General features: G+C 45.4%; 1 protein-coding gene and 1 pseudogene across 2 annotated transcripts; one reads left to right on the forward strand and one right to left on the reverse strand.

Annotated features, from left to right (window-relative positions):
* Positions 1 to 39734: 39734 nt before the first annotated feature.
* On the reverse strand, positions 39735 to 89911 carry LOC127303206 (BTB/POZ and MATH domain-containing protein 2-like; annotated as a pseudogene).
* A 3533-nt stretch (positions 89912 to 93444) lies between these two features.
* LOC127298879 (putative disease resistance protein RGA1) lies at positions 93445 to 99369 on the forward strand. Of its 2 annotated transcripts, none has more exons than XM_051328740.2 (4): positions 93445 to 93637; positions 93755 to 93915; positions 95088 to 98567; positions 98713 to 99369. In XM_051328740.2, exon 3 carries the CDS (start codon positions 95122 to 95124, stop codon positions 98548 to 98550), a length of 3429 nt encoding a protein of 1142 aa, XP_051184700.1. In that variant the 5' UTR covers positions 93445 to 93637; positions 93755 to 93915; positions 95088 to 95121; the 3' UTR covers positions 98551 to 98567; positions 98713 to 99369. The 2 variants fall into 2 exon arrangements, with proteins under 2 accessions (XP_051184700.1, XP_051184702.1); XM_051328742.2 differs by having other exon boundaries at positions 93762 to 93915.
* The last annotated feature ends 44810 nt before the right edge of the window (positions 99370 to 144179 follow it).

The following is a 144179-nucleotide window of genomic DNA, read 5'->3' on the forward strand; positions in this document are numbered from 1 at the left end:
GACTATTTTGCCTTGCCGCTCCTTCGGGAGGCGTTGATACAAACGCTGTCCCCATTGCTCCAACTCCTGCTATCGCCATATTGTATAGTGTTTCCCTTGGATCTCCTGGAGGTGGTTTAGATGCGAGGATAAAAGCATGTGTCGCCATATACCCAGCCTCTGGTGTCTTAGGGATGATGTTTCCTCTTGTATCTATCGACATAAAGGACATGTCGAGGTTTTGGACCAAGTGCTCTCTTTCTGCCTCGGGTATGTGTTGTAACCTCGATCTTGCTCTGTTCCGAGCCTCTCTGTGGCTATCACCCGAAGTTCTAGATTGTCGACTCAAATCTGCCCTTCTTCTGCTAGATGCAGAAGCTGCCTCCTTTCTTCTGTTTAACTCAGCTGTCTGTTTTTCCAATTCTCTTGCAGCTCGTGCGAGCCTATATTGATATGCTTGCAATTCCTCTGGCGTGGCTGTGGTGGCCATTGGTTCTGAACCGTCCATAGCTCTCGCGGCTCTATCCCACGCTGCTTGCGGGAGTTGAACTCTGTGTCGCGGCTGTGGCCCGACGTACTTATTGCCTAGACCTCGTCGCAGATCGGAGGGATCGACGTATGGATTTCCCAAATTGTCGAAAGCCTCAGATGTTTCTTCTTGATCATTATTTGGCTCTTCAATGGCATAAATCTGATGATATTTTGTATTCAGATCTATGTTGGGTTTGGTGACACCATCGTTGAGATTGATGAAGACCTTGCCCACTGTAATAGATTTGTCGATGAAGTCGTAACTGTCGACACTGCTTGAGCCATCGTTTATATATGAGTCCGCAGATGACTCAAACGACATATCGCTGAAGATCTTGGTGAGTTTCTCTCTTGCCCTGGTGCTGACGTAGCGTGTCGACGAAGTTTCTTCTTCTCCTGATTCGGCTGACGATGTATAGCTTGAAAAATCGGAATCGACCGCCGACGATCCCGACGAAATCGGAATTTTGACACGATACGATCCTTCCTTCTCGACGCGAAAGCGAAACCTTCCGAACATCATCTCCATAGGCTCCGCCAGATACGCATATGCATCCAAACGGGAGGGTGGGTGAGGAACAAAATCGACAGGACCAGCAGCGATCTATTTACCTCGATCCATTGCGTTGCTTGCGGTTGATGATGTCAAAGATCTTGAACGTGCCATCGAGATCAGATCCTTACGCCTCTAGTTCCAACAGACGGCGCCAATTGACAAGGTATTAACTTGTCAATGCCTATGGATTGTAGGCTAGGGTTTAGTTGGAAGTAGAGGGCAAGTAGATCTCGAAGGTTTCAGCCGAAAAGTACTCGACGATTATGAAAACTAGGGTTTGTAAACAATGATTCGATGATTTCCTCGTCCCTCGACTCCCCCTTTATATAGGAGGCGGAGCCGAGGGATTCGTGTTATACAAGTTACAGAGTCCGGGACGGTTTCTAACTCATCCGCAGGATTACAAATAACGCTTCCTATTACAACTCTAGCTTTCCTTAATAATATCTTGGGCTTCCGAATCTTCTTATTCTTCGGGTAGTGGGCCTTCAGTAAACCCCGGGTACTATCTTCGGCAGGCCCATTTGGGATGCCTATGTCACTTCCCCTTTATTTAACTGTGCCGATTGATTAGCCTTTTCATCCCCTTCCTCTGTTCTAGCTATCGGCACCGAAAAGCCCTCTTTCCCTGTAGCAATGTCTTCCTCTTCCTCCGTCTCCTCCGGCCTCTCCCTCCAGTCTTCCTCCTCGAGCGAGCAGGAGTGGAACTTTGATCATGTGCCAGACGGCCCACCCGAAGCACTCGTCGGGTCAGATGGTGACCTACCTCTGACCGATGGGGAAGACGACCTCAAGTTCCTCACTGAAGGGGAGCTGAAGAGCGAAAGCGAAGACGACCTCCACCCCTGGGTGAAACCCACCTCCTCCGACGGGAAGGAGGAAGAAGAAGAAGTAGAGGAAGAAGAGGAAAAGGAGGAGGATGATTCCTCCTCCTCCGCTGGGTATCCGCCGGCAAAGCGATTCCGCGCTTGGGCGGACAGCGAGGACGATGATGATGACGAGGAGGAAGAGGAAAAGGAGGAGGATGAATCCTCCTCCTCCACCGGATATCCGCCGGCAAAGCGCTTCCGCGCTTGGGCGGACAGCGAGGATGATGATGATGATGAGGAAGAAGAAGCTCCGGCCGAGGGCTGGGGCAGCAGCGACGAGGAACTCCCTGGAAGCAGTGCCGACGGCAGCTACAATGGCGACGATGACGACAGCGACGACCCCTAGAACAGGGGCAAATTAGTGTAGGACTAGTAGTAGCAGTGCACTAGGCATCAGATCCCCCTTTTGAGAGCCATCGGCTCTTTCCTGTAAAGCCGCTCCTTTGAATCAATAAGAATTGTTCTTCCAATTTGACTCTCAATTAATTCAATTTCAAGCCTTCCGTTCGCCGCACCAAGACCGATAGCAACGTATCGGATTTTTTTTTTCTCAGACGCCCATGAAGCCAGACTCAGATACCGATTAGACCGTCAGTCAAGCACTTCTCAAATTCAGACTGTGATTTGATATCTGACCATAATATTTCGCAATCCTATAGCCGATGGCTGTTCATCGGCTGTTTTGAGAATCCAGTCTCCTTCATTTTCTTGCAGCAACAGGACGGTCCAAACCCTGTAGATGACGACGGCTTCCCTTTCAGGCTCCTCTCCGCAGCTCTAGTAGTCTTCTTCTGCAACAACTCACCGCTTTCGGAGAAGGTTATGATGCAGGGTCAGCCGATGCAACTCCAATCGGCTCCCAAAAACAGAGTGTCTACCAAATCAGCTGCCCCCCGAGCCTCAGTTAAGGTGAGAACAGTGGCGAGGATACACAGTTCAGTCCAAGGGCCCTGAACTCAGGCAAATTGAGACAGCCACCATGCAGAGGTCCTAATCATGCCTACGAGCGTAGCTGGGAAAGTGGCCAACTTAGCCAGGCCGACGGTAGATGCACCAGAGCCGATCACCCTTCTTCCTTTGAAAGTCGATATTGTAGATGAAGTACCAACGGCTTAATGAGCAAAGGGCTGCCTTGTGCCAAAACTGACGTTTCTGCCAGTACTGCTGAACTGGCGCAAAGGGTTGGAAGTCCTCGAAGAGAAGGTTCAGGTACCAAAATTGGCTCATTGTTTACTCCCTCGAGGAAGCAGAAGGCATCACAGCTGAACCGAAAACCGACCTGGTCGAAATCCGTGTCTTGAACACGCAGCTGGTAGATCTTGTGTAATTGTACTAGAGTCGATGGCTGTGCATCGGCTTTGTTTCTTAGCTCTAAAGTCGATGTCCGCGCATCGGCTAAATATCATGAGAGAATTTTTCTTTACTGGCCGATTTTTCTATCGGCCCCCAATATTTCACTGCACACATGTTCATCTGCACATGTTCGTCTGACTAGGTGCCCCCCGAGCCGAATCTGTTAGGTGACTGCAGATATCGGCTCTGTAGTTAGCCAAGGCACCGTATTTGCACGTCGGCTCTGGTAGGACCAATGTTGATTTTTTCCAGCTCATCAGCCGACGTAAAACCGCTGCCTATTAGATCGACGTTGAACACAGGCAGAATGCGTGGTGAAGATAATTTTGGCCGATTGCGGGAATCGGCCTCCACGTTGATCGAATCGCTCAATGAAGGTTTTGCAATGTTCCTCCATGGATCTTTGGGGCCGATCCCAAGGATCGGCCTCGCCACGTTTGCTCATCGGTTTGTTCTTGCTACACGGTCAGGACGGTGGATAAGACCAGCCTAACCCCGTCCTTTGTCACGTCGATGCGCTCGCAGTCGTCCAAATTGGGTGCATCGTCTAATCCTGGAGCACTAAACTCCGTTGGAAGGATGAGCACCATGTTTGTGCCAGCCGATGTTTCATCATCGGCTTTCCTTTGCTTGGGGCGCCACTCCATTTTTTGTGGTCGACCCTCTTCATCCAGGGTTCGTTGAATTTTAGCGGCCAGATCAGGCCGCGCCTTCCTCAATGTGTGCAGGTATAGCCTCTCGGCTTCCTCCAAACCACGTAGTCGCTGAACCCTACGCTTTTGGGAATGGCTGAGTCCATCAGGGCACCACCTTGGCCGGTGGTACCTGTCTTCTTCTTCATCATCGTCTTCCAAATCCTCGAGATCTTCCACCCGAGGGGACTCAGCGTGCTTGTTCCGCGGTGGGAGAGGCCCTAGACGTTTGAACACGGACACGTTAGCTGCATCCTTCCTCTTATGTCTACATTCTGGGCAGTTGCCGATTGTAGGCAATCGGCTCATTCCTGAATCCCAGCAGTGCCTGAAGAAGGGACAGTCCCAGTGCCTATCCTCGTCGTCTTGCTCCCTCGACTTTTCCTTGGCACGGCGCTCGTACTCCTCCTTATCGCGATCATGCCAACGACGCCTCCTGGTGTCCCTAGCCAGACGCTCTCTTTCACCATCGTCGTTGGGTCGTCGGCGTTGGTCATATTGACTCACATACTTGTTGAGGAGGTGATCAGAGAGAGGTCGCTGATATCTCACATTCCTCACCTCTCCCTCTGTGATGTAGCGCTTGCCATCGTGATGGAGCCGATCGCGTGGAGCGGCTTCCTCTGTGTCCTTGCTACGAGAGCAGCTGCCCTCGTCTCCGTCCTTGCCAGAGTGGTGTCCAGATCCTACCATGTTGATGTTGAATGAGAATCCTGGCTGGCACCCTTCAGGGTAAGTGCACTCCACCATGTTAACGGCGGGGAAGGGGTGAGTGTCGACTTTCATGGCGTACTGGTTGAAAATTAGACGTCCTTGTTCTATCGCCATTTGGATCTGCTGACGCCACACCCTGCAGTCGTTGGTGGTATGCGAGAACGAGTTATGCCATTTACAGTATGGCTTTCCGTTCAGCTCCTGTACCGTGGGGATTTTGAGGCCTTCGGGTAACTTCAACTGCTTCTCCTTAAGTAAGAGGTCAAAAATTTGCTCAGTTTTAGTTACGTCAAAATCAAATCCTCTGGGCGGACCTGGTGGCTTAACCCATTTGCAGGACACGGGGGTTGCCCCCCGAGTCCATTCAGCCACTGTTACTTCTTGATCTCCCACAGAGCCTTCGTCTTCATCTGCCTCAACCAGGACTACCGCACGCTTGAATTTGTCCTGGTACAAGTCCGGGTGGCGCTGTTCATATAACGACAGTTTCTGAACCATGTGCGCCAGTGAAGGGTAGTCTGCTTGGGAGGCCATATCCTTGATTGGTGATGCAAGGCCCACCACTGCCAACTCGACTGCTTCCTTTTCAGTCACACGAGCCGAATAACATCGGTTCCTAAGATTTCTACGACGCTGGACGTATTCTGCCACAGTTTCTCCACGCTTCTGACGTACTTGTGCTAGATCGGCAAGGCCAGACTCGGAAGCCTCTGAGTGATACTGCATGTGGAACTGTTCTTCCAACTGCTTCCAAGGCCGGATCGAGTCTGGTGGCAACGAAGTGTACCACCCGAAAGCCGATCCTGTGAGGGACTGTGCGAAGAACCTCACGCGTAGTGGATCCGATGATGAGACCGTTCCTAGCTGTGCCAAATATCGGCTCACATGCTCGATGGAGCTGGAACCATCTGATCCATTAAATTTGGAGAAATCAGGGAGCCGATACTTGGGTGGTAGCGGGATCAACTCGTACTCGTTGGGGTACGGCTTGGAATAGCCGATTGTCCTCCTTTTCGGCACCATGCCGAACTGGTCTCTCAGGATGGTACTGATCTGATCCGCGGTGCTGGCTGCAGGAGTCGAACTCTGAAGATTCGCCGGGGTGGCATACTTAGCCAGCCATGCTTGCTTTTCCAGCTCTGAGCCAACTGCAGGAGCTGAGCTCTGGAGGTTTGTCGGAGTGGCATACTTAGCTAGCCACGTCTGCTTCTCAAGATCCGTTCCCGAAGTTCCTCCTGTTGTTCCAGAAGTCCCTGCTGTTGCGGCCTGGTTTGTGAGCGCCCAGTTACCGCAGTCTGGCACGTATGTGCACGTGTACCCGTGAGGGATCTCCTTAGGTGCCTCGTGCAAGAACTGGTAGTCACTAGGGTCACCACCGATCTTGTAGACGACGTATGCCGGTGAATTCGGCACTTCTGGTGCTGCCAACGCGAATGGCAGCGGTGGACGGGACTGGAGTGGCATCTCTCCTTGGTATGTCCCGAGAGCTGGTCCTGACGGAGAGTACGGGTGCCTCATGATTTCCTGGATCACCCGAAGAGCAACACGCTCCAAAGTGTTCACCAGGTTCTCAGAGTGGCGGTGTAGCGAATGAGCTACCATGAAGTTAATCTCCTGACGCAGGGACCTAGTGCGTTCTTCGGACGGGGCGGACAGGTCCACTCCATCGAGCGCGCCTTTAGGTGAGAACCCTTTCCACCTGATGCCATGTGAGCGGGTTCTATGAAAGGAGCCGATGAGGTCGGCTTCGAGGATCGCTTTGACCTCGTCATACTTCTTCTTGAGCTCCTCGGTCAGATCTTCGTACGTGACTGGGGTGCCGTCCGCCATCTCAGATGTAGATGGCGATGCGGTTGATGTCGAAGATTGTCCCACCGGGCGTGCCAGAATGTGTTGCGGTCAGAAACCCACCGGCGAGCAGCGACGGGCAACACAGGAGAGCCGGGAACAACTTAGGGCTGCGGCTGGCCCTGGTCCCTCCGAGCGACGGCCCGCAAAGACTCCGGCACGCACGTCCGATGCTGGTGCAAGGGCGTGCCACCTGACCTATACCTGGTCAGGAAGGTGATGGAGATGCCTCGCTTAGTTTCCTGCATGGCATACACGTAAACATTAAATACGAGCCTCGATCGGCTCTCAGGTTGTCCTGTGAATCGGCTCAAAGAGCCGATCCACCCATGATTCGCACGAGGTGTACGAATATATGGTGGTCCTGCTTGATCAAGATAAAGCTAAAACGATCTACGACGATTTAGGGTTTTCACCGCATAATCGGAACATCCTACTCGTGATTGAGCCTCGCGGCCGCGCACGGTGATCGTAAGCCGATCCTAGACAAGGCCTAAAAACCAACACGAAGTTGATCCCCGGAACATCCTGTCTAGGGCTAGCAAACTACACCCTGCGCGCCGCTGGATCCTTCAACCCTTTGTAAGGCCTAACTATGCAGATATTAAACTAATCCTTGAAGAACAAGGAGCAACCATAACGGATCGGATCTACTAATTAATGATCAAGCGGGGTGCCGCCCCTACGCCTAAGATAGGCGTAAGGGCGGCTAGACGTCTAAGGGTTGCACGACGATAGCATATGATACGAAGAACAATGCTAACCCTAACACGTCTAAGATAACTACGTTGCTCGCCATCAAAAAGGCTTCAGTACGAGCAACGCATGAACAACGAATAAACTTGTACTGCCTAGATCGCAAGATGCGATCTAGGCAGCATGATGCTTACCCGGAAGAAACCCTCGAGACAAGGGAGTTGGCGATGCGCCTAGATTGGTTTGTGGTGAACGTGATTGTTGTTTATTTCATAAACCCTAGATACATATTTATAGTCCGTAGACTTTCTAACGTGGGAATAATCCCAACCGTGCACGAGCCAAACTCTAACTAACCGACACGTATCCTACTATATTACAGATACACGGGCAAACTAGCCCAAACTTTGCATATAAAGGCCGATTCATGAATTTCTTCCATGTATATCCTTCAAGCCCATCTTGATCGCGGCCCACCTCTGACTCGGTCAAATTCTGGTGATAACAGAATCTCAATCATGTAAGGCAGCTCATGAGATCATTGTATTGAAGTACATACACTACTAGGGAAAAGCCTATAGGTGGAGGCAAGTTGTGCCGGCGCACCACCTTGTGCATGCGCCGGTGGAAAGGATTGCCGGCGCACCACATTTCAGCCGCGCCGGCGATGAAGGGATACTGCCGGCGCACCTCGGGGAAAGGCTCGCCGGCGCTATTTCCTGGCATGGCCCGGGCCGATTCGGGCCAGGCCCAAGAATCATTGCCGGCGCACCGGCCCAGTGGTGCGCCGGTGGAAAGTTTTCTATTGCCGGCGCACCCCTGGGCCGGTGCGCGCAATGATTCTTGGGCCTGGCCCGGTTGTGATATAGCCGAAAGGGGTATATGTTGCCGGCGCACCATGGTCCAGGTGCGCCGGCAATAACCTGGCAGTTATTTCAGCCACCAACCAGCCCACTCACTCACACACTCACTACACTCCACTTCTCCACACAAACCCGAGCCTTCTCCCAACCCAGCTCATTTTTGCCCATTTCTATCCCCAATTTCACCAATTTGACCAAACAAAATCAAAATTTTTGAGCAAATCTTCCCTTCCTACATGCATCTCCCACATCCCCCTATGTAGATCTAGATCTACTATCCCGCATTGACCGCTCAATCTAGATCTAGATCTAGAAAGTCGGCTTCCATACGCCATTGTCGCGGCGCGTCGTCTCGATCTTATCGACGAATATATCAAACAAATAGGTGATTAATGAACAAATTAAGGAATGAAATCGATGTATGTTGGACATTTGAAGAAAATCTCTCGTGTGTGGCATATATATATGTTGTGCTTGTGCTTGTGTGTGTGTTGGCGTTGAAAATGAGTTGCCAACGTTGCGCCGAAATGTTGATTCTTCAAGTTTCCGTTTCGGCACATTTCTGGCGCTCCTATGTCCTACCGTGTAGGAAGGTCATGCCGAAATTTTCCGTGAAAACTACCGACGGATGCATGGTTCTAATGAATTATGTAATCTTACCATGCAGGCGATAATGGTTATCGAGATGAGTGAAAGCATCGTGATGAGATATCTGAAACACGCGATCATCGACATGTATGAAAATAACCGCACGGAGGTATTGTGTCCGTGCCGGAGATGCAAACGAGGGAAATGGTTTGACCCGTATTCAGGCAAGTTGCGGGGGCACCTGCTCACTAATGGTTTCATGCATGGACACACTCAATGGATGAGTGATGATGGCGCGGAGGTCAATGGGCGACGGCGGCAGGTGGTAAAAATGGCCGGCAAGAAGGAGGGCATCATGATACTGATGACGATGAAGAGTTTGTCGCACATGACGATAACCTTGACGACGACAATAACCTTGACGACGACAATAACCTTGACGACGACGAAGAGGTGCCGCTAGCTTCAGTCGTGCGGGACCCTCATCTTCAAGATCTGCTTCTCGAAAAGACGAAAGGCGCCAAGCGGAAATCAAAGCTTGAGCAACTCGAGATAGACTCGAATACTCCGTTGTACGACTCAGGTCGCGGGTTGGGGAGTCTCGCTGAGAGTAGCTCTCGATGTGCTGCAGATGAAGGCGAAACACGGATGGACGGACACAAGCGTCGACGACATCCTGGAATACGTGAAAGATCTCCTTCCTGCCGGAACACGTGTCCTGGTAGTCTAGCCGAGGCCAAGAGAATCACGTGCCCTCTCGACTTACCCCACGAAAAGTATCACGCCGCATCAACGATCGTATCATGTATCGCAAGGAGCACATGGACAAGACCAAATGTCCTGTGTGTGAAGCTGAACGGTACAAGAAAGGGAAGAAGAAAGCTCCTCGGAAAGTTGTGTGGTACTTCCCGCTCGCCCCCCGGCTTCAACGGTTCTACGCGGACCGCAAGGAAGCAAAGCTCATGCGCTGGCACGCAGAAAGAAAGGAGGCGGTGTTGAATGATAAAGAGCGGATTGAGCACCCGGTCTTGACGCACCCTTCGGATGCAAGCCGGTGGAAAGCATTAGACAATGAATTCGGAAGTTTTGGGGCAGATCCCGAAACATCAGGTTGGGTGCGAGCACGGACGGATTCAATCCGTTCGGAAACCAGAGCAGCACACATAGCACATGGCCCGTGTTTGTATGGATCTACAACCTCCCGCCCTGGCTGTGCATGAAGAGGAAGTACATACAGATGAGTATGCTAATTCAAGGGCCGACACAGCCAGGAAACGATATCAACATGTATCTCGAACTATTAAAGGAGGAGCTTGAAACGTTGTGGGCGGAGGAAGGGGTAGATACATGGGACGCCGTCGCGGAAGAATATTTCCCTTTGAGAGCCGCGTTGATCACGACGGTGCAGGACTACCTCGGATACGGTTACATTTCGTGCCAGTGTGCCATGGACACAAGGCATGTGTCGTGCATGGAAGAGACGATGTTTTTGCAGCTTGGTAAGGATGGCTCTTCGAAAACAGTTTACATGGGGCATCGAAGGTGGCTACGTAAAACTGACCCGTGGAGAAAGCGTGGAGATCTGTTCGATGGTACAAATGAACCCCGAGGACCTCCACGTAAGAAGAGCGGCGAAGAGATCGATACATTACTGAAAGGTTGGAAGGAGTGCCTGCGCCGGGAAAGATTCGTCAAAAGCCTGGAGAGAAGAAGAAGAAAAAGGAAACGACGCCGCTCATTGGTGTATGGAAAAGGAGGTCCGTGTTTTGGGACTTGCCGTCTTGGAAAATTCTCGATACACCTCACTGCCTTGATGTCATGCATATTACAAAGAACGTGTGCGAGAGCTTGCTTGGCACTCTTCTCAACATGCCGGACCGGACCAAAGATGGGCCGAAAGCAAGACAGGACCTGAAAGTTTTGGGCATCGGGAAGAGCTTCAGATCCCGCCGGCCCAAGAGGGACAATCGGAGGAGGAGGCGGACGGCGGTCGAAGCGCAAAAGGATTAAGCAGCCGGACTATTACTGTCCCCCTCCCGCTTCACTTTTAGTCCGGCCGAGGTCGATCAATTTTTCAATTGCCTTGTAGGAGTCGAGTGCCCTTCGGTTACTCCGGGCTAATAAGCGGATACCTGGACCCCAAGAAACGAAACTTCAGCGGCATGAAGTCTCATGACTGTCACGTGATGATGACGCAGATTCTTCCGGTTGCAATCCGAGGTATAATGGATGACCATGTCCGTGCAACGCTGGTAGGCTCTGTAACTTCTTCGACGTCATAACTCGGAAGTCGATAAGCGTGAAGAAACTCGCAAGGCTCCGGGAAGAGATCGTGGTGATCCTATGTGAGATGGAGATGTACTTCCCGCCGCATTCTTTGACGTGATGGTCCATCTGTTGGTCCATATCATGGATGATATCGTCGATCTAGGGCCGGCATTCTTACACAACATGATGCCGTTTGAAAGAATGAATGGGGTCATTAAAGGATACGTTCGTAACAGGTCACATCCAGATGGAAGCATCGTACGTGGCTGGCTCACCGAAGAGTGCATCTCTTTCGCACGAATTATCTAGACATCGAGGACCCTGTTGGTTTGCCTCAAAACAAGTACCTCCGTAGGTTCGAGGGAGTAGGCCACAAAAATGGAAGGAAGGAACTGCACGTGCACATGTCTGGTCGGAGTTCCGACTTTGACAGGCCAACTTAGTAGCGCTACAACACATTGACTTGATCGATCCTTGGTTGAAAGAGCACAAAACCATGATAGAGAACAGTGGCAAGCCGATGATGACGGAAGCAGAAATATACAGAGAGCACAACTCCTCTTTTTGCGCGCTGGTTCAAAGACCACATTGATGCTAATCCCCCACCAATGGATTCTCGACAAGGATAAACTAGTATTGGCCTTGTCACATGGCCCCGCGCCCAACATCATGACTTACCAAGCGTACGATATCAACGGGTACACATTCTACACGGAAGAAAAAGACAAGAACAGTGTTTACCGTAACTCGGGGTAACGATGGATTCCTGGACGGGTGACGTAAAGACTAGATACTACGGAAGAATCGAGGAAATCTGGGAGCTTAGCTACGCTGGGAGAAAGTGCCGATGTTCCGTATCGGATGGGCTAAGAGCGTCGAGAAAAGAAGACCGGTATTTCACCACCATGTTTCTACCCGAAGCCAACAAATCAAAGTCCACGAACGCCACCGCGAGAATGAGCCATGGGTAAGGCGTAACACGTGCACCAATGCTTCTTCATAACCGACCCATCCAGGCCTAGCCGTGTTATCGTGAGGAGAGGCAAGAGGACCATCGTCGGAATGGATGGAGTCGCCAACGAGGAAGACTTCGAAGGACAAGTCGGAGACCCAATGATGGAAGAATCCGAGGACGAAGACACAACATACACCACAAGAAGAAGCAGGACCACGCTATCAGGGTCAGGTCGACCCTTCAAAAGAAGAAGTCACGACACGGGGCTAAATTATTCAACGACGAGCAAGAAAAGCAAGAAGAAAGCGAAACACTCTTCTCAATCAATGATGTAAAAATTTATTTGCAATCTATAACTCATATTTTGTGTAATTCATAACTACTCATATGGTCATGGCCAATATTTTATGTATGACTAATTAATATTGTGTTGGTCAATATTTTGTGTATGTATATATAACTCATATATATATCTTCATGTTTTTACATAACTCATGCATATTGCTTCATTATTATCTTGAAAAGATAAGAAAAATAAAATACTACAGTATTTGGGGTAGAAGAAAAGAAACATACAATAAAGAGAAAAGAAATAAATTTTTGGGGTAAAAGAAAAGCAACATACAATAAAGAGAAAAAAAATACTACAGCTGATCCGGGGTTATTGCCGGCGCACCGAGCTTATTAATTCGCCGGGGTATACTTGTCCCCGGCGAACCGGTATGTGGTGCGCCGGCAATAACCCTGGATCAGCTGTAATTAGGACTTAACCTTTTTCCCCTTCTTCTCCCCGCACAGCCACATCTCCAACCCCCACCGTCGAGCGCCGCCGTTCTGTCGCCACCTCAAGTCCCCCTCTCGAGCGCCGCCGTTCTGCGCCCCGCCACCGCCCTCCACCATCCCCTCGACCATCCCCCACCACCTGCCACGTACGCCGCCGCGGAAGACCCGTGGAGAAGGAGGTGCCGCGCGCCATTGGAGAAGGAGGTGCCGCGCGCGAGGGGACGTCGGCGCCGCCGTTGGAGAAGAAGGAGCCGCGCGCCATTGGTGAGCTTCCCGCTCCCCTTCCCTCTCCCCTTCCCTCCCCCTTCCCTCTCTGTTTAGCTAGGGTTCTTCCTCATCTCCGGTGACCCAAGCCGGTTAGGGTTCTTCCTCGTCTCATACCCTGGTTCATTTAATTCGTGTTTAATACCCTGGTTAAATTTGAATGCTAAAATTGGTTTGAAAAGCTAAAATTTGATGTGCAACAAAATTGCCCAAAAAGGAAGTTTGAATGCTAAAATTGGTTTGAAAAGCTAGCAGTATTGTTCTCTGGTTTTGGTTCTTTATGTTCATAGGAGGTTAATGAACAGACGTTTGGTTCAAACAAGAAAATGATTTTAGTTGCAGGTATGTTAGTTCTTCATTAAATGAAAATGAAAATGAAAATGAAAATGGTTTTGCTAAATGGTTAAATGAAAATAAAATGCTCATGCTTATGCTACTGCAATCAAGTTGAAAATGAACTTTATATATGTTGGTTTTGCTAAATGGTTAAATGAAAATAAAATGCTCATGCTTTTGCTAAATGGTGTTGCATGCTCATGCTAATAATATGAATGAAATTCATAGGTTAATTTGTTCTCTGGTTTGAAAAAGGAAAATGAATGCTAGCAGTATGTTAGTTCTTGATTAAATGCATTCTCTGGTTTGCTAGGTAAAGAAGCAGCAGGTTTAGCTCACCAAACCATTTATAAAATGCCCAGAAAATGCTAGCATCTTGACTGGTGTTCTCTGGTTTAAAAATGCTAGCATTTTGGTTATGGTACTGCCAATTCATATAAAGTTCATAGGAGAAAAGAATGCTACTGCATTTATTCTCTGGTTTCATAATGGTTCATGCTATATATATGAAATGCTCTCTGTAATTTTTCAACTAGAAATAAAATGATGCAGTAGCTTTAAATGATATAGCAATAAAGTTGAAAATGAACTTTATATATGTTGGTTTAGTTGGTTTAGATGAAAATGCTTTATATACTAAGTGCTGTTGAAAAAAGAAATTGAGTTGGGGTTTTTTATTATAGTGTAAATGAAATGGAAATGCTACTGGTTCATTTAAAATAGTTCTCTGGTTTAGTTCACTATTGCTACTTCACTATTTAAAATGGAAATGGAAATGAAATGAATGCTCTGGTTGGAAATTGTTCTCTGGTTGGAAATTGTGATATAGAAATAACTAAATGAAAAAATGTAAATAGCTAGTATTAGTTGGTTTAGTTGATAAAATTTGTTCTCCGTGTGGCTGGCGCCGGTACAGGCTACAAGCATGGTCACTATGGCTTGTCGTCTGCGGCCGATAAAAATGCGCGTAATGAGAGGAAGCAGCGGGAGGCGGAGGAAATGAGGGAGTCAATCCTAGCCCAAGTCCAAGCTGGTTTGGTACCGCAACTGGTACCGCAACTCAAAGCTACACTCGTACCTGAAGTCAAAGCTGAAGTCGCCGCTGGAGTCCAAGCAGATTTCAACGCTATGCAAGCGTGGTATGAGGGTGGCAAACAAGGCCCCCCCCCGAAAATGCAAGTGGTTAGCTTCAACGGCAGCAACTCGATGGTGCCGCCGTCCGCCGGCAATGACAATGTTATAATGGAGACTCCTCCGGCCGCCGGCAATGTCGCTGGTGCTAGGGATTCACCGTCCATGCCGGGTAGCAGCCCCTCCGTCACTTGCACGCCCGCCGCCGCATGTGCTGGCCCGTCGACATTAGCCGAGCTCAACGCCCTCACGGTAATTAACTAATGTGTACATCAAGTTAATATATTAGTTTCGTCATCCTTGCCCTCTCTCTAACGCCATACACATGTTCTCGCAGGCGCTCTCGACGCCATGCACCTTTTTGATGAGAGTAAACGACGAAATCAAAGACGTCGCGAGGGGGTCCATCATTCGGCCCCTGGATAAGAAGTGGCACACACGAGATATGGCGGATGACGTTTACCGGGTTGAAGTGGATCGGGCGTTACCGGGCTATGAGGATTTGTTTCCTCCTAATCAACCGCATGGTGCCGATGACGATAGCCCGTTGAATCTGGCCTCACTGAAGGGTTGGGTACTGCTATGGCCGAAGACCCTAATTCGGATCAACACCTACTCGGGGTCGACGGCAAGCAAAGACAAGCACCTTGCGGCGCCACATGTCAGCGTCCCTCCACGACAGCCAGCGGCGCTCGTGGTCATCGCCCCACCGAACGGCCGGCTGCGCCGGAGGTCGGCGCCCCACCACAACAGCCAGCTGCGCCAGAGGCCGAGGAATATGAACGTGACAACTTCCAATGGGATATTCCTACGTCTTCACAAGTTGTCCATGAGGATGCGCCGGGCTTCAAATATGTGTGCTCCAAGAAGCTGTTCGATTCTCAAGAAACGGCTGATGAGGAGGAAAATCCTGAGGAGGTCGCCACCGCCGCCGTCAAAAATATGTTGAGCCCAAACACACTCCGTGCTACGGCCACTACGGCGATGGATGGTCCAGCACTACAACCCAAGAAGAGGAAGAGGGCAAATAAGAAGGACGCCCAAGACAAGGCGGCGGCGGCCAAATCCAAGGACAAGGTCCCACTCCTTGACAAGTTGCCAAACAATTGGCGACCTCTGCATCACTTGGGTCAACCGATGCTGCCGGAGCATGTCGTGAAGAAACTCACCCCGGATATGAGGAGCTTGCATGAGACTGTCTTGCATGTGGAGAACCTTCTTCTCAAATCAAAAGATCCTGGTTACCCTCTCTTCGTGGCGAAGGTGCCAACTGGCATGAACTTCGTCGAGAAGTACCCCGCGGACTTGTGCTTCATCCGGTTCAACGACATCTTCAGCATCTATCGCATGCAAGCGCTCCACTTTAGTGTGGTTCGCCTAGTTGCTCTTAGCATGTCTTCCTGCAGTTGTTAAGGAGGGGACGCCGACCATCGCGATCATGGACCCCTTCTATATGCGGGAGAGCATCATCTGCAACCACAGGGATCGCGCGATTGCCACCCACAGGTCGAGGATTTCATGTTTGGCGAACATTAAGAAGGGCGCCATTCTCATCCCTTACTTCCCGAGTAAGTAATCACTCGCTAGTCCCCCATCACCATTCTATCCTATATCTCCATTTGCATTTCCAAAGGTTAATCCGTGTGTTTTCCGCAGAGACAAGTTCTGCACCCTCATCGTCGTGCACCCGCAACACTCGCATGCGATCTATCTCGACTCGGGTAGGGACCGCAAGAAAGACTACTCCCACATCAGGGCCCTTCTCAATGATGCTCTCACCGGCTTCGCCAACAAGGCAGGCCCCCTCAAAGTAGAGAGGAAATCCCGAGGAGGCTTCGTCTTAACCCACACAACCAACTTCCCTGCCTCGAGGCGATCGACGCCCGACAATGGGATGGACGCGTGGTACGCCATCCTTCAGATGCAGGAGTACATAAAGTACGCAGATGACATGTTGCTGCCGAGATAATCTCAGAAACAGGTTTGCAAACATGGCGGATGTCCCCGATAGAGAGATTAGAAAGAAGCGGGGTCGCATCCGGCAGCTTCATTTGCACGATAATCCTGCAGGATGTCAACAATAGGTCTGGCGAGTTCTTCTACGGCTATGGTCTACCACCTAATGACGAGATAGACCTCCGCTTGGAGATGTCGCGTGATGAGAGGCCGTTCAACTCGCTTGAGGGCTGCCGTCCATTCCCCCCTAGGCGTACAACCTGATCTTACGACGGGAACACTTGCTAAAGCTTGAACGATATGTCCTTGAACTTCCGTACTGTAATAATTGTTATATATTCCCATAGAATCGACTAGTTGCTTTTATTTAGTTGTATGAATGTGCATGTGAACATGTGTCTGTAGTTTCATTTACTTTGCTATATATTTCAAGATTATGGCGTACATAGCTTAATAATTATTTGCATTTACTCGACCACTACTTGCCTCGTATTTGGAGTTCGCCGATGATTAGAATGTTCGGTCAATCGTACACTCGGGGTGGAGCCGGTGAGCCTTGGTGCGACGGCCACAAGTATCAATCTATTGTGCATCCTACCTAGCCTCACCGACTCCATCCCTGGATGTTAATATTTGTTTCGACCGACAAAGTATGAGGCACGCTATTTAATTCGTACTACTTGTCTTCTATTTGAGTTCGCACTTCTTAATTGCATTGGCCGATGATTAAAATGTTCGGTCACTTGTACACTCCGGGGTGGGGCCAGTGAGGCTTGGTGTGAAGGCCACAAATATCAATCTATTGTGCATCCTACCTAGCCTCACTGACACCATCCCTGTATGTTATTATTTATTTCGACCAACAAAGTATGAGGCACATGCTATTTAGTTCATACTACTTGTCTCTTATTTGAGTTGGCACTTGTTCATTGCATTGGTACTAACGTTTTACTTGTCTTGTGAATGGAGATGCCGACGACATATGTCGTGTACAAGGGAGGGTTCCTGGAGTCTACGACGATCGGGAGGACTGTCGGAGACAGGTGCACCGTTTCAGCGGCAACAGCTACAAGGGATACCCCACTAGGGTGGAGGCGGAAGGAAGATACGCCCGTTATCTAGCGGGAGAGATGAGGGACATGAGGAGGAACCGGATGAAGACCATGGCCTTCGTGATGATGGTCATGACCATGTTGGTCATGTTCTATGTGATTCTAGTTTAGGTTAGGACCTACATTGTGAGGTGTATGACGATACTTGTGACGACTATGTACCAAGACTTCTAACTTTGTGAAACTTCGCCGTTCGGTGTTGCATATGCACATGTGTTGTATGAAATCAACACATTCCGAAACGAGACTTGCGTATTTGTGTACTGATACCGAAATGAAACTTGGCTCTCTATGTGCTTCTCATATTGCATGTAATACTGTATAAATATGAACTGCGTTGTAAATATATACTGCTGTCAAAATTGTATTGTAATATGCTGGAAAAAAGTGGAAAAAAGAATTTTCGAATTAATTGCCGGCGCACCTAAATAACACATTGCCGGCGCACGTGGCATGCGCCAGTGCTGGAAGCACTACTGCCGGCGCACCTGATAGTGCGCCGGTGAAATAGATCTTTGCCGGCGAAGCAGGGTGGTGCGCCGGCAGTAGCTGAGATATCGCCGGCGCACAACCTGGTGCGCCGGCAGTGTCCGTTTATCACCGGCGCGTTCGCACCGGCGGGCTTGTGGTGCGCCGGCAATGGGGGTTTTAGGTGCGCCGGCAATGGGCCTTTCCCTAGTAGTGATAGGAGAGTGATTAACCACATAGCTACCGGTATAGCCCTTAGCCTCGATGGAGAACTACTCCCTCCTCATGGGAGACAGCAACGGTGATGAAGATGGCGGTGGTGTCGATGGAGAAGCCTTCCGGGGGCACTTCCCCGTCCCGGCGGCGTGCCGGAACAGAGAGTCCTGTCCCCCAGATCTTGGCTTCGCGATGGCGGCGGCTCTGGAAGGTTTCTCGTACCGTGGCTTTTCCATCTCGAAGATTTAGGTCAGGGACCTTTAAATAGGCGAAGAGGCGGAGTCGGAAGGTCGACGAGGCGGCGACATAGTAGGGGGGCGCGGCCCACCCCCTGGCCGCGCCGGGCTGTCGTCTGGGGCCCACAGGGCCCTCCTCTGGTGGCTCTCGGGTGTTCTGGAAGCTTCGTGGGATTTTAAGATCCTGGGCGTTGATTTCGTCCAATTCCGAGAATATTTCCTTACTAGGATTTCTGAAACCAAAAACAGCAGAAAACAGGAACTGGCACTTCGGCATCTCGTCAATAGGTTAGTTCCGGAAAACGCATAAAATCATCATAAAGTGTGTATAAAACATGTAGGTATTGTCATAAAACAAGCATGGAACATCAGAAATTATAGATACGTTGGAGACGTATCATATATCATATGGCATGTGTTACTTTCTTTGATCCAATATATATGGTAAACTCCATCAAATCCTAATTTGGCTAAGATGTGCATGAAATTCAATTTCATATCTATATGCACATAGAATTGTGGAGTTTGTCCTATATGTTGTAGTGTGTCTAAGTACTTCGGACCCAATCAGTTTGGGGACCATTTTGTACTTACCTTTGTGTTAGGTACAATGGATATGCATTGGATGCTTGTCTCACTCTTGGAAAGAAGTGGTGACTCAATGGTAACTTGAGGCAAGCTAGGATGATCAACGAACACATATCTACTACATCCACACCAATGCTATCTTGGTAACAAGTATCTTCTCATGCATACTTTTCTTGTATCCAACCTTATGGTTGCATCTTGGCATGAATCTCTTGATTTGCAAATATTGTGCTTCTTGAAATTTTTTTATGAAACCTCTTTATTGTGAATGTGAGTAGTTTCAGATGAGTGTATTTGTTGGGAAGTATTTTAAATCATGCTCATGATTCATCCATCCCAACTATGCCTATCTAGCAATTTTATTGCATATCAATTCCTCAAGGCTCTCACATGTGTAATATAGATCAAAGTGCAAATTTAGTTATTTATTTTGGTATCCTCGTTTGTGATACTTGTTGCCTTTCTCAAATCCATCCCAACTATCTTCTATCCCTTGTTGATATTTGTGATGTATTTTAGATGTTTGTGGTTGAAGTTCATGAATGTACAATAAGATAAAATTGAGCCTTTGGCCATGCTATTAAGCAAAAATTCTTATTGGTATATTGCATGACTTCGTCTTGGATATCATGCTATATGTCTTGTGTTTCTATTTTGTGTGTGCATGTTTCTTTGTGGATAAATATCTTAGTGATTTTGTCCACTTAGAGAAACTTATACACATAAGAGATGATACATCTCCATTTGATATCTTATGTATTTGTTGCATGTTGATTGGTCATGCTAAGCAATATAATTCATTGAAGATTATGATGATGCCTTTTGCTCATCCATATAATAGTCTTATAATATGCTTTGTCATGCCTTTCACATATTCTCTTGGTTGATCCTATTATTATGGTGCATGTTACTTGTTGCTCAATCATTTGTTTGTTGCGAGTGTTAAGCTTATTTTTCTATCTATGATCTATTGCAAATGTTTGTGTTTTAAATGGTAATGAGGGAGTGAGGATTCCATGGTATGCATATTGTATTCAAATGCAACATTTTAATTTATGCATGTACCTTGGGGAGCTTCCTCATTTGATTTAGAGCACTATCTTTTGGTAATCATTAGAGTTTGATTCACTTGGTATCTTTTGTTTTTGAATGATAATATGGGAGTGATGATTCCATGTTTGTGCACTTTATACTCCAATGCAAATTGTCTTGTTTTGTGCACAAACCTTGGGGAGCTTCCTCATATCATTTAGAGCAATCTTCTTGATCTTATCATAATATCTATCTTTCTTTTGGTATCTTCTTTGTGGTTCATTTGGTTGCTTGCTTCATTTGTTGAAGCTTCTAGTCTTTGTTATCTTTTTGCAATCTTTGATCCTATCTATAGTGTGATTCCTTCCGAATATTAGTCATTGGATACGTGCATTTGATTCCACTCAAATTATGAGAAATGCACACGCTATGGAGGAACTCTCACTATATTGGCCTTCTAAATTTTTCACCCATTTCGGCAATTGGTGCCAATGGGGGAGAAGTTTGGAGGGTTTAAGGGAATTTGGTTATGTCTTTGCTTTGTGCTTAAGCATGTGCCTTTATTGCATTGCATCTTGTTGCTTTGCATAGTTGAATAGTTAGAGGAAACTCCACTAGGCTTTGAATGCCAATATATGCAATGAAAGTCAAGATCATTCACACACGCATATATTATGGGGGAGTTTGCTCTATATATTCAACTTGCTTGCTACTTCAATTCCTTCTATAAACCCTCTCAAAGAGATTGTCATCAATTACCAAGACGGGGGAGATTGAAAGTGCATGGAGCCCCCATGTGTGGTTTTGGTAATTAATGACAATCCCTATGGACTAATGTTTGCATTGAGTTATATTTGTCCATAGGCAATTCTTGAACCATATGTTGGCTTCAAGGTTGCAATAAGAAGAATTTGATGAAGGATATCAAGTGTCAAGTATGTCTTGAAGATGAAGATGAAGTGAGCCCTCAAGTTACTTCAAGACATCAACATGTTTGTATTAGGTTGCAATAAGAAGAAATTGATGAAGGATATCAAGTGTAAAGTATGTCTTGAAGATGAAGATGAAGTGAGCCCTCAAGTTACTTCAAGACATCAACATGATGAAGAATGAAGAAATGGAGTGCAAGTTCAAGATGAGCCATCTCGAAGAGATACTTTGCTTGAGTCTTGCCATCCATATGGTGATCATGGATATGTGAAGATGCGCCGAAGAAGAAGCTCTCCCATGGTGGATTATGGGGGAGCAATCCACATGGTGGTCATGGTTATGTGAAGATGCGCCGAAGAAGAAGCTCTCCCATGGTGGATTATGGGGGAGCAATCCACAAGACTCCGTCAAGCAAGCACAAGCAAGAAAGGCGTTCCATATTGTTGAGGTCAAGATCGTCGTCATCGAGCTCAATTGGAATGCGCAAGTATAATGTTTGCTCTTGATAGGGTTTCTTTCTCACCGGTCTCATAGTGTAGTTGGAGACCGGTTTACAGTTTAGTTGCCGTACTATCAAGAGGGCTCTCGAGTGAGTAACTCGATCGTATCGTTCGGAGAGAGCTCAAACCTTTGCATCCCTGCATCATCTTTCTTGTTTGTTATTTGGACCTTATCCATGTGATGTTTTAGAGCTTGTGCTTATTCTCATGACAAGCTCTAGTTCATCGAAAACGGATTTCGCATAGATCACTTGTTGCGTTTTCGAGTTTGGTTCATCATCTTTCTTGGTTTTATTTGGATCTTATCCATGTGATGTTTTTGAGCTTGTGCTTATTCTCATGACAAGCTCTAGTTCAGTGAGAATGATTTTTGCATGGGCAACTTGTTGCATTTTCGAGATTGGAGGTTTTACCGGTATGTCTTTTTTAGATAGGTCAAACCTTTCATCATTTGTTTCTATCCTCCCTTGTTGGACTATGATGGTTTCCTGCGTGATCTTGTAGAGCTTATTCCTAGCTTTAAAACAAGCCCAAGATTATCAAAATCGGAGTCCGGATGCTAAAGTTATGCCCGTTTTAGTTTTGGTGTTTCTGCAGTTTTCTGGGGGGCGGATAATCCGGCCCTAATGACCAATTCTTGGCAAATATCCGGCCAAATATTCGGCCCGAGTCCAAGGGCGATTTCGGGGGCCGGATAATCCGGCCCAGGGGCGGATTTTCCGGCCTGGGAGGCCCCAAACGGTCGTATTTCGTTGGGAGGGGGTATATAAGACCCCCTTCTTCCTCCTTGGGCTGGTTGGTTCACTCTCTCTCTCTCTCCCCTCCATTGTTGTCCTTCAAAGCTTGCCCTAGTTCTTGATTCCTCCCATGATTCTTGCATATTCTTGAGGGAAAAGAGAGAGGAGATGTAGATCTACATCTTCACCAATCAAATCCCTCTCTTTGTGAGGGGAACCCACTAGATCTTGATCTTGGAGGATTTTGTGTTCTCCTCTTTGTTCTTCCTCTCTTATTCCTCCAACAGCTTTTGTAGCTTTGTTGGAATTTGAGAGAGAAGGATTTGAGCATCTTTGTGGTGTTCTTGCCATTGCATTTGGTGCATAGGTTTGAGTTCTCCACGGTGATTCGTGGTGGTGAACGCAAGAAGGTTGTTACTCTTGGGTTCTTGGAACCCTAGACGGATTTAGGTGAGGCGCCTTCGTGGCGTTCTGTGTGTGGTGTGAGTACCGCATCTTGGGGTGAGGCCTTTGTGGCGTTGGTGTGCATCGAGCAACCACACCTCAAGGTGAGCCTCTTGTGGCGTTCGGGAGCACTAAGCCACCGCACCTCTCCAACGGAGATTAGCACTCGCAAGAGTGTGAACTTCGGGATAAATCTTCGTCTCCCGCGTGCCTCGATTATCTCTATACCCGAGCTCTTTACTTATGCACTTTACCTTGTGATAGCCATCGTGCTTGAAGTTATATATATCTTGCTATCACATACTTGCTTGTATTGCTTAGCATAAGTTGTTGGTGCACATAGGTGAACCATTGCTTAGAATAAGTTGTTGGTGCACATAGGTGAACAATAGTATATAGGCTTTGGGCTTGACAAAGTAAACGCTAGTTTTATTCCGCATTTGTTAAGCCCATCTCGTAAAAGTTTTAAATCGCCTATTCACCCCCCTCTAGGCGACATCCGTGTCCTTTCAGCTCCTCCTCGGTGCGGAATACGGGCGGACGCGGCGGCGACTTCCCGCCACTCAATCCGGCGGTTGGGCTGCCAGCACCTCCACGGTAGGCCATCGTGCGGCGGAGGTTGGAGGTGCGGTGGCTAGCTGCGCGTGGATTGCTCGTCGGAGCGGGGGACTGGCGGCGGTGGAGGAAGAGAAAACGGCGGAGGGGAGTAGGGTTTGCGACCCGAACTCCCCTCGGCGAACCCTTTTAATAGGGGCCGTGCGGCGATTTGTTCGGGCCCCTGAACTTCCAATTCGGGCCGGCCCACTTTTTCGGGCGCTGTTCTGCGCCAGTTTCGGCCCGAACCCGTAAACCCGCCGGAAAAGTTCGGTTCCGGCGGGATTTACGGGCTCTGTTAGAGATGCTCTAAGCTGCTTTAGGAACCGTTTTCGGAGGCTCTTGCGACCATGGCGAAGTGGGTCGGCCTGCCGGTGGCGGCGGCCTGATCTCTGTCTGCCGGCCTCGTCTCGCGCCTCCACGACCAGATCCGGCACCCACTCGTCGTCCTCTCTCCGCCTTGCCCAGCTTCATCTCCGGCGCCGCCCCGACCACGAGCGTCTTTAAGCGCTGCCGTCGCCGGAGTCGAAGCGGCCGGCCCTACTCCGTGCGGTGCTGATGGACATCTCTTCCCTGAGCTGCGGGCCCCCTGGACGAAGATCCCGCCTCCTCCAGCACTTCTGAAGCAGCGAAGTGGGCGGGGTGAATCGCAGGGGCTGCTGCCTCATCGCCGGCACCGGTTCTGCCCCTGCCTTTGATCCAGTCCCCGTGCCCGCTGCCATGGGCGACCCTGGGTGAACTCCAGGCGCCTTTGTTTGGCCGGCTGGCATGCTGCCGCAGCCACCGACGGCCCCGTCCGCTGGGCCAACCTTGCCTCTGAAGCCCGCCGTTGTGCTTGCTGCGGCCACCCTCGCTCGCCGGAGGTCAGACCCAACCGTTGTTGGGCATATGCGTCGTGGTCTTCTTCGCTTTTGCAAGCTTGCAGTGGCATGTCCTGCTGCTTCTCACCCTCCCTACAATGAGCTGCGTGACCCTGGCGTGTTGGTCGAGGGACTCGGGTCCCTATCGCTGCCGCTGCTTGAGAAGATTTCCTAAGCTCCGTCGTTGCTCGTCACAGATGGTAGTGTCTCCGGCGATGCCCAATGCACCGACGATGTGCCCGATGGGGAGAAGACGCCTGAGAAGGTGGAGGATCACGATGATGTGCGCATTGAGGAGATGACACCTGAGAAGATGGAGACTTGTCTGTTTTGTCCTTCTTCAGCGTCGACATGCAGCGGCCTCTCCGATGTCGCTACTGCTGCCTCTTGTGAAGCTAAGGAGGGTTGGGAGCATGTGGGTCGGGGGCGCCGCTGCGACCACGGCGTTTCCCTCGAGCAGTCGAGGGAAGGTCTCGAGCGTAGCCTCGCCTTCAAGAGTTGCGCTGCAGCTGGCGCTGCTGGAGATGATGATGGCTGGGTGCAGGTGGGTCGGGGCGGCCGCCCCGGCCGTGATCCAACGCCTTTGCTTCACGAGGAGGGTCTCGAGTGTAGTCTCGCCTTCAAGCGTTGGGCTCGAGGGAGGTGTTTCAGGTGCCTCGAGCGTGACCACCAGGTCAGCACATGTCGTGGGCCTTTCAGATGCATCCGTTGTCGGCGTCCTGGTCACAAGGAGCGTTTCTGTCGTGCTCGTTTTGCCGCCACTCCTAGTGAAGAGGTAGTCACTTGTGTCCGTTCTCCGGTGGCTTCTGCTCCTTGCCAGAGAAGCCGTTCTCCGTCTGCTCTGCTCTGTCATCCCTCGTCGCCTCGGAGTTGGGCTGAGGTCGTGGGCCTCTCGGTTGCGACGGTGCTGCCAAGACCCTCTCCTACGAGTTGCGAGCAGTTCAAGGTCAACGCCGCTATGGACTCGCTCTTTCTGTCCCAGGTTGCCTTGATGCGCATGGAGCTGCTTCAGCTGGTTGACGTTCGTGTCGAGGAGGCGTCTCGCCCTCTTCGTGAAGAGGTGGCTGCTCTAAAATTGGTGTTGGAGCGTGTTGGTGTTTCTTTGGAGCCAGTTGAGGCACACCCTTCTGATGGTTTGGGGCTCGCCAAAGCGCAGGCTCCGGTCGCGCTTGACTCCTCTGAGCAGATGTCATCTGTGGTTGAGGAGGAGCACCTCTACGGTTGTTGCTCTCCTCGTGGTCCATCGTCGCCGCCTAATGAGTCGGTTGCCTCTGAGCGTGTGGGAATGGTCATGATTGCGGCTCAAGCGCTTGAGAATGAGTCCTGTGTTGATGTCGATGCGGGAGTCTGTCCCTCGCCTGAGACTGGCAGACATGTGGTTGCTAAATCAGGAGATTCGACACCTGTTGCCGACACACCTGTCTCTCTCTCACATGAGTCCGGCGAACAGGTGGTTGCTAAGCCAGGAGTGTTGACACCCGTGCCTGCATCCTCTCCACCGCAGTCGGAGCTTTGCCAGTCGCCGCAACCTGTTGTGTTGGCTGACTCTAAGTGCGAGGACATAGACGAGTTCTTGGCTCCAGTGTTGCACATCACGGAAGAGCTTCATGAGTTGCGTGGGGATTCTCCTGTGGTGCTTCCGACGTCGTTGTGCTCTTTTGAGACCATTGAGGTGGCCACGACACCCTCTCCACCGCAGTCGGAGCCTTGCCAGTCCCTCGCCTCTTTGGACCATGGAGCGGTGTTGGTTCCTAGCTCAGATGCTCTTTTTGCAAAGGAGCTTTGTGGTTTGCTCGCTAGTTTGGAGGCGGCTAGCCCTGGATATGGCAAGGAAATTGCCTGCGTCTTGGCAGGTAAAGCCTCGGAGGACATGATCAAGAAGGTGGAGAAGTCTCTTAAGAAGGTATCTATCAGAAGGATAAGGAGGAGAGCTATAAGAGAAGTTTGAGAAGCCGTTTAAGTGATGGTCTCATTTTGGGTTGTCATGTCCTTTTAGTGGGTCTTCTTTTGCGATGTTATGCTCTTGGGTTGTCAGTTCTAGTTGGCTTAGAGGTTGCTTTCTTTTGGTGTTCTCTCGTGGGTGTGCTCTTGGTGTGGGCTTGGCCCTATTGTTGTAGGTTTTTGTTCGGTTTTCTCCTAAAAACTGAGCACCTTCTTCTTAATTAATTGATGAGGCAAATTTTTTGCCTCCGTTTCAAAAAAAAACTAACCGATCCTACTCACATGTGGAGACAGCATGGCGATAGGATGAGACGACGGCAGAGCATATGCGTTAATCTGTGCTGGTATTTGAGTTAAAAGTTAAAACTCAAATTTACAAATCACATCAAATAATTTTTTTGTGTCACTCTTGTCTTGGTGTCATCACGAATTTTACCTACCTCAGACAAAGCAACCCTTAGTTCAGAAGCTTGAAATCTAATAGCTTTAGCATTTTTTATTGGACTCACTCACCGACTATTTGATAAACCGTTCATGATTAACTTGGAATATGGTCAAGCAATAGTTTCCATCTTTTAGTAGAAGTTGAGAAATAACACATATATCCGCTGCACAATCCCGAAAAAAGAAATGGCTTTAACACATGAACTTGCCATATCAGATAATTAGAATCATTTGTTATTTGGTATGTTATTTGACATGGACCTGACCTCCATTAATGGCCGCAACGTGGGAAAGGCACGGTGGCCTAGGCGCCTTTTTTAGGAATTTGGGGGAGGAGCAGTCGGGGAGATGAGTCGTCTCGTCTGACTATTGGGAGCCATCGAGAGGATATACAGGCAGAGAAGCCGAGCATAATCGATCGATCGACCGGTGATTGTGTACGTGCTGATTTGGGTGGGCAAGCGTGGGCTGCACATGGGCCTTTAACCTTATTTAGAGAACTAAAAAACCAGAAATTTCAACTACTAATAGTAGAACTACTAACTGGGTCGGGCCTTGATTCACTCAGGCCCAGTGCGGTCGAACTATTTACCCAGCCTATGAAATCGAGCGTATAGTTATTTCTGATAATTAGTATAGGAGTATCAACAATAAGCATTTACTGTTGAGGTTTGGTGATGAACGAGACCAACAAATAAGGGGACCATCGGTACTGCGTTTTGAAGCCCGATGGCTGAAGGAAAAAAACTTCCAACAGATAGTGGAGAATGCCTGGGAAGCCTCGGCGCTCCAGGTTCAAAGGGGTTTGGCGGGAAGACTAAGCTCAGTGCATGCAAGCCTACATAGGTGGGATCGGTCTGTTCTTAAGAAACCACAGAATAGAATAAAATCAGTGAAGAGGGAATTTGAACAATTAACTCGGAGTGAGCTTACAGAGGAGAATATAGCAAGAGAGAAAGAGCTTGCAGCGGAACTTGAAAAGCTGCTGGAGCAAGAAGAAATGCATTGGGCACAAAGGAGCAGGATTAACTGGCTGCTTTATGGGGATAAGAACACCAATTTTTTTCACAATTTTGCTACTAGTAGGAGACAGAGAAACAAATGAAGGAGATATGCCCTAGAGGCAATAATAAAGTGGTTATTATTTATATCTTTATGTTTATGATAAATGTTTATATGTCATGCTATAATTATATTAACCGAAACATTAGTACATGTGTGATATGTAGACAACAATGAAGTCCCTAGTATGCCTCTTAAACTAGCTTGTTGATTAATGGATGATTAGTTTCATAATCATGAACATTGGATGTTATTAATAACAAGGTTATATCATTATATGAATGATGTAATGGACACACCCAATTAAGCGTAGCATAAGATCTCGTCATTAAGTTATTTGCTATAAGCTTTCGATACATAGTTACCTAGTCCTTATGACCATGAGATCATGTAAATCACTTATACCGGAAAGGTACTTTGATTACACCAAACACCACTGCGTAAATGGGTGGCTATAAAGGTGGGTTTAAGTATCCGGAAAGTATGAGTTGAGGCATATGGATCAACAGTGGGATTTGTCCATCCCGATGACGGATAGATATACTCTGGGCCCTCTCGGTGGAATGTCGTCTAATGTCTTGCAAGCATATGAATGAGTTCATAAGAGACCACATACCACGGTACGAGTAAAGAGTACTTGTCAGGAGACGAGGTTGAACAAGGTATAGAGTGATACCGAAGATCAAACCTCGGACAAGTAAAATATCGCGAGACAAAGGGAATTGGTATTGTATGTGAATGGTTCATTCGATCACTAAAGTCATCGTTGAATATGTGGGAGCCATTATGGATCTCCAGATCCCGCTATTGGTTATTGGTCGGAGTGAGTACTCAACCATGTCCGCATAGTTCACGAACCGTAGGGTGACACACTTAAAGTTGGATGTTGAAATGGTAGAACTTGAATATGGAATGGAGTTCGAATATTTGTTCGGAGTCCCGGATGAGATCCCGGACATCACGAGGAGTTCCGGAATGGTCCGGAGAATAAGATTCATATATAGAATGTCATTTTATGTGAATTAAAATGTCGCGGAAGGTTCTATGGAAGGTTCTAGAAGGTTCTAGAAAAGTCCGGAAGAAACCACCAAGGAAGGTGGAGTCCACATGGGACTCCACCTCCATGGCCGGCCAACCCTAGTGGGGGTGGAGTCCCAAGTGGACTCCCCCTTAGGGGGCCGGCCACCCCCCCATATGGGAGGTGGAACTCCCACCTCTAGTGGGAGTCCTAGCTTGGCTAGGTTTCCCCTCCATATGGAAGGTTTTTGGTTCGGGTCTTATTCGAAGACTTGGATACCAACACTTGGGGTTCCACCTATATAATGAGGGGCATAGGGGAGGGGGCCGGCCACCACAAACCCACAAGTTGGCCGCACCCCCTTGAGGCCGGCCACCCCCTCCCAAACCCTAGCCGCCCCCCTCTCCTCCATATCTCCCGCGTAGCTTTAGCGAAGCTCCGCCGAAGTTCTCCACCACCACCGACACCACGCCGTCGTGCTGTCGGATTCAAGAGGAGCTACTACTTCCGCTGCCCGCTGGAACGGGGAGGTGGACGTCGTCTTCATCAACAACCGAACGTGTGACCGAGTACGGAGGTGCTGCCCGTTCGTGCCGCCGGAACCGATCGTGATCAAGATCTTCTATGCGCTTTTGCAAGCGGCAAGTGAACGTCTACCGCAGCAACAAGAGCCTCATCTTGTAGGCTTTGGAATCTCTTCAAGGGTGAGACTCGATACCTCCTCGTTGCTACCGTCTTCTAGATTGCATCTTGGCTTGGATTGCGTGTTCACGGTAGGAAAATTTTTGTTTTCTATGCAACGTTTTCCTACAGTGGTATCAGAGCCGTGTCTATGCATAGATGGTTGCACGAGTAGAACACAATGGTTTGTGGGCGTTGATGCTCTTGTTATCTTTAGTTTAAGTACTTTGCATCTTTGTGGCATAGTGGGATGAAGCGGCTCGGACTAACTTTACATGACCGCGTTCATGAGACTTATTCCTCGTTCGACATGCAACTTGTATTGCATAAGAGGCTTTGCGGGTGTCTGTCTCTCCTACTATAGTGAAGATTCAATTTACTCTTCTATTGAAAACATTAGTATCAACGTTGTGGTTCATGTTCGTAGGTAGATTAGATCTCTCTCGAAAACCCTAAACCACGTAAAATATGCAAACCAAATTAGAGACGTCTAACTTGTTTTTGCAGGGTTTGGTGATGTGATATGGCCATAATGTGATGATGAATATGTATGAGATGATCATTATTGTATTGTGGCAACCGGCAGGAGCCTTATGGTTGTCTTTAAATTTCATGTTGAGTAGTATTTCAAAGTAGTTGTAATAGTTGCTACATGGAGGACAATCATGGAGACGGCGCCATTGACCTTGACGCTACGCCGACGATGATGGAGATCATGCCCGAAGATGATGGAGATCATGTCCGTGCTTTGGAGATGAAGATCAAAGGCGCAAAGACAAAAGGGCCATATCATATCACATATGAACTGCATGTGATGTTAATCCTTTTATGCATCTTATTTTGCTTAGATCGCGACGGTAGCATTATAAGATGATCCCTCACTAAAATCTCAAGATAATAAAGTGTTCATCCTTAGTAGCACCGTTACCAAGTCTTGTCGTTTCGAAGCATCTCGTGATGATCGGGTGTGATAGATTCAATAAGTACATACAACGGGTGCAAGACAGTTTTGCACATGCGGATACTAAGGTGGCCTTGACGAGCCTAGCATGTACAGACATGGTCTCGGAACACGTGATACCGAAAGGTAGAGCATGAATCATATGGTTGATATGATGAACACTTTGAGTGTTCTCCATTGAAATCACACCTTATCTCGTGATGATCGGGTTTAGGTGTGGTGGATTTGGTTTGTGTGATCACTAAGACAATGCGAGGGATATTGTTTTGAGTGGGAGTTCACCTAGTTTTTAATTATGTTGAATTAAAATTTGAACTCAAATTTGTCATAAACTTAGTCTAAACTTTTGCAAATATATGTTGTAGAGATGGCGTCCCCAATCAATTTTAACCAGTTCCTAGAGAAAGAAAAACTTAAGAGCAACGGTAGCAACTTCACCGACTGGTTCCGTCATGTGAGGATCTTCCTCTCTGGCGGAAATCTGCAATATGTGCTTGATGCACCGCTAGGTGACCCTCCTGCAGAAACTGAAACCGATGAAGTAAAAGCTGTTTACGAGACTCGGAAAACTCGGTACTCTCAAGTTCAGTGTGCCATCCTGTGCAGTCTGGAATCCGATCTTCAAAAATGTTTTGAGCACCACGATCCTCATGAGTTGATGAATGAGCTGAAAGCTATATTCGAGACTCATGCGGCCGTGGAATGCTATGAAGCATCGAAACATTTCTTCAGCTGTATGATGGAAGAAGGCAGCTCCGTTAGTGAGCACATGCTCGCCATGACCGGGCATGCGAAGAAACTCAGTGACTTGGGAATAGTGATTCCTAACAGACTGTGGATTAATCGTGTCCTTCAATCACTGCCACCAAGTTACAAGAACTTTGTGATGAACTACAATATGCAGAACATGAACAAGGAGTTACCTGAACTCTTTGGCATGCTAAAAGCTGCTGAGATTGAGATCAAGAAAGAGCACCAAGTGTTGATGGTCAACAAGACCACCAGTTTCAAGAAATAGGGCAAGTCTAAGGGAAAATTCAAGAAGGGTGGCAAGAAAGCTGCCACGCCTCTGTGAAACCTAAGAACGGCCCTAAGCACGATCTTGAGTGCTATTACTGCAAGGAGAAGGGACACTGGAAGCGTAATTGCTCCAAGTATCTAGCTGATCTGAAGAGCGGCCTTGTCAAGAAGAAGAAAGAAGGTATATCTGATATACATGTTATAGATGTTCATTTCACTGATTCTCGTTCTAGTACCTGGGTATTTGATACTGGTTCGGTTGCTCATATTTGTAACTCGAAACAGGAACTAAAGAATAAATGACAACTGCTGAAAGATGAAGTGACGATGCGCGTTGGAAACGGATCCAAGGTCAATGTGATCGCAGTCGGCACACTTCCTCTACATCTACCTTCGGGATTAGTTTTAAGCCTAAATAATTGTTATTATGTACCTGCGTTGAGCATGAACATTATATCTGGATCTTGTTTAATGCAAGACGGTTATTCATTCAAGTCTTAGAATAATGGTTGTTCTATTTTTATGAATAATATCTTTTATGGTCGAGCACCAGAAAAGAATGGCTTATTTCTGTTAGATCTCGATAGTAGTGATACGCATATACATAACATTGATGCTAAGCGAATTAAATTGAGTGATAATTCTACTTATATGTGGCACTGTCGTCTTGGTCATATTGGAGTGAAACGCATGAAGAAACTCCATACTGATGGATTACTTGAATCACTTGACTTTGAGTCACTTGATAGATGTGAAGCATGTCTAATGGGAAAAATGACAAAGACTCCATTTTCTGGTATGATGGAGCGAGCTACTGACTTATTGGAAATCATACATACCGATGTGTGCGGACCAATGAGCGTAGCATCGCGCGGTGGTTATCGTTATGTTCTAACCTTCACAGATGATCTGAGTAGATATGGGTATATCTATTTCATGAAACATAAATCCGAAACTTTCGAGAAGTTTAAGGAATTCCAAAGTGAAGTAGAAAATCAACGTAACAAGAAGATCAAATTTCTACGATATGATCGTGGAGGTGAATATCTGAGTTATGAGTTTGGCATGCATTTAAAGAAATGCGAAATACTTTCACAATTGACACCGCCGGGAACACCACAACGAAACGGTGTGTCCGAACGTCGTAATCGAACTCTCTTAGATATGGTTCGTTCTATGATGTCTCTTACTGATTTGCCATTATCATTTTGGAGTTATGCATTAGAGACAGCCGCATTCACTTTAAATAGAGCACCATCAAAATCCGTAGAAACAACACCGTATGAATTATGGTTTAATAAGAAACCTAAGTTGTCGTTCCTGAAAGTTTGGGGTTGCGAAGCCTATGTAAAGAAGTTACAACCGGACAAGCTAGAACCCAAAGCGGAGAAATGCGTCTTCATAGGATACCCTAAGGAAACTATAGGGTACACTTTCTATCACAGATCCGAAGGCAAAATCTTTGTTGCTAAGAACGGAACCTTTCTTGAGAAAGAATTTCTCACTAAAGAAGTGACTGGAAGAAAAGTAGAACTCGATGAGATTGATGAATCTATACTCGTTGATCAGAGTAGCGCGATGCAGAAGTTGTACCTGTACCGCCTACACCGGCAACAGAGGAAGCTAATGATAATGATCATGAAACTTCGAACGAGGAAACTACTGAACCTCGCAGATCGACAAGGGAACGTACCACTCTTGATTGGTATGATCCTTGTCTAAATGTCATGATTGTGGATAACAATGATGAGGACCCTGCGACGTATGAAGAAGCGATGATGAGTCCAGATTCCAACAAATGGCAAGAAGCCATGAAATCCGAAATGGGATCCATGTATGATAACAAAGTATGGACTTTGGTAGACTTACCTGATAGCCGAAAGGCTGTCGAGAATAAATGGATCTTCAAGAGAAAAACAGATGCTGATGGTAATATTACTGTCTATAAAGCTCGACTTGTCGCAAAGGGTTTCCGACAAATTCAAGGAGTTGACTACGATGAGACTTTCTCACCTGTAGCGAAGCTAAAATATGTGAGGATTTTGTTAGCAATAGCTGCATTTTTCGATTATGAGATTTGGCAGATGGATGTCAAAACGGCGTTCCTTAATGGAGACATTGAGGAAGAGTTGTATATGGTACAACCCAAAGGTTTTGTCGATCCTAAAAATGCTGACAAAGTATGCAAACTGCAGCGTTCAATCTATGGACTGAAGCAAGCATCAAGAAGTTGGAACCGACGCTTTGATAAGGTGATCAAAGACTTCGAGTTTATACAGTGTCATGGAGAGACCTGTATTTACAAGAAAGTGAGTGGGAGCTCTGTAGCATTCTTGATATTATATGTAGATGACATATTATTGATCGGAAATGATATAGAACTATTAAGCAGTGTTAAAGATTATTTGAATAATAGTTTTTCAATGAAAGACCTTGGTGAAGAATCGTATATATTAGGCATCAAGATTTATAGAGATAGATCAAGACGCCTAATAGGGCTATCACAGAGTACATATCTGGACAAGATTCTAAAGAAGTTTAGAATGGACGAAAGTAAGAAAGGGTTCTTACCTATGTTACCAGGCAAGGTCTTGAGTAAGACTCAAGGACCGGCTACGGCAGAAGAAAGAGAAAGGATGAGTAATATCCCCTATGCCTCGGCAGTAGGATCTATCATGTATGCCATGCTATGTACTAGACCGGATATAGCACATGCTGTTAGTTTGACTAGCAGATATCAAAGTGATCCAGGAATGGAACACTGGACAGCGGTCAAGAATATCCTGAAGTACTTGAAAAGAACTAAGGATATGTTTCTTTGTTATGGAGGTGACCAAGAGCTCGTTGTAAACGGTTACACCGATGCAAGTTGGAACACTGATCCTGATGACTCTAAGTCACGATGCAGGTACGTGTTTATATTGAATGGTGCTGCGATGGTGGGCAAGCTCGAAGCGATTGCACGGTGGCGAAGTCTTCAACAGAATCAGAGTACATAGCAGCTTCAGAGGCTTCATCAGAAGCGGTATGGATGAAGAGGTTCATTGTAGAGCTCGGTGTGGTTCCTAGTGCATTGGACCCATTAATCATTTACTGTGATAACATGGGTGCCATCGCCAATGCACAAGAGCCAAGGTCACACAAGAGGCTGAAGCATATCAAGCTGCGTTACCACTCGATTCGCGAGTACATCGAAGATGGAGAAGTAAAGATTTGCAAAGTACACACTGATCTGAATGTAGCAGATCCGTTGACTAAAGCTCTCCCTAGGGCAAAGCATGACCAACACCAGAATGCCATGGGTGTTAGGTATATTACAATGTAATCTAGATTATTGACTCTAGTGCAAGTGGGAGACTGAAGGAGATATGCCCTAGAGGCAATAATAAAGTGGTTATTATTTATATCTTTATGTTTATGATAAATGTTTATATGTCATGCTATAATTGTATTAACCGAAACATTAGTACATGTGTGATATGTAGACAACAATGAAGTCCCTAGTATGCCTCTTAAACTAGCTTGTTGATTAATGGATGATTAGTTTCATAATCATGAACATTGGATGTTATTAATAACAAGGTTATATCATTATATGTATGATGTAATGGACACACCCAATTAAGCGTAGCATAAGATCTTGTCATTAAGTTATTTGCTATAAGCTTTCGATACATAGTTACCTAGTCCTTATGACCATGAGATCATGTAAATCACTTATACCGGAAAGGTACTTTGATTACACCAAACACCACTGCGTAAATGGGTGGCTATAAAGGTGGGATTAAGTATCCGAAAAGTATGAGTTGAGGCATATGGATCAACAGTGGGATTTGTCCATCCCGATGATGGATAGATATACTCTGGGCCCTCTCGGTGGAATGTCGTCTAATGTCTTGCAAGCATATGAATGAGTTCATAAGAGACCACATACCACGGTACGAGTAAAGAGTACTTGTCAGGAGACGAGGTTGAACAAGGTATAGAGTGATACCGAAGATCAAACCTCGGAAAAGTAAAATATCGCGAGACAAAGGGAATTGGTATTGTATGTGAATGGTTCATTCGATTACTAAAGTCATCGTTGAATATGTGGGAGCCATTATGGATCTCCAGATCCCGCTATTGGTTATTGGTCGGAGTGAGTACTCAACCATGTCCGCATAGTTCACGAACCGTAGGGTGACACACTTAAAGTTGGATGTTGAAATGGTAGAACTTGAATATGGAATGGAGTTTGAATATTTGTTCGGAGTCCCGGATGAGATCCCGGACATCACGAGGAGTTCCGGAATGGTCCGGAGAATAAGATTCATATATAGAATGTCATTTTATTTGAATTAAAATGTCGCGGAAGGTTCTATGGAAGGTTCTATAAGGTTCTAGAAAAGTCCGGAAGAAACCACCAAGGAAGGTGGAGTCCACATGGGACTCCACCTTCATGGCCGGCCAACCCTAGTGGGGGTGGAGTCCCAAGTGGACTCCCCCTTAGGGGGCCGGCCACCCCCCCATATGGGAGGTGGAACTCCCACCTCTAGTGGGAGTCCTAGCTTGGCTAGGTTTCCCCTCCATATGGAAGGTTTTTGGTTCGGGTCTTATTCGAAGACTTGGATACCAACACTTGGGGTTCCACCTATATAATGAGGGGCATAGGGGAGGGGGCCGGCCACCACAAAGCCACAAGTTGGATGCACCCCCTTGAGGCCGGCCACCCCCTCCCAAACCCTAGCCGCCCCCTCTCCTCCATATCTCCCGCGTAGCTTTAGCGAAGCTCCGCCGGAGTTCTCCACCGCCACCGACACCACGCCGTCGTGCTGTCGGATTCAAGAGGAGCTACTACTTCCGCTGCCCGCTGGAACGGGGAGGTGGACGTCGTCTTCATCAACAACCGAACGTGTGACCGAGTACGGAGGTGCTGCCCGTTCGTGGCGCCGAAACCGATCGTGATCAAGATCTTCTACGCGCTTTTGCAAGCGGCAAGTGAACGTCTACCGCAGCAACAAGAGCCTCATCTTGTAGGCTTTGGAATCTCTTCAAGGGTGAGACTCGATACCTCCTCGTTGCTACTGTCTTCTAGATTGCATCTTGGCTTGGATTGCGTGTTCGCGGTAGGAAATTTTTTGTTTTCTATGCGACGTTTTCCTACAACAAAATCAAAAGTCTAAGGGATATAAATGGGGTTTTGCAGGAAGATACGGAGCAACTGAATCCAATAATTTCAGGATATTTTGCTGGGCTTTTCTCTACTGAAGTTGATGAGCCAGACCCAAATTTGCTTGAAATGGTTACACCTCGTGTGACGAGGGATATGAATGAGGAACTGCTTAAACCGTACTCAGCAGAGGATGTAAAGAAGGCTCTGTTCTCTATTGGAGATATGAAAGCACCGGGGTCGGACGGGCTACATGCCCTCTTTTTTAAGAAATGCTGGAATATTCTTGGAGATAGTTTGACTGAGGAGGTTCTGGCGGCTATAAATAACAAGGTGGTGCCAGAGGGGTGGAATGATACAATCATAGTTCTAATCCCCAAGGTGGAGGCCCCAGATAACATTACCCAGTTCAGGCCTATAAGTTTATGTAATGTACTGTACAAGGTTATATCCAAGATGATTGCAGCTCGGCTGAAGCTTATTCTAGATGACATAATCTCGCAAATTCAAAGTGCTTTTGTTCCTGGGCGTTTAATTTCTGATAACATTCTGCTGGCCTATGAATGTTTACACAAAATAAAGAACAAAAAGGTGGGGAAGGAGGGTTTGTGTGCTGTAAAACTTGATATGCATAAAGCCTATGATAGAGTGGAGTGGGTCTTTCTGGAGCGTATGATGATACGGCTGGGTTTTCAGAGGGAGTTTATTGATCTGCTTATGGCATGTGTAAGGTCTGTAAAGTACAAGGTCAGGTACAATGATCAAGAAACAGATGAAGTTATTCCTACCAGGGGGCTCCGTCAAGGGGATCCTCTATCGCCTTATCTTTTTCTAATTTGTGCAGAAGGGTTATCGAGTGCTCTGGCTCATAGAGAGGAGGTTCGTGGCATTGAAGGTGTTCGGGTGTGCAGAAATGCACCATCAGTTTCCCATTTATTATTCGCTGATGATTCCCTAATACTGATGAAAGCTGACTTGATTAATGCAACCTCATTGAGACAAGCTCTGGATCAATACTGTGCAAGTTCAGGACAAATGGTGAGTGAGGCAAAGTGTAGCATTTTCTTCAGCCCAAATGTTAATGTCCATATTAAAGCTCAGGTATGTGAAGAATTGAATATCATGACGGAAGCAATATCTGATAAATATCTTGGGCTTCCATCTATGGTTGGACTGGACAGAACAGATAGTTTCATATATTTGTTGGAAAGAATCATTGCTAGATTACAGGGATGGAAGGAGAGGTTTTTGTCGATGGGAGGGAAGGAAATTCTTCTGAAAGCAATTATTCAAGCAATTCTTGTTTTTGCTATGTTTGTTTTCAAGATCCCAAAACAATTGTGTAAAGAGATAAATGATGCGATGGCAAGTTTCTGGTGGGGGGATACAGAAGAACAACGAAGAATGCATTGGTTTGCATGGTGGAAGATGTGCATTCCCAAGAAGAGGGGAGGTATAGGTTTTCGTGATATATTTACTTTCAATATGGCGATGCTTGCAAAGCAAAGCTGGAGATTACTATCAAACCCAGATTCATTATGTGCCAGAGTCCTTAAAGCGAAATACTATCCTAACTGTAGTCTGCTAAAAGCTGGTCCTAAGCAAGGATCTTCCTATACTTGGCAAAGCATCTTAGCGGGACTTAAGACTTTTAAAAGGGGGCATATTTGGAGGATTGGATCGGGTGAGAAGGTAAACATCTGGGAGGATCACTGGATACCTACAAGTCCAACGAGGAAGGTTTTGACTAATAGGGGCCAAATTATTGTGCGAACGGTGGACCAGCTTATTGATCCAATGACAAGCTTATGGGATGAAGATCTCGTTCGGTCGCTTTTTCTACCAGTTGACGCGGAAAAAAATTTGAGAATCCCTCTCAGTCCCCATTTGACGGAGGACTTCATTGCTTGGCATCATACAAGGAGCTATGTTTTCTCAGTTCGCTCGGCATACTATGTTGAATGGGAATATCAATTCGGACATAAGACGAGGAGAGGGGACGGTCAAGGATCATCACAAGTGAATCCGGTTTGGGAGAAAATTTGGAATTTAAATGTTCCAAGCAAAGTTCAGATTTTTACGTGGAAGGCTCTGCATGGAGTGGTTCCGGGCATGGCTATCCTAGCATCAAGACATATCAAGGTTCATCCCCAGTGTCCGATTTGCAGCCTTGGTCCAGAGGACATTAAACATCTTTTATTTGGATGCACTAGAGCGACGGAGGTGTGGCGCGAGCTGGGATTGTTAAACATGATCAAACAGGCAATGTTGGTGGATAGGTCGGGATCGGTGGTTCTAGAGCATATCCTGTGTTCATCAAATAACAATGTACCTAGGCTGGAACAGTTGAAGATGCATGAACTTGTAGTGGTGGGATGTTGGTACATCTGGTGGCAGAGAAGGCAGATTGTTAAAGGAGAAAATGTGAGTGCACCTGCCAGTTCAGCTTTCGCGATTACAGCTCTGGCGGCAAAATTATGGAGCTGCTACAAAGAAGCCAGAGGATAAAGATATTAGATGGTCAAAACCACCTAGAGGACAGCGGAAATTGAATATTGATGCTGCATATTATCAAGATGGTTCTGGTGCTGCGGGAATGGTTTTGCGCAATGATAAGGGGGAAGCGATTGCGGGAAAAGCTTGTCTGCTAAACAATATGATGAGTGCTGAAAATGCAGAAGCTACCGCCCTTCTTAAAGGACTGGAATTTCTTGAACAGATAGGCTGTTCCTCAGCTTATATTGAGTCAGATTCGTTGGAGTTGATCAAGGCTTGTAATGGTGATTTAGAAATTTGGAGTCCCTACACAGCGGTGTTGGCAGATTGTTTCCAGAAGGCAAGCGCTATGGACTTGGTGTTTTTTCAGCACTGCCCCCGTGAAGCAAATACTGTAGCCCACAATTTAGCTAAGATGGCTTATGATTCTCGTAATGGGTTTGGTTGGGATGGTAGGCCTCCTGATTTTATTTTGAGTGATGTAATCCGGGATGCAACTATGTAAACTTTTATCTGTTGAAAAGGCATCAAGTTCCAGACGCACTCTTTTCCTTCCGGGGTACTGAAGGGGACCGGAAGGTTTTTAATGAGGCGGCTTGATGACCTTAATATATGTGGTTACAATTTCAAAAAAAAAACAATAAGCATTTATCGTTCAGATGACATTTTCTCTAGAAAGAGGCATTTATCAGTGGCGGACACACAAAATTACTTTTTTTTGCATTGTTATATGTGATAAAATTTTGCATAAATAACTAATTAAAAATATTTAAAAAAAATTAGGGTGGACAGTGGCCCATCCAAACACCTTGCTGCGTATGCCGCTGACTATTATGTCACAAATAAAACGTCACGTTCCGTTAAGTTTTCTCCCACGTTTCTACTGAAGCAACTGGACAAGTTCTTTTGAGCTGAGCGTGGCCTTGGGTTGCCACCACATCATCTGTTTTCCGCAAGGAGACGATGAACTGAATGCAAGCATCTTTGAGGCCGGTGCAGTTATGTCTATCGGCTAAACCGAGAGTAGTTAGGACGGACCTGGTGTCAATTCCCTTGCAGAGGATGCTTTCGCACACTGACTTGAGCCTTTGTAGAGCATACCGATCCGCGGCCGCGAGCAAGTGTTGGATCATCTATTTCGTGTCATCTCCAGGAGGATGACCATTCTCCATGGAAGGCAGGGAATCAGTGTAGATATAATGTAGGAGAGCCCTGAAGACAGACGGCTGTATGTCGTCAACGACAATGCGGCTCGTATCCTTCTCCCTTATCAACCCGTAGAGCTCTGCCTTTAACACAGGTGACCGCATCGCCAGCACGAGCCTGTGAGCAGGGAATAATGGCACGTTATAGTGAGTGGGGGCCCAGGCCCCAGTCAATTTCTGGTCTTCCTTGTAGGTATCTGGTAATTTTATTGCGAGGCCCCCAGTCAGTCCGGTACATAGGCCCCCACTCGTCTGAAAAGCCCATGAAAAAGAAGCCTACGGCAGCCATTTGCTTCACGTAATTAACAAGCCATAAAAACAAGGAAAATCAGAATACTAGGAGTCAGGCCACCAGACGAGACGAGACTTTTCGAGAAACGAAAAAGAGCGGCGCTCTGTTCCTGTGTCACCCAAGCACAACTGACGAACTGTTCGTCTGTTCGTCTGCTCCGCGCCTCCGCCCGTTCCGGCCTCCGACGAATCGAGTCAATCGACGATCTGGTCGGCTGTCGTGCGATGCGCCGCCCCGCCGTCGCCCTTGACTGATCGCCATCCACAACTGAATTCAAGCCTCAAGGTAAGCACTCTGATCTGAACTCAGCAACACACAAACGCTAGGGCTTGACTTATGTATTTGTTTTCTTGATCGGATCATACAAATTACAATCTCTCATTCTTTCTTCAGTTTCGTTTCTATCCATGTTATATGCAATCCATCCCTACTAGTACTACTCGGGTGAAATCAAACTTCACACTAGGATTTATGTGTGACCCGTAAGAAAATTTCTTAATTTGGAAATCCCATACTGGTTACAGTGTTAGATTTGTTTGCTATTTATTATTACAGTAAGAGATTCAATTATTTTGCAGGGAATCAGAAAGAGGACAATGGAGAGATTTTTGATAAAGAAATCCACACAAGTCCAGGCCCTGCAAATGTCAACACCACCACCGGCAGTTCATTGAGTTCAAATGGAAATGCAGCAGTAGCAAAGCCTGCACAGAGATATAATTCTTCTGTGCCTCAAATGGTCGATTTAAACAAGCTTTCTCGTGATCCAGCTAAAAGAAAAAGAATGGCGGATTATCACCCCAATCAACGTGACGAGATAAGGAGAAAATATTTAACTTGGGGACCTCATCAGCCTCGTGGTTTTAATTTTCCTTACAAGCTGATTGGAAAAAAGAAAAAGAAGAGGAGATTCAATCCGGATTGGTTTGATCAATATGGCAATTGGCTGGAGTACAGTGAGAAGGAGGACAAAGCATATTTCTTATGTTGCTACTTATTTAGGGACAACATTAAAGACACCCACCATGGGCATGATGCATTTGTAGTAAAAGGTTTCAACACATGGAACAAGACAGAGAGATTGACTCATGTTGGTGATCGAAGCAGTTTTCACAACAGGGCACTCAAGGACTGTGAGGACCTAATGCAACAAGATCAATCAATCGTTGCAGCCTTGCATAGGCAAAGCCAAATTGAAAAGAATGAGCATCTCATCCGTTTAAATGCTGCAATTGATGCTTGTCGACACTTATTGCATCAAGGACAATCTTTCTGTGGCCACGATGAGTCAGAAAATTCTGAAAATAAAGGAAATTACCGTGAGCTAATGGACTACACTATTAAGAAGAATGATGTTGTTGCCAAGGCATTCCAAAATGCTCCGGATAATAATCAAACGTTGTCTCCAAAAATTCAGAAAGATATTACAGAGTGCTTTGCAAGAGAAGTATTGGGATGCATTATGGAGGAAATTGACAATGGTGTGTTTAGCTATGTATGTCTGCTATGTATGTCTGCTTTGAGCCCAAGTGAGGTAAATTCAGAGTTGCTGCTATGTATGTCTGCTTTGAGCCCAAGTGATTTATTTTCTCGTTATGACAAGGAAAAGTTGGTGGAGTTAGCTAAGTTTTATCCTGATGATTTTAATCACAAAGATATGGTAACCCTTGAGCATGAACTTGGCTTATACATCGATAATATACTCCATGATGCAAGGTTTTCTAGCTTGGATAGTATAACCGATCTAGGTAAACTGATGGTTGATACAAGGAAGCATCTCTCTGTTGGAGATATGCCCAAGAGGCAATAATAAAGTGGTTATTATAATATCTTTGTGTTTATGATAAATGTTTGCATACCATGCTATAATTGTATTAACCGAAACATTGATACATGTGTGTTATGTAAACAACAAGGAGTCCCTAGTAAGCCTCTTGTATAACTAGCTTGTTGATTAATGGATGATCATGGTTTCGTGATCATGAACATTGGATGTTATTAATAACAAGGTTATGTCATTAGTTGAATGATATAATGGACACACACCCAAATGAGCGTAGCATAAGATCAAGTCATTAAGTTCAATTTGCTATAAGCTTTCGATACATAGTTGTCTTAGTCCTTCGACCATGAGATCATGTAAATCACTTACACCGGAAGGGTACTTTGATTACATCAAACGCCATTGCGTAAATGGGTGGTTATAAAGATGGGATTAAGTATTTGGAAAGTGTGAGTTGAGGCATATGGATCAATAGTGGGATTTGTCCATCCTGATGACAGATAGATATACTCTGGGCCCTCTCGGTGGAAGGTCGTCTAATTAGCTTGCAAGCATATGATTTGATCATAAGAGATGACATACCACGGTATGAGTAAAGAGTACTTGTCTGTAACGAGGTTGAACAAGGTATGGAGATACCGATGATCAAACCTCGGATAAGTAAAATATCGTGTGACAAAGGGAATTGACATCGTATGTAAATGGTTCAATCGATCACTAAGTCATCGTTGAATATGTGGGAGCCATTATGGATCTCCAGATCCCGCTATTGGTTATTGCTCGGAGAGGAGTCTCGGCCATGTCTGCATAGTTCGCGAACCGTAGGGTGACGCGCTTAAGGTTCGATGTCGCATAAGTAGATTTGAATATGGTATGGAGACGAAGTTTGTTCGGAGTCTCGGATGTGATCCAGGATGTCACGAGGAGGTTCGGAATAGTCCGGAGAATAAGATTCATATAAGGGAAGTTGATTTCTGGGTTTCGAAAATGTTCGGGATTTTTCCAGTGGTTGACTGGAAGGATCTAGAAGGTTCCGGAGGGGTCCACCATGGGGCCCACGACCTAGGAGGCCTAGCATGGGCCGAGGGGATGCTCCCTGGCCTAATGAGCCAGGGGCACTTGCCCCCAAGGCCTAGGCCGGCCAACCCCCTAGGGTTTCCCTGGGGGGATCAACTTGGGGGAGGGGAAAGCCCTGTCCCCCCCTTTGGCCGCCGCCCCCTAACCCTAGATGGGAAGGGGGGCCACCCTGGCCGGCTGGCCCCCTATATAAAGAGGGGAGGGGGTGGCCGGCCACCACCCCCCATCATTACCTCCTCCTCTGGCCGCCTCTCCCTCCACCATACGCTGCTCCGGCTTAGGCGAAGCCCTGCAGCTTTTCTTCCTCCACTACCACCAGCACGCCGTCGTGCTGCTGGAATTTGGAGGAGATCTACCACACCTCCGCTGCCCGCTAGAACGGGAGAGGAAGGAGCTTCATCGACACCGTACGCGCGACCGAGTACGGAAGTGCTGCCGGATTGCAGCACCGGGGACGATCGTCTACACCAACAACGAGATTAATCTCGTAGGCTTTGGAATCTTCGAGGGTTAGTCTCATCTCCATCTCGTTGCTTCGATCTTGTAGATTAGATCTTGGGTGTTCCATAGATTAGATCTTGGATTTATTCGTCTTTGCAGTAGGAAATTTTTTTGTTTTCTATGCTACGAACCCAATCAGTGGTATCAGAGCCATGTCTATGCATAGATCTGTTGCACGAGTAGAACACAATGTTTTTGTGGGCGGTGATGCTCTTGTTGCTTTATTTTGTGTATTTTGCTTCTTGCGGGATGGTGGGATGAAGCGGCCCGGGCTAACTTTACATGACCGTGTCTCATGAGACTTGCTCCACGCTTGACATGCAACTTGTATTGCATAAGTGGCTTTGCGGGTGTCTGTCTCTCCCACCATAGTGAAGATTGTAATTTACACTCCTATTGTCAACACTAGTATCACCGTTGTGGTTCATGTTCGTAGGTAGATTGGATCTTACTCGAAAACCCTAAACCACGTAAAATATGCAAACCAAATTAGAGGCGTCTAACTTGTTTTTGCAGGGGTTTGGTGATGTGATATGGCCATGACGTGATGATGATTATATTTGATGTATGAGATGTTCATTATTGTATTATGGCAACCGGCAGGAGCCTAATGGTTGTCTTTAATTTTTGTTAAAGACCTGCGTGTCTATTCATCATGTAATAGCTTTATTTCAAGTAGTTGTTATAGTAGCTATAAGTGATGGACAACCATGAAGCGGCGCCACTGACCTTGACGCCATGCTGGTGATGATGGAGATCATGTCCGTGCTTTGGAGATGGAGATCAAAAGCACAAAGAAGAAAGGCCATATCATATCACACATTATGAATTGCATGTGATGTTAATCCCTTTATGCATCTTATTTTGCTTAGATCGCGACGGTAGCATTATAAGATGATCCCTCTCACTAAATATCAAGATAATAAAGTGTTCATGCTTAGTATGCACCGTTGCTAAGACTTGTCGTTTCGAAGCATCTCGTGATGATCGGGTGTGATAGACTCTACATGTGCATACAACGGGTGCAAGCCAGATTTGCACACGCGGATACCAAGGTTGCCTTGATGAGCCTAGCATGTACAGACATGGTCTCGGAACACGGGATACCGAAAGGTAGAGCATGAGTCGTATGAATGATATGATGAACACTTTGAGTGTTCGCCTTTGAAGCTACATCTTTTCTCGTGAAGATCGGACTTGGTGTAGTGGATTTGGTTCGTGTAATCACTAAGACAATGCGAGGGATGTTGTTTTAAGTGGGAGTTCACCTAGTTAATTTCAGAATTAAAATTGAACTCAATTTATCATAAACTTAGTCTAAACTCTTTGGAAATATGTTGTAGATCATGGCGCCCCCCTCCATCAATTTTAACCAGTTCCTAGAGAAAGAAAAGCTTAAGGGCAATGGTAGCAACTTCACTGACTGGTTCCGTCATGTGAGGATTTTCCTCACTGGTGGAAGCCTGCAATATGTGCTCGATGCACCGCTAGGTCCCCCACCACCTCCTGCAGTGTCCGAGGACATAAAAAATGTTTATGAGACTCGGGCAACTCGGTACTCCGAAGTTCAGTGTGCCATCTTGTGCAGCTTAGAGGCAGAGCTCCAAAAGCGTTTTGAGCACCACGACCCCTGTGAGATGATGCGTGAGCTCAAACTTAACTTTGAGACTCATGCGGCCGTGGAGAGCTATGAGGCCTCGAAGCAGTTCTTTAGCTGCATGATGGAAGAGGGCAGCTCCGTTAGTGAGCACATGCTCGTCATGTCCGGACATGCGAAGAAGCTCAATGACTTGGGGATGATGATCCCTAACCAGCTGGGTATTCATCGTGTCCTTCAATCACTGCCACCAAGTTACAAGAACTTCATGATGAACTACAACATGCAGAACATGAATAAAGATTTACCTGAACTCTTTTCCATGCTGAAATCTGCTGAAGTAGAGATTAAGAAGGAGAACCAAGTGTTGATGGTCAACAAGACCACCAGTTTTAAAAAGCAGGGCAAGCCTAACAAGGGTAACTTCAAGAAGGGCGGCAAGAAAGTTGCACCGCATCCTGAGAAGCCTAAGGCTGGTCCTAAACCTGAGACTGTGTGCTATTATCGCTGTGGGAAGGGGCACTGGAAGCGCAATTGCCCCAAATACTTGGCCGATCTGAAGAGCGGCCACGTCAAAAAGAAAGGTATATTTGATATACATGTTATTGATGTCTATCTTACTGGTTCTCGTAGTAGTGCCTGGGTATTTGATACTGGTTCGGTTGCTCACATTTGTAACTCGAAACAGGAACTGCGGAATAGACGAAGCCTGGCAAGAGACAAGGTGACGATGCGCGTTGGAAATGGATCCAAAGTCGATGTGATCTCCGTCGGCATGCTCCCTCTACATCTACCTTCGGGATTAGTTTTAAACCTTAATAATTGTTATTTGGTACCTGCGTTGAGCATGAACATTATATCTAGATCTTGTTTAATGCAAGACGGTTATTCGTTTAAGTCTGAGAATAATGGTTGTTCGATTTATATGAGTAATGTCTTTTATGGCCATGTACCTGAGATGAATGGTTTATTCTTGTTAAATCTCGATAGTAGTGATACACATGTTCATAACATTGATGCTAAGCGAATTAAATTGAATGATAATTCTACTTATATGTGGCACTGTCGTCTTGGTCATATTGGAGTGAAGTGCATGAAGAAACTCCATTCCGATGGACTTCTTGAGTCATGGGCGGAGCCACCACCGGGTCGAGGAGGGTCAGTCGACCCGGCTCAAAAATTGGGGAAAAATAATCGACCCTAAGGTATCTCCAATGGGGCGACGCATTTCGGACGTCTAAAAGTGGTTGCGAGCGTCCGTTTGCGTCGCTCCGCGGACATATTTTGTTCGCGCGGCCGTTTGCGTCTGGGTGTGCCTCATCGGGGTGACCCATTTTTTTAACATTTGCAACATATATAGAAATCATAGAAACCTAGTACATTCAAACTATACAAAGTAGTTCTAGAAGCCTAAACTACTTGCTGTCTGATGGGTCGGTCCCGTCGTTGCGTCGCTCCCTCGTCTGCTTCTCCGCTGCCTCCCATGCGGCCGCTAGGGCTCGGTGCGCTGCCGCATCCTCTAGCAGGCACTGCCGCAACCTCGCGTTGGCGGCGTCGTCGTTGAGCGTCTCGAAGGACTCAACTATAGCCCTCTGCTCCACTGCCTTCTCCTCCGGGGTAGGCGCATCAGGGACATCGGAAGACCATGATATGTCGGAGTCGGAGTCCTCTGCGGTTGTGGCGGCCGCCACTCTGAGCTGTTCCATCTCAGCGTCGACCGTCGCATGGGCCGCCCGCTCCTCCTCTGCTTCCTTCTCCGCTTCAGCCAGGGCCTCGGCGTCCCTAACCAGGTCGAGGAGGTTGGTGCTGTCGTCGCCGTTTCGGCGGCCCGCCGCCTTTCCCCGCCGGCCCACCAGCGCCTTTCCTTGCTGGCCCGCCGCCGCCACCTTCGTCTCCAGTCGCCTCCCCCTGCTCAACGCCTCAGGTGGTCCCCACCTCCGTCTCCAATCGCCTGGCCTCTGCTCGGCCGGTCGGCCCTGCCCATCTGCCCCCAGCTCGGCTCGTCCCCGGCTGCCTTCGATGGACACGGACGAGGAGGCAACTTAATGGTATGATACTATCTTATCAAAATGTAGCTCTATTTTGGTGTTCTTGTTTTTTATAGTCATTTTGTTGTTGTACTTGATGAAATATGCAAATTGAATCTGCTTGGACCTCTTTTATGTGAAAAAAAATTTAGACCTTTATTTCGACCCCCCTCAGTTCAATTCCTGGCTCCGCCACTGTCTTGAGTCACTTGACTTTGAGTCACTTGACAGATGCGAAGCATGTCTAATGGGAAAAATGACTAAGACTCCATTTTCTGGTACAATGGAGCGAGCTACAGACTTATTGGAAATCATACATACCGATGTGTGCGGACCAATGAGTGTAGCATCGCGCGGTGGTTATCGTTATGTTCTAACCTTCACGGATGATCTGAGTAGATATGGATATATTTACTTTATGAAACATAATTCCGAGACTTTTGAGAAGTTCAAGGAATTCCAAAGTGAAGTAGAAAATCAACGTAACAAGAAGATTAAGTTTCTGCGTTCTGATCGCGGAGGCGAATATCTGAGTTATGAGTTTGGCATGCATTTAAAGAAATGCGGAATACTTTCACAGTTGACACCGCCGGGAACACCACATCGTAATGGTGTGTCCGAACGTCGTAATCGAACTCTCTTAGATATGGTTCGGTCTATGATGTCTCTTACCGATTTGCCGTTATCGTTTTGGGGTTTTGCATTAGAGACAGCCGCATTCACTTTAAATAGGGCATGATGTCTACGGGTGCTTCTATTCTTGTAGACAGTGTTGGGCCTCCAAGAGCAGAGGTTTGTAGAACAGCAGCAAGTTTCCCTTAAGTGGATCACCCAAGGTTTATCGAACTCAGGGAGGAAGAGGTCAAAGATATCCCTCTCATGCAACCCTGCAACCACAAAGCAAGAAGTCTCTTGTGTCCCCAACACACCTAATAGGTGCACTAGTTCGGCGAAGAGATAGTGAAATACAGGTGGTATGAATAAGTATGAGCAGTAGTAACAGTGCCAGAAAAGTGCTTTGCTGTCCAGGACTAGCGTATGGTTGATGGTGGTAATATTGCAGGAAGTACAGATGCAGTAAAACAGTAAACAAGCAGCGATAGCAGTATTTAGGAACAAGGCCTAGGGATCATACTTTCACTAGTGGACACTCTCAACATTGATCACATAACAGAATAAATAGATAAATGCTAGACTCTACACCCTCTTGTTGGATGATGAACACCACTAACTGTGTAGGATTACACGAACCCTCAATGCCGGAGTTAACAAGCTCCACAATATTCAATGTTCATGTTTAAATAACCTTAGAGTGCATGACAGATCAACATAACCAAACCAAGTACTAACATAGCATGCACACTGTCACCTTCATACTATGAAAGGAGGCATAGATCACATCAATACCATCATAGCAATAGTTAACTTCATAATCTACAAGAGATCACAATCATAGCCTACGCCAAGTACTACACGATGCACACACTGTTACCATTACACCGTGCAGGAGGAATAAACTACTTTAATAACATCACTAGAGTAGCACACAGATATATTGTGATACAAAACACATTGAAATCATAAAGAGATATAAATAAGCACTTCACTATGCCATTCATAACAGTGAATAAGTATTCTGTGAAATATAGCCTAAGAGACCCACACGGTGCACACACTGTCACCTTTACACACGTGGGACAAGGAGTCTCCGGAGATCACATAAGTAAAATCCACTTGACTAGCATAATGACATCTAGATTACAAGCATCATCATATGAATCTCAATCATGTAAGGCAGCTCATGAGATTATTGTATTGAAGTACATAGGAGAGAGATGAACCACATAGCTACCGGTACAGCCCCGAGCCTCGATGGAGAACTACTCCCTCCTCATGGGAGACAGCAACGTTGATGAAGATGGCGGTGTTGTCGATGGAGGAGCCTTCCGTGGGCACTTCCCCGTCCCGGCGGCGTGCCGGAACAGAGACTCCTGTCCCCCAGATCTTGGCTTCGCGATGGCGGCGGCTCTGGAAGGTTTCTCGTACCGTGGCTTTTCCGTCTCGAAGATTTAGGTCGAGGAGGCTTAAATAGGCAAAGAGGCGGCGTCGGAGGGGGTTTGGGGCCACCATACACTAGGGCGGCACGGCCAGGGCCTGGGCCGCACCAGCCCCATGTGTGGGCCCCCTGTGGCCTCTCTCTGGCGACTCTCGGGTGTTCTGGAAGCTTCATGCAATCCTAAGATGCTGGGCGTTGATTTCGTCCGATTCCGAGAATATTTCCTTACTAGGATTTCTGAAACCAAAAACAGCAGAAAACGGGAACTGGCCCTTCGGCATCTCGTCAATAGGTTAGTTCCGGAAAACGCATAAATATGACATAAAGTATGCATAAAACATGTAGATATCATCAATAATGTGGCATGGAACATAAGAAATTATTGATACGTCAGAGACGTATCAGCATCCCCAAGCTTAGTTTTTGCTCGTCCCGAGCAGGTAAACGATAACAAAGATAATTTCTGGAGTGACATGCCATCATAACCTTGATCATACTATTGTAAGCACATGTAATGAATGCAGCGATCAAAGCAATGTTAATGCAATGAGTAAACAATTGAACCATATAGCAAAGACTTTTCATGAATAGTACTTTCAAGACAAGCATCAATAAGTATTCCATAAGAGTTAACTCATAAAGCAATAAATTCATAGTAAAGGCATTGAAGCAACACAAAGGAAGATTAAGTTTCAGCAGTTGCTTTCAACTTGTAACATGTATATCTCATGGATAGTTGTCAATGCAAAGCAATATAACAAGTGCAATAAGCAAGTATGTAAGAATCAATGCACAGTTAACACAAGTGTTTGCTTCTAAGATAGAGAGAAATGGGTAAACTGACTCAACATAAAAGTAGAAGAAAGGCCCTTCGCAGAGGGAAGCATTGATTGCTATATTTGTGCTAGAGCTTTGGTTTTAAAAACAAGAAACAATTTTGTCAACGGTAGTAATAAAGCATATGTGTTATGTAAATTATATCTTACAAGTTGCAAGCCTCATGCATAGTATACTAATAGTGCCCGCACCTTGTCCTAATTAGCTCGGATTACCGGGATTGTCATCGCAATACACATGTTTTAACCAAGTGTCACAAAGGGGTACCTCTATGCCGCCTGTACAAAGGTCTAAGGAGAAAGCTCGCATTGGATTTCTCGCTTTTGATTATTCTCAACTTAGACATCCATACCGGGACAACATAGACAACAGATAATGGACTCCTCTTTAATGCATAAGCATGTAGCAACAATTAATTTTCTCATATGAGATTGAGGATATATGTCCAAAACTGAAACTTCCACCATGATTCATGGCTTTAGTTAGCGGCCCAATGTTCTTCTCTAACATTATGCATGCTCTAACCATTAAATAAGTGGTAAATCGCCCTTACTTCAGACAAGACGGACATGCATAGCAACTCACATGATATTCAACAAAGAGTAGTTGATGGCGTCCCCAGGAACATGGTTATCGCTCAACAAGCAACTTAATAAGAGATAAAGTGCATAAGTACATATTCAATACCACAATAGTTTTTAGGCTATTTGTCCCATGAGCTATATATTGCAAAGGTAGAGGATAGAAATTTAAAGGTAGCACTCAAGCAATTTACTTTGGAATGGCGGAGAAATACCATGTAGTAGGTAGGTATGGTGGACACAAATGGCATAGTGGTTGGCTCAAGGATTTTGGATGCATGAGAAGTATTCCCTCTCGATACAAGGTTTAGGCTAGCAAGGTTATTTGAAACGAACACAAGGATGAACCGGTGCAGCAAAACTCACATAAAAGACATATTGTAAACATTATAAGACTCTACACCGTCTTCCTTGTTGTTCAAACTCAATACTAGAAATTGTCTAGACTTTAGAGAGACCAATTATGCAAACCAAATTTTAGCAAGCTCTATGTATTTCTTCATTAATGGGTGCAAAGTATATGATGCAAGAGCTTAAACATGAGCACAACAATTGCCAAGTATCAAATTATCCAAGACATTTTATCAATTACTACATGTAGCATTTCCCGTTTCCAACCATATAACAAATTAACGAAGAAGATTCAACCGTCGCCATGAACATTAAAAGCTAAGAACACATGTGTTCGTATGAACCAGCGGAGCGTGTCTCTCTCCCACACAAGCATTTATTCAAACAAAAACAAAAACAAAAACATACAGACGCTCCAAGTAAAGTACATAAGATGTGACCGAATAAAAATATAGTTTCAAGGGAGGAACCTGATAATTTGTCGATGAAGAAGGGGATGCCTTGGGCATCCCCAAGCTTAGACGCTTGAGTCTTCTTGAAATATGCAGGGATGAACCACCGGGGCATCCCCAAGCTTAGACTTTTCACTCTTCTCGATCACATTGTATCATCCTCCTCTCTTGACCCTTGAAAACTTCCTCCACACCAAACTCAAAACAAACTCATTAGAGGGTTAGTGCATAATCAGAAGCTCACATGTTCAGAGGTGACACAATCATTCTTAACACTTCTGTACATTGCACAAAGCTACTGAAAGTCAATGGAATCGAAAAATCCATCAAGCATATCAAAACAGGCAATGTGAAATAAAAGGCAGAATCTGTCAAAACAGAACAGTTCGTAAAGACGAATTTTATTGAGGCACCAGACTTGCTCAAATGAAAATGCTCAAATTGAATTAAAGTTGAGTACATATCTGAGGATCACTCACGTAAATTGGCATAATTTTCTGAGTTACCTACAGAGAATTAGGTCCAGATTCGTGACCACAAAGAAATCTGTTTCTGCGCAGTAATCCAAATCTAGTATGAACCTTACTATCAAAGACTTTACTTGGCACAACAATGCAAAAAAACTAAGATAAGGAAATGTTGCTACAGTAGTAACAACTTCCAAGACACAAATATAAAACAAAATTGCTGTAGTAAAATAAACACATGGGTTATCTCCCAAGAAGTTCTTTCTTTATAGCCATTAAGATGGGCTCAGCAGTTTTAATGATGCACTCGCGAGAAATAGTATTTGAAGCAAAAGAGAGCATCAAGAGGCAAATTAGAAACACATTTAAGTCTAACATGCTTCCTATGCATAGGAATCTTCTAAATAAACAAGTTCATGAAGAGCAAAGTAACAAGCATAGGAAGATAGAACAAGTGCAGCTTCAAAAATTTCAGCACATAGAGAGGTGTTTTAGTAACATGAAAATTTCTACAACCATATTCTCCTCTCTCATAATAACTTTCAGTAGCATCATGAGCAAACTCAACAATATAACTATCACATAAAGCATTCTTATCATGAGTCTCATGCATAAAATTATTACTCTCCACATAGGCATAGTCAATTTTATTAGTTGTAGTGGGAGCAAATTCAACAAAGTGGCTGTTGACTGCCAAAACCCACCGGCGGGCAGCGACGGTCAACACTGTAGAGCCGGGAACAACCTAGAGCTGCGGCTGGCTGAGGTCCCTCCGAGCGACGGCCCGCAAAGCCTTTCTGGTCACACGTCCGATGCTGATTGCAAGGGCGTGCCACCTGACCTATACCTGGTCAGGAAGGTGATGGAGATGCCTCGCTTAGTTTCCTGCATGGCATACACGTAAACATTAAATACGAGCCTCGATCGGCTCTCAGGTTATCCTGTGAATCGGCTCAAGGAGCCGATCCACCCATGATTCGTACGGGGTGCACGAATATATGGTGGTCCTGCTTGATCAAGATAAAGCTAATGAGATCTACGACGATTTAGGGTTTTCACCGCATAATCGGATCATCCTACTCCAGGTTGGGCCTCGTGGCCACGCACGGTGATCGTAAGCCGATCCTAAACAAGGCCTAAAAACCAACACGAAGTTGATCCCCGGAACATCCTGTTTAGGACTAGCGAACGACACCCTACGTGCCGCTGGATCCTCCCCCCCTTCGTAAGGCCTAACTATTGCAGATATTAAACTAATCCTTGTAGAACAAGGAGCAATCGTAACGGATCAGATCTACTAAATAATGATCAAGCGGGGTGCCGCCCCCACACCTAAGATAGGTGTGAGGGCGGCTAGACATGCAAGGGTTGCACTACGATAGCATGTTACACGAAGAACTATGCTAACCCTAACACATCTATGATAACTACGTTGCTCGCCATCAACAAGGCTTCAGTACGAGCAACGCATGAACAACGTGGAGCTTGTGCTGCCTAGATCGCAAGATGCGATCTAGGCAGCATGTCGCTTACCGGATAGAAACCCTCGAGACGAAGGAGTTGGCGATGCGCCGAGATTGATTTGTTTGGTTGAACGTGTGTTGTTGTTTATTCCATAAACCCTAGATACATATTTATAGTCCAGCGGACTTTCCAATTTAGGCGTGCACCTAACCGTGCACGGGCAAAACTCTAACTAATCGACACATATCCTAATATGTTACAGATACAAAGGCAAACTAGCCCAAACTCAGCATAACAGGCCGATTCACGTAATTCTACCATATATATATCTTCAAGGCCATCTTGATCGCGGCCCACCTCTGACTCGGTCAAATTCTGGTGATAACACATGCCCCCCTGGTTTTGGAAATGACATTTCCAAAATCATTACGCTTTCTCTCGTCGGGTCATGTCATGGCAGAGCAGAACCGTCGCAGCATACTTCATCATGATGCCCTGTCTTCTCAATTATTCCGCGTGATTTGACCGTTGTCTTTGGGCACCGCCTCCTCGGAAACTGCTGTGGCATTGAATTTTTTCACCATAGCCCCTTTATTTAACCGCTCTGAGCAATTTGCCACTTCATCATCCTGCTCTGTTCTGGCCATCGGCACCCAAAAAACCCTCAATCTCCCATAGCCATGTCTTCTTCTTCCTCCTCTTCCTCGTCGGTCTTTTATGACTCCTCCCCCTCCCGCGAGCCGACGCCGGAGTGGGGTTCGTTGGCGGCACACGACATTCTTGCCCCGACGACGTGGGACAAGGAGGAACACGATTCCTCCATCTGGTCTGAGGATGACAAATCCCTGACCGACGGAGAGGGCGACCTTCAATTCCTCGTCGAAGGGGAAGAAGAGGCGGAGAGCGAAGACGACCGCTTTTCCTGGGACGATTTCACCTCTTCCGAGGAAGAGGCGGAGGAGGAGGGCGACGACGACGACTCCCTTGAAGGTTACCCACCAGCGAAGCGCCTCCGCACCTGGTGGGACGACGACAGCGAGGACGACGATGAGGAAGATGAAGCCCCCACAGAAGGCTACGGAAGCTCCGATGAGGAGCCTCTCAGCAGCTGCGCCGGAGGCAGCGACGACGAGGGCAGCAACGGCCCCTAGATTAGGGATCAGTAGTAGTAGTTGGCTTTTGCCCTCTTCTCCCTTGAGCAATCGGCTCTTTCTTTGTAAGGAATCCCCCTATTAATGAAGAAAAATCCCTTAATTAATTTCGCTTCCTTGTTAACCTTGCCGATTGTCGAATGGCGCTGTCGTACAGGGAGCCGATAGCAGAACATCGGCTCTCATTGCTATCCGAGGCCAAGCTGTTACCTAAACACTTCAACAGGCCTAATTCTCGTCCAAACCATCAGATTGAATTCCTCTAGAGTCGATATCAGTGTATCGGCTCTGTTTTTCTGAAGTCGATGCCCGTGCATCGGCTGCAATTGCATACTGTTATCTCCATACGTTTTCTCAAGTCGATGTCTGCGCATCGGCTGTGATTTTTTTTTTTTTACTGGCCGATTTTTAAATCGGCCCCCACATCTTACTGCCCATCGTCCCACATGCTTGGGAAATATTTCTTGAGGTGTTGACCATTGACAGCCACCGGGAACTTTTCGCCGCTCAACTCTTCCAGCATGTATGTATTACCCTTCAAGGCCTGGACAACTTTGTACGGACCGTGCCAATTAGGAGACCATTTGCCATATGCCTTGTCCCTGGTTCCTAATGGCAACACAGCTTCCCATACTAGATCACCAACTTGGAACTCCTTTGGTCTAACCTTTTTATTGTAAGCACGAGCCACCCTGGCTTTGTTTTCCTTAATCTTCTCCAACGACCAAAGCCTAAGTTCTGTTGCGTCCTCAATAGTGTCGCTCATCAAAGCTGCATATTCTTCAGCTGTCAAATCATTCTGAAATGCGACACGTCTTGATCCAGCCGTAATTTCCCAAGGCAATACGGCTTCCTGTCCATAGACGAGCTGGTATGGCGAAGTCTTTATAGCTCCATGGCACGACATGCGGTAAGCCCATAATGCTTCTGATAACTTCTCATGCCAATCCCTAGGGTTCTCGTCAATTTTCCTCTTGATTAGCTTGATCAGACTCTGATTGGACGCCTCAGCCTGCCCATTAGCTTGAGCGTAGTACGGGGATGATCGGATCAGTTTAATCCCCATGTCATCGCAGAACTTCCTGAATTCTTTAGAAATAAAGACCGAACCTCCATCGGTCGTGATAGTTTGGGGAATCCCGAACCTATGAATGACGTGTTCTTTCACAAACTTGATCACATCTTCTGATTTCACTTTTTTCATAGGGACGGCTTCCACCCACTTGGTGAAGTAATCTGTGATAACCAAAATCCATTCATGTTTTTTACTCGACGCCGGATGGATTTTGCCGATCATATCCATGCCCCACCCCCGAAACGGCCAAGGCTTGATGATGGGGTTCATCGCTGATGCTGGTACCATCTGAATCTTCCCAAACATCTGACATGCTTGGCACCCCTTGTAATAATTGAAGCAATCTTCAAGCATGGTGGGCCAATAAAACCCTGATCGCCTGATTAACCACTTCATCTTATGAGCCGATTGATGAGTTCCACAGGCGCCTTCATGCACCTCATGTAAGAGCCGATTAGACTCAGTTGGCCCCAGGCACTTAAGCAGTAACCCTTCCAACGTCCTGTAGAACATATCGTCTCCTATGAGGACATACTTCATGGCTTTGTACCTTATCCGTTTAGGTGCCCCCCGAGCCGAATCTTTTAAATAATTGAAGATTTCGGCTCTCCAATCATCCTGTTCCAGGAATTGTACCTGAACCTCTGATCCGTCAGATATATCTATATAGCCTGACGCCATTTGTGCGAGATTGTTGGCGTCGGCATTTTGGGATCTTGGGACCCAATTAAAGTTGATGTATCGAAACTGTGTCATCAACTCACGGCATTCCACCCAATATGGGAAAAGCGATTCACTTTCGCACTTATATTCATCCGTGAGCTGGTTAATCACCAACTTTGAGTCTCCAAAAAGCTCTACTGCTTCAGCTCCGGCTTCCAATAGCAACTCCATTCCCTTACGTATTGCCTCATATTCTGCTACGTTGTTGGTGCAAGGGGTAGATAATCTGATGGAGAAGGAGTATTCTGCCCCCCGAGGCGACACGAGCAGAATGCCGATGCCACAACCATCATCACAAACCGATCCATCGAAGAACATAGCCCATGCACGTATAGATAGTGCTGCTATATTGGTACTGATCCGTTCAGCGATAAGATCGGCCAACGCTTGTCCCTTGACTGCCTTCGCAGGCTGATACCGGAGATCAAATTCTGACAACGCAAACATCCACTTACCAAGTCGGCCTTTCAAAATAGGGGCCGACAACATGTGCTTGACAACATCCGACTTGCATATGACGATGATCTCTGCCGTCAAAAGGATGTGATGAAGCTTGGTGCAGGTAAAGAACAGGCAGAGGCAAAGTTTCTCGACCTCAGGATATCTTGTCTCCGCGTCCAGCATCCTTCTGCTGAGGTAGAAAATGACCTTTTCAACGCCATCGTAGAGTTGCACCACCACCGAAGCGATGGACGTGTCAGCTACTGACAAGTAGATGTAGAACGGCCTGTCTTGCTGGGGCGGAGCTAGCACAGGCGGCGTCGTCAGATACCGCTTAATCTCATCAAACGCCTGTTGCTGTTCTGCCCCCCAGTGAAACTCGTCATCAGATTTAGTCTTCACCAGCGCCATGAACGGCTCGATTCGTCCTGACAGGTTAGAGATGAATCGTCGGACAAAATTGATTTTGCCGATGAGGCGTTGGAGCTCCTTTTTCGTGGTCGGTGGCTGCATGGTGCGCACCGCCTCCTGACTTTTCAGGCCGATCTCAATTCCCCATTCATGAACCAGAAAACCTAGGAATTGACCAGCCGTCACGCCAAAAGCGCACTTCTTCGGATTCATTCTCAGCCCGAATTTCCGAGTTCGGTCCAGGACGCGCCGTAGATCATCCAAGTGTCCTTCCATGGAGACTGATTTGACTACCACGTCGTCGATATAGATCTCCACCAATTTGCCGATCAGATCATGAAATATATAATTCATGGCTCGTTGGTACGTTGCACCAGCATTCTTCAACCCAAAGGTCATGACCACGTACTCGAACAGGCCTACTGCCCCTGGTACTCTGAATGCGGTCTTGTGTATATCATCCGGAGCCCTGTCAATCTGGTTATAACCGGCGTTGCCATCCATGAAGCTCAACACCTTGTGGCCAGCAGCGGCGTTTATCAACGTTTCTGCCACGGGCATTGGATATTCGTCCTTTGGAGTGGCTCTGTTAAGATCTCGGAAATCGATGGCCACGCGCCATCGGCCGTCTTTCTTTTCCACAGGAACGATACTGGAGATCCACTCAGCATACCTGCATGGCCTGATGAATCCGGCGGCCAACATTTTCTCGATCTCTTTCTTGACTTCTTCCAGAATTTCGGCCCTCATCTGACGTGCTCGTTGTTGGAACGGCCGAAATCCTTTCTTAAGGGGGAGCCGATGTTCAATGATGCTCCTGTCCAACCCAGGCATCTCCGTGTAATCCCATGCAAAGCAATCTGGGTATTCTTTTAACAGGGCTATCATCTGTCCCCTGAGCTGTGGATCTAGTTTCTTGCTGATAAAAGTCGGTCGCGGCTTATCCCCAGGACCAATGTCGACTTCCTCCAGCTCGTCAGCCGATGTAAACCCATACCCTAGCTTTCCGTCCCCTGTGAGGTCGACGCCATACACCGGGAGAGCAGGTGGTACGGATGATACAGGCCGATCGCTAGAATCGGCTTCCATCTTGATCAACACCAGGACCTTTTGGCAGTGTCGGAGCCGATCGCATGGAGCAGCTTCTTTCTTATCTTCGCTATGAGAGCAGTTGCCCTCACCTCTATCCTCATCAGGGGGGTGCCCCAGTTCTATCATGTTGATGTTGAACGAGTATCCTGGTTGGCACCTCCCAGGGTAAGTGTCGTTAATCCTGTCAACGGCGCACGACGGTGAATTAGGCACTTTCGGTGCCGCCGATGTGAATGACGACGGTGGACGGGACTGAAGTGGCACTTTTCCTCGGTAGGTCCCGAGAGCTGGTTCTAATAGAGAGTGCTGATTCTTCATGACCTCCTTGATCATCCGAACGGCGACATGTTCCAGAGTATTCACCAGGCTCTCAGAATGGCGATGCAACGAGTGAGTCACCATGCCACTAATCTCCTGGCGCACGGCCCTGGTGCGTTCCTCCGACGGGACAGATAGGTCCACTTCATCGAGTGCGCCTTCCGGTGAGAACCCCTTCCACCTGACGCCATGTGAACGGGTTCTGTGATATGAGCCGATGAGGTCGGCTTCGAGGATGACTTTGATCTTGTCATACCTCTTCTTGAGCTCGTCGGGCAGCTCCTCGTAGGTGACTGGCGTGCCGTCTGCCATCTCAGATGTAGATGGCGATGTGGTTGATGTAGAAGCTTGTCCCACCGGGTGTGCCAGAATGTGTTGACTGCCAAAACCCACCGGCGGGCAGCGACGGTCAACACTGTAGAGCCGGGAACAACCTAGAGCTGCAGCTGGCTGAGGTCCCTCCGAGTGACGGCCCGCAAAGCCTTTCTGGTCACACGTTCGATGCTGATTGCAAGGGCGTGCCACCTGACCTATACCTGGTCAGGAAGGTGATGGAGATGCCTCGCTTAGTTTCCTGCATGGCATACACGTAAACATTAAATACGAGCCTCGATCGGCTCTCAGGTTATCCTGTGAATCGGCTCAAGGAGCCGATCCGCCCATGATTCGTACGGGGTGCACGAATATATGGTGGTCCTGCTTGATCAAGATAAAGCTAATGAGATCTACGACGATTTAGGGTTTTCACCGCATAATCGGATCATCCTACTCCAGGTTGGGCCTCGCGGCCACGCACGGTGATCGTAAGCCGATCCTAAACAAGGCCTAAAAACCAACACGAAGTTGATCCCCGGAACATCCTGTTTAGGACTAGCGAACGACACCCTACGTGCCGCTGGATCCTCCCCCCCTTCGTAAGGCCTAACTATTGCAGATATTAAACTAATCCTTGTAGAACAAGGAGCAATCGTAACGGATCAGATCTACTAAATAATGATCAAGCGGGGTGCCGCCCCCACACCTAAGATAGGTGTGAGGGCGGCTAGACATGCAAGGGTTGCACTACGATAGCATGTTACACGAAGAACTATGCTAACCCTAACACATCTATGATAACTACGTTGCTCGCCATCAATAAGGCTTCAGTATGAGCAACGCATGAACAACGTGGAGCTTGTGCTGCCTAGATCGCAAGATGCGATCTAGGCAGCATGTCGCTTACCGGATAGAAACCCTCGAGACGAAGGAGTTGGCGATGCGCCGAGATTGATTTGTTTGGTTGAACGTGTGTTGTTGTTTATTCCATAAACCCTAGATACATATTTATAGTCCAGCGGACTTTCCAATTTAGGCGTGCACCTAACCGTGCACGGGCAAAACTCTAACTAATCGACACATATCCTAATATGTTACAGATACAAAGGCAAACTAGCCCAAACTCAGCATAACAGGCCGATTCACGTAATTCTACCATATATATATCTTCAAGTCCATCTTGATCGCGGCCCACCTCTGACTCGGTCAAATTCTGGTGATAACAGTGGCTATCATCAAATATAGGAGGCATATTGTAATCATAATCAAATTCACTCTCCATAGTAGGCGGCACCAAAAGACCACTATCATTATAATCATCATAAATAGGAGGTAAAGTATCATCAAAGTAAATTTCCTCCTCAATGCTTGGGGGACTAAAAATATCATGCTCATCAAAACCAGCTTCCCCAAGCTTAGAATTTTCCATATCATTAGCAACAATGGTGTTTAAAGTATTCATACTAATATGTTCCATGTGTTTTTTAATTTTCGGATCAAACCATCCATGTCTTAACTCAGGAAATAGAATAAGAAGCTCATTGTTGTCCATTATGCCAAACTAGTGTAAACAAGAAACAAAAAGATGCAATTGCAGGATCTAAAGGAAATAGCTTCGAGTACTTACAAGCGCCGGAAAATAGCTTAGTAGCCGAGATTCGGAGTCTGAGTACCTTTTACCTTTCCTCCCTGGCAACGGCGCCAGAAAAGTGCTTGATGTCTACGGGTGCTTCTATTCTTGTAGACAGTGTTGGGCCTCCAAGAGCAGAGGTTTGTAGAACAGTAGCAAGTTTCCCTTAAGTGGATCACCCAAGGTTTATCGAACTCAGGGAGGAAGAGGTCAAAGATATCCCTCTCATGCAACCCTGCAACCACAAAGCAAGAAGTCTCTTGTGTCCCCAACACACCTAATAGGTGCACTAGTTTGGCGAAGAGATAGTGAAATACAGGTGGTATGAATAAGTATGAGCAGTAGTAACAGTGCCAGAAAAGTGCTTTGCTGTCCAGGACTGGCGTATGGTTGATGGTGGTAATATTGCAGGAAGTACAGATGCAGTAAAACAGTAAACAAGCAGTGATAGCAGTATTTAGGAACAAGGCCTAGGGATCATACTTTCACTAGTGGACACTCTCAACATTGATCACATAACAGAATAAATAGATAGATGCTAGACTCTACACCCTCTTGTTGGATGATGAACACCACTAACTGTGTAGGATTACACGAACCCACAATGCCGGAGTTAACAAGCTCCACAATATTCAATGTTCATGTTTAAATAACCTTAGAGTGCATGACAGATCAACATAACCAAACCAAGTACTAACATAGCATGCACACTGTCACCTTCACACTACGAAAGGAGGCATAGATCACATCAATACCATCATAGCAATAGTTAACTTCATAATCTACAAGAGATCACAATCATAGCCTACGCCAAGTACTACACAATGCACACACTGTCACCATTACACCGTGCAGGAGGAATAAACTACTTTAATAACATCACTAGAGTAGCACACAGATATATTGTGATACAAAACACATTGCAATCATAAAGAGATATAAATAAGCACTTCACTATGCCATTCATAACAGTGAATAAGTATTCTGTGAAATATAGCCTAAGAGACCCACACGGTGCACACACTGTCACCTTTACACACGTGGGACAAGGAGTCTCCGGAGATCACATAAGTAAAATCCACTTGACTAGCATAATGACATCTAGATTACAAGCATCATCATATGAATCTCAATCATGTAAGGCAGCTCATGAGATTATTGTATTGAAGTACATAGGAGAGAGATGAACCACATAGCTACCGGTACAGCCCCGAGCCTCGATGGAGAACTACTCCCTCCTCATGGGAGACAACAGCGTTGATGAAGATGGCGGTGTTGTCGATGGAGGAGCCTTCCGGGGGCACTTCCCCGTCCCGGCGGCATGCCGGAACAGAGACTCCTGTCCCCCAGATCTTGGCTTCGCGATGGCGGCGGCTCTGGAAGGTTTCTCGTACCGTGGCTTTTCCGTCTCGAAGATTTAGGTCGAGGAGGCTTAAATAGGCGAAGAGGCGGCGTCGGAGGGGGTCTGGGGCCACCAGACACTAGGGCGGCGCGGCCAGGGCCTGGGCCGCGCCAGCCCCATGTGTGGGCCCCCTGTGGCCTCTCTCTGGCGACTCTCGGGTGTTCTGGAAGCTTCATGCAATCCTAAGATGCTGGGCGTTTATTTCGTCCGATTCCGAGAATATTTCCTTACTAGGATTTCTGAAACAAAAAACAGCAGAAAACAGGAACTGGCCCTTCGGCATCTCGTCAATAGGTTAGTTCCGGAAAACGCATAAATATGACATAAAGTATGCATAAAACATGTAGATATCATCAATAATGTGGCATGGAACATAAGAAATTATCGATACGTCGGAGACGTATCAGGGCACCATCTAAATCCGTTGAAACGACACCGTATGAACTATGGTTTGGAAAGAAACCTAAGCTGTCGTTCCTTAAAGTTTGGGGTTGCGAAGCTTATGTAAAGAAGTTACAGCCTGACAAGCTAGAACCCAAAGCAGAGAAATGCGTCTTCATAGGATACCCTAAAGAAACAATTGGGTACACTTTCTATCACAGATCCGAAGGCAAAATATTTGTTGCCAAGAACGGATCTTTTCTTGAGAAGGAGTTTCTCACCAAAGAAGTGACTGGAAGGAAAGTAGAACTCGACGAGGTTAATGAACTTACTCTCATAGATCAGAGTAGCGCAGTGCCGGAAGAAGTTCCTGCACAGCCTGCACCGATAGAAGAGGAAGCGAATGATGATGATCATGAAACTTCGAACGGGGAAGCTACTGAACCTCGCAGATCGACGAGGGAACGTACCACTCCTGATTGGTATGATCCCTGTCTGAATGTCATGATTGTGGACAACAATGATGAGGACCCTGCGATGTATTAAGAAGCAATGATGAGCCCAGATTCCAACAAATGGCAAGAAGCCATGAAATCCGAAATGGGATCCATGTATGATAACAAAGTATGGACTTTGGTAGACTTACCTGATAGCCGCAAGGCTGTCGAGAATAAATGGATCTTCAAGAGAAAAACAAATGCTGATGGTAATATTACTATCTATAAAGCTCGACTTGTCGCAAAAGGTTTCCGACAAATTCAAGGAGTTGACTACGATGAGACTTTCTCACCTGTAGCGAAGCTAAAGTCTGTGAGGATTTTGTTAGCAATAGCTGCATTTTTCGATTATGAGATTTGGCAGATGGATGTCAAAACGGCGTTCCTTAATGGTGATATTGAGGAAGAGTTGTATATGGTACAACCCAAAGGTTTTGTCGATCCTGAGAATGCTGACAAGGTATGCAAACTTCAGCGTTCCATTTATGGACTGAAGCAAGCATCCCGGAGTTGGAACATACGCTTTGATAGAGTGATCAAAGACTTCGGTTTTATACGGACTCTTGGTGAGGCCTGTATTTACAAGAAAGTGAGTGGGAGCTCTGTAGCGTTCCTGATATGTAGATGACATATTATTGATTGGGAATGATATAGAACTATTAAGCAGTATTAAAGGTTATTTGAATAAGTGTTTTTTATTGAAAGACCTTGGTGAAGCAGCATACATTTTAGGCATCAAGATTTATAGAGATAGATCAAGACGCCTAACAGGCCTTTCACAGAGTACATACCTGGACAAAATTCTAAAGAAGTTTAGAATGGATGAAAGCAAGAAAGGGTTCTTGCCTATGTTGCCAGGTAAGGTCTTGAGTAAGACTCAAGGTCCAGCTACGGCAGATGAAAGAGAAAGGATGAGCAAGATCCCCTATGCTTCGGCAGTAGGCTCTCTCATGTATTCCATGTTGTGTACTAGACCGGATATCGCACATGCTGTTAGTTTTTCTAGCAGATATCAAAGTGATCCAGGAATGGAACACTGGACAGCGGTCAAGAATATCCTGAAGTACTTGAAAAGGACTAAGGATATGTTTCTTTGTTATGGCGGTGACCAAGAGCTCGTTGTAACCAGTTACACCGATGCAAGTTGGAACACCGATCCTGATGACTCTAAGTCTCAGTCTGGGTACGTGTTTATATTGAATGGTGCGGCAGTAAGCTGGAGCAGTTCCAAGCAGTGCACGGTGGCGAAATCTTCAACATAATCTGAATATATAGCGGCTTCAGAGGCTTCGTCGGAAGCGGTATGGATGAAGTGGTTCATTGTTGAGCTTGGTGTGGTTCCTAGTGCATTGGACCCGTTAGTCATTTATTGTGACAACACGGGTGCCATCGCCAATGCAAAGGAACCAAGGTCACACAAGAAGCTGAAGCATATCAAGCTGCGTTTTCATTCGATTCGTGAGTACATCGAAGATGGTGAAGTAGAGATTTGCAAAGTACACACAGATCTGAATGTTGCAGATCCGTTCACTAAAGCTCTCCCTAGGGCAAAGCATGACCAACACCAGAATGCTATGGGTGTTAGGTACCTTACAATGTAATCTAGATTATTGACTCTAGTGCAAGTGGGAGACTGTTGGAGATATGTGATACGTCTCCGACGTATCGATAATTTCTTATGTTCCATGCCACATTATTGATGATACCTACATGTTTTATGCATACTTTATGTCATATTTATGCATTTTCTGGAACTAATCTATTAACGAGATGCCGAAGAGCCAGTTGCTGTTTTCTGCTGTTTTTGGTTTCAGAAATCCTAGTAAGGAAATATTCTCGGAATTGGACGAAATCAACGCCCAGGGGCCTATTTTGCCACGAAGCTTCCAGAAGACCGAAGAGAAGACAAAGTGGGGCCACGAGGCGGCGCCACACTAGGGCGGCGCAGCCCAGGTGCTGGCCGCGCGGCCCTAGCGTGTGGGCCCCTCGTGACTCTCCCGACTCCGCCCTTCCGCCTACTTAAGGTCTTCATCGCGAAACCCCCAGTACCGAGAGCCACGATACGGAAAACCTTCTAGAGACGCCGCCGCCGCCAATCCCATCTCGGGGGATTCAGGAGATCGCCTCCGGCACCCTGCCGGAGAGGGGAATCATCATCTCCCGGAGGACTCTTCACCGCCATGGTCGCCTCCGGAGTGATGAGTGAGTAGTTCACCCCTGGACTATGGGTCCATAGCAGTAGCTAGATGGTCGTCTTCTCCTTATGGGCTTCATTGTCGGGTCTTGTGAGCTGCCTAACATGATCAAGATCATCTATCTGTAATGCTACATGTTGTGTTTGTTGGGATCCGATGGATAGAGAATACTATGTTATGTTGATTATCAATTTATATCTATGTGTTGTTTATGATCTTGCATGCTCTCCGTTGTTAGTAGAGGCTCTGGCCAAGTTTTTGCTAGTAACTCCAAGAGGGAGTATTTATGCTCGATAGTGGGTTCATGCCTCCATTAAATTTGGGGGATGTGAGAAAGTTCTAAGGTTGTGGATGTGCTGTTGCCACTAGGGATAAAACATTGATGCTATGTCCGAGGATGTAGTTATTGATTACATTACGCACCATACTTAATGCAATTGTCTGTTGTTTGCAACTTAATACTGGAAGGGGTTCGGATGATAACCTGAAGGTGGACTTTTTAGGCATAGATGCATGCTGGATAGCGGTCTATGTACTTTGTCGTAATGCCCAATTAAATCTCACTATACTCATCATATCATGTATGTGCATGGTCATGCCCTCTCTATTTGTCAATTGCCCAACTGTAATTTGTTCACCCAACATGCTATTTATCTTATGGGAGAGACACCTCTAGTGAACTGTGGACCCCGGTCCATTCTTTTAATTGAATACAATCTACTGCAATACTTGTTCTACTGTTTTCTGCAAACAATCATCATCCACACTATACATCTAATCCTTTGTTACAGCAAGCCGGTGAGATTGACAACCTCACTGTTTCGTTGGGGCAAAGTACTTTGGTTGTGTTGTGCAGGTTCCACGTTGGCGCCGGAATCCCTGGTGTTGCGCTGCACTACATCTCGCCACCATCAACCTTCAACGTGCTTCTTTGCTCCTACTGGTTCGATAAACCTTGGTTTATTACTGAGGGAAAACTTGTCGCTGTACGCATCACACCTTTCTCTTGGGGTTCCCAACGGATGCGTGCTGTACGCGTATCAAGCTCTTTTTCTGGCGCCGTTGCCGGGGAGATCAAGACACGCTGCAAGGGGAGTCTCCACAATCCAATCTCTTTACTTTGTTTTTGTCTTGCTTTATTTTATTTACTTTCTTGTTTGCTGCATTATATCAAAATACAAAAAAATTAGTTGCTAGCTATACTTTATTTACTGTCTTGCACTCTATATCAAAAACACAAAAAAATAGTTAGTTACTTGCATTTTACTTTTGTTACCATGTCTAGCTCTACACCTGTTACTTCTTCACCTGAAGAATTAGTCTTCACTTTTAAACAAGGGGATGAGGAGAGTTTTAAAGATGCCTGGTCCAGAATTTTTACTTCTTATCGTAAAGCTGAACCTCAAATGACTCTAAGTTTGCTCCTTAGTAACTTTTATTTTGGTCTTATAATTCGCTATAGATATGCCTTGGATGCTGTAGTGGGAGGAGATTTCCTTTATTGCAATGGGGATCAAGCTTTTAATGCCATAAAGAAGTTGGTTGCATCACATGATTTAGCTAATAACTTTGATTCAGCCCTTATTAGCATTTATAATAGATTAAACACTCTTGAGACAAGTGCATCTCGCTTGAATGAAAATTATAGATATGTTCGTAACCGTCTTGATCAAGTTTTAGTGAACTCTGAACCTTCATTATGGGATCCTACTATTAAAATTGTTATCGGTGACCAAACTCTTCATGCCAATTGTGATATTATGTCTGAATTTTGCCTTATGCCTAAGAGTATTCATGAATCTTTGAAACTTTGGGGATTCGTTGAAGGGGGAGAAGGAATAACTCTTATTGATAACTCTGTTATAATTCCTAAGGGAATATCTGCGGGTGTGCATACAACCATTCTTGGAAGGACAATATCCATTGATTATCTTGTTATTGAATGTGCAGGAACAGGACAAATCACACTCGGAAGATCCCTGCTGAAACTATTGGGAGCAGTCATAGATATGGGAGAAGGCACCCTAAAATTCACCACTACACCGGGGGGTAGACATATATTCCCCAAATCAAAGAGTAATAAAAAGAACAAGAAAGGTAAGGGTAAAGCCCAAGGTAATGTTGATGCTTTATCTCTTGATAACACTTGATATACACTTTCTGCGCCTAGCTGAAAGGCGTTAAAGAAAAGCGCTTATGGGAGACAACATATGTTTTTACTACAGTACTTTTATTTTATATTTGAGTCTTGGAAGTTGTTACTACTGTAGCAACCTCTCCTTATCTTAGTTTGTTGCATTGTTGTGCCAAGTAAAGTCGTTGATAGTAAGGTTCATACTAGATTTGGATTACTGCGCAGAAACAGATTTCTTTGCTGTCACGAATCTGGGCAAAATTCTCTGTAGGTAACTCAGAAAATTATGCCAATTTACGTGAGTGATCCTCAGATATGTACGCAACTTTCATTCAATTTGAGCATTTGCATTTGAGCAAGTCTGGTGCCTCTTAGAAATTCGTCTTTACGAACTGTTCTGTTTTGACAGATTCTGTCTTTTATTTCACATTGCCTGTTTTGATACGCTTGATGGATTTTTTGATTTCATTAACTTTCAGTAGCTTTGTGCAATGTACAGAAGTGTTAAGAATGATTATATCACCTCTGAACATGTAAATTTTAATTGTGCACTAACCCTCTAATGAGTTGTTTTGAGATTGGTGTGGAGGAAGTTTTCAAGGATCAAGAGAGGAGGATGATACAATATGATCAAGGAGAGTGAAAGCTCTAAGCTTGGGGATGCCCCGGTGGTTCACCCATGCATATTTCAAGAAGACTCAAGCGTCTAATCTTGGGGATGCCCAAGGCATCCCCTTCTTCATCGATAACATTATCAGGTTCCTCTAGTGAAACTATATTTTTATTCCATCACATCTTATGCACTTTGCTTGGAGCGTCTGTTTGTTTTTGTTTTTTGTTTTTGTTTGAATAAAATGGATCCTAGCATTCTTTGTGTGGGAGAGAGACACGCTCCGCTGTTGCATATGGACAAATATGTCCTTAGGCTTTACTCATAGTATTCATGGCGAAGGTTGAATCTTCTTCGTTAAATTGTTATATGGTTGGAATCGGGAAATGCTACATGTGGTAATTGATAAAATGTCTTGGATAATGTGATACTTGGCAATTGTTGTGCTCATGTTTAAGCTCTTGCATCATATGCTTTGCACCTATTAATGAAGAAATACATAGAGCTTGCTAAAATTTGGTTTGCATAATTGGTCTCTCTAAAGTCTAGATAATTTCTAGTATTGAGTTTGAACAACAAGGAAGACGGTGTAGAGTCTTATAATGTTTACAATATGTCTTTTATGTGAGTTTTGCTGCACCGGTTCATCCTTGTGTTTGTTTCAAATAACCTTGCTAGCCTAAACCTTGTATCGAGAGGGAATACTTCTCATGCATCCAAAATCCTTGAGCCAACCACTATGCCATTTGTGTCCACCATACCTACCTACTACATGGTATTTCTCCGCCATTCCAAAGTAAATTGCTTGAGTGCTACCTTTAAAATTTCTATCCTCTACCTTTACAATATATAGCTCATGGGACAAATAGCCTAAAAACTATTGTGGTATTGAATATGTACTTATGCACTTTATCTCTTATTAAGTTGCTTGTTGTGCCATAACCATGTTTTTGGGGACGCCATCAACTACTCTTTGTTGAATATCATGTGAGTTGCTATGCATGTCCGTCTTGTCTGAAGTAAGGGCGATTTACCACTCATTTAATGGTTAGAGCATGCATAATGTTAGAGAAAAACATTGGGCCGCTAACTAAAGCCATGAATCATGGTGGAAGTTTCAGTTTTGGATAAATATCCTCAATCTCATATGAGAACATTAATTGTTGCTACATGCTTATGCATAAAAGAGGAGTCCATTATCTGTTGTCTATGTTGTCCCGGTATGGATGTCTAAGTTGAGAATAATCAAAAGCGAGAAATCCAATGCGAGCTTTCTCCTTAGACCTTTGTACAGGCGGCATAGAGGTACCCCTTTGTGACACTTGGTTAAAACATGTGTATTGCGATGATAATCTCGGTAATCCAAGCTAATTAGGACAAGGTGCGGGCACTATTAGTATACTATGCATGAGGCTTGCAACTTGTAAGATATAATTTACATGATACATGTACTTTATTACTACCGTTGACAAAATTGTTTCTTGTTTTCAAAACCAAAGCTCTAGCACAAATATAGCAATCAATGCTTCCCTCTGCGAAGGGCCTTTCTTCTACTTTTATGTTGAGTCAGTTCACCTATCTCTTTCCATCTCAAGAAGCAAACACTTGTGTGAACTGTGCATTGATTCCTACATACTTGCATATTGCACTTGTTATATTACTCTACATTGACAATATCCATGAGATATACATGTTATAAGTTGAAAGCAACCGCTGAAACTTAATCTTCCTTTGTGTTGCTTGAATACCTTTACTTTGATTTATTGCTTTATGAGTTAACTCTTATGCAAGACTTATTGATGCTTGTCTTGAAAGTACTATTCATGCAAAGTCTTTGCTATATGATTCATTTGTTTACTCATGTCTTTACCATTGTTTTGATCGCTGCATTCATTACATATGCTTACAATAGTATGATCGAGGTTATGATGGCATGTCACTCCAGAAATTATCTTTGTTATCGTTTACCTGCTCGGGACGAGCAGGAACTAAGCTTGGGGATGCTGATACGTCTACGACGTATCGATAATTTCTTATGTTCCATGCCACATTATTGATGATACCTACATGTTTTATGCATACTTTATGTCATATTTATGCATTTTCTGGAACTAACCTATTAACGAGATGCCGAAGAGCCAGTTGCTGTTTTCTGCTGTTTTTGGTTTCAGAAATCCTAGTAAGGAAATATTCTCGGAATTGGACGAAATCAACGCCCAGGGGCCTATTTTGCCACGAAGCTTCCAGAAGACCGAAGAGAAGACGAAGTGGGGCCACGAGGCGGCGCCACACTAGGGCGGCGCGGCCCAGGTGCTGGCCGCGCGGCCCTAGCGTGTGGGCCCCTCGTGACTCTCCCGACTCCGCCCTTCCGCCTACTTAAGGTCTTCGTCGCGAAACCCCCAGTACCGAGAGCCAAGATACGGAAAACCTTCCAGAGACGCCGCCGCCGCCAATCCCATCTCGGGGGATTCAGGAGATCGCCTCCGGCACCCTGCCGGAGAGGGGAATCATCTCCCGGAGGACTCTTCACCGCCATGGTCGCCTCCGGAGTGATGAGTGAGTAGTTCACCCCTGGACTATGGGTCCATAGCAGTAGCTAGATGGTCGTCTTCTCCTTATGTGCTTCATTGTCGGGTCTTGTGAGCTGCCTAACATGATCAAGATCATCTATCTGTAATGCTACATGTTGTGTTTGTTGGGATCCGATGGATAGAGAATACTATGTTATGTTGATTATCAATTTATATCTATGTGTTGTTTATGATCTTGCATGCTCTCCGTTGTTAGTAGAGGCTCTGGCCAAGTTTTTGCTAGTAACTCCAAGAAGAGTATTTATGCTCGATAGTGGGTTCATGCCTCCATTAAATCTGGGACAGTGACAGAAAGTTCTAAGGTTGTGGATGTGCTGTTGCCACTAGGGATAAAACAGTGATGCTATGTCCGAGGATGTAGTTATTGATTACATTACGCACCATACTTAATGCAATTGTCTGTTGTTTGCAACTTAATACTGGAAGGGGTTCGAATGATAACCTGAAGGTGGACTTTTTAGGCATAGATGCATGCTGGATAGCGGTCTATGTACTTTGTCGTAATGCCCAATTAAATCTCACTATACTCATCATATCATGTATGTGCATGGTCATGCCCTCTCTATTTGTCAATTGCCCAACTGTAATTTGTTCACCCAACATGCTATTTATCTTATGGGAGAGACACCTCTAGTGAACTGTGGACCCCGGTCCATTCTTTTAATTGAATACAATCTACTGCAATACTTGTTCTACTGTTTTCTGCAAACAATCATCATCCACACTATACATCTAATCCTTTGTTACAGCAAGCCGGTGAGATTGACAACCTCACTGTTTTGTTGGGGCAAAGTACTTTGGTTGTGTTGTGCAGGTTCCACGTTGGCGCCGGAATCCCTGGTGTTGCGCCGCACTACATCTCGCCGCCATCAACCTTCAACGTGCTTCTTGGCTCCTACTGGTTCGATAAACCTTGGTTTCTTACTGAGGGAAAACTTGCCGCTGTACGCATCACACCTTCCTCTTGGGGTTCCCAACGGACGCATGCTGTACGCGTATCAATATGCCCAAGAGGCAATAATAAAGTGGTTATTATAATATCTTTGTGTTTATGATAAATATTTGCATACCATGCTATAATTGTATTAACCGAAACATTGATACATGTGTGTTATGTAAACAACAAGGAGTCCCTAGTAAGCCTCTTGTATAACTAGCTTGTTGATTAATGGATGATCATGGTTTCGTGATCATGAACATTGGATGTTATTAATAACAAGGTTATGTCATTAGTTGAATGATATAATGGACACACACCCAAATGAGCGTAGCATAAGATCAAGTCATTAAGTTCAATTTGCTATAAGCTTTCGATACATAGTTGTCTTAGTCCTTCGACCATGAGATCATGTAAATCACTTACACCGGAAGGGTACTTTGATTACATCAAACGCCATTGCGTAAAACTTCGGGGCCTTTGGTTCCGGACAGCGACATGTGCATACAACTTGTAGATACAATCTAAGCAATAATTATAGAGCTTAAATCTAAGATCATGCCACTCGGGCCCTTGTGACAAGCATTAAGCATAACAATATTGCAGCAACAATAACTTCACAAACTTTATAGATAGACTAATCATAATGTATCATCCATCAGATCCCAACAAACACAACACCGATTACATCAGATGGATCTCAATCATGTAAGGCAGCTCATGAGATCATTGTATTGAAGTACATGGGATGGAGAGTACCAACTAGCTACTGCTAGAACCCGTAGTCCATGGGGGAACTACTCACGGAGCATGATGGAGGCAGTGTCGTCGATGGAGATGGCTTCCGGGGGCACTTCCCCGTCCCGGCAGGGTGCCAGAACAGAGACTTCTGTCCCCGAATTGGAGTTTCGCGATGGCGGCGGCGCCCCTGGAGTCTTTCTGGAGTTTCGTCAATTGGTATCGAGTTTTTAGGTCGAAAGGGCTTATATAGGCGAAGAGGCGGCGCAGGAGGGTCGACAGGGTGGCCTCCCCATAGGGGGCGCGGCCAGGGTGTGGCCCGCGCGGCCCACCCGTGTGGTGGCCCCTGGCTCTCCTCCGACTCTCCTTCGGTGTTGTGGATGCTTCCGGGAAAAATAGGCTGTTTGGCGTTGATTTCGTCCAATTCCGAGAATATTGCCCGAACAGCCTTTCTGGAACCAAAAACAGCAGAAAACAGGAACTGGCACTGTGGCATCTTGTTAATAGGTTAGTTCCGGAAAACGCATAAAATCATTATAAAGTGCAAGCAAAACATGTAAGTATTGTCATAAAACAAGCATGGAACGTCAGAAATTATGGATACGTTGGAGACGTATCAGCATCCCAAGCTTAGTTCCTACTCGTCCTCGAGTAGGTAAACGATAAAAAGAATAATTTCTGTAGTGACATGCTACTTACATAACCTTGATCATACTATTATAAAGCACATGAAATGAATGAAGTGACTCAAGACAATGATCTATAGTTGCTAACAAATAGATAACATATAGCAAAACTTTTCATGAAAAGTACTTTCAAGACAAGCATCAAAAGTCTTGCACAAGAGTTAACTCATAAAGCAATAAATTCAAAGTTAAGGCATCGAAGCAACACAAAGGAAGATATAAGTTTCAGCAGTTGCTTTCAACTTGTAACATGTATATCTCATGGATAGTTGTCAATACAAAGTAATATGATGAATGAAAATAAGTAAGTATGTAAGAATCAATGCACAGTTGACACAAGTGTTTGCTTCTAAGATGGAAGGAAGTAGGTAAACTGACTCAACATAAAGTAAAAGAATGGCCCTTCGCAGAGGGAAGCATTGATTGCTATATTTGTGCTAGAGCTTTGGTTTTGAAAACATAAAGAGAGCATAAAAAGTAAAATTTTGAGAGGTGCTTGTTGTTGTCAACGAATGGTAGTGGGCACTCTAACCCCCTCGCTAGACAAACCTTCAAAGAGCGGCTCCCATGAATTATTTTTATTTTTGGGTGGCACTCCTTCCAACCTTTCTTTCACAAACCATGGCTAACCGAATCCTCGGGTGCCTGCCAACAATCTCATACCATGAAGGAGTGCCTTTTTATTTTAGTTTTATTATGATGACACTCCTCCCCACCTTTGCTTTCTCAAGCCATGGCTAACCGAATCCTTCGGGTGCCGTCCAACAATCACATACCATGGAGGAGTGTCTATTTTGGTTAATTAATTTGGGACTGGGAATCCCATTGCCAGCTGTTTTTGCAAAATTATTGGATAAGCGGATGAAGCCACTAGTCCATTGGTGAAAGTTGCCCAACAAGATTGAAAGATAAAACACCACATACTTCCTCATGAGCTATAAAACATTGACACAAATCAGAGGTGATAAATTTTGAATTATTTAAAGGTAGCACTCAAGCAATTTACTTTGGAATGGCAGAGAAATACCATGTAGTAGGTAGGTATGGTGGACACAAATGGCATAGTTTTTGGCTCAAGGTTTTGGATGCACGAGAAGCTATCCTTCTCAGTACAAGGCTTAGGCTAGCAAGGTTGTTTGATGCAAACACAAGTATGAACCGGTACAGCAAAACTTACATAAGAACATATTGCAAGCATTATAATACTCTACACTGTCTTCCTTGTTGCTCAAACACTTTTACCCGAAAATATCTAGACCTTAAGAGAGACCAATCATGCAAACCAATTTTAACAGCTCTACAGTAGTTCTCCACTAATAGGTTTAAACTACATGAAAAAACTTAATCATGATCTACTTGAGAGCTCAAAACAATTGCCAAGTGTCAAATTATCCAAGACATTATGAGGCATTTTCTGTTTCCAACCAAATAAGTATTGTAGCTTCCAACTTTTATCATTGAACATTAAAAGTAAAACGAAGAACAAGTGTTCATATGAAAAAGCGGAGCGTGTCTCTCTCCCAAACAAGGATTGCTAGGATCCGAATTTATTCAAACACAAACAAAACGAAAATAAACACACAGACGCTCCAAGTAAAGCACATATGATGTGACCGAATAAAAATATAGTTTCAATAGAAGAAACCTGATAAGTTGATGAAGAAGGGGATGCCTTGGGCATCCCCAAGCTTAGACGCTTGAGTCTTCTTGAAATATGCAGGGATGAACCACGGGGGCATCCCCAAGCTTAGACTTTTCACTCTTCTTGATCATATATCATCCTCCTCTCTTGACCCTTGAAAACTTCCTTCACACCAAACTTCTCGTAAACTTCATTAGAGGGGTTAGTACTCAAAAAAATTTGAATCCACCTTGGTCCTGTAGTGACACATTGCAAGAACTCAATAAAACATTAGCTATTAGCTATAGCTCTCCACGTGTAGAAAGCCTTGCTTAAAGTCCACAAGAGACAATGCAAAAAACAGAGACAGAATCTGCCAAAACAGAACAGCCAGTAAAGACGAATTTTAAAGAAATACTTCCGTTGCTCAAATAAGAAAACTCAAAACTAATGAAAGTTGCGTACATATCTGAGGAACACGCACGTAAATTGGCATATTTTTCTCAGTTACCTACAGAGAAAACAGGCCAGATTCGTGACAGATAGAAATCTGTTTCTGCGCGGAAATCCAAATCTAGTATCAACCTTCGATTAGAGGCTTCACTTGGCACAACATTGCAATAAAATAAAGATAAGGAGAGGTTGCTACAGTAGTAACAACTTCCAAATCACAACAAAACAGTAGCAAAATAAACACATGGGTTATCGCCCAAGAAGTTCTTTCTTTATAGCCATTAAGATGGGCTCAGCGGTTTTAATGATGCACTCGCAAAAAATAAGAGTTGAAGCAAAAGAGAGCATCAAAAAGCAAATCCATAACACATTTAAGTCTAACCCACTTCCTATGCATAGGAATCTTGTACACAAATAAATTCATGAAGAGCAAATTGACAAGCATAAGAAGATAAAACAAGAGTAACTTCAAAATTTTCAGCATATAGAGAGGTGTTTTAGTACCATGCAAATTTCTACAACCATATTTTCCTCTCTCATAATAATTTCCAGTAGCTTCATGAATAAACTCAACAATATAACTATCACATGCAGCATACTTTTCATGATCCACAAACATATAATTTTTATCAAGCTCAAAAATAGTGGAATTAAAACTTTCAAACTCACTTTTATCAATAATATGACAAGATGATTGATCAATCTCAAGAGATATGGGACTCATAGATAAAGTCAAGAACTCCCCAATCCCATTTTCATTAGTAGTACAATTAATATTATCAAGTAACATAGGACCATCATCTAAAGATTTATCATAAACATTTGCTAAGCAAAATTCTTTAGTACCATGCATTTCGACATCAGGCACAAACAAAGCATTATCATAAGATTTATCAAAGTAGCATGGATTATCATAAATAACAGTAGCATAATTATTCTCACAAGTATTACTCATAGGGAATATTTCAAGAGAATCCACAGGAACATAACATTCAACCTCTTTCGGTAAGCATGGAGGACAATCAAATAGTGTAAGAGATAAAGAGTTACTCTCATTAGAAGGTTGGCATGGGTAGCTAATCCATTCTTCCTCCTTTTGTTCATCACTCTCCTCTTCTTTTTCATCCAATGAGCTTTCAGGTTCATCAATTTCTTCTTCCACCGGTTCCTGCAAATTGTGAGTGCATTCTTGTGCATTAATGAGTCTCTCTTTATAATCAATGATATAAGGATTATCACTGTAGCATTCTATGCAAGAATTAAGGTTAAAAGAGACATAATCTTTAAGGTCCTTACAAACAACACAAGTTTCATAATTCTTAACCATGAAGGATTCTATCTCAGAGGCTCCCATAAATAAGACAAATTGTTCTACCTCTTCGAACCCATAATGAATATAGCAATTCCGATTATAGTTCTTAATTAAAAATTCCTCACTAAAGCCACATTGAAATTTAAGATGTTTAGTATCCTGTTGAGAGCAACAGTTTATATCATGGCGTTTAAGCAAGATTTTAGCAATTGTATTCAATTTTTCTATCATAGCACTCATTACTTTACCAATTCTTGATTCTCTATAATTATTATAATATTCTATAAGCTCCAAATAAGTTGTAGGTTCTCCCATAACAACAGTTTTTAATTTTTTGGTTTTTCAAATTTTTATGGATTTTTGGGTATATGAGAAAAATAAAACAAGACAAAAAGAAACTAAGCAAAGTAATACTAGACAGAAATAAACTAAGCACAAATAAACTAAACAAAAGTAAACTAAGCAAAACAAAATAAAATAAAACAGAGAGAGAGGTAGAGTGTACTCCCCAGGTGAACTTATGAGTAGAGCTATGCCTCCCCGGCAACGGCGCTTAAAACAGTCTTGATAACCCACAAGTATAGGGGATCGCGGCAGTCTTCGAGGGAAGTAAAACCCAAATTTATTGATTCGACACAAGGGGAGGTAAAGAATACTTATAAGCCTTAACAACTGAGTTGTCAATTCAGCTGCACCTGGAAAAGCACTAGTAACAGGGGTGGTGTGAAAGCAGCAGTAATATGAGAGCAATAGTAACAGTAACACAGCAGCGGTAACAGTAACACAGAGGCAATGGCACCAGAAAATAGTTGATACTACTTCCAATGACATATAGAATGAGTATGTGATGATGAAAGATGGACCGGGGTTCCCAGCGATCTACACTAGTGGTAACTCTCCAATAACAAGTGACAAGTGTTGGGTGAACAAATTACAGTTGGGCAATTGATAGGATTGATAAAGCATTAAGAAAGAACATCAATTCATTAATCATGTAGGCATGTTTTCTATATATAGTCATACGTGCTCGCAATGAGAAACTTGTACAACATCTTTTGTCCTACCAGCCGGTGGCAGCCGGGCCTCAATGGAATCTACTGGATATTAAGGTACTCCTTTTAATAGAGCACCGGAGCAAAGCATTAACACTCCGTGAAAACATATGTCCCTCACATCACCGCCATCCCCTCCGGTTGTCCCGATTCTTGTCACTTCGGGGCCTTTGGTTCCGGACAGCGACATGTGCATACAACTTGTAGATACAATCTAAGCAATAATTATAGAGCTTAAATCTAAGATCATGCCACTCGGGCCCTAGTGACAATCATCTATTCTATTATATACTAAAAGCAAAATAAGAGTGTTTTTAGGAGAACCAGGTTAATCCACATATGCTAAAAAAATATAAACCGTAGATATTAATTTTAACAGCTGTGATTAAAAAGTAGAAGCTGTTACGTACAACAATTTACGTGTACAAAAGTAAACTTGTGACACGTTAAGAGCCATATGTCACCCATTTGGACACGATTTAATATTTGAGGAATAGAACATATCGTACATGGACAGGACTCTATAGCATATCAGATTTGGAAAGCAAAATTGGTTGATGTTTGCATCCACGCTAGCTGCCACCGTACAAACATTCGTTCAATATAGGCCCATGCTAGGTGCGCCCATAAAAAAACTAGCCCAATGCCGCTAGCGACCTGATTAACCGCTGGCTACCGATTACCCATGTACCTACTAGCACCCAGGCTAGGGAACCAGAACCGCTTCATCTGGCTCGGTGTTTTTTATGTAACCATATTAGACATTGAGATTACACATATAGTCACCACACAAGATAAACATGTGTGTCAAGTAATTTTGCATAAGAAAACTCACAAAAAGTAAAACTACAAATTCATCCTTGGAGAAACATGTGCCTTGCCGAAACATCGTCCATCTTCCTCCACTGCCACTATATTAGCGCCAGAAAAAGAGGCGAATAACCGCCACAGCTAGATCTGGGAGAGCACCATCGCATTCACCTATGCTTTTTGAGCCGATGAACTGAACTATCGCAAGCGACGAACCCAAGACTTTGTGGCACATCGGCGGAGATCTTCCCCCTGGTCACAAAATTCCAACGACGTCATCTTCACTTGACATAGTCGTAGAAGAGAAATGCCGCCGCATGCCATCATCCACGTGCACAAGTGCAAGACACCACACACAACTGCAGTAGTTGACGCGACTACCACCCGCGAAAGTATCGAACACCGACCACCGACAACAAATATCACCGGATCCGGAGACCAGCGAGACGACCAGGCCATCTGCCCCCTGACGCCACCGGTTGGAGCGACGTCGAGATGGAGGAAGAGTAGATGCAAATTATTTCGACGCGGCGCAGTCTCCTCCATAGAAGGAACGCCTCAAGAAAAAAATACTAGGCAACCCGGGCTAGAGGCCAGAGCAGTCACTCCGGAGTCCCCACCCCCTCCCATCGCCTGAGCGGCCGACGGAGGAGGCAGGGACCGGCGACTTGGCCGGTCGGGAGGAGATGAGCGCCGCCTAGATCACTTTTCCCTGGAGCGGTTGTTTTTTCCTGGAGGAACCGCCTCGCACAGGGTTTTGGTTTCCTCCTCACCCAGGTATCTGGCTCGGTGTTGGGCTAACCGTCGTCGTCATAAAAGTGACCACTATATTATGTATTCGGAGCTTGGCCATCGCCTCCATTACTATCACGTTGGTCTCCCGCAGCACATGAGTCCACTCCATTGATCTCAGTGTCACACTGGCCGTCCGCAACCTCAACGAAGGTTAACGTCCGGTTTAACACAATCGTTGCCGCCGTGTACTATGGCGGCATGGTCGTTGCCGAGGCAGTGCTACTGCCCATCTTCCAGGTGGCGCTCGCTGAGCGCTTCTTGGCGGCCATAGCGCCACACATGGGAAGCAATGTCGCCAGGGGAGTCCGTCGACGTGATTTGGTTCGGTCGGGTGGACACGGTGTGCAGACTGACGTTCCAGCAGGTGAAAGGCGCAGAAGCGGCCAACTTGAGGAAGGTGGTACGCTGCGATGACGCACCTCTGTGTTTCGACAATAGGACGGTGCCGTTCACTTCCGGGATGATCGTCGGGCCGCTGAGTCCGTGCACAGTCAAGTGAGTTGCGGATCTACGGTGCCTGCAGCTAGCCTATACTTGCTTACATTTATAAATGGAGTACTGGGATACTGTGAATGGTAATTCCAGGCTGTGCATGAAGTTTTAAAATTTGTTTTGTGCCAAGGGATATTTCACATTTTCACTGTTTTTTTTCACAATTCTAGCCTATGCCTCGGAGGTATTGAGGTGTTAGCTTAAAGATTTAAGCACAACTAGCAGGATTAATACGGAGCGCTACCATCACCAGGTAGATACCGGCACATATAATTATGTATTTACTTTTGTTGGCATGCTACGAAAACGGCGAGTCACTTTACCTCAAAAAATTGATCGACATGGCACAAAAATTATATCATTGGAAATTTTTTTAGCATACGAATCTAATGATATAGATTTTGTAGACATAAAATTTAATTTTATTGACCAAATCAATGGTTAAAGTTTGTCATAAACCACGTGCGTGCCTGTTAAATCGAGACGGAGGGAGTAATAAAGGAGAAGTAATTAATATTTTCGTTTGTGGGTGATGGGCTGTTATTAGACCGGGGAACATGCACAGCATGCATAAGCATATGCGACTATATGAACGTACGCCAGCAGGCCGCAGCTAGCTAGCTAGCTTGAACATGGTGCAAAATATAAGGTACAACATCAAGTATAAAGTAGTGAATATCTATATGAAGTCGAGTATACTGATTACTGATCATACCTATAAGTATACAAAATATTATCACAAGAAAACAAATTTTAAATTTGATTGCAAAACATGTAAAGGGATACCGATGTTTCAAAACTATTTTTGTAAAGATATTTTGCCAAAGGTTGCAACTTCATGTACCGAAGAGTTGGTGCCACTATATAACAAAATGACAATAGAGAGTCATTCCTGTAGGCTGGTCTCAACTCGGGCCCGAGACATTCCGATTTGTCAATGAAGGGTTTTGACACGGAGGGTTTGCATATTTTCTAAAAATTTAACAATATGTATATAAATTCACTATTAATATAAATAAATCTATACAATTAAGCTAAGGTTATTTTGTAATTACATTTGTGTTCATTTCTTTTATTTTACGAAAAAATCATATAAAAAACAATGCACCAATCGGGAGTTGGAGTATGCGTTCATATTTATAATATACCATGTTTTTGAAGCGTGTCATGTATTTCAAATGCTTATAGGAGATGAAGCGAAGAAAATGCCACACAAAACAATACAAAATTCTCATTTGTTAGTTCTCTTTCCTATCAATAAATGATAAGTTATGTTCAATTAATTGTATCATGATTACTTTGCTATTCCACTCAGAAAATCATTCCTCTCAAAAATAACTTATTACTTTGCTGAGTAGAATAGCAAAGTAATTTATTACTAAGTAATAGCAAAGTAATTCATTACTCAAAATAGCAAAGTAATATAAATATTATAACGACGCCCTCGCATTTGCGAGGGCCACCTTGCTAGTTAAGCATAACAAGATTGCAGCAACAATAACTTCACAAACTTTATAGATAGACTAATCATAATGTATCATCCATCGGATCCCAACAAACACAACACCGATTACATCAGATGGATCTCAATCATGTAAGGCAGCTCATGAGATCATTGTATTGAAGTACATGGGACGGAGAGTACCAACTAGCTACTTCTAGAACCCGTAGTCCATGGGGGAACTACTCACAGAGCATGATGGAGGCGGTGTCGTCGATGGAGATGGCTTCCGGGGGCACTTCCCCGTCCCGGCAGGTGCCGTAACGAGACACGTCCCCCGAATTGGAGTTTCGCGATGGCGGCGGCGCCCCTGGAGTCTTTCTGGAGTTTCGTCAATTGGTATCGAGTTTTTAGGTCGAAAGGGCTTATATAGGCGAAGAGGCGGCGCAGGAGGGTCGACAGGGTGGCCTCCCCATAGGGGGGCGCGGCCAGGGTGTGGCCCGCGCGGCCCACCCGTGTGGTGGCCCCCTGGCTCTCCTCCGACTCTCCTTCGGTGTTCTGGATGCTTCCGGGAAAAGTAGGATGTTTGGCGTTGATTTCGTCCAATTCCGAAAATATTGCCCGAACAGCCTTTCTGGAACCAAAAACAGCAGAAAACAGGAACTGACACTGTGGCATCTTGTTAATAGGTTAGTTCCGGAAAACGCATAAAATCATTATAAAGTGCAAGCAAAACATGTAAGTATTGTCATAAAACAAGCATGGAACGTCAGAAATTATGGATACGTTGGAGACGTATCATACATCAAACGCCATTGCGTAAATGGGTGGTTATAAAGATGGGATTAAGTATTTGGAAAGTGTGAGTTGAGGCATATGGATCAATAGTGGGATTTGTTCATCCTGATGACGGATAGATATACTCTGGGCCCTCTCGGTGGAAGATCGTCTAATTAGCTTGCAAGCATATGATTTGATCATAAGAGATGACATACCACGGTACGAGTAAAGAGTACTTGTCAGTAACGAGGTTGAACAAGGTATGGAGATACCGATGATCAAACCTCGGATAAGTAAAATATCGTGTGACAAAGGGAATTGACATCATATGTAAATTGTTCAATCGATCACTAAGTCATCGTTGAATATGTGGGAGCCATTATGGATCTCCAGATCCCGCTATTGGTTATTGCTCGGAGAGGAGTCTCGACCATGTCTGCATAGTTCGCGAACCGTAGGGTGACGCGCTTAAGGTTCGATGTCGCATAAGTAGATTTGAATATGGTATGGAGATGAAGTTTGTTCGGAGTCTCGGATGTGATCCAGGATGTCACGAGGAGGTCCGGAATAGTCCGGAGAATAAGATTCATATAAGGAAAGTTGATTTCTGGGTTTCGGAAATGTTCGGGATTTTTCCGGTGGTTGACTGGAAGGTTCTAGAAGGTTCCGGAGGGGTCCACCATGGGGCCCACGACCTAGGAGGCCTAGCATGGGCCGAGGGGATGCTCCCTGGCCTAATGGGCCAGGGGCACTTGCCCCCCAAGGCCCAGGCCGGCCAACCCCCTAGGGTTTCCCTGGGGGGATCAACTTGGGGGAGGGGAAAGCCCTCTCCCCCCCTTTGGCCGCCGCCCCCCCTAACCCTAGATGGGAAGGGGGCCACCCTGGCCGGCTGGCCCCCTATATAAAGAGGGGAGGGGGTGGCCGGCCACCACCCGCCATCATTACCTCCTCCTCTGGCCGCCTCTCCCTCCACCATACGCTGCTCCGGCTTAGGCGAAGCCCTGCAGCTTTTCTTCCTCCACTACCACCACCACACCGTCGTGCTGCTGGAATTTGGAGGAGATCTACCACACCTCCGCTGCCCGCTGGAACGGGAGAGGAAGGAGCTTCATCGACACCGTACGCGCGATCGAGTACGGAAGTGCTGCCGGATTGCAGCACCGGGGATGATCGTCTACACCAACAACGAGATTAATCTCGTAGGCTTTGGAATCTTCGAGGGTTAGTCTCATCTCCATCTCGTTGCTTCGATCTTGTAGATTAGATCTTGGGTGTTCCATAGATTAGATCTTGGATTTATTCGTCTTTGCGGTAGGAAATTTTTTGTTTTCTATGCTACGAACCCAATCACTCTCCTATCCTTTGGTATTTCGTCTTCTGAAGCTTGCACTAACACTTCCGGTTGCGACTGCCACCGTTGAGAGATGTTTCTCAGCTATGAAGATTGTGAAGAATGCACTTCGTAACAAAATCGGCGATGATTGTATGAGTCATAGTCTCATTTGCTTCGTGGAAAAGGCATTGTTGGATACAATTACAAATGAAGTGATCGTTGATCGTTTCCATAAGATGAAAAATCGTCGAGGGAGGAATACAGTGTAATGATTTCATATCTTAAACCTTTGTTGTATGTTTACCACTTCCATTGGTTTTTTGGCTAATCATGTGGTTTCTCTTAACAGGTAACAACAACTATATGGAAGATTATGAAGTGCACTGGGATATCTGAACATTTTTATCTATAAAGATTGTTCACTTTAGTGATGAACTTTTGAGAAACAAAGTTGCTGTCGTATTATGTGTTGTGCTACTATTGGATATTTGAATGAATTTTTTATGAGAAAATACTCTATGCATTCTATATATTATATTGACATATTAGTGGATTATACAAGCTGGTATGTTCATGGCTTCCTATACATATGGCCCCAGGTCAGTTTTTGTCCTCGGTCCGCCACTGCAGGGAATTCCTCCCCTCCAACCTTGAAAGTCACGTCGGCGTGCTCCTTGGTCTCCAGCAGACTCTGAAGGTGCGCTGTAATGTCCGACGGCGGCAGGTATGTAGCTGGAGGAATCTGTGAAGGGTCCTTCACGACGGCAACGACGCACTTGATCATGACGCGGTCTCCGGCAGCGTAGCCGGATTCCTCTAGCAGGCTCCTTCTTACGGAGAAGAAGCAGTGCCTCCACGATGTCGGGTGGTGGCCGAAGTTGAACTTGGCCGGCGGGGACGACCACGAGAACATCCGGGTGGCCCGGTGGAAGAAGCAGAGCGAGGAGGTCGCCCGCACCGGCGCCGCCGCGGCACTGTCATAGGGAATCGGAGGTGGCTATACAAGCCATTCGTGTACGAGAACAATATTTCACAATCTTCTTTTATTACCATCAATTGTATTGAGTTCCATTCATATATATTGAGGCATTTTTTTAATTTAGATGGAACGCCTGTGGGACTCTCTCATAACGGAGGATCACATACGAGCATTTCAAGAGGAACTTGCAGGATTGTTTCTTACCGAGGTCATAGCTCGAACTGGAGAATACCATCGGGAGTTCATAATGCTATGACTTAGGGATATGAATAGATATGATACCTTCTGGTCCTGGCTTTATATATTGTAAATATGTATTACTTGTACTGTATTTCATGACGATATCTATATATACATGGCTATGTTTGAGGTTTCTTGAATGATGTATGCATTGCAGAATTGAATGAATAGTATAAAACTCTGAAACTCTGCCGGGCCAGAGAAACTGGCCGCGGCAGAGAAATGCTGCTCCACACTGAACCTCTGCCGCGGTAGAGTAACGGCCATTTTCTCTGCCGCGACAGAGACCATCTAATCCCGGTTCGTATGACGAACCGGGACCAAAGGTCCTCCACCACCACGAACCCCTGGCCTCACCACGTGGCGGGGTCTTTGATCCCGGTGTACATTTGAACCGGGATTAAAGGGTTGAGGCATTAATCCCGAATGTTTAGTCTCGGTTGTAAAACTGGAACTAAAGGCCCTAACGAACTGGGATTATAGGCCCTTTTCCTACTAGTGATTCAGTCATAGAAGATGCATGCAACAACAATGAAAATCAGGTCGCTTGATCCATCTGCTGCCTTTTGTGCTCTTGATAATTTTCTGCGGCATTGCTTGCCTTGGATTTGGTCGGGCAGTTGCAAAGCGGAGCAACAACTCCACAACGTCGATGCAACCACTTCCCGGTCGACCTAATCGTCACTCGCTGCTGCCGTGGAACTACTCTTCTGCCGATGGCACGAACAAGACATACCTGAAGGCTACCGTTACTAGCGAACTAGTGCGATAGATTAGAGTTGAGAAATCTTTCATTTGCATGCAACCAAAGGCCGAGTATTTTTTAGAGATGCTAAATTGTGCGCAACCAAACACATGGTTAAACCACGCCATGGCCCCCCTATGATTTTTTTTCCTGAAACAACCCTTAAAATTTGTAGATTTGCCCCTAAATTTAGTAAATTTTAGCTATATGACCCCCTCCAACTTATGTGCTGTACATTTAGCACCCTTTGTCTTGTATTCCTGGCTCCGTCCCTGCTGGCGGCCGCGGATCGGTATGCTGTACAAATGCTCAAGTCGGTGTGCGAAAGCATCCTCTGCAAGGGGATTGACACCAGGTCCGTCATAACCACTCTGGGTTTAACCGATCAACATAACTGCATCGGCCTCAAAGATGCTTGCATTCAGTTCATCGCCGCCTCGAAAAAAACACACGATATGGTGGCAAACCAAGGCTACGCTCAGCTCAAAAGAACTTGTCCAGTTGGTTTAGTAGAAACGTGGGAGAAACTTAACAGAACGTGACGCTTTATCTGTAACTTAACAGTGCCTCTTTCTAGAGAAAATGTCATCAAGTTTAGGTGAATGATAAATGCTTTTTGCTGATACTCCTATACTAATTAGGGTGTGTCTATGTCTAAGTTGACTGAGATTTTCTTAAGTCTCAGTCAACCCAGAAAAGTGCAACTGCAGTTTAAAAAAAGTGCAACTCGGTTCAGTTGCACATTTCTGGCAGAAAAGTGCAATTGCACTTTTTTTAACAGAAAAGTGCAACTCAAGCACTTTTTTGTAATTGACTTAGACTTAAAAAAATCTCAGTTGACAGAGACATAGCAAAACCGTACTAATTAATACTTCCTCTTATTCATACTACCTCCATCCCAAGACCTAAGGCTTATATTTTTTAGAAAAGTCAAAGTAAGTAAAGTTTGACCAAATTTTCTGAATAATCTATCAACAAATATGATATTTTGTAGATATCATATGAAAATATATTTATTATCTATCTAATAATGTTAATTTTGTATTTTGCATGTTAATAATTTTTGATAAAAAATTGGTCAAACTTGACATAGTTTAACATTCTAAACAAAATATAGGCCTTAAGCCTTGGAATGGAGGTAGTATTACTTGTCACTAGTATGGATGTACCTAGAACTAAAATATGTCTAGATACATCTATATTAATGGCAACCAATATGGATCGGAGGGAGTAGCTACTCTCTCGGTTTCATGTTGAGAATTTAGATATAATAGGAAGGCTTGGTGCGGTGACACGCCGCACCTGTGGTGTTGATTTCTTGGTGTATACATCTAGTTTAGATAAATAAAAGAAGACATGAAACCATCAATAATAGGACATGGTAATATTTTTTCGAATAAAAGATGATACAGATAGTGGAGGTAGGGTGATGGTGAGGTGATAAATAAAATAGGCGACAAATAGTTGATTATATACGTAGGATGACCATAAGGCAATTAATAAAACAAGGCATGACGTGGTTAATAAAAAAGACATTGTATGTATAATTTATAAAAGAGACGACGAATAATAAAGTATTTTTTGTGATGAATAATGAAGCCTTTAATGGTGTTGCGGAAGAAGGTAGTAGTATTCCCGTTGGATGATATTGATGCACGCGATCAATAGAAAAATATAGTAGTATTTTCTCGAATAAAAGACGACGTGAATAGTCGAGTAGTTGTTCCCCCGAAGTTATTGTAGGAGAACCCCGACAATCACTATTGGAAAACCACTACCAAATAATTACAGTAGAAAAATTACGTACTTTTGATGTACCGTTGAAATTTTTACCGTAGAAGAACTACTGTAAAAACTAATGGTTGCAATAAAAAAATACTATCAAAGAATTACTCGAAGGAGATCGTAGTATTTTCCTTGAATAAAAAAGGTGATGAATAATTGAGTATGTTTCTAACAATTATGGTAGAAGAATCCCGAAAATACTACAAAAAGAGTAGTACAAAAAAGGTATTTATAGTTGGAGTGTTAGAGTGTAAAATTACTACTAAAGAATGACCTCACCATTCAGTAATCACAGCTGGATAATTATCATCGAAGAATAACCATTGCGGTTGAAGATTTGTGTCAAAAATATTTAGGTTCGTGCAATATAGGAAAAAAGACAGTTGTGAAATTATCATTGAAGAAGTATGCACCACCAAAGAATTATAGTTGCATAATTAGCATCAAGAAATTACTGCTGGTGATGATTTATACTGAAAACTACTATAAAATTATTGGAAAAAACTATTACTCACTACTTACGCTGGAAAAATATGCACCGCCAAGGAATTACGATTGGGTAACTATCATCGAGAAATTACTACTGAAGCTGTAGATGTGTAAAAAAATTAATGTAAAAAATCAATGAAATAAATTACTACACACTATTCACTATCAAGTACTGTTTATACTTAGTCACTGTAGATGTGCATGAATAGTAACTCAACCATTATGGTGCTTTCATTTGGTTCAACTTTAATACTTACACACCATAGATGTGCGTGAATACTAACTCAATCTTACGGTCGTGTACCGTTGAAACTTTTACCCTAGAAGAACTACCGTAAAAACTAACGATTGCCATAAAATTACTATCAAAGAATTACTCTAAGAAGATGGTAGTATTTTTCTTGAATAAAAGAGGTGATGAATAGTTTAGTATGTTTCTTAAAGTTATGGCAGAAGAATCTTGAAAATACTACAAAAGGTATTTATAGTTGGAGTGTTAGAGTGTAAAATTACTACTAAAGATTGACCTCACCATGCAGTAATCACATTTGAATAATTATCATCTAAGAATAATGACTGCGGTTGAAGATTTTTGTGTCAAAAATATTAAGGTTCATCAAATATAGGAAAAAGACAGTTGTGAAATTATCGGTGAAGAAGTATGCACCACCAAAGATTTATAGTTGGGTAATTATCATCGAGAAATTATTGATGATTTATACCGAAAACTACTATTGAAAAAAAACTATTACTCACTACTTACGCCGGAAAATTATGCACCACCAAAGAATTACGATTGGTTAATTATCGTCAAGAAATTACTACTGAAGTTGTAGATGTGTAAAAAAAATTACTGTAAAAATCAATGGAATAAGATACTGCACACTATTCACTATCAATTATTGTTCATACTTAGTCACTGGCAGAAGAATCCCGAAAATACTACGAAGGAAGGTATTGATAGTTGGAGTGTTAGAGTGTAAAATTACTACTAAAGATTGATCTCACCATTCAATAATCATAGTTGTATTATTATCATCGAAGAATAACGATTGCGGTTGAAGATTTGTGTCAAAAATATTAAGGTTCGTGAAATATAGGAAAAAGGCAGTTTTGAAATTATCGTTGAAGAAGTATGCACCACCAAAGAATTATAGTTGGATAATTATCATCGAGAAGCTGTAGATGTGTAAAAAAAACTTACTGTAAAAATGAATGGAATAAATTACTGCACACTATTCACTATCAAGTATTGTTTTATACTTAGTCACTGTAGATGTGCATGAATAGTAACTCAACTGCGGTGGTGCCTTCATTCGGTTCAGCTTTAATACTTAGTCCCTGTAGATGTGCATGAATAGTAACTCAATCGTACGTTCGTGTACCATTGAAACTTTTACCCTAGAAGAACTACCGCAAAAACTAACGGTTGCCATAAAAAATACTATCAAAGAATTACTCGAAGAAGATGGTAGTATTTTTCTTGAATAAAAGAGGTGATGAATAATTGAGTATGTTTCTTAAAGTTATGGCAGAAGAATCTTGAAAATACTACAAAAGAAGGTACTTATAGTTGGAGTGTTAAATTACTACTAAAGAATAACCTCACCATTCAGTAATCACATTTGGATGATTATCATCGAAGAATAACGACTGCGGTTGAAGATTTGTGTCAAAAATATTAAGGTTCATGAAATATAGGAAAAATACATTTGTGAAATTATCGTCGAAGAAGTATGCACCACCAAAGATTTACAGTTGGGTAATTGTCATCGATAAATTACTGCCTGGTGATTTATACCGAAAACTACTGTAAAACTTATTGAAAAACTATTGCTTACTACTTAAGCTGGAAAAATATGCACCGCCAAAGAATTACGATTGGTTAATTATCATCGAGAAATTACTACTGAAGTTGTAGATGTGTATAAAAAGTTACTTTAAAATCAATGGAATAAAATATTGCACACTATTCACTATCAAGTACTATTTATACTTAGTCATTGTAGATGTGCATTAATAGTAACTCAACGTTGTGATGCCTCCATTTGGTTCAGCTTTAATATATAGTAGTACACCTAGATAGATTTTATGCATAGATACATCGATTTTGAGAAAAGAATGATGAAACGTAGGGAATAGCAACTATGATGGTGTGTTGCGATCGGATTGTTTTGATTCGGTGTATTTTAGGTTATGAGGAATTTCACTAATGGAAGAATGACGATATAGAAGTTATAATTCGATGTTGCGCGATACACAAAATTCTATCCAATTGCAATAAATAAACCCAAGAATTAGAAGTACAGTCCTCATTTCGTATGACAATTTGACTAACGATACCACATTTTTACAGATCTGTACATGTCATTGTCTGACCAACGCATCTGAACATGTAGAAATATACGTAAGAAATTGTTGGTGGCACCACGACCCACCATGAATCTCTATTTTCTTTATTTAGTACATGTATGTGCAGGAGCAGCAAGCAGGGGCTGGTGGACTAGCTGGGTGCGAAGCGGTCGAACAGCATGTACACCGTCGCGTCCAACATCCGGCCACCACTGGTTATATATAGTCTCCTTCCGGTCGACACCGGGCTTCCCCGCAGCTGCGGCTGCCTTCTTCCCGTGGACGGCGGCCATTCTCATTTGCTGCTGTTTGTGCTCGTTGTTGCTCACTGTCGGCGCCATGGCCTGGCGCTTCTAGCCACGCAGCGCGGCGGAGAGCTCGCCCAGCCAGATGGCGCCGGCGATGTCGGGCCCTCTCGTCGTGGAAGACATGGCTATTAGGTAAATGCCGGCTGCCTTGACGTCAGCTACTTCTCTCGGTCTCTCAGACGGACTGGTGATGGGTGATCCTGATCCTGATGTTGTTGGCTAGCTATACATGCCCGATTATGTATAGATAGATAGAGGGTCAAGGCTGGCAGGTAGGAAGATTGGCATATTCTAGGTAGTTGGAGGCGTCGAGACCCACACGGCAAACTACAATACCAGCCAGCCTGGTCAAACTAACGCATATGCTAATGCTCTGTCGTCGTCTATTCCTATCGCTTACGACCTGCCGCCACGCTGTCTCCACGTGTGACTACGATTACGATCGGCAGTTCAGTTGCGTTGGTCCGTGCGATGATGGCGCCACGTTTTACCGACGCGGTAAAAGAAAGTCAGAATATTCAATTGTAGACTAGTAATAAACGGCTTGGCTGTACAACATAAGAGATGCAGAAGAAACATGATAACTAACCCTATGTGTACAATATGTGGAATTGAAGAGGCGGATGGTTATCACGCTACTATGCAATGCACAAAGGTTGTGCGCTTCGATCAAGTCTAAGAGGGATATGGGATCTACCAAAGGAGGAGGAGTTGACTAAATCAGGCAAGGAATGGGCTCTCCCTGTACTGAGCATCTCAGTTCTAGTATGAGGGCGAAAGTTATGTTAATTTGGTGGAGAGCTTAGCATCTGCGAAACAACATAATTCACGGAGATGGAAATTAGTGTGGGATGAAATCATCAGCTGAAGTCCTTGAAAATTCTTTGAGAACTTTAACCAACATCAGTGAAGGCAAGGAAGGCTGCGAGGAAATGGATGTCAAAGGAAAGAGACCGGTCAATGAACTGGAGATTATACGGGCAAAGAAACAATACATTGTGAAACCAAATGAATGGAAGCCTCCTGATACAGGGCTGGCATTGTCTAAATGTTGATGCTAGCTACGTTTCATAGCATACGCCTCGGCCCAACCTTACGGGTGACCGGCCTCGCTCCGCTCATCAAATGTTAGTCTTCTTTTAGAATGAATTTGGATCATAATACAACAAACTCCACTTTGAGAAAAATTCTATTTTGTTCATGAACTTCAACAATCTCATGAATAAACAAAGAAAACACTTGCCGGCGTCAACAACCACTTGGACTAAACAATTATAACAACCAATCTCGAGCAAAGTTTAAACTTGGAAACATGAACTGGCTTTGTCATCATATCAGCAGGATTATCATGAGTAATTATCTTACATACCTTCAGTTCACCTTATGCAACAATGTCGCGAACATAATGGTACTTGATATCAATGTGCCTTGTCCTCTGATGAAACATTTGATCTTTAGTAACGTATATTGCACTTTGACTGTTAGAAAATAAGTTAATGCAAAAATCATATCCACAAAGCTCCAAGCCTACAGGGGGCCTCGCTCCGCTCGTTAGAAGTTAGCATCCCTTTAGAATGAATTTGGATCACAATACAACAACGTGTAAGGCCGGGCTCATCTACGTGTACGACCTACCGTCGGCCGGAGTTCTACCACAACCTCGTCGCTCGCACGTTGCGAGTGTCTCTGGCCCTCTATCCGTATGTATCATGCTATCCATCGGCGGTCTGTCCGACCTCACGATGCTGCTTCTCTGCCGTGGTGTCGAATGCGTCCATGCCCAACCTCGCATCACGTGGGACTTCCGCCGATGACATGTGTGGCACCAACTTCGTGCTCCCGTGCGCCGGGATGGGCGACGTACGGCACCCGCCTCATCATGGAGGGCGACAGGAAAGATCCCATGGACATAGGCATCCCGACGGGCTTCCACACCCATGTTGCCGTCGACGTGCACGCGTGACACCGGTACGGCGTCCTTCACCTACACCACATCTGGCCGTTGTTTGTAGCACAACTCTCCGCGAACCCCAACCGGAGCTCTCGACTTCCTCACTGACTCGTAGCCTGCGAGGTCCTTCACCATCGAGCTCCACCTGATGTTACATTCCACTCCACTAGAGCCGTCACTGGCCGTTTCATCGACAGCCGATCACAACCTGACTTAGTCCATCCAGCACTCGTTATTGCTAGCCACGGCCGGGGAGCCGTTGATAGGTATTCTTGCTTGTGTTTTTACTTATGCGGTTGGTTACTGGTAACCTCACCACCGAAGGGAAGAGGTAATCAGAAGCGAATTTTGGCTGCAACCAAACAATAGAGACGCTGCTGTAGGCTGCAACTAGGCCTGAAAACCGACCTACCACACGTAGGAAGTTTCTTCTCACTGCGTCTGCGTCAGTGGTGCAATAAATAACTGCGGTCTACGAAACGCGTTAATTTTTCCTCCGTGAGTGGCAGTCTCACGTAATTATAACAGAAATGCGGGGGCCATTCAAAATGCCCGGGGATCAGGACTTCATCGACGCAGAAGCTGGGGAAACTGCTTGGAAATAAACAGGTCGACCGGCCGTAGACTTGGCTTGAGCTGTGTACAGCCTATAAGGGTCACTTCTTTTTAGCTTCTAACCGGGCTTCTAGGTTGCACACAGCTGAAGCCCAAAAGAAGTCTTCGGCCGCCGGCCCGCTTAATTTCACCGCGAAGCTACCATCGCGTGTAATTTCAGAATCTGCATCCGACCAGCTTCCCGAGCTTCTGAGCCAAAATCCCGAACCGGTATGTTAGTTTGCCACCCCGTTTCAGTTCTATTTACAGGATATTGCCACTCCACTTGATAACGTTTCGGTCATGTGAACACGAAACAAGAAGCAGAATAGTGATTGGCCCGCTGCTATTCCACCACAGCCGCCGTTCTTGTCTCTTCGCGATAGTTAGGGAACGAGCGAGGCCTAACAGCGCCGGAGGCGCCCACGGTACTCTGCCCTCCTAATCTCCTTTTCCGGCCAGGTGTGGCTCTATCTGCAGCAGGCGGCAGCCTCCCCACGAGGAGGACGACCTCTCAGATCAAGTAATGGCAGCAACCGCCCATCAGAAGGAAGACCTAGTGCATATGAGATGAATATTAAAAAAGTCAGTATCGCATACATGTATTCAGAAGTACCACTCCGGCACTCTGGTAGTGGATAATCATTAACCATGTTGTTGCGTCTAATGGCTAAAATAATAGTTTCGATGTATTTACAATTTTAGGACATTATTCATGTTTTCCAAAATTACAAGCTCATCTAACCATTTTACACCAAAATATGGGTGTGACTAATTCTAGCTCATTTTTATTGCACTAAAACTACACATATAATCATCACTTATTTAGGGTACATTTCTAATTTGGGGGCGTTACAGTCATTTCACAACTCAACATATCAAATAAGCTAAATCTTCATAAGCCCAAAAGAATAGGATGAACCGGTTTCTAGGAGCTTCTTCCCACCGCAGTTTCTCCCCACCATTTCCTATAAGCCAGCTTATGTATAAGCAGAAGCCCAAAAGAAGTGGGCCTAAGAAGCCCATCTAGAAGCTAAAAAGAGCCGCCGTTGACTGCATCCGTCCTGATCCCCGGGCACTCGTCGCCGGCGTCCTCCTCCCTTCTCGTCGCCGGGCCAGGTGCTGGGTTCACGCCGCCGCCACAGCCCAGCTACTCCGCGGTCTTCCGGCCGGACAGCCGTCCTCCAAGGCAGATCATGCCGCTAGGGCGCTAGGTACGCCTCACCCGTCCATGTCGATGCCGCCGCCGCCGCCGTCGCCGGCGCGCGCTGCTTCTTATTGGCCTGCGCCGGCACGATCCTGGTCGTGGCAGTAATAGTTGATCTTTTCAGCGTTCAGATCGACGACGCGGAGGAATAAAATCCACTCTTCATTGTTGCCTTGTCGCCTGTCGGTGCGCTCGGCCTGCGCTGCTCTGGGCTTGTCGAACGGCCATGCTGGTGGCTCTGGCTCCGGTAACCGAGCGAGCTCCGAGTTGCTGCTACTAGCCAAGGTAAAATCCAGGTTCCGCGGCAGGATTCCCGTAGGGTACGACCCCATCTCCTCCTGCCGTGCTTCCATCTCCTTTTTTTAAACTTAAGGCCTTAGCCCTGCTTTAAATTAATAAAGCAACGACACCAACAAAGTCATGATACAAACTGAGCCACCGCTCCCAAATCCGACACCATCGAGCCACCGCTCAAACACACAAACAAAGACTAACAGGTCCCCTGACCAAGACACAGTCCACACATGAGAGAACAGCAGCAAATAGAGATAGTCCAGCACTAAAAACACACACTGCAACCCAGATACAAGGCGGTGTCAGTGCACCGTCGACGCCGCCAGCTCCGCATGAAGCCTCTGCAGGGTCTCCATCGCCGCGTCCACGAGCCCTCTATCCTTCCACTTCACCAGCATCCTCCATTGCTGCATATATATGATCATTTTATACAAGGCGTCAGCCGGTTTGCCAATAAGAACACCTTCCATAGTTAGCTTATTACGGATATTCCATAGCGCCTAAGCTAACGCCGCGAAGGAGAACCAAACAACCCTCCTATACGCCCCGGATAAACCATGAGAAATAGCGAGGAAATCCCCTAACTTCCGCCCACATAAACCGAGCCAAAGAGCATTTGAAGAAAATATGATCACAGTCCTCAGGCTCGCCACATAAGGAGCAAAGCCCGTTGGACGGCCCTTTCCGTTTGGCCACCTGCAACGAGCAAGGCAGTTTTCCCCATAGGAGTTGCCACAGGAACACTCTTATCCTAGGAGGCACCCGCGTCCGCCAAACCTCCCTAAAATGCGTGACCGCCGCACCCTGCGACAGTCTACAATAGAAGGATTTGGCGGAGAATTCCCCAGAAGGTTCCAAGCGCCAAGATATCGAGTCGTCTTCCGCACTTGCCTGGGTCGATCTGTAGCTAGCTTGTTATCTTTGGAGATTTCGAATATTTTCAATATTACTTACCTTTTGGTCTGCACGAAAACAATCACATCAGTTGTTTCAGTACTTGTAAAACTTATTTGTATCAAAGGAATTATTAGATTTATTGAATATATTTGGAGCAGACAGTTACCACAACTTCTGGCTTGTCTTATTGTTATACCTTTTGTTCTATTACTACGAACAAAGTAAATGCTTGTAGATTCCTGAATGAATCCATTGTTTGTCCACAGGAGGGAAGAAGTCAATCTTTGCACTCCATTCGCTATGAGCATATCAAGGGCCATTGGGTTAATTAGTGGCATCAATGAATTCGTCAACTTTTTTCAGTGGACTGCATCTGCTATTTCATCTCTGCGCTCCCGGTTCTCTGCAACGCAGGAGAAAAATATTCAAGATGAAGTGTCGCATTTGCAAAGAAGCTTACAACGTCTCAGGAATACTCTTCCTGCAATGTATGGCCTTATTGACCGAGCAGAGTGGAGGAGTCACACAAACTGTGTGGCTGAGCTCCTTCCTATACTCAAAGATGCTGTCTATGATGCTGATGACATTCTTGATGAGTTCAGATGGCACGAGCTGAATGTGGCAGGACAGGGCAACGCAACTCACTCTGCTTTTGCTGACTTCTATAAAACCACAATTCAAGGAAGCTTCAACGAAGTGAATGATATCCAAGAGAGGCTGGATGACATTTCTAGTAAGTTCAGTCACATTTCCGGGTTGCATGAAGTGGCACCAGGGTTCGACAAATCAGTCAGGCCAGATACTATCTCTTCAACGACTAAAGAAATGTTTGGTCGTGACAGGGATCTGAAGCAGGTGATGGGATTGCTCGGTGTACCTCAAAATAACAAAGGGGGACGCCAAAAACGCAAGAGAGCAAGTAGCACACTCAATGAATCAACAAGCAACCAAGTTAGTAATGAATCAAGAGCACAAGCTATTCCTGTTTTGCCAATAGTAGGAATGGGAGGCATTGGAAAGACAACTTTGGCCCAACATATATGCAATCATCGACAAGTGAAGTCTTACTTTGATTTGGTAATTTGGATTTGTGCAGATGACTTTGATGTAAAGAGATTAACAAATGATGTCATACAATCATCATCCGGAAAACAGGCAAATGTTGATCATTTAGATTCCCTTCAGCGTGCTCTTTCTGAGAATTTGAGCAATAAGAGGTTCTTGATTGTAGTTGATGACGTGTGGGATGATGCCTTGAAGGAAAATGGGCAGCGCTGGGAGAAGTTTTGTGCACCTTTCAGAAATGTGGTACATGGAAGTATGATGCTTGTTACCACAAGATCTCCAGAAGTTGCTGATGGAGTGCGCACAATGGAGCCGTTCCTGTTAGATGGTTTGACAGATGGTGTACTTTGGGATTTCTTCGAACTCTGCGCTTTTGGGGCTAAGGCTTCTAACAGTAGTCCTGATTTAGAGCGGATTGGTAGAAGCATACTTCCTAAGTTGAAGGGTTCTCCTTTGGCTGCCATAACTCTTGGACGACTGCTAAGAATGAACCTTGATACATCACACTGGAAAAATATACTAGAGAGTGAACTCTGGGAGTTGAAACAAAACGAGACTGATATTTTGCCGGCACTTCGGTTGAGCTACATGTATTTGCCATTCCATTTGAAAAGATGCTTCTCATTCTGTGCCGTGTACCCGAAAGATCACAAATTCGAAAAGGATCGTTTGGCTGAAATCTGGGTAGCAGAAGGCTTTGTGGAACCTCAAGGTGGCACCCCACTTATAGATATTGCCTCTCAATACTTTCAAGACCTTTTCAACCGGTCGTTCTTCCAAAAAGTCGCTGGTTCGCATGTAATGCATGACTTGCTACATGACATGGCACAACTAGTTTCAGTTCATGACTGCTTCATCATAAAAAGTGTGGGTGACTTTGATAATGTTCCTCAGAATATACGTCATCTGTATGTACTCCCTAACAAAGACTTCGACATTTCCCACTTGTTGAGCCTATGTAAGCACACAATGCTTCGTACCATACTTTGCAAGTTCTATGTGAAGAAGGATAGTGTAGATTTTGTAATTGACAGATGGTTTGGTGAACTTAAGCGTATGCGTGTGCTTCTTTGTGCCTCCATAAATAAGTTACCAGATAGTGTTGGCAACCTAAAGCATCTTCGGTACCTTGAGATCACCAGAACATGTCCTTTGAGCAGCATTCCTTCAGAATTCTGTTGCCTCCATAACCTGCAGAGAGTATATGCTGAGAAGTGCAACATAAATAGTTTTCCCAATGACTTCAATAAGTTGATCCATTTGCAGAGATTTGAATCAATAGGGATTCAATATCCAATGAGTCATCTAGATCTTGATGCAGCTTATGGGCGTGGACCAGGTATTAGAGTGATAAAGAACATGAACCAGCTTCGTGATCTGAGAATATATAACCTTGGTGCTATAAGCAAGGAGGAGGCAGCAGAAGCCAAACTGAAGAATAAGAAATATCTCTACAGACTCCAGCTGGATTGGTCTTCCTCAAGGACCTCGATTCCGAATCACAGTGGGACAGAGGTGTTTGAAGTCCTGCAACCTTCTACCAGTCTAGTAGATCTGCTTATTTCAGGTTATCCAGGTGTCTCTCTTCCAAGCTGGTTCCAGCCACAGAATTTCCCCAGGTTAGCAAGGTTGAGCTTTGAAAATTGTGACAGGCTCAAGAACTCAGCTCGGACATTTTCCAGGGTCTCACAGAACATAAATGTAAATGAGACAATTGAGAGCAATGATGCCATCGTTGGTACTTTGTCCTCCTTGAGAGACTTAACCATTTCCGGATGCGGAAATATAGTAAGCCTCCACGATTTTCTGGATCCAGCTTCAGTATCAACCATCAGGAAAATAAAAATTGATGGTTGCGCGAGTTTAGTATCAGTAGCAACTGGCAGTGCATGCCTTGAAGAATTGGAGGTGGTTGATTGTCCAAATATGTGCTCCCAGCATTTTGTGGAGCCCTACCTCAGGCACCTCAAGGTGTTCAATTCTGGGAATCTTGCACACAACATCGACTGCTGCTCGCTCACCGACTTTCAATTCTCCAGCAACTGTGACACCATCACACTGAGTGTTCCAGCTCTAGGGGTGTTGCGTATTTTAAATTGCACACATCTTAGATCAATTAGAACTAGTGGCATTGGAGCATTCCAATCTCTTGTTTACATCACTATCGACGGTTGTGTAGAACTGCCAACCCTTGATGGCTTCCTAACTGCAGATCTACCTGCTGTTGAGGAAATTACTATTTCACGATGCCCTGAGCTACTGTCTCTGCCCAGTGAATTCAGGAGTTTTCATTCTCTCGAGAAGTTTAAAGTTCACTGGTGCCCCCGTGTGAACTGGCAGAGGGGATTGGTGTTACCAGCATCCCTCCAGGAACTCTCCTTCTGCGATTGTGGGGATATCTCCATAGTGTTTCCCAGCTGCTTGCATAACTTAGCGTCCCTCGTTTCACTGCATATTCATGATTGTCAGAGTATAAGGTCCATTCCAGGTTACGTTTGGCAGAGTAATCTCCAATCACTGAAGAGATTAACTATTATTAGTTGTCCAAACCTTGAGTCAATTGGTGGCGAAGAGGCCGTTGCGAAAATAGAGCACCTGGATGTTATATTTTGTCTTAAGATGGGGAACATACCCAGAATCGCTCCATCCCAACTGGAGAGTTGAGCCACTCTTTCCCCAAGGTACGTAGGCTTACAAAGATTTTTATTTCTGTTATTGAGATTTTGTTTCTACTTCCTTGCACTCTTCTGATGTACGGTGCGCTGGTCACAGTCTATGTAGATCTCATGTCTTTTTTTTACTGAAGAAATTTTTTGTTCGGTGCAGTTTATTGATCCATACGTTGATTGCTTTCTTCTTTATGTAAAACGATAACCTGAAGACGTACTGGAAGAGATGGCAGTTTCCTGATCCCTGAACCCAATAAACTACAAGGCATATTCTCCTCTTACTGGAAGAAAAGGAACTCTCTATAATTCTTCATAGTTTTGTGGATAACCATCAGCTCCCCGTTCTGAAGATGGTCACCTGTTTCAAATTAATTTAGTGCAGCTTGCGAGTTGCCACTGAACGAGCTTCACATGGAAATTCTATATACTATGTCAAATAAGTGAATTACCTACTTCATATGTATTGGTCAATCAAATTGTACTGCCATTTAACCATAATATCCTGTTGGGTGGAATTTTCATATTTTATCCTTGCAAGTCTAGCAGTTTTTATTTGGTGATTTGTACTTTTCATGCCGTATGTATTCCTCAATCAAATTGTATTGTTATTCAATCAGAACATCCTCTTGCAGGGAGTACTTTTCGTATGTTACCTTCCTGCAAGTCTGTTTTAATTTTGTGTGGAAGTCTCCCAATGTTTGGATCAATTTTGAATATGCAGCATAACATATGTGAAGGAAGGCGCCGCACAAGGACGACAACAACAGAGGAAAAACTGTCAGTAAGCAGTTTGTAGCACACAACAAAGGTAAGCAACCAACAAGTCAATGGTATTGTTCTGTAGGAGTGGAATTAAAAATGGTTATGTCAAGATTCTCACTTGCCTGTCCTTAGAGCAAGTATTATAGATCATAGATTCGTACACCAGGCTATAAGCGGTTCCACGTCACTAAAATCCGAGGTGTAATTTCAGTTTGACACATTTTGGTTCAGAAATAAGGGATCAGATAGGGAACAGATAGGTCATCTGTAGAGCCGAGGACGTCCTCCAGCAGGGTGCCAGCGCGGCCGCGGTGGCTGTCGAGCTGAGCACGCGGGTAGACTGGATTGGAGCTGGGGCTGTAGGGGACGGCGACAGAGGAGAGGTGCGGTGGGGGAGCAGGAGCCGGCCTGGCAATGCACGGCGGCGCCGACCGGATAAGTTTCTTCACACGAATTTCAATAATCATGACCTTAGTGTGTTTTTTTTTTTGATAAAGGATGCTTTATTACTTTTGGGAAGCAATTACATCCAGCCTCTGCATAACCAGGATGCACACAGCCGTTTATGATAGTCAAGTCTAGAATAAAAAGATGTAAAACTAGAAATTATGCGAAATACATATCGGAACGATGAAACGTAAAACGCCTATGATGGGGGTGGGGCTTCAGTCCGTAGACTATGCTGCCACCCATGTAGGGAAAAAGTATCCCTCGCCGTAGCCTCCAATCGTGTACAGACCTCCGTAAATAGGTCTCGGTTCTCCATACGCTGAAGAGGCAACCACGAACGAAGAATCCCCGTACATCTGTAGATAACCTGCAACAAAGAGGAGTTAATGTCGTTAAAAATCTTGTCATTTCTACTCAGCCAAAGCGCCCAGATTACTGCTAGCGCCCCCACCCTAAGAAGCAACTTGAACCTTGAATCTATACCATAAAGCCAATTACCAAAGACATTGGTCACACTAGTGGGAGGATACAAGGTAGACGCTACTTGGATGACAGACCAAATAGATCTCGCAAACTGGCACTGGAAGAAGAGGTGTTTAATAGTTTCATCATGATGACAAAAAACACATCTAGAGCTTCCTTGCCAATTCCGCTTAACAAGATTATCTTTGGTGAGGATGACTCCTCGACGAAGGTACCATCCAAATTTTTTGATTTTTAGCGGTATCTTCATCTTCCAAATTTTCTTATTATTATCAACTGGTAAATCAGAATGGATTATGGCAGTGTATAATGATTTCACCGAGAAAGAGCCATCTACATGTAAATTCCACCTAAATTCATCTGGTTCCGGTAATAGAATAACATCCCCCAACCTATGAATTAAAGCATTCCATGCCTCTAGCCTTTGCCCGAGCAAAACGCGTCGAAACGTCACATTCGGTGGAGAGGTGGCCATCACCGTGGCAATGGTATCTCCCTTGCGACGAACGATACTATATAGCGCAGGATACTGTTCACTTAAGGGTGCATTGTCCAACCAAGCATCCTCCCAGAACCGTATCTGTGCTCCATTCTTAATTGAGAAAGTACCATGACGAAAAAAGTCATTTTTTGACGCCATTAGACCAGCCCAGAAGTGTGAATCACTAGGTCTCCAAACCACCTGGGATAACGTCTTGGAGCCGATATACTTTCTTCGGAGTATAGTTTGCCAAATCCCGTCCTCGGTAAGGAGCTTGAAAAGCCATTTACCTAGCAGAGCTGTGTTTTTGACTTCTAAGTCATGAACACCAAGCCCGCCTTGATCTTTAGGACTACAAACTACACTCCATTTAACCAGTCGATACTTCTTTTTCTCACTATCTCCTTGCCAAAAGAATCTGGATCGATAATAATCGAGTTTGTGCAGAACTCCTTTTGGCAAAAGGAAGAAAGATAACATATACAGTACCATGTTTGTCAGTACCGAATTAATGAGTACCAATCTTCCTCCCAGAGATAGTAATTTGCCTTTCCAACTACTAAGGCGCTTCTGTAGTCTTTCCTCTACTATTTTCCATTCAGCGATCGTGAGTCTCCGATAATGAATCGGAATACCCAAATAGCGAATGGGAAATTGGCCTTGCCCGCAACCGAACAACTCTGTATAAAGAGCTGTATCATTTTGGGCATCACCGAAACAGAACAATTCACTTTTATGGAAATTAATTTTCAATCCCGATAATTGCTCAAAAGCTACCAAAATTAATTTCAGGTTCTGAGCTTTTTCGAGATCATGATCCATAAACAGAATTGTATCATCGGCATATTGAAGGATTGATAAACCACCATCAACCAGATGTGGAATCACCCATTCAATTTGACCATCAGACTTGGCCCGCTCTATGAGTATAGCCAGCATATCCGCCACAATGTTAAATAACATCGGTGAGAGCGGATCTCCTTGGCGTAACCCTTTTCGTGTTTGGAAATAATGGCCGGTGTCATCATTGACCCGAATTGCCACACTACCTCCATTCACAAAATCATTAATTAGAGCGCGCCATTCAGGAGAAAAACCTTTCATCCTGAGTGTCTGTTGTAAGAAAGACCACTTTACTTTATCATAAGCTTTTTCAAAATCTAATTTTAAAATAACCCCATTTAATTTCTTAGTATGCATCTCATGTAATTGCCTCATGTAAAACCGCCACTCCGTCAAGGATATTTCTTCCTTGCATGAAAGCTGTTTGAGATGGTCGAACTACATGATCCGCGACCGTATTAAGTCTAATGGTGGCCACTTTCGTGAAAATCTTGAAACTTACGTTTAAGAGGCAAATAGGTCTATATTGTTGAATCCTTTCTGCCTCATTAACTTTTGGTAACAAGATTACTTCACCAAAATTTAGACGAAATAATTCTAGTTGTCCAATATGCAAAGCACTGAACAAATCTAGAAGATCCCCTTTAATAGTATCCCAGAAGGTTTGGTAAAACTCCGCTGGAAAACCATCTGGACTCGGTGCTTTGTTGCATTCCATCTGGAAAATAGCTTTCTGCACCTCCTCCTCTGAATAAGGTGCAGTAAGTAGTCCGTTTTCCTCAACAGAAACTTGGGGTATGTCAGCTGTTAAGTCCTCATTTAGAGAAAATGAGCTTTCATCTGGAGGACCAAACAAGCCTTTATAATAATTCGTAATGTACGACTTGAGTTGCTCATGACCTTCAATCAACCCTTCATCTTGGATAAGAGAATGAATACGTTTTTTCCGATGTCTCCCATTGGCAATACCATGGAAATATCGCGTATTGGAATCTCCTTCTAAAATGAATTGGGCCTTGGATCGTTGGTACCATTTGAGTTCCTCTTCGCGGAGTAGACTCGCCATCTGTGCATTGGATTGATTCTTAACTTCAACCTCTTGCGCAGTCAACGGTCTTACCTCAGCAAAAGCCTCGAGCTCATCGATTAAGGTTGATAAGCGAGTCTTTTCTTTTTTAAGAATGCCTGTCATATGGGTTGCCCATCCAGAGAGATGTCTGCGCATTGCACGCATCTTATTATTCCATCTCACGATTGGGGAACTACCACCAACTGGCCTTTCCCAAACCTTCTTAACCATTTCATGAAACCCTTCTCTCTGTAGCCAGCCAAGTTCAAATTTGAAAGGCCGCTTACAAACAGGTCTAGGGTTCCCAGTAGTTAAGAGGATAGGAGCATGGTCAGACAATTTTTCAATACGTTCTAGTGCGCGGACAGACACCATAGGGTATTTATCTTCCCATTCAGTATCCATCAAGACGCGATCTAGTTTTTTGTATGTGGGCTCAGGCAAGCTATTAGCCCAAGTAAACTGTCGACCTGACATAAACACCTCTCTCAAATCAAGACTATCGATGACAGCATTGAATAAGAAAGGCCAATGTCCATCAAAGTGACCTTTACTTTTTTCATGAGGAAATCTTAGTAAATTGAAATCACCACCGATCAAAATCGGGTATGGATTATCTTTAGCAAGATTTACCAACTCACGTAAAAAGTCGGCCTTAAAAGCGTCCTGGGCAGCACCATACACAGCAACCAGACTCCACATGAACCCATCAGCTTTATTCTGAATGTCGAGTTTAATGTGATACTCACCATCCGAACTAGCTAAAACCGTCATGGTGTCTATGCGGACGCCAAGTAAGATGCCCCCAGATCTACCACGAGGTGGGCGAGAAAACCACTGAAAGTTAATCCCGCCCGATAAACGGTCGAGAAAACTCTGTGAGAAGCTCCGCCTACCCGTCTCCGATATTGCAATGAAATCTAAATCATACTCTCTACAACCATCGGCAATGTGCGAATGTTTAGCCAAGTCACCAAGACCTCTGCTATTTCGAAACATGCCAATCATTGAGAAACAATTTTAGATTTAGATCTCTTACAATATCTACGAGACTTTTTACCAGGTGACGACCTAGAACCACGCGATGAAGCTTTTAGATCATAAACTGAACTAAGCTCCGAGTGTTCTAAGTCGACCTCTGATATATTACCAATAATAGCCGAGAGAATCTGACCATCTAGGATGCCATCATCATCATCATCGTCTACTACGGAGGTTTCAGGCCTAGTGTTAACATTCGGAACAACCGTTAAACGGTCAAGTTCCGTCTGTCTCAACATCTTAGCCGAAACCAGGATCTCATCAGATGTGTTACCCAATGAGACCCCAAGACTACTCAAATTAGACGAAATACGTGAATCAGAAAAATAAATAAAGGACTTGGAAGGTTGTTTCATACCAGCGTTGTCGAGGTTCATCTCCGCCTTGCGTCTCATGGCACGCTGCATGACATCCTCGTCCGTAGCCCCCGATCCATCCTCCGCAACGGTATGCCGCCCGCTCCGTCTCACCGTCGGCTGAACGACAGGCGGAGGAGGAGGAGGCCGCTGCAAGGTAGGAATCGGCGACGGTGAAGCCAAACTCGACGAAGAGGCCATCGACGCGGAAGAAGAACTCGGTACTCCAGGGGTAGGTGTCGGTGAGGCCCCCTAAAGCAACTCCACCCACGGCGAACCTCCCTCCAGAGGCGGCAGCGGCGAAACTGGCATACCTTCCTCCCGAGGTGGCAGCGCCACAGACTCCGGGGTGGACCGGCATGGCAGCGAGTCGAACGTCGTCGCGACCGGCTGCCGCATGGCCAGCGAGGCTCCCCCACCCGGGTACTGTAGCGGTGAGGCCGCCTGGGCCTCCTGGTCGGGCATCGCCTCCGGCGCCTTGGCCGGCTGCCCCGAGGCCGACAAGGCCGGCTGCTGCTGCAAGGCCGGTCGCTCCAAAGGCACCGACAGGCAGCTGCAGCTGTGCTGACCCAGCCGTGGCCAACCCTGCGGGTACTGCAGCGGTGAGGCCGCCCAGCGGTGAGGCCGCCCGGGCCTCCTGGTCGTGCAGCGCCTCCGGCGCCTTGGCCGGCTGCACCGAGGCCGGCGAGGCCGGCTGCTGCTGCAAGGCCGGCCGCTCCAATGGCGCCGACAGCGGCTGCTGCTGCGCCGAGACCAGCTGATGCTGCAGCGAAGACAGCGCCGAAGCACCGGGCCGCTCAACGTGCGTCGCCGAAGTAGAGAGCGACCGCTGCGGCGGAGGCACCAAGTCCATCTGCGGCGAGGTAGAAGACGGAACTGGTGCCCCCCGCTGCAAACCCGGTGAAGAGGCCCGTGAAGAAGTCGAAGAAGCCGGACGAGTACGACCCTGCATAAAAGACCGAACTCTGGACGGTGCAGAAGCACGAGAAGACGTCGGCGGTGTAGCAACCAAGTGAGGACACTCCTCCCTAGCTCGAGCCACGATCTCACGACCTCTGCTCGTCGAGGGCGAGTGGTTGAACGGAGTCAACGCCACCTGCGTAACCGGCGCCGCCGAGGTACCAGAAGTATGTGTCGGAATATGTCCATCAACATCCATATTAGCAGACTCCGGCGCCGCATCAGGTGCGGCGTCATCAAACCTCTCCTCCTCAGAACCGTGCGCTCCATCATCATCTCCTCCGTCCTTCCAGAAATAAGGCCGGAACCGAGTGTCTGGCTGAAACCCCACTGCCTCACGACGGAAACGAAATCTATAGCCACTAAGCTGAAGCAGAGCAATAACCTCCATGCAACCATTATCTTTCTCCAGAGCTGCAGGATCACGCATAGCCACAAGAACCCGAACAATCCCCAGGCTCCGAAGAGAAAACAAATCGACATCGAGCGTAGTACCAATAAGAGAACCCACAGCCCAGAGCCCTAAGAAATGACGGACGGAATCAGGGACACCTTCAACATGCACCCAAACCGGCTCCATAACAAACACTGGCTGAACACCCTGGTGAACCCATGAAGAAACTAGAGCCTGAGCATTAGTCTTGGGTACACTCATCTGCATACCATCAATCCTGGATAAATCATCTGCTGTAGGAATAGCAATAAGGAACGCATTAACCCCATGTGCCATCGCCTCCCACTTCCATGCAGGATTCCCAGGACACATGCGGGCCATAAGACTCTGAATATCTGCCGCAGTGACTGCCCCCTCCCCTGACACCTGCACCAAAGCTGTTGGAGCTCCAGGAGAAATCAACTGAGGCTTATAAACTGAGTCAGGTAACTGAAGATCAAGTGTGGCATCATTACCACAACCAACAAAAAAACTCGTAGGCCTTGGTAGCTTCAGGACAGGACACCTAATGGTAGGGTGTGCCCCAGAATCACAAACCAAACAATAATGTATAGCCTTACAGTCCTTTGTTGCATGAGTATTATTGGCGCATTTCCAACATCGTCCCGCCTTCTTTTGCTTCACCACTGGTGCAACAGGGACAGGTACAGCAGTAGGCATCTGCATAGGAACCGAAGAACTGTCCGTGCTTACCACCATAGATGGTTGTCCCATGGGAACCTGCACAGCCTGGCCCATAGGCGGCACATGTTGCCCCATAGGCGGCAGGGGCTGTCCCACCGTAGCCACCGGCTGCCCCACTGCTGCGGCACTCTTCTTCTTCCTTCTCTTCTTTACCTGTCCTGGTTGCTGCGGTGGTTGTTGCTGCACAGGCTGCTGCAAAAAAGGCTGCACCATACTCTGTTGACCAGCCATCGAATATTGGAAAGGACCAGAGTACGGTTGAACCTGTTGCTGTGGGATGAAAGGAGGCACCGGCATGCGAACTGGTGGACGGTATCCCGGTGTCGGCCTCGGAACTGGTGCCGGCGACCGAGGGACAGGCGCAGGCTGCGACATCATCATCCCTGCCGGCCAACCTTGGAAGCCGGGGGGCCCCACGTAGGGGCCAGTGGCGGCAGCGACCGCAGCCACCGGAGGAACAGGCCCTGGCACAGCCGCAGCGAGACCAGGCGCTGCTGCAGCTTGTCCTGGCGCCGCCCCAGGGGCCCCGGCAGGCGCAGGGGGCCGCACCATCCCACCGACCCCGACGAGCGAAGACGCCCCGGCGACAACCTGCGCGAAGGAGCGGCGCGAAGAAGATCCTGGCGATGTCTTGAACGGAGATGGCGGTGACGAGGAGCTGACGACGACGGCTTGGACAGAGGCGGCGACGTGAGGACGAGCTGTGGCGGCGGGGTCGAGCGAAGGGCGATGCAGATTTTGGTCGATAGTCCGTGATCGCATGAGATCACCAAAAATCCCACGCCGCGGCGCACGCTGCACGGCCATGACGGCCCGCCCAAACCAAGCCCATCGTGGCTGCGGCCCACCCAAATCCGCCAAGGATCCCGCGTCGAGCGGTTTGAACCGCGGAAGAGCCGCCGCGATCGACGTCTTCGCCGTCGGCGCCAGGGGAACGACGGCCGGCTCCTTAGCCGGAGCAGAAAAGCTCGTCGACGTAGGGATGCGAGCAGCCGCGCATGCCCCAGACTTACCAAGCGCTGCGGCGATGAAGTCCGCAAGAACTGCCGGCGGTGTGATCCGTTTGGGCGGCAGGGGCCCCTTCCACGCCCTTAGCTTGACCGGCGGCTTAGGCAGGCGAAAAACCGGCGGCGAGGCCGATGCCGGTCTTCCTCCCGAAGCAGCCTTCTCAGACCTTGGCGGGGACGAGGATCTGGCACGTTGAGCCCCATGAGCCTTCTCCCAATGCCGGGATGCCGCCGTCGGGAACCCGATCTTAGACCAGAAATCCGCTAGCCGCTCACCGCCTCCCTGATCGACGATCTTGTCAAGAGGCAGCATCCGCGGCTCGTCGACGAGGCCATTCCACGCGACTTCCTCTGCCACCGAGATCTCGTCGTCTTCGAACACATCATCAATGGGAAGAAACCTGGATCCCGAGCCAGAAGAGACAACCGCCGGCGAGAGAGCTGGACTTGGCCGCCGCCAGCGACGAAATGCCGGCGTGATCCACGCCGTGCCGTCCGCCTCGCTCATCGCCTCATGCGTAACATAAACTTGTTCGATTCCTGCTTGCTCTTCTCGTGGCAGGCCTAAAATGGGGAGAATTTCACTTCCCGGTCTCTGCACCAACCAGGGATGCACACAGCCATTTGGCATGAGTACTAAGATTTTTAATCTTGTCTTGGTTAAGATTAAAGCATAGTCCTCAAGATAAATTGCGTGAGTACCAGGTCTAGCCTGGGCCTCAAGTATAAATAGGAACCTAAATTCGCGTCCATGAGGCTTTGAACTCAGATGCTAGGTTTGTACATCCACTCCCCCAACCAGTTGAGCTAGGCACTCCCCCAACCAGTTGACCTTAGTGTGTTTAACGACCAGATCACGTCACGGCTCTATTTTCGCTGTCCCGATCCCCATTTCTGAAAGTTGAATCCGTTGAGGTGCGTCGGCGGTGATTGATGCTGTAACCCAGTTGAGAACTAGATCGAGGGACATCTTAACAGGTTCAGAATGGTTTTCTCGCAAAGCAAAGTGGTACGTTATCGCCTTATCGGCATGCATGGCGTGCCGTGGCGTGGCGTTCTGTGCAACTGCACTAACCGATCGTACTCACACGTGGAGACAGCGTGGCGGTAGGTTGTATGCGATAGGAAGAGACGATGACAGAGCATATATGCGTTAATCTGTGCTGGTATTCGTGGTTTGCCGTGTGGGGCCCAACACCTCTAACTACCTCGTCCCAAGTTGATCCCCTTCAATTTGCAAATTATGTCCCGTACATTAGCATCCAGATCATCTCTTTCGTTCCTTCGGTGACCAGTTCGTCCCATTCCATTCCAGGAATCTCTAGGCGAGATCAACAGGCCGGCCGCCCGCACCGCACCGCATCAACGACAACATCATGTCTTCCACGATGACAAGTTCCGACATGCCCGGCGCCGTCTGGTTGAGCTCTCCGCTGTGCTGCGTGGCAAGAAGAGGCAGACCATGGCGCCGACGGTGAGCAACGACGAGCACCAACAGCAACAGACGGGAAGGGCCGCCGTCCATGGGAAGAAGGCAGCTGCCACGGCAGGGAGGCCTGGTGTCGACCAGAAGGAGACTGAAGCCGGCGGTGGCGGGATGTCGGACGCGACGGTGTACATGCTGTTCGATCGCTTCGCGCCCAGCTAGCTCACCCCCTGCTTGCTGCTCCTGTTCATACATGTACCACAGAACAAAGAAAATAGAGATGCATGGTGGGTTGTGGTGCCACCAACAGTCTCTACATGTTCAGATGCCTTATTCAGACAACGACGACAGGTACAGATGTGTAAAGATGTGGTATCATACTACTAATTCTTCTGTGAATATATTGCAACTATATAGAATTTTGTATATCACACAACATCGAATTATAACTTTTTAAAAAAACAACCTCGAAAAAAAAACTTTTTAAAAAAACACCGTTCTTCCGCTAGTGAAATTTGTCATAACCTAAAAAAATGTTGAATCGGAAAATCCGATAGCAAAGCACCATCATATTCATAGTTGCTACTCCCTCTATCTCATCATTCTTGTCGCAATACCTATATAAAATGTATCTAGATATATCTAAATCCACGACAAGAATTATGAAACCGAGCGAGTAGGGGCTGCCGTAACACATGGTAATTCCTATGTTCCGATCCGGCACCTACCAGCGCCGCACACCTCTTTTTGGGCCAGGCCTACTAAGCATCTCCAGCCGCGTTCCCCAAGACGTCCCCCAAACGGCGCCGGATTTATCGTTTGGGGGACGTGTTTCGTTTGTGCTGCGCTTGGAGGACGTCGCTCCCCAGCCACGTCCCCCAAACACCGCCCCTAAACTTTAAAATACTATTTTTTTAGTTCAGTAGATAGAAGAAATGTGTAGGTAATAACATTGCACTAATATTGCTGCTAATATTTAAAGCGGTGCAACATAAATAAATTACATATAAAAACTTCGAAAAATATAAAAAATTACATATAAAAAATTAAATTATTTCTTCTTTGACGGCCCCGCCTCGTCGTCCTCACGGTGGCGCTTCCTGCTCGTCACCTCTTCCGAAGAGGCGGTGCCGTCCGACGCGTCGGAGGAACTTGTGTCCTCCTCGTCGTCGACGGTGCTCGCCGGCTGCGTCTTCGCCTTCGCTTTCGCCTCCGCCTTCGCCTGGGCCACCGCCGCCTCCTCAGCATCTTCCTCCTCCTCCTCCTCCTCCTCCTCCTTCTTGGCCTCCTCCCCGGCCTCCTCCTCCTCCTCCTCCTCGGCCTCCCATTCCTCGCCGCTGTCCGGCGGCGGGGAATCATCGCTGCTAGGAGTCGCAGCTTTGTCCCACCAGTGGCGCCATCCCGACGGCTTACCCTCGCTGTCGGTGTCTGATGGCAGCTGAGAGAGGTCGCTCATTGTGAGAGAGAAGAGCTTTCTATGAATGGCGGCCGGTTGTAGATCGGAGAAAGCGCACACGTAGGAGTCTTATTGAGCGCAGATGAACGGCGGCGCAGATATCGAAGAGACCGTCGGTTGCTCTTCCGCAGAGTTAGCGCTCCATTCCTGCGGTTCGCGCGTTGATCGACGCGCGGTTGCCAATGCGACGGTTCCCCTTCCCGGCAACTGCACCGTCTCTAGGTAGGCGGCGGTTGAGCGTCCATCCGTGAGTCGCTGACGCGTCGGTCCCGCCAAGCCTCGCTTCGTATTTCGCTGTGTCCGGCATGCCCAGAGCGTCCCCTGTAGCGGGGACGGGCTCGGGACGCCGGACACCGTATTGGGCCGCGCCGGACAAAAAGAGGCTTTGAGGCACGCGGCTGAGAACATTTTTTTGTCCGGCGCGCCCCAAATCCCTTTGGGGGATGCGGCTGGAGATGCTCTTATCCTGTTTTAGTTTCTCTGTCCGTTTTCTCTCTTTTTACAGGGGTCAGTGACGTATTTTCTTTTCGGTAAAGAGGATATATTAAATATTGAAAAATATCAAATACAATTAATCTCTGCAACAATGCAACACTCTAGTGTTAGTAAAGATGCACACATCCAAAAAAAAAGCTAAGAGCATCTCTAGCGGAGCCCGTATTTCTCCGAACCAAAAACGCGGAGTTCGGTCTCCCGAATTATTCAGTTTAGATGGTTTTAGTCACGGCGCAGATGTAACATCCCAAAAATTTCAAAACAAACAAAATGAATTTCCCTAGTTCCAAATTTTGGAACCAACAAAAACTTTTATTAAATTAAGTTTGATACATAGAGATCTTGTTTAATTCTTGTGCTATTGCCATAATTGCTTGTTTAACTAGTATTTTAAATACTCTTAAACCCTAAATCTCACATTCCTTTTTACAATCCAAGTTAAAATAAAATAAAAAGAAACTAAAAATGCCATAGAGGCATATGAGAGTAAAATGCAAATTTGTGAAATTGAGGATCTTGACCCTAAGACTTGTGGTGAATGGTTGGATCACTCCTACATACCATTTCAACACTCAACCACATCAAATGGGCCAAGAACAATCAAATTAAAAATCAAATGCCACCTATGCATAGAGGCATATGTGACACATAGCCATTTCCCCAAATCTTGACCTATGCACTTCTACCTTGACCAAATGGTGTGAAACCATCTCTAAACCTAATCTAACACTACATGGACCCTAACCCATGCCCAAGTAAAGCAAGGAGAACAAATTACAAGAATAAGAAAAATTGACACATCACCTCTTATGTGTTATGGCCATTTTTGCAAATCTTCAACCAAGGCCACTTTGGCTTGTACCATTGTTTGTAAAACACTTATATATGAATAACAAACACAAATGCATCAAAGAAACCCAATTTAAATCAAAGGAAAAATCAAATTCAACACACATGTGATAATGGTCATTTGGCCACATTATAAAATCTTACCCACTTTGCACCCCTGGTTTTGACTTTTCCTAAACCAACCTTGACCAACTCTTGCCATGTCATCCAAGACCTCATCAAGATGAACAAGTTTGATGTTGACCATTAGGGTTGACTCTGCCTAGGTTGACCAGAATAGAAGAGACAAGAGGAGACTTTGAATTAAAGAGAAGATTCACCCACTTTTTGAAACTTTGCAAAACAACACCAAATTGACCGCCACCACCACCATTCCATCTCTATAAATATATGAATGAGATCCACCAAAGGAATTTCCAAAAATTTGACAAAATTTTTCTTTCGGCCATTTCTACATACACCTTGTGGGCAGCAACCAACATGGTGCCCATGCTGGATTTTTGGTTGGACCAAGTCCAACCCTGGCCCCTCTCTGCTGACCTGAAGCCTCCTCTCACCCCTCAGCATTAATCCAAGCCACTTGCCAGCCTTGCCTTGGACCACCTTGACAAGAACACAACCATGCCGAGCTCTATGTCACTCACCATGCACTTCCACTCTCCTCTCACATCCAACTCACCTCACCATGTCAGCCGTCTCCCTCTCACTTCCCTGCACACGATGGACCCAGCCCTCGACCGAGTAGACCCGGGCAACGCTCAGCAAGGGACGTGCCCACGCCAGCCCGGACATGCCAGAGCATGCACAGGCATGACGCGGAGCACGCCAGAGCGCGCCGTCGCCTCGTCGCCTCCAACCTTCCCTTGACCTCAGCTTCTGCACGGAGCCTCGCCACGGTACCAGTAAGCTCCCAGACAACCCCATCTCCCAGCTCGAGCACTGTCGCCGTCGTCACATTCGACGACTGTCCGCCACGGTACAGCAAGCGCGCGTCACGCTCCGGCTCGCTACAGACCACCGTTTTCAGTGCCTTCAAGCGCGTCGTGATCCCCGTGACGTAGGGAAGAGAGCAGCATCACCGCCCACTCCTCTCCGCCACTGTGCCGTCATCGCCATGATCGACCAACCCATGCCGCGCTGCCCTCCCTCGCCCGCTATAAAAGAAGGCACCCCCCGGACGATTTCTTCACTCCACCTGCTTCTCCTCTCATCCCTGAACCTCCCTAACTCCTTCCCCTCTCCAATTAAGCCCGAGGCCACCGGAATTTCACCGGAGTCCGCCGCTACAGCAGCCAGACGAAGGCGACAACTCCGACCCCCTCAGCACCTCTCCCGACCATCATCGGCCTCGCCGTCGTCGACCAGTTCGTTTGCCCACCTCGCCGGACTCCCTAGACGCCGGTAAGCCTCCTATCGCGACCCACCTCGCCGCCGGTAGGGTTAGTTCGCCGGACCTCTTCGTCGAGGATGGGGACGACCCAGAACCGTCCGATTGTCTTTTAATCCGACGGCGCCGCCATGCATCGCTTCGGGCGTGTTAAGGCCACTGACGGGTGGCTCCCACTGTCAGCTGGCCTGTTGCGGTGATGGGCCGGCCCACCTCTTTCCCTCGCTGTGCAGCCCACTAGTCCTCCCGCCAGCCCAAAGTTTGAATTCAAAATTTTCAGAGTAGATAAATATTACAAACTGGTGCCAACTTCAAATTTAATTTTCTCCAAATCTACTTGGACAAATTTTACAAACTTTATATATTTGGAAAGCTTAGAGTTTTCTCTACACAACGCCACTGGATTCAAACCAATAGCTGTTGTAGAATTAAAGTGAGAAAATAAACAAGACAGGGACTTTTCTGCCTTAGAATAATTATTAAAAATCAACCACAAATGCTTTTAAGTTGTTTCCAAGTCCTATAAATCACATTACACTTGTACTAATTGTTTATGCAAAAATATGCCATGCTTACTTTGAATGATCGTGGCCTAGATGAATTAAAGGACTATATGGCTATTTATAGTCAAAGATATTGTCCAAAACTATTAATAAATCTCATGGGAATGTTTCTCCCATTTAAATCTTGTCACCAACCATTCAAAATGAGGTAGAGACTCTGGTCATTTAGGTCTCATATGATTGGTTGATGATATTAAATCTCTACCATGCTAGGACTAAAGTGTATGAGGTGCTCTCCTCATTTAAATCATTTTCTCAAATAATAAGTGTGAAGAGGTTGACTTTGGTCAACCTAGGTCACATATTGTTCATGAGAGAAATTAAATCTTAATAAGATAATGAGAGGAAATTATTTCTCTAAAGAAGGAAAAGAAACACCTTAATTAGTATGAGAGGAAATTATTTTTCTTAAATAAGAAAACAAAGTCCACCAACCTAGTATTAATGTGTGATGCTAGCCTAAGTTGTGTGACTCATGTGTGTGCTTAGTTTGGTATTCAAGTTTGGTGTGGTGATTGTATACCTCGTATTCGATTATAGACGCTAGTACCGGAGACTATCCGGAGGAGGAGGTATTCTACCAAGAAGAAGAAGAGAACTTTGATCACTACCCAAACCAAGGCAAGCTATTACCAATGCAAGATAGATTAGTGCAAAGCTCTACAAGAGCAAGGCACCATTACATATTGCTTTATGATCCTATCCCAAGTTTTTTACTTTACAAGCTTTATTAGATTTTATCTATCAAAGTTACTTTTTGGTTTAGGATCACTTGGTTTAGATATGGAGTAGTACAAGAGCATCACACTTAGCCTAGATAGCTACAAGCTAGTTAGCACCCCTCATGACTAGTTGCTAGTGCTAAACTAAAATTGACTACTCTAGATGGGAACTTGTGAAAACCAATGACTTTGAAAACCTTGGAATGATGAGTCATTCTATTGAAAGATTTTGAAGGTGAATATGACTTGTGAATGCCATCGTGAACTTTACAAAAACTGATGGTTGGGTTCGGATGCGATACCATTCCAATTTTTGAGTACCTGTTATCACCAGATTTTGGTCAAATCAGGAGGTGGGCCGTAAGGGAGATGGACTTGAAAGATTACATGTGGAAGATCTCTGAAGCGGCCTTGCACGGGGAGTTTGGGCTAGATTGCCCGTGTATCTTTAATTATAGTAGATTGCATCGTAGATTAAAAGTTAGAGTTTGTCTCGTGCACGGTTGGGATTATTCCCACGTTAGAAAGTCCCCTGGACTATAAATATGTATCTAGGGTTTATGAAATAAACAACAACCAACGTTCAACCAAACAAATCAATCTCGGCGCATTGCCAAGCGATCTAGGCAGCACAAGCTCCACGTTGTTCATGCGTTGCTCGTACTGAAGCCTTGTTGATGGCGAGCAACGTAGTTATCATAGATGTGTTAGGGTTAGCATAGTTCTTCGCGTAACATGCTATCGTAGTGCAACCCTTGCATGTCTATCCGCCCTTACGCCTATCTTAGGTGTAGGGGCGGCACCCCGCTTGATCATTATTTAGTAGATCTGATCCGTTGCGATTGCTCCTTGTTCTACAAGGATTAGTTTAATATCTGCAATAGTTAGGCCTTACAAAGGGGTGGAGGATCCAGCGGCACGTAGGGTGTCGTTCGCTAGCCCTAAACAGGATGTTCCGGGGATCAACCTCGTGTTGGTTTTTAGGCCTTGTTTAGGATCGGCTTACGATCACCGTGCGTGGCCGCGAGGCCCAACCGTGAGTAGGATGATCCGATTATGCGGTGAAAACCCTAAATCATCGTAGATCTCATTAGCTTTATCTTGATCAAGCAGGACCACCATATATTCGTGCACCTCGTACGAATCATGGGTGGATCGGCTCCTTGAGCCGATTCACAGGATAACCTGAGAGCCGATCGAGGCTCGTATTTAATGTTTACGTGTATGCCATGCAGGAAACTAAGCGAGGCATCTCCATCACCTTCCTGACCAGGTATAGGTCAGGTGGCACGCCCTTGCAATCAGCATCGGACGTGTGACCGTAAGGCTTTGCGGGCCGTCGCCGGAGGGACCTCAGCCAGCCGCAGCTCTAGGTTGTTCCAGTCTCTACGGTGTTGCCCGTCGCTGCCCTCCGGTGGGTTTCGGACGTCAACACATTCTTGCACGCCCGGTGGGACAAGCTTCTACATCAACCACATCTCAATCTACATCTGAGATGGCGGACGGCACGCCAGTCACATACGAGGATCTGACCGACGAGCTCAAGAAGAAGTATGACGAGATCAAAGTCATCCTCGAAGCCGACCTCATCGGCTCTTTCCACAGAACCCGTTCCCATGGCATCAGGTGGAAGGGGTTCTCGCCTAATGGTGCACTCGATGGGATAGACCTCTCGCCCCGTCGGAGGAACGCACCAGTCCCTCGCGGCAGAGATCAACTACTTGGTGGCTCACTCTCTACACCGCCACTCTGAAAACCTGGTAAACACGTTGGAGCGTGTCGCTCTTCGCGTGATCCAGGAGATCATGAGGCACCAGTACTCGCCGTCAGGACCAGCTCTCGGGACACATCAAGGAGAGTTGCCACTCCAGTCCCGTCCACCGCTGCCATTTGCGTTGGCAGCACCAGAGGTGCCGGCTTCACCGGCATTCGTCGTCTACAAGATCGGTGGTGACCCTAGTGACTACCAGTTCTTGCCTGAGGCGCCTAAGGAGATCCCTCACGGGTACACGTGCACGTATGTGCCGATTGTGGTAACCGGGCACTCACAAACCAGGCCACAACATCGGGGACTTCGGGAAAACAGAGGGACGTCGGCGACAGAGCTTGAGAAGCAGCACGTGGCTAACTAAGTACGCCACCCCGACGAACCTCCAGAGCTCAGCTCCTGCAGCTTGGCTCAGAGCTGGAAAAGCAAACATGGCTGGCTAAGTACGCCACCCCGGCGAATCTTCGTAGTTCAACTCCTGCAGCCAAGACACGGATCGGATCAGATCGCATACATCGAGAGACCAGTTCGGCATGGTGCCGAAAAGGAGGGCCATCGGCTATTCCAAGCCGTACCCCGACGACTACGAGATGATCCCGCTGCCACCTAAATATCGGCTCCCTGATTTCTCCAAATTCAGTGGATCAGATGGTTCCAGCTCCATCGAGCACGTAGGCCGATATTTGGCACAACTAGGACCGGCTTCAGTGTCGGATCAACTACGCGTGAGGCTCTTCTCACAGTCCCTCACGGGATCGGCTTTCGGATGGTACACCTCGTTGCCACCAGACTCCATCCGGACTTGGAAGCGTTGGAAGAGCAGTTCCATATGCGTACCATCTCGTAAGCTTCCGAGTCCGGCATTGCCGATCTAGCACAATTACATCAGAAGCGTGGAGAAACGGTGACAGAATACATCCAGCGCTTCAGGAATCTTAGGAACCGATGTTATTCGGTTCGTATAACTGAAAAAGAAGCAGTCGAGTTGGCAGTAGCAGGCCTTGCAACACCGCTCAAGGACATGGCCTCCCAAGCAGACTATCCCTCACTGGCGCACATGGTTCAGAAACTATCGGCATATGAACAGTGCCACCCGGACCTGTACCAGGACAAGTTCAAACGTGCAGTAGTCCTGGTCGATGCAGAGGAAGACGAAGTTTCTGCGGGAGATCAAGAGGTAGCAGTGGCTGAATGGGCTCGGGGAGGAACCCCCGTGTCCTGCAAATGGTTAAAGCCACCAGGCCCGCCCAGGGGATTTGATTTTGACGTGACCAAGACTGAGCAAATCTTCGACCTCCTGCTCAAGGAGAAGCAGTTGACGATTCCTGAAGGTCTCAAATTCCCCACGGTGCAAGAGCTGAACGGAAAGCCATACTGCAAATGGCATAATTCGCTCTCCCATGCCACCAACGACTGCAGGGTATGGCGTCAGCACATCCAAGCGGCGATAGAAAAGGGGCGTCTGATTTTCAACCAGTACGCCATGAAGGTCGACACCCAGCCCTTTCCCGCCGTTAACATGGTAGAGTGCACTTACCCTGAAGGTTGCCAGCCAGGATCCTTGTTCAGCATCAACATGGTAGGACCTGGGAACCACTCTGGCAAAGATGGAGACGAGGGCAGCTGCTCTCGTAGCAAGGACACAGAGGAGGCCGCTCCACGCGACCGGCTCCATCATGGTGGCAAGCGCTACATCACAGAGGGAGAGGTGAAGAACATAAGATATCAGCGACCCCTCTCTGATCACCTCCTCAGCAAATATGTGAGTCAGTATGACCAACGCCGACGGTCCAGCTATGATGATGAAGGAGATCGTCTGGCTAGAGAAGCCAGAAGATATCGTCGGCATGATCGCGATGAGGAGGAGCACGAGCGCCGTGCCATAGAAAAATCAAGGGAGCAAGACAACAACGACAGGCACTGGGACTGCCCCTTCTTCAGACACTGCTGGGATTCAGGAATGAGCCGATTGCCCACAATCGGCAATTGCCCAGAATGCAACCAGAAGAAGAAGGGGGCAGCCAACGTGTCTGTGTTCAGGCGCTTAGGGCCTCTCCCGCCACAAAGCAAACGTGCTGAGTCCCCTCGGTGGGCAGATCTCGAGGATTCAGAAGACGAGGGACAAGAAGAGGAAGATAGGTGCCACCGGCCAAGGTGGTGCCCTGATGGACTCAGCCGTTCACAAAAGCGCAGGGTTCAGCGATTGCGCGGCCTGGAGGAAGCCGAAAGGTTATACTTGCATACGCTAAGGAAAGCACGACCTGATCTGGCTGCAAAAGTTCAGCGAACCCTGGATGAAGAGGGTCGTCCACGGAAAATGGAGTGGCGCCCCAAGCAAAGTAAAGCCGATGATGAAACATCGGCTGGTACAAACATGGTGCTCGTCCTTCCGACGGAGCTTAGGGCTCCACGATTCTACGATGCACTCAAGGTGGACGACAGCAGGCGCATCAAGTCAGAGGTTGGGCTGGTTTTATCCACCAGCCTAACCGAGTAACCAGAACAAACCGATGAGCAAACGGGGCGAGGCTGGTCCTTGTGATCGGCCCCAAAAAATTAGGAAGGAGCATTACAGAACCTTCAGTCAGCGCTCCAATGGATATGGAGGCCGATTCCAGCAATCGGCCAAAATTATCTTCACCACATGTTCTGCTTGTGTTCAGCATTGATCTATTGGGCAGCGGCCACGTCGGCGGATGAAAGTCAGCACGAATCCTTGCGGAGCCGACGTGCAAGTGCAGTGCCCTGGCTAACCATAAAAGCCGATATCTGCAGTCATCTGGCAGATTCGGCTCGGGGGGCATATAGTTAGATGAACATGTGCAGATAAACATGTGTAAACGTGCGTGTAGTGGAACATTGGGGGCCGAGAGGAAAAATCGGCCAGTAAATTTTTTTTACAGCTGATGCAAGGGCATCGACTTCAGAACTAAGGAACAAAGCCGATGCGTGGCCATCGACTCAGGAGGTACAGTTGATACAAGCAGAAGCCTGATGGAGCAGTTGTTGAGTTATGAGGAGAGGCTCTAATGGATAAATTCCTTCTCAAGACTTCCAGACGCTTTGATCGATGTCACTTTCAGAGATTGTTACGTCCAGAGTTCATAGGGAACAGGTTTGCTGATCTTCCCAAAGCTTTCAGTGCGTCGACTCTTCCGGAAATCAAGAGGCCCGGGGGGCAGCCCACCCTGAAAGTTCTCTGCTCTGGGGAGCCGATTTTGTTGAAATCGGCTGGCTCTGCATTCCGATAGTGGCACATTTGGTGGGCTCACTGCTGTTCTCGCCTTGATGAAGGCTCGGGGGGCAACGGACTGCGTGGATATTTGGTTCCTGAGAAACCGATCGAGATTTTCATCGGCTGACCCTCCATCATGACCTCCTTCAAAGGGATTGGGCAGGTTTGAAGAGTATTGGCTTCAGCGTCGAGTCGTTTCAGCAGCGGTTCTGGGGCTCTTTTAAAGTGACCAAATTCATGATCACTCCGACGTCAAAGAAATGAAGAGCAGATTATGAGGAGCCAATACGTGGCGATCGGCTCGTTAAACATGGACCGAGTTGACAATCGGCTAAATTAGCATAAAAGGAATCGGCAAAGTCAAATTGGAGAAATTCTTCATAGATAAGCAAGATTTCTTACAAAGGAAGAGTCGATTGCTCAAGGGGAGAGATACAAAAGAGGGATTTGCTGACCAAACTGCTACTACTAGACCTACACTAGTAGATCCTATCTACGGACCGTCGCTGCCCTCGTCATCATCCTCGGAGCTCTCATCGGCACTGCTGCCGATGGGATCCTCGTCGCTGCTCCCGTAGCCCTCTACGGGAGCTTCATTCTCCTCATCATCATCGCTATCGTTGTCGTCCCACCACATGCGGAGGCGTTTCGCCGGTGGGTAGCCCTCGAGGGAGTCGTCATCGTCTTCCTCCTTCTCTTCTTCAGAAGAGGGGCAGCCGTCCCAGGGGAACGAGTCATCCTCGCTTTCCGATTCCAGCTCCCCATCGACTAGGAACTGGAGATCTTCATCCCCGCTGGTCAGGGACTTGTCGTCCTCGGACCAGACGGAGGAGGCGTGGTCCTCCTGGTCCCATTCTTCTGGAGCGCGTACGTCCGGTGGTGTCTCGCGGGAGGAGGAAGACCCATAGGAAAGATCGGAAGAGGAAGAGGAGGAAGAAGACATGGTGGCGCAGGAGGGTTTTTTGGGTGCCGATGGCCAGAACAGAGGATGAAGAGGGCTAATCGGTCGGCACGGTTAAATAATAAGGAGCCTGGTGGAAATTTAATGCCATTGCGATTTCCGAAGAGGTGGTGCCAAAGCTGTCGAATTTTGCAGAGAAGCTGAGAAGACAGGGCATAATGATGAAGAATACTGCAATGGTACTGCTCTGCCACGACATGACCCTTTGATATAAAAAACGGAGTGGTTTTGGAATTATCATTGCCAAAACCAGGGGGCATGTGTTATCACCAGATTTTGGTCAAATCAGGAGGTGGGCCGTAAGGGAGATGGACTTGGAAGATTACATGTGGAAGATCTCTGAAGCGGCCTTGCACGGGGAGTTTGGGCTAGATTGCCCGTGTATCTTTAATTATAGTAGATTGCATCGTAGATTAAAAGTTAGAGTTTGTCTCGTGCACGGTTGGGATTATTCCCACGTTAGAAAGTCCCCTGGACTATAAATATGTATCTAGGGTTTATGAAATAAACAACAACCAACGTTCAACCAAACAAATCAATCTCGGCGCATCGCCAACTCCTTCATCTCGAGGGTTTCTACCGGTAAGCGACATGCTGCCTAGATCGCATCTTGCGATCTAGGCAGCACAAGCTCCACGTTGTTCATGCGTTGCTCGTACTGAAGCCTTGTTGATGGCGAGCAACGTAGTTATCATAGATGTGTTAGGGTTAGCATAGTTCTTCGCGTAACATGCTATCGTAGTGCAACCCTTGCATGTCTAGCCGCCCTTACGCCTATCTTAGGTGTAGGGGCGGCACCCCGCTTGATCATTATTTAGTAGATCTGATCCGTTACGATTGCTCCTTGTTCTACAAGGATTAGTTTAATATCTGCAATAGTTAGGCCTTACAAAGGGGTGGAGGATCCAGCGGCACGTAGGGTGTCGTTCGCTAGCCCTAAACAGGATGTTCCGGGGATCAACCTCGTGTTGGTTTTTAGGCCTTGTTTAGGATCGGCTTACGATCACCGTGCGTGGCCGCGAGGCCCAACCGTGAGTAGGATGATCCGATTATGCGGTGAAAACCCTAAATCGTCGTAGATCTCATTAGCTTTATCTTGATCAAGCAGGACCACCATATATTCGTGCACCTCGTACGAATCATGGATGGATCGGCTCCTTGAGCCGATTCACAGGATAACCTGAGAGCCGATCGAGGCTCGTATTTAATGTTTACGTGTATGCCATGCAGGAAACTAAGCGAGGCATCTCCATCACCTTCCTGACCAGGTATAGGTCAGGTGGCACGCCCTTGCAATCAGCATCGGACGTGTGACCAGAAGGCTTTGCGGGCCGTCGCTCGGAGGGACCTCAGCCAGCCGCAGCTCTAGGTTGTTCCCGGCTCTACGGTGTTGCCCGTCGCTGCCCGCCGGTGGGTTTCGGACGTCAACAGTACCCCCACAATACCTGATTATGGGTAAAGGCTTAACTGGAAGTTTATGTGTCTTAGTATGGGCTCCCTCTAAACAAGCGTCATAGGGGTTATGCCGAGGCTGCCTCCGTTACATGTGAAATGATGTGAAATGAAGTGAAATGAGGTGAATGTCCGGCCCAAGCCCTGTGCAGTTCCCAGGCTGACGGTTTGTCTTCACTGGGAGGCCAAGCTCATGGGGAGAGGTGCCTATACTAGGGTATGTAAGTGAAAGGTTATGGTTGGTAGTCCGCACACGGAGTGTGATAAATCAGGGCCAGTTAACCCTGACGGATTATTGCAAATGTTGTGGCACAAGTGTACGACCTCTGCAGAGTGTAGAACTATTCGAATAGCCGCGTCCATGGTTATGGACGGTTGGAAAGGCCATACTGTTCCGTCATCAGACCATTTTCAAAAATGTGGCATATGACTTGTGACTTGAACTTGAAAGGTGAATGGTGAATTTAACTTGAATCATAACAGAGTTGTGGGAATGACCCTAATGTTCCCACTTGAGTTAATTAGCAAATGAAGAGGCTTTACAAAAAATGTTTGTGAACTAAAATTTCGCTTTATGCAAATAAACTTAGAGCTTAGCACCCCCTTACTATAGTTGATAGTGCTTACATTAGTATTAGTTTGCGAGTACTTTAAAGTACTCACGGCTGTGTCCCCTGGCTATTCAAATGGCCAGACTATGAAGAGGAACAGCAGTACGAGGAAGATGGACAGCAGGACATCTACGACAACTAGGACCACTCCTGACGTCAACAGTTGCCTGTGGAATAGATGGACTACTACTACGCTACTTCGCTTCCGCTATGTGTTTTGTAATTGATCAGTAGATCAACTATTATTGTAATGAGACTGGATCATGGGATCCTTTGTGTTGTAAGACAATTATGAGTTGTAATGAATGATGTTCTGTGATATCAATCTATTATGTCTCGCAAAAACAATATTCCTGGGATTGCGATGAATGGCATAATAGGCATCTGGACTTAAAAACCCGGGTGTGGAGAAGTTGGTATCAGAGCCATTGCTTGACCTTAGGAGACCCTAGTTAGAATGGACGTCTGAAAAACTTAGTTTCAAAAAACAAATGAAGTGATTATTTATGAAAACTTATTCTCACTCTTATCCTTGAGACCTTCTTCAAAATAAGAAAGTTATGCTCTATTCTTCTTATACAACTACATAAAATTTTGACACACTGCTCACTCCTCTAACTTACTCATCATAATTCTTCACAGATGGAGTACAACTGCAAGTCCTATCAGCTTAGCCACGGAGGAAACCTAATGTTCGAGAAGGATTTGAAACAACTGGTTGAATATCTAGGACGCCCGTATCCCGAGTTCTTCGGAATACCCCTCAACCATCCATCAGGGAGACAACCTCGGTGGGAAGTTACTGCAGATCTACGAGGAAAGCTTGGAGCCCCAATTTGGGAAACCATCTGGTTTTCTGTAACGGGAAACACTTGGAAGGATGGAATAGCCAAGGCCATGCAAGAAGCAATTGCCCGTCTGTGTGGACAAAATGTGAACAAGCTCAAGAACACTCGCTTCATCTACTACCCAAGACATGATCCCAAGGGAAAACCAATAACCATGCCCCCACACCCGGAAATGAACCACTATGTGGCATATCTAGATTTCATGCTGTACAAGACCCGCAAGGAGTTGGACAATGCCCTCGCATTTCGCCAAGCACATTACCCGTGAAGACGAAGAATCCACCCTGAAGAGTAGCATCACTAAAGCACTATCGTAGGTGTGAGTTTGTATCAGGATCCCCTTGTATCGTAGAATGAGTGAATGGTTCTTCAAACCAACCGTGTGTTAGTTTTGTAATGTGTGATGCTTGGTATGAATGAAAAAGTGTTGTTGGTTTTTACCCCCGCAACACTACTCAAATTTTCAAGTTATGAACTTTTTAAAACTTTGACAAAACAAACCATAGAAATTTCCCTCTTATCTTATCATCTACCTCACTGTTCAGATGGCCCCACCAACCCGCAGCACCAACCAAGATGCAATGCTGCAGATGCTACAGATGATGATGGTAGATCGAGAAGTCAAAAGAGCTGAGCGACAAGCCAACCTTGTCGTACTGCAACAGATAGCCCAAAACAACCTAGGACATGGACACCATGATCATCCTGGATCTAAGCTAAAGAATTTCCAGAACACAAATCCACCCATGTTTAGCAAGACAGAAGAGCCCCTAGATGCTGATGACTGGCTCCAAACGATGGAGAACAACCTAGAGGTTGCGGGAGTAGAAGCCGCAGAGAAAGTACTGTTCGCCACCCACTACCTGTCAGGACCTGCAAGAGCCTGGTGGACAAGTGCCCGTGCAATGAACGTAGGACAGATGATGACCTGGGAAGACTTCAAGCTGAAGTTTAGCAAGTACCATGTGCCCCAAGGACTGATCAAGAAGATGAGAGACGAGTTCCGAGAACTCAAGCAAGGGAGAATGTCCGTGGTGGAATACCGCGACAGGTTTCTTACTCTGTCAAGGTACGCCCCGGATGAGATTGACACCAACGAGAAGAGAAAGGAGAGATTTTTGAATGGACTGCATGATGAGATGCAAACTGTGTTAGTGAACATTCCGTTCGCTGACTTGAAAGCCCTCGTAGACTCAGCCATACAGATGGAAGGAAAACTTCACCAAGCCAACGAGAACCGCAAGAGAAGAATGATGAATCAGAATGGACCCCACCATACCCAGAAGTACCGCAACAACTCCTCTGGAGGATTCACCCCAAGACACAACAAGCCAACTACTCAGACTTATCGCCCCAACTACACCAACAACAACGGAGGACCCCCGAAGCCCGGAGGCCACAACAACCACCCCAACAACACCAACCACCCCAATACTGCCCCACTGACTGGAAGTAACGCGGTTCCCGTCAACCCCAAAGACAAGTCCACCATCAACTGCTATGAATGTGGAGCTGTGGGTCACTACTCCAATGAGTGCCCCAAGAAGCTTGCCAAAATTGCCGCCAATACCGCAACACCTGCTCAGCAACAGCGCCGCTTTGCAGGAAGAAGGAACCAGAACAACAACAATGGCCGTTTCTACCACATGACTGCCAACGAAGCCCAGGAAGCCCCTCAGGCCATGCCAAGTATGTTCCTCTGTTAATCTCACTGCTCAATCTTTCTTAGGAACCTAACTTTTCTTAAAATCTCGGGACGAGATTTGTTTAAGGGGGAAGGGTTTGTAACATCCCAAAAATTTCAAAACAAACAAAATGAATTTCCCTAGTTCCAAATTTTGGAACCAACAAAAACTTTTATTAAATTAAGTTTGATACATAGAGATCTTGTTTAATTCTTGTGCTATTGCCATAATTGCTTGTTTAACTAGTATTTGAAATACTCTTAAACCCTAAACCTCACATTCCTTTTTACAATCCAAGTTAAAATAAAATAAAAAGAAACTAAAAATGCCATAGAGGCATATGAGAGTAAAATGCAAATTTGTGAAATTGAGGATCTTGACCCTAAGACTTGTGGTGAATGGTTGGATCACTCCTACATACCATTTCAACACTCAACCACATCAAATGGGCCAAGAACAATCAAATTAAAAATCAAATGCCACCTATGCACAGAGGCATATGTGACACATAGCCATTTCCCCAAATCTTGACCTATGCACTTCTACCTTGACCAAATGGTGTGAAACCATCTCTAAACCTAATCTAACACTATATGGACCCTAACCCATGCCCAAGTAAAGCAAGGAGAACAAATTACAAGAATAAGAAAAATTGACACATCACCTCTTATGTGTTATGGCCATTTTTGCAAATCTTCAACCAAGGCCACTTTGGCTTGTACCATTGTTTGTAAAACACTTATATATGAATAACAAACACAAATGCATCAAAGAAACCCAATTTAAATCAAAGGAAAAATCAAATTCAACACACATGTGATAATGGTCATTTGGCCACATTATAAAATCTTACCCACTTTGCACCCCTGGTTTTGACTTTTCCTAAACCAACCTTGACCAACTCTTGCCATGTCATCCAAGACCTCATCAAGATGAACTAGTTTGATGTTGACCATTAGGGTTGACTCTGCCTAGGTTGACCAGAATAGAAGAGACAAGAGGAGACTTTGAATTAAAGAGAAGATTCACCCACTTTTTGAAACTTTGCAAAACAACACCAAATTGACCACCACCACCACCATTCCATCTCTATGCATATATGAATGAGATCCACCAAAGGAATTTCCAAAAATTTGACAAATTTTTTCTTTCGGCCATTTCTACATACACCTTGTGGGCAGCAACCAACATGGTGCCCATGCTGGATTTTTGGTTGGACCAAGTCCAACTCTGGCCCCTCTCTGCTGACCTGAAGCCTCCTCTCACCCCTCAGCATCAATCCAAGCCACTTGCCAGCCTTGCCTTGGACCACCTTGACAAGAACACAACCATGCCGAGCTCTATGTCACTCACCATGCACTTCCACTCTCCTCTCACATCCAACTCACCTCACCATGTCAGCCGTTGATACGTCTCCGACGTATCGATAATTTCTTATGTTCCATGCCACATTATTGATGTTATCTACATGTTTTATGCACACTTTATGTCATATTCGTGCATTTTCTGGAACTAACCTATTAACAAGATGCCGAAGTGCCGATTCTGCTGTTCTGCTTGTTTTGGTTTCAGAAATCCTAGTAAGGAAATATTCTCGGAATTGGACGAAATCAAAGCCCAGGGGCCTATTTTTCCACGAAGCTTCCAGAAGTCCGAAGGAGAGACGAAGAGGGGCCACGAGGGGCCACACCCTAGGCGGCGCGGCCCCCCCTTGGCCGCGCGGCCCTGTGGTGTGGGGCCCCGTGCCGCCTCTTGACCTGCCCTTCCGCCTACAAATAGCCTCCGTGACGAAACCCCGGCATCGAGAGCCACGATACGGAAAACCTTCCGCAGACGCCGCCAACGCCGATCCCATCTCGGGGGATCCAGAGATCGCCTCCGGCACCCTGCCGGAGAGGGGAATCATCTCCCGGAGGACTCTACGCCGCCATGGTCGCCTCCGGTGTGATGTGTGAGTAATCTACCCCTGGACTATGGGTCCATAGCAGTAGCTAGATGGTTGTCTTCTCCCCATTGTGCTATCATTGTCGGATCTTGTGAGCTGCCTAACATGATCAAGATCATCTATCTGTAATTCTATATGTTGCGTTTGTTGGGATCCGATGAATAGAGAATACTTGTTATGTTGATTATCAAAGTTATACTTATGTGTTGTTTATGATCTTGCATGCTTTCCGTTACTAGTAGATGCTCTGGCCAAGTAGATGCTTGTAACTCCAAGAGGGAGTACTTATGCTCGATAGTGGGTTCATGCCTGCATTGACACCGGGACAAGGATGAAAGTTCTAAGGTTGTGTTGTCTTTGTTGCCACTAGGGATAAAACATTGATGCTATGTCTAAGGATGTAGTTGTTGATTACATTACGCACCATACTTAATGCAATTGTCTGTTGTTAGCAACTTAATACTGGAGGGAGTTCGGATGATAACCTGAAGGTGGACTTTTTAGGCATAGATGCAGTTGGATGGCGGTCTATGTACTTTGTCGTAATGCCCAATTAAATCTCACTATACTCATCATGATATGTATGTGCATTGTCATGCTCTCTTTATTTGTCAATTGCCCAACTGTAATTTGTTCACCCAACATGCTGTTTGTCTTATGGGAGAGACACCTCTAGTGAACTGTGGACCCCGGTCCAATTCTCTATACTGAAATACAATCTACTGCAATACTTGTTCTACTGTTTTCTGCAAACAATCATCTTCCACACAATACGGTTAATCCTTTGTTACAGCAAGCCGGTGAGATTGACAACCTCACTGTTTCGTTGGGGCAAAGTACTTTGGTTGTGTTGTGCAGGTTCCACGTTGGCGCCGGAATCCCTGGTGTTGCGCCGCACTACATCTCGCCGCCATCAACCTTCAACGTGCTTCTTGACTCCTACTGGTTCGATAAACCTTGGTTTCTTCTTGAGAAACTTGTTGCTGTCGCATCACACCTTCCACTTGGGGTTCCCAACGAGCGTGTGCTTTACGCGTCATCAAGCTAAATTTCTGGCGCCGTTGCCGGGAACCGAAGAAAAGAAGATTTCTAACTCCCACGTCAACTACACGCCAAAGCAAGTAAATTTACGGCGCCGTTGCGGGAGATCAAGACACGCTGCAAGGGGAGTCTCCACTTCTCAATCTCTTTACTTTGTTTTTGTCTTGCTTAGTTTTATTTACTACTTTGTTTGCTGCACTAAATCAAAATACAAAAAATTAGTTGCTAGTTTTACTTTATTTGTTATCTTGTTTGCTATATCGAAAACACAAAAAAATTAGTTTACTTGCATTTACTTTATCTAGTTTGCTTTATTTACTGTTGCTAAAATGGCCAACGCTGAAAATACTAAGTTGTGTGACTTCACAACCAAAATAATAATGATTTCTCATGCACACCTATTGCTCCACCTGCTACTACAGCAGAGTTCTTTGAAATTAAACCTGCTTTACTGAATCTTGTTATGCGAGAGCAATTTTCTGGTGTTAGTTCTGATGATGCTGCTGCCCATCTTAATAATTTTGTTGAACTATGTGAAATGCAAAAATATAAAGATGTAGATGGTGATATTATTAAACTAAAATTGTTCCCTTTCTCATTAAGAGGAAGAGCTAAAGATTGGTTGCTATCTCTGCCTAAGAATAGTATTGATTCATGGACTAAATGCAAGGATGCTTTTATTGGTAGATATTATCCCCCTGCTAAAATTATATCTTTGAGGAGTAGCATAATGAATTTTAAACAATTAGATACTGAACATGTTGCTCAAGCTTGGGAAAGAATGAAATCTTTGGTTAAAAATTGCCCAACCCATGGACTGACTACTTGGATGATCATCCAAACCTTCTATGCAGGACTAAATTTTTCTTCACGGAATTTATTGGATTCAGCTGCTGGAGCTACCTTTATGTCCATCACTCTTGGTGAAGCAACAAAGCTTCTTGATAATATGATGATCAACTACTCTGAATGGCACACGGAAAGAGCTCCACAAGGTAAGAAGGTAAATTCTGTTGAAGAAACCTCTTCCTTGAGTGATAAGATTGATGCTATTATGTCTATGCTTGTGAATGATAGGACTAATATTGATCCTAATAATGTTCCATTAGCTTCATTGGTTGCACAAGAAGAACATGTTGATGTAAACTTCATTAAAAATAATAATTTCAACAACAATGCTTACCGGAACAATTCTAGTAACAACTATAGGCCATATCCTTATAATAGTGGCAACGGCTATGCTAATTCTTATGGGAATTCTTACAACAATAATAGGAGTTCACCCCCTGGACTTGAAGCCATGCTTAAAGAATTTATTAGTACACAAACTGCTTTTAACAAATCTGTTGAAGAAAAGCTTGGGAAAATTGATATACTTGCTTCTAAAGTCGATAGTCTTGCTGCTGATGTTGATCTTTTGAAATCGAAAGTTATGCCTAATGAGAATCATCATAATAAAATTGTTACTACAGCAAATGCCATTCAAGTTAGAATTAATGAGAATATAAGATTAATGGCTGAACTGCGTGCTAGGTGGGATAGAGAAGAAAATGAAAAACTAGCTAAAGAGAAGAATGTAGCTAAAGTTTGGACTATTACCACCACTAGTAATGCTAATGCTACACATGTTGCTGCACCTCCTACTAATACTAATAAAAGAATTGGTGTTAGCAATGTTTCCACTTCTAATGCAAAGCGAGAAACTGCTCGAAAGCTGCTAAATCATTTAAACTGCACTGTGATAAAGTCTGCTGAAATTTTTCCAACATTGGGGATGATGATCCCATTGCTTTAGATTATAATGGTTTGAATTTTGATGATTGCCACATCTCTGAAGTTATAAAGTTCTTGCAAAAACTTGCTAAAAGTCCTAATGCTAGTGCTATAAATTTGGCTTTTACACATCATATTACAAATGCTCTCATAAAAGCTAGAGAAGAGAAATTAGAGCGTGAAGCCTCTATTCCTAAAAAGCTAGAGGATGGTTGGGAGCCCATCATTAAGATGAAAGTTAAAGATTTTGATTGTAATGCTTTATGTGATCTTGGTGCAAGTATTTCTGTTATGCCTAAGAAAATTTATAATATGCTTGACTTGCCACCGCTGAAAAATTGTTATTTGGATGTTAATCTTGCTGATCATTCTACAAAGAAACCTTTGGGTAAGGTTGATAATGTTCGCATTACCGTTAACAATAACCTTGTTCCCGTTGATTTTGTTGTCTTGGATATTGAATGCAATGCATCTTGTCCCATTATCTTGGGAAGACCTTTTCTTCGAACTGTTGGTGCTATTATTGATATGAAGGAAGGTAATATAAAATATCAATTTCCTCTCAAGAAAGGTATGGAACACTTCCCTAGAAAGAGAATGAAGTACCCTTTTGATTCTATTATGAGAACAAATTATGATGTTGACACACCATCTCTAGATAATACTTGATACACACTTTCTGCGCCTAGCTGAAAGGCGTTAAAGAAAAGCGCTTATGGGAGACAACCCATGTTTTTACCTACAGTACTTTGTTTTTATTTTGTGTCTTGGAAGTTGTTTACTACTGTAGCAACCTCTCCTTATCTTAGTTTTGTGTTTTGTTGTGCCAAGTTAAGCCATTGATAGAAAAGTAAGTACTAGATTTGGATTACTGCACAGTTCCAGATTTCTTTGCTGTCACGAATCTGGGTCCACCTCCCTTTAGGTAGCTCAGAAAATTAAGCCAATTTACGTGCATGATCCTCAGATATGTACGCAACTTTCATTCAATTTGGGCATTTTCATTTGAGCAAGTCTGGTGCCATTTTAAAATTCGTCAATACGAACTGTTCTGTTTTGACAGATTCTGCCTTTTATTTCGCATTGCCTCTTTTGCTATGTTGGATGAATTTCTTTGATCCACTAATGTCCAGTAGCATTATGCAATGTCCAGAAGTGTTAAGAATGATTGTGTCACCTCTGAATATGTCAATTTATATTGTGCACTAACCCTCTAATGAGTTGTTTCGAGTTTGGTGTGGAGGAAGTTTTCAAGGATCAAGAGAGGAGTATGATGCAACATGATCAAGGAGAGTGAAAGCTCTAAGCTTGGGGATGCCCCGGTGGTTCACCCCTGCATATATTAAGAAGACTCAAGCGTCTAAGCTTGGGGATGCCCAAGGCATCCCCTTCTTCATCGACAACATTATCAGGTTCCTCCCCTGAAACTATATTTTTATTCCATCACATCTTATGTGCTTTTTTTTTTTGGAGCGTCGGTTTGTTTTTGTTTTTTGTTTTGTTTGAATAAAATGGATCCTAGCATTCACTTTATGGGAGAGAGACACGCTCCGCTGTAGCATATGGACAAGTATGTCCTTGGTTTCTACTCATAGTATTCATGGCGAAGTTTCTCCTTCGTTAAATTGTTATATGGTTGGAATTGGAAAATGATACATGTAGTAATTGCTATAAATGTCTTGGGTAATGTGATACTTGGCAATTGTTGTGCTCATGTTTAAGCTCTTGCATCATATGCTTTGCACCCATTAATGAAGAAATACATAGAGCATGCTAAAATTTGGTTTGCATATTTGGTTTCTCTAAGGTCTAGATAATTTCTAGTATTGAGTTTGAACAACAAGGAAGACGGTGTAGAGTCTTATAATGTTTTCAATATGTCTTTTATGTGAGTTTTGCTGCACCGGTTCATCCTTGTGTTTGTTTCAAATAAGCCTTGCTAGCCTAAACCTTGTATCGAGAGGGAATACTTCTCATGCATCCAAAATACTTGAGCCAACCACTATGCCATTTGTGTCCACCATACCTACCTACTACATGGTATTTTCCGCCATTCCAAAGTAAATTGCTTGAGTGCTACCTTTAAAATTCCATCATTCACCTTTGCAATACATAGCTCATGGGACAAATAGCTTAAAAACTATTGTGGTATTGAATATGTAATTATGCACTTTATCTCTTATTAAGTTGCTTGTTGTGCGATAACCATGTTTACTGGGGACGCCATCAACTTTTCATTGTTGAATTTCATGTGAGTTGCTATGCATGTTCGTCTTGTCTGAAGTAAGGGCGATCTACACTGAGTTGAATGGTTTGAGCATGCATATTGTTAGAGAAGAACATTGGGCCGCTAACTAAAGCCATGATCCATGGTGGAAGTTTCAGTTTTGGACAAACATCCTCAAATCTCTAATGAGAAAAGAATTAATTGTTGTTGAATGCTTAAAGCATTAAAAGAGGAGTCCATTATCTGTTGTCTATGTTGTCCCGGTATGGATGTCTAAGTTGAGAATAATCAAAAGCGAGAAATCCAAATGCGAGCTTTCTCCTTAGACCTTTGTACAGGCGGCATAGAGGTACCCCTTTGTGATACTTGGTTAAAGCATATGTATTACGGTGATAATCCAGGTAGTCCAAGCTAATTATGACAAGGTGCGGGCACTATTGGTACACTATGCATGAGGCTTGCAACTTATAAGATATAATTTACATGATGCATATGCTTTATTACTACCGTTGACAAAATTGTTTCATGTTTTCAAAATCAAAGCTCTAGCACAAATATAGCAATCGATGCTTTTCCTCTATGGAGGACCATTCTTTTACTTTCAATGTTGAGTCAGTTCACCTATTTCTCTCCACCTCAAGAAGCAAACACTTGTGTGAACTGTGCATTGATTCCTACATACTTGCTTATTGCACTTATTATATTACTCTATGGTTACAATATCCATGAGATATACATGTTACAAGTTGAAAGCAACCGCTGAAACTTAATCTTCTTTTGTGTTGCTTCAGTGCTTTTACTTTGAATTATTGCTTTATGAGTTAACTCTTATGCAAGACTTATTGATGCTTGTCTTGAAGTGCTATTCATGAAAAGTCTTTGCTTTATGATTCACTTGTTTACTCATGTCATATACATTATTTTGATCGCTGCATTCACTACATATGCTTTACAAATAGTATGATCAAGGTTATGATGGCATGTCACTCCAGAAATTATCTGTGTTATCGTTTTACCTGCTCGGGACGAGCAGAACTAAGCTTGGGGATGCTGATACGTCTCCGACATATCGATAATTTCTTATGTTCCATGCCACATTATTGATGTTATCTACATGTTTTATGCACACTTTATGTCATATTCGTGCATTTTCTGGAACTAACCTATTAACAAGATGCCGAAGTGCCAGTTGCTGTTTTCTTCTGTTTTTGGTTTCAGAAATCCTAGTAAGGAAATATTCTCGGAATTGGACGAAATCAAAGCCCAGGGGCCTATTTTTCCACGAAGCTTCCAGAAGTCCGAAGGAGAGACGAAGAGGGGCCATGAGGGGGCCACACCCTAGGGCGGCGCGGCCCCCCCCTTGGCCGCGCGGCCCTGTGGTGTGGGGCCCCCGTGCCGCCTCTTGACCTGCCCTTCCGCCTACAAATAGCCTCCGTGACGAAACCCCCCGTCCCGAGAGCCACGATACGGAAAACCTTCCAGAGACGCCGCCAACGCCGATCCCATCTCGGGGGATCCAGGAGATCGCCTCCGGCACCCTGCCGGAGAGGGGAATCATCTCCCGGAGGACTCTACGCCGCCATGGTCGCCTCCGGTGTGATGTGTGAGTAATCTACCCCTGGACTATGGGTCCATAGCAGTAGCTAGATGGTTGTCTTCTCCCCATTGTGCTATCATTGTCGGATCTTGTGAGCTGCCTAACATGATCAAGATCATCTATCTGTAATTCTATATGTTGCGTTTGTTGGGATCCGATGAATAGAGAATACTTGTTATGTTGATTATCAAAGTTATACTTATGTGTTGTTTATGATCTTGCATGCTTTCCGTTACTAGTAGATGCTCTGGCCAAGTAGATGCTTGTAACTCCAAGAGGGAGTACTTATGCTCGATAGTGGGTTCATGCCTGCATTGACACCGGGACAAGGATGAGAAAGTTCTAAGGTTGTGTTGTGCTGTTGCCACTAGGGATAAAACATTGATGCTATGTCTAAGGATGTAGTTGTTGATTACATTACGCACCATACTTAATGCAATTGTCTGTTGTTAGCAACTTAATACTGGAGGGGGTTCGGATGATAACCTGAAGGTGGACTTTTTAGGCATAGATGCAGTTGGATGGCGGTCTATGTACTTTGTCGTAATGCCCAATTAAATCTCACTATACTCATCATGATATGTATGTGCATTGTCATGCTCTCTTTATTTGTCAATTGCCCAACTGTAATTTGTTCACCCAACATGCTGTTTGTCTTATGGGAGAGACACCTCTAGTGAACTGTGGACCCCGGTCCAATTCTCTATACTGAAATACAATCTACTGCAATACTTGTTCTACTGTTTTCTGCAAACAATCATCTTCCACACAATACGGTTAATCCTTTGTTACAGCAAGCCGGTGAGATTGACAACCTCACTGTTTCGTTGGGGCAAAGTACTTTGGTTGTGTTGTGCAGGTTCCACGTTGGCGCCGGAATCCCTGGTGTTGCGCCGCACTACATCTCGCCGCCATCAACCTTCAACGTGCTTCTTGACTCCTACTGGTTCGATAAACCTTGGTTTCTTACTGAGGGAAACTTGCTGCTGTACGCATCACACCTTCCACTTGGGGTTCCCAACGAGCGTGTGCTTTACGCGTCATCAGCCGTCTCCCTCTCACTTCCCTGCACACGATGGACCCAGTCCTCGACCGAGTAGACCCGGGCAACGCTCAGCAAGGGACGTGCCCACGCCAACCCGGACATGCCAGAGCATGCACAGGCATGACGCGGAGCACGCCAGAGTGCGTCGTCGCCTCATCGCCTCCAACCTTCCCCTGACCTCAGCTTCTGCACGGAGCCTCGCCATGGTACCAGTAAGCTCCCAGACAACCCCATCTCCCAGCTCGAGCACTGTCGCCGTCGTCACCTTCGACGACTGTCCGCCACGGTACAGCAAGCGCGCGTCATGCTCCGGCTCGCTACAGACCACCGTTTTCAGTGCCTTCAAGCGCGTCGTGATCCCCGTGACGTAGGGAAGAGAGCAGCATCACTGCCCACTCCTCTCCGCCACTGTGCCGTCATCGCCATGATCGACCAACCCATGCCGCGCTGCCCTCCCTCGCCCGCTATAAAAGAAGGCACCCCCTGGACGATTTCTTCACTCCACCTGCTTCTCCTCTCATCCCTGAACCTCCCTAACTCCTTCCCCTCTCCAATTAAGCCCGAGGCCACCGGAATTTCACCGGAGTCCGCCGCTACAGCAGCCAGACGAAGGCGACAACTCCGACCCCCTCAGCACCTCTCCCGACCATCATCGGCCTCACCGTCGTCGACCAGTTCGTTTGCCCGCCTCGCCGGACTCCCTAGACGCCGGTAAGCCTCCTATCGCGACCCACCTCACCGCCGGTAGGGTTAGTTCGCCGGACCTCTTCGTCGAGGACGGGGACGACCCAGAACCGTCCGATTGTCTTTTAATCCGACGGCGCCAGTTGCGTACCGTTTCGGGGCGTGTTAAGGCCACTGACGGGTGGCTCCCACTGTCAGCTGGCCTGTTGCGGTGATGGGCCGGCCCACCTCTTTCCCTCGCTGTGCAGCCCACTAGTCCTCCCGCCAGCCCAAAGTTTGAATTCAAAATTTTCAGAGTAGATAAATATTACAAACTGGTGCCAACTTCAAATTTAATTTTCTCCAAATCTACTTGGCCAAATTTTACAAACTTTATATATTTGGAAAGCTTAGAGTTTTCTCTACACAATTCCACTGGATTCAAACCAATAGCTGTTGTAGAATTAAAGTGAGAAAATAAACAAGATTGGGACTTTTCTACCTTAGAATAATTATTAAAAATCAACCACAAATGCTTTTAAGTTGTTTCCAACTCCTATAAATCACATTACACTTTTACTAATTGTTTATGCAAAAATATGCCATGCTTACTTTGAATGATCATGGCCTAGATGAATTAAAGGACTATATGGCTATTTATAGTCAAAGATATTGTCCAAAACTATTAATAAATCTCATGGGAATGTTTCTCCCATTTAAATCTTGTCACCAACCATTCAAAATGAGGTAGAGACTCTGGTCATTTAGGTCTCATATGATTGGTTGATGATATTAAATCTCTACCATGCTAGGACTAAAGTGTATGAGGTGCTCACCTCATTTAAATCATTTTCTCAAATAATAAGTGTGAAGAGGTTGACTTTGGTCAACCTAGGTCACATATTGTTCATGAGAGAAATTAAATCTTAATAAGATAATGAGAGGAAATTATTTCTCTAAAGAAGGAAAAGAAACACCTTAATTAGTATGAGAGGAAATTATTTTTCTTAAATAAGAAAACAAAATCCACCAACCTAGTATTAATGTGTGATGCTAGCCTAAGTTGTGTGACTCATGTGTGTGCTTAGTTTGGTATTCAAGTTTGGTGTGGTGATTGTATACCTCGTATTCGATTATAGACGCTAGTACCGGAGACTATCCGGAGGAGGAGGTATTCTACCAAGAAGAAGAAGAGAACTTTGATCACTACCCAAACCAAGGCAAGCTATTACCAATGCAAGATAGATTAGTGCAAAGCTCTACAAGAGCAAGGCACCATTACATATTGCTTTATGATCCTATCCCAAGTTTTTTACTTTACAAGCTTTATTAGATTTTATCTATCAAAGTTACTTTTTGGTTTAGGATTCACTTGGTTTAGATATGGAGTAGTACAAGAGCATCACACTTAGCCTAGATAGCTACAAGCTAGTTAGCACCCCTCATGACTAGTTGCTAGTGCTAAACTAAAATTGACTACTCTAGATGGGAACTTGTGAAAACCAATGACTTTGAAAACCTTGGAATGATGAGTCATTCTATTGAAAGATTTTGAAGGTGAATATGACTTGTGAATGCCATCGTGAACTTTACAAAAACTGATGGTTGGGTTCGGATGCGATACCATTCCAATTTTTGAGGACCCCCACAATACCTGATTATGGGTAAAGGCTTCACTGGAAGTTTATGTGTCTTAGTATGGGCTCCCTCTAAACAAGCGTCATAGGGGTTATGCCGAGGCTGCCTCCGTTACATGTGAAATGATGTGAAATGAGGTGAATGTCCGGCCCAAGCCCTGTGCAGTTCCCAGGCTGACGGTTTGTCTTCACTGGGAGGCCAAGCTCATGGGGAGAGGTGCCTATAGTAGGGTATGTAAGTGAAAGGTTATGGTTGGTAGTCCGCACACGGAGTGTGATAAATCAGGGCCAGTTAACCCTGACGGATTATTGCAAATGTTGTGGCACAAGTGTACGACCTCTGCAGAGTGTAGAACTATTCGAATAGCCGCGTCCACGGTTATGGACGGTTGGAAATGCCATACTGTTCCGTCATCAGACCATTTTCAAAAATGTGGCATATGACTTGTGACTTGAACTTGAAAGGTGAATGGTGAATTTGACTTGAATCACAACAGAGTTGTGGGAATGACCCTAATGTTCCCACTTGAGTTAATTAGCAAATGAAGAGGCTTTACAAAAAATGTTTGTGAACTAAAATTTGGCTTTATGCAAATAAACTTAGAGCTTAGCACCCCCTTACTATAGTTGATAGTGCTTACATTAGTATTAGTTTGCGAGTACTTTAAAGTACTCATGGCTGTGTCCCTGGCTATTCAAATGGCCAGACTATGAAGAGGAACAGCAGTACGAGGAAGATGGACAGCAGGACGTCTACGACAACTAGGACCACTCCTGACGTCAACAGTTGCCTGTGGAATAGATGGACTACTACTACGCTACTTCGCTTCCGCTATGTGTTTTGTAATTGATCAGTAGATCAACTATTATTGTAATGAGACTGGATCATGGGATCCTTTGTGTTGTAAGACAATTATGAGTTGTAATGAATGATGTTCTGTGATATCAATCTATTATGTCGTGCAAAAACAATATTCCTGGGATTGCGATGAATGGCATAATAGGCATCTGGACTTAAAAACCCGGGTGTTGACATCAGATTAGAAACCGAACTCGCGAACTGAAAAACAGAAAATCAAACGTCGCGGGAAAATATGCTGCGACGATCTTGCGAAATTGAACCCATTCTTGCTCCCATCGAGCTACATTCGTCAATAATTTAAATAAACTAGCCAAAATACGGGCAGTTCAAGCTACATTTGTTAATATGAGTATTTAAACTACTAGATTAGGCTCCGGATTGTCACCGGGACAGTTCTTGCGGCGGCGGAGGGTAATTCCGCGCCGGCGACTCCTACGCGATGATGAGCACGGCCACCTCGAACGCCGCCGCCTCCACCGAGCTCCCGCTGGTGAGAGGTGGCCTGTCTGCGTCATCGTCGTCGTCGTTGCCGTCACCGCGTGGGGGAAGCGCCGGCAGCGGCGAGCTAAACGAGCCGGCGGGGGTGCCTCGGCTTCTCCTTCGCGCGCCTCCTCACGCGCTGCCCGGCGCGCGAAAGCACGCAGCCACTTCCGTGCCGCCCGCTTTCAAGCGTCATCGGAGCGCGCCCGCCTCGCACGGTCCGCCTCTGACCGTACACCCGGTGGACGCGGTGTTGGCTTCCCGCCGCCGATTCGGCCCCCTCCCCTACCTACGTGTCTTAAGCGCCCTATTGCGGACGGAGGGGTGGTGGCGGCAGCAGCGACGGAATTGCTCGTCGGAGAGGAGGGAGGCGGTGGCGGAGGGAGTGTAGCGGCGGAGGGGAGTAGGGTTTGGAAACCGAACTCCCCTCCACGGACTGTTTTAATACGGGGCGGCCGCCGAGTTTCTCGGGCCTCCGAACTCGTTTTACGGGCCAGGCCGTGAGTTCGGGCTCCGTTCTGGCCCACTTTCGGCCTGAACCCGTAATGTCGCCGGATTTTTTCGATTTCAGCCCGTTTTACAGGCTCTGTTAGAGTTGCTCTAAGAAAAGAAAAGTCCCGCTACGGTATTCCAGTACTAGTAGCAACAATATAACCACCACCAGTACAACACCTGAACTCCGGTCTCTCCAAAAGAGACGTTGATACGTCCAAAACGTATCTACTTTCCCGAACACTTTTGCTATTGTTTTGCCTCTAATTTGTGTATTTTGGATACAACTAACACGGATTAACGCTGTTTTCAGCAGAATTGCCCTGGTGTCTTATTTTTGTGCAGAAAATCAACTTTCAGGAAAATCCCCGGAAATAATTGCAATGGGCCTATTTTCACAGAAGACCTACGGAGCCAGAAGACGAGATGGAGGGGGGCCACGAGGGGCGCACACCACATAGTGGCACGGTGGGCCCCTGGGCCGCGACGCCCTATGGTGGCGTCGCCTCGGCCAGCCCCCGACGCTCCCCTTTGGACTACTTAAAGCCCTTGACCTAAAAACGCACGGGGGTTCGACCAATTTTCCAGAAGACATCCAGAACTCCGCCACCATCGCGAAACTCCGTCTCGGGATCAGAAACTCCGTTCTGGCACCCTGCCGGGACGGGGAATTGGAGGAGATCATCGCCATCATCACCACCGACGCCTCTCCATCGACCATCCATGTTTCCCCCATCCATGTGTGAGTAAATCCCCGCTGTAGGCCGTAGGGGATGGTAGGGATTGGATGAGATCGTTCATGTAATAGCATAAGATTGTTAGGGCATAGTGCCTAGTATCCGTTGTTGGTACTTTTATGATATTGTTGCAACTTGTTATGCTTAATGCTTGTCACTAGGGCCCGAGTGCCATGATTTCAGATCTGAACATGTTATTGATTCATGATGATATTCATTGTTTTATGATCTTACCTGCAAGTTGTATACACATATTGCTGCCCGGAACCCGAGGCCCCAAAGTGACAGAAATTGGGACAACCGGAGGGGAAGGCTGTGATATGAGGATCACATGTGTTCACGGAGTGTTAATGCTTTGCTCCGGTACTCTATTAAAAGGAGTACCTTAATTACCAGTAGTTTCCCTAGAGGCCCGGCTGCCACCGGCTGGTAGGACAAAAGATGTTGTGCAAGTTTCTCATTGCGAGCACGTACGACTATATACGGAACACATGCCTATGGTTATTTAGTACTTGGATACAGTTTTATTATTATCTGCAAATGCCTTGTCTTGATTGTTACATGAGTTCTCTTATCCATGCAGCGCCCATTCATCCATCCCTGTGCCTACAGTATTTTAATCTTGTTGTTTACTATAATCACTACTGCTGTCTTTATTACACTGCTGCTTATATTTCACTACTGCTACTGCTATAAAACTGTTGCTACTGATAAACTCTTGCGAGCAAGTCTGTTTCAGTGCAGCTGAATTGACAACTCATTGTTAAGGCTTACAAATATTCTTTGGCTCCCCTTGTGTCGAATCAATAAATTGGGTTTTACTTCCCTCGAAGACTGTTGCGATCCCCTATACTTGTGGGTCATCAAGACTATTTTCTGGCGCCGTTGCCGGGGAGCATAGCTTTATTTGCAAGTTCACCTGAATTGATATTGTTCGCTGCAAATCCTCCATCATGGGTAAACCTCACGATGCTAAAGTCGCCATATTACCATCCACTACAAGAAAAGGTACAACTCTGAGTACCTCTGCTGCTCTTGATTCATCATCTGTGATAAGTCAACTTGTTTCACCACCACAAGCTTCACATGCTGGTACTTCTGCTGAATCTGAAAATTCCTCTTATAATTTTAATGATGCTTCTACTGTTCTTGATGATAATGGTTCATTAGGTCCTTTTCTAGATGCTACAATTGCTAGGTCTAGACAAATTGAAAATACTGAAATTCCTAATGAAAATACGGTTACACCTGTTAATTCACCTGAGTCTGTTGAACACTCTAGTGATGATCTTGATGAAGATTATGTGGAACTTGATGATGATTTTATTGATAAATGTAATGCTACTACTAGTGTAAGTAACATAAAAAAGCTTCTTGCACAACGTGCTGTTAGATATAAACTGTCTCCTGATCCTAAATTTGCCACATCTCCTAGAAACATTAAGGATAAGGATTATGATTTTTCTCTTGATTTATCTCATATATCTATTGTTGAGAAAACACCTTTTTGTGGTACTGAAAAAGAAAGTGCTGTAGAGCACATGAATGAGCTTTCTACTTTGAGTAGCTTGTTTTCTGATGATATCAAGAAGCGTACTTATTTTGTTGCTAAAATTTTTCCTTTCTCATTAAAGGATGATGCTAAAACTTGGTATAATAGTTTGCCTCCTGATTCTATTGATAGTCCAAGTGGTTTGCTTGATGTTTTCTTTCGAAAATATTTTTCTGCTAGTGCTCAACATATTGCTTTGCAGAAAATTTATAGTTTTGACCAGGAAGATAGAGAGAAATTGCCTGAAGCTTGGGCAAGGTTTTGCTCTCTTCTTAGAGCTCGGCCTGGACATGATTTGGAAAAGCATGACTTACTTGATATATTTTATAGTGGACTAACCATTGAGTCTAGGGCATACCTGGATAGTTGTGCTGGTTGTGTTTTCAGGAAAAGAACTCCAGACGATGCTGAAGAATTAATGGCTAGAATAAGCCAAAATCATGATGATTGGACTACACCTGAACCAACCCCAACACCAATATTGAAGAAGAGGGGTATGATTAAATTAAATGATGAAGATATGAGGGAAGCCAAGAAATCTCTTAAAGAGAAAGGTATTAAATCTGGAGATGTGAAGAATTTACCTCCCATAGAAGATTTATGTAAGATAACTCCCCCTTCATCCACAATTGAGGTACATTCTCTTCAACGCTTTGATAAAGAAGATATTCCTTACTCAAAACCTCCTGATCAATGTTTAGATGAATTTGATAATTATGTTGTTAAGCAAGATAACTTTAATATGAGAGTAGAGAATCATTTAATGGAAAATTCTCAAGCTATTAGTAAATTGCATGATATTATGGAGAGAACCTCCAATGATGTTAAGATGCTTGTTAAACATTTTCATATGGTTCAAACTCAAATTGATCAACTCACTAAAGTGCAAAATGACTTGTTAAAAAATACTTCTAAAGAAAAACATGCTTATGAAGTAACAACTAGAGGCGGTGTTTCTACTCAGGATCCTCTATATCCTAAGGGGCATCCCAAAAGAGTTGAACAAGATTCTCAACGAACTAAAGAAACTAGCGCTCCTTCTAAGAAAAAGAAGAAGAAACATAAAACTGTTGTAGAATCTTCTGAGCCTGTTAATGATCCTAATAGTATTTCTATTTCTGATGCTGAAACTGAAAGTGGTAATGAACATGATAAAGATAATGATAAGAATGATGTTTCTGATAAAGAAGAGGTTGAAGATGAACCTGAAAAGCATGCTAAAAATAAAAAGTACACTAAAGAAGATTTTATTGCTAAGAAACATGGAAATGAAAGAGAACCTTGGGTTCAAAAGCAAATGCCTTTTCCTGTTAAGAAACTAAAATCAAAGGAGGAAGAACACTATAATAAATTTTGTGATTGGATGAAACCTTTGTTCCTGCAAATCCCTTTGACTGATACTATTAAATTGCCTCCTTATTCAAAGTATATGAAAGATATTGTCTCTAACAAAAGGAAAATTCCTAATGAGGAGATTTCCACTATGCTTGCTAATTACTCTTTCAATGGCAAAGTTCCAAAGAAGATGGGAGACCCAGGTATACCGACTATCCCTTGTTCCATCAAGAATAATTATGTTAGAACTTCTCTATGTGATTTGGGAGCAGGAGTTAGTGTTATGCCTTTTTCTCTTTGCAAGAGACTTTATTTAGATAAGTTGATACCAACTGATATATCTTTGCAAATGGCTAATAAATCTACTGCTGTTCCTATTGGTATATGTGAGGATGTTCCTGTTCAAGTTGCTAATAATTGCTTAATATTAACTAATTTTGTTGTGTTGGAAATGCCTGAAGATGATAATATGTCTATTATTCTTGGAAGACCTTTTATTAACACTGCAGGGGCTGTTATTGATTGCAATAAAGGAAAAGTTACTTTCAATGTTGATGACAAGGAGCATACTGTTTATTTTCCCAAGAGGATTGATAAAGTATATGGAGTTAATACAATTTCTAATTTGAGAACTATCAAAGTGGGAGTTATTGATTGTCCTATATATGAGCCTAAACAAGGATATCAAAATATTATGATTGGATCCATATCAATACAATATAAGGTAACATGATTGATTTGAGGTTTATTTCTTCTTATGTCATGTAAAATTTATTTGGTGGCAAGACTTGATCAACCTTGTTAACAAGTACATTTTATATGCATAGAAGAGCTAAACAACATTTCTTTCTTTCTCCACACTTGTTTACTTTCTGTAGTACTACTTGTTTTGCAAGTTGCTTTAGTTGTTTAGAAGTTTGAAAATCTTTTTCTGCCCTGTAATAGTTACTTTAACACACAGAAATGTGCATTTTTCGAAGTTTTCAAAAATTTACAAAAATTATACCACTGGTCCTATTTTTCAAAATGCAACCTGAGAGTGCCTGGGGCTGACCAGTGGGGCACCCCAGGGCTGCACCCCATGTGCCGGCATAGCCAGCAAGGGGGGCGCGCCACCCTGTGGTGAGGGCCCCTCCTGGCCCCACTCAGTCATCCCTTCCTCTCATTCCACTCTCTCTCCCGAAAAAACTCGAACCAGTTTGTTCTCACTCGCGTTTTCGCCCGAGAGCTCAGGATTTCTCGATCTCCTTGCGCAGCCCAGATTTCCGTCTGAAATTTGGCGCATTTGCTCTCCGGTATGTGGCTCCTCCGATTATCCAAATAGAATTTTGTTTGGTTGAGTATATCTTGAGTATTTTGCTGCTGTAGGTGACATGTTAAGTGAGTTTGCATGCTTGTTCTAAGTTGTAAAAATTAGTTTTGATGCATGTTTAGTACTCTACCAAGTTCCTATAGTAGTTTCCCTCACTTATATGTCTCGAAATCAACTTTTATAATGATTATTGAAAAATTTCAGAAAAGGAAAATGCACAACCACACATTTGTAGAAGTGTTCGAGAGGGATACGACAAGAGCGGCAAGGCCTTCAAGGGAAGCAACTCGAGTTAGGCGATCCTATGATGAGGATGTCATTGCACCTAGCTTTGAAGATGATGAGGACAACGGGATTCCTAATGCTTCATCTTTTCCATGCATTGACTTTTTGCGTAATGCAGGGCTACTTGATGACTTCTTGTTCCTCATCAATAGAGTGGGCTTATCTACTTATATGGAAGATGAGAGTGGTCAATTTTACAGGCTAACTAAAATCTTTGTTGAAAGCTTTAAATTCAGCAACTCAGCATTCTCACCATCGGTTAAATTTAAGATTTATGACATGCCTATTACTATGAAGTTGAAGGATTTTTGTGCTGCATTGGATATTACTCCTATAGGTACAACGAAGAAGATTGAGAACCGCCCCAAAGCTTTGACGGAACTCTATCGAGAAGTTACCAACGATGATGACCGTACCATTCAGCGCGGCAAGATAAGAAACATTCAGCTCCCTGACATTAGATATTTCGCTTACTATCTTGCTACTAGCATTCTTGGTAGGGAGAACACTAGCAACATTTCTAGTTATCATCTTGCTTTTCTGGTTGCTGCACTTACTGGAAGTACACCTTATCATCTTGGTGCTCTCATTGC

The sequence above is a fragment of the Lolium perenne genome, chromosome 5, assembly GCF_019359855.2.
Source record: "Lolium perenne isolate Kyuss_39 chromosome 5, Kyuss_2.0, whole genome shotgun sequence".
Lineage (NCBI taxonomy): Eukaryota > Viridiplantae > Streptophyta > Magnoliopsida > Poales > Poaceae > Lolium > Lolium perenne.

Coding starts and splice junctions, on each gene's coding strand:
- LOC127298879 (XM_051328740.2), top strand. CDS start 95,122: ATGAGCATATCAAGGGCCATTGGGTTAATTAGTGGCATCAATGAATTC.